The sequence below is a fragment of the Erpetoichthys calabaricus genome, chromosome 11 (assembly GCF_900747795.2).
Source record: "Erpetoichthys calabaricus chromosome 11, fErpCal1.3, whole genome shotgun sequence".
NCBI lineage: Eukaryota > Metazoa > Chordata > Cladistia > Polypteriformes > Polypteridae > Erpetoichthys > Erpetoichthys calabaricus.
In genome coordinates, this window is record NC_041404.2 from 30,708,007 (window position 1) to 30,822,906 (window position 114,900).

At 39.5% G+C, this 114,900-nt stretch overlaps 2 protein-coding genes across 2 annotated transcripts; both read right to left on the reverse strand.

The window, feature by feature from the left end:
- Positions 1-28,429: 28,429 nt before the first annotated feature.
- On the reverse strand, positions 28,430-70,211 carry emx3 (empty spiracles homeobox 3). The gene is made up of 3 exons (XM_028812898.2): positions 69,320-70,211; positions 38,613-38,797; positions 28,430-31,403 (listed from the first exon to the last, which is right to left on the reverse strand). The coding sequence occupies exons 1-3, from the start codon at positions 69,660-69,662 to the stop codon at positions 31,236-31,238; spliced, it is 696 nt and encodes a 231-aa protein (XP_028668731.1). The 5' UTR covers positions 69,663-70,211; the 3' UTR covers positions 28,430-31,235.
- Positions 70,212-97,475: 27,264 nt separating this feature from the next.
- LOC114659993 (homeobox protein notochord-like) lies at positions 97,476-99,480 on the reverse strand. The gene is made up of 2 exons (XM_051933818.1): positions 99,172-99,480; positions 97,476-98,043 (listed from the first exon to the last, which is right to left on the reverse strand). The coding sequence occupies exons 1-2, from the start codon at positions 99,478-99,480 to the stop codon at positions 97,645-97,647; spliced, it is 708 nt and encodes a 235-aa protein (XP_051789778.1). The 3' UTR covers positions 97,476-97,644.
- Positions 99,481-114,900: the final 15,420 nt, after the last annotated feature.

Here is a 114,900-nt window from a genome sequence, read left to right on the forward strand (position 1 = left end):
TGTGTTTCTCTGGGCCCTCCTATACCCATTTAGGCAACTGTGTCCAGCCAAGCATATCTCTAAAGTGCTCCTTTCCACCTCATCTTTCTCCTCTCCAGATGAGCCCCTGTCTGTGCTCCTCTCCTGATTCTAAGCTCATCCAACAAAGTGAAAGCTCTTCTAAGAATGGTCATGGAAGTACCTCAGGTACCACTTCAGCCTGCCAGGAGCCACTTCCGGATCACTCCTATACATATTAAGACTATTGTGATGAATGACCGGCTACATATTCCGGCCCTCTACCCAGGCCGCCAGGACGAGTCCCCCTACAGCGACTCCTGGTGGCCCCAAGGTATCCAGCAGGGTTGCGTATAACAACTACATAGTCCATGAGGCCCTGCTGGAACTTGGGGCACGTCCACGCTGTTGGGAGAGCACCTCCTGGCAGCCTGGGGGTGAGGGCCAGGGTAAGAAGCCGGCAATCCACCACACTATGTAAATACTATAAATCCCAAGAGCCTTTACAGGAGCCTCAATCATTTAAGTAGAATAATGTGGCCTGGGGATTATTGCTGTTTTGGGTCCTTCCACACATAAGCATTTTTCTAGTGATTTAACCTTAGACCAGAAGGCTCTTAAACTGCATGTAACGTCATTTGGCATTATTTTCAATGACACTATTCACATCTAAGGCTACATCCACATTACTACTCTACATATTAATTTAAAGACCGCATTTTTAATCCAAAAATGATCTCCGTCCTTACAGATTTTTGACATTGTTTACGAGAGAATCTTTAAAATGCATATGACGTAGACATGGAAAAATTCCTGAAGGGGTGGTAACACTGCCAACCGGAGAATTTATTACAAAACTGTAGCGAGCAGTAAATTATTTACCTTTTGCACATTTATGCAGGAATCAAATTGTACAAAATGTAACTTAGATGTAAACAGGTTTGCAACAGAAAAGACACCATTGAAAGCCAACCTACTATGTCCACTATGTTGGAATATGTTATTCTTCTGTGAAGGGCAACCAATCAGGGAATGAGACATTGTAATGTGAAGGATCCATCCGGGGAAGAGCCACATATTCAGCGTAAACAAATCAAGTCTGCGTTCTTAGAAGTTCACAGCTCTTTCGAAAGTCCTCTTTTAAAGGGGTTGAAAACACAGGGGTAGTGTGGTAAAAATAAAAAGCAAAAACACTGACTAATGCCTGATTTTTTTAAATGAAAACATACTAGTTTGGACACAGCCTAAGTGTTTTACCAGGAAGTAGTTTGGAAAATTTCTGTCAGCAGATGTTTTCTGGCAGTTTTAGCCCAATGCTTGTTCCATTGAAATTAAGTGCTAGTAAAAAAACCAGCATTTTTGTAGCATTTATACAGCAAGATGTGAATCTTTTTATATGTTTACAAAATCCTGCATTAGAATATATCTTTACGTGATTCTATTCAGACCTAAATATAAACTGTGACATCAGCCTAGTATGAAAAAACATTTAAAAAAATCTCAGCTGAAACGGACAATAATATCATAAGAACAATATCACATGCTTATCGACATCCTCGTGTAATCCTGGATGATACCAGAGTTCTTCATATAGACTCTAGACTCCCTTTGCTTCAAAACAGGGTGAATCCAATATTAGCGCTCACAATGGTGGCAACACCCCATCTTCAGGACTGTGATGCTCAGGATTAGAAGCACTGAAGACATTCTGGAAACAAAGGATCCAATTCACAACACTAGAACACCTAATAACCTACAAAATAGTGACAGGAAATTTCAATCACATATTCCCAAAAAAATGCTTCTACGAAAACACATGGAAAAACATTGAGAAACACCTGAAATGCACCCACATATTGTTTGATAAACTCCAGAAAAAAGCTTAAAAATTGCCAAAGAAACACTGAAAATGTACAACGCTCAAGTGTGCGTGGGCCCTTACAGCGCATCCCCCTGCCAAGAGCCTCTTGGTATGGCATCCTGGCCAGGTTTTGTTATGCTGTTCCAGACTTGCTCTGCATCACAGTTCTCACTACTTTCTGTTACAACACGTTAATGTGAGCAGATGAAACCAAACTGACTGTGCGTTAGTGGGGCTGTCAAGGGATCCGTCAATAAACCTTCCACTATACACAGTGCCTGAAAACATACACCTCAAGTAAGATACGGTATAGAAAGTGTGGTGCCATCAAAGAAAGAACATGCAATATGCAACATCTGAAGACTTTATGGAAAAATACCGTGACAAAAGTAAGGAAATGTCATATCATGATCTGCAATTATACTTAAAATATGCTATCTGATTTGGAATCTGGTCTATAATTAAATCTAAATTTTCTTTTTGAATAATTTATAATTTTTTTTTCACCTTAATTTGGTAATTGGGGCTAGGTTTATTCTGTACACAAAATAATGATAGAAGATGACTTGACAAAATGTTATACTATTATTTTAATTATATTTAATAACAGTCCACTTAAAATATAGCCTTGCTGCTTACTCCTTTATTCTCAAATAATAATATGTTAAATCGTACGTGCAAAGCGATGATAGATAGATAGATATACCTTTTTCTTTCCTGAAAATCCTTTTTCAGTCATACACTATTAGCCTGTCACTTGTTATTTACAATAAGGTGTGTGTGTATTTATGTGTTCAATGTAATTCTTCCCGGTCTAATACATTGGCAGTGCAAATATTTAAATGCATTTTCTATTTCATATTATTAAATGATGTCTTGCTTCCCAGCCTTAATGTTCTCCATATTTCAAGCCTGATCTCTAAAATGACTTAACGTTTTAAAGTCAAAACTGGCTGAGCACAAATGCTTAGGCGGCTGATTGGCATATGGAAATGTAAACATGTAGGTGAGGCCGCTCCTCGGCTCTGTAGAAAGAGAAGTGTGTGAAAGTAATATCTGCCTTTACTCAAAAACCTTTGCATTGGAGCTGAACCATTTCTTAATGGTTGGATGGAGAAAAACAAATTGATATATGGGAGCTGAAGTTTTGTTTATAATTAAAGTGTAGTTTTCGCAACGTTATAAGCCTTAGGCAGAACACAAGCAAAGAAAGTAACATTCTGTCTCTGGAGTCTTACTTCCTTGCCAGCAGCAGGCCTCATGGATCCAACGTCTTGAGGTCTTGCGCCATGTCCGTTTTGATGTGTTTATGAAATCTGCACATTCTCCATGTTTCTGTGCAGGTTTTTCTCTGGGTACTCCAGTTTTCCCAGAAGGTCATGTTGATTGCTAATTCTAAATTGGCCCAGTGAGACTGGAAGACCTACCTAGGCTAGTTCTTGATTGGCACCCAATGCTGCAGGGATAGGCACCTAATTAAACAAATCTGAAAATACTTATGACAGATTGACAAACAATGTACCCAATTTCCAGCGTTTTCACATACATCAGTAATCTTTTGTATTATTTCTATAAATTTCTTGTAACTTAGTAATTTTTATACGATTGAATATCTCAAGACAGATGACACAGTATTTAGAACGTTAGAACAATTTTGATGAGAACAGGCCCCTCAGTCCAGACAGCTCACTAGTCCTAATCAGCAAATTATTTCCAGATACACATGTGGCCCAGTGGTAGTGCTGCTGCTTTGCAGTAAGGAGACTGTGAAAGATTGTGGGTTCACTTCCCGGTTTCTCCCTGTGTGGATAGCGCTTTGAGTACTGAGAAAAGCGCTATATAAATGTAATGAATTATTATATAATAACAAATTGAGATGTGAAATCCTGAAAGTTCTTCTTAGGTAATTTAATCCCTGTGTCTATGGTTCTTTACAAAATGCTTAATAGCTTGACTGCTTCATAACTTCAAGGTCTTAGATTTTGTGTCTGACTTGGTAGCTACCAGAGTACAGTATGCATAATGTTCTCCACTTCCATAAGCTCTAAGAAGTGGCTTTCCACTTCTAAGAGATGCATATTTCTGGTTCATTAGTTAAACTAAATTTTCTTATATGTATGCCTGCCAGAGTGACTTTCAATGGATTTGAGAGGCCTCATACTTGTACTCCATGCCACCATGGTAGGTTTCCCACAACCCCCTCATGGAGAGAACAGGTTAGTTTTTGTTTGTAGCTATTCTTGGAAAAAAATATTGCTTTAATTATGGCGAGTTCATCCGGCTGAGGTAATTGTCTTGTAATATCATTTATCACTTCTGTATAGTGAGCCTCTAAAATAGCTGTATTCCCCTCCATCCATTTTTGCGTATTTGCTTTGATTCTATGTAACAATTGAGGATTAGGAGGCAGGCTTTATAAATGAAGTTAATTTGTCTGCTTGCTTCACTATACCTTTTGGTGGAACAGATGATTGCAATACCTCTAGATGGGGAACTGACTATAACAATTTAAAATGGTCCTGATCCTAAAAAGATAAAAAGACTAAAAGGTTATAAAGCAAATGTCCTCCAGTTCAATCCCCATAGATATGGTCAGTAGCCTGCTGTAAAAGATCATCAGGCCTATATAAAAATTAAAAGATATAAAAACCAAAGAGAATAAAACAGAGAGGTTCAAAAAATGCATAAGCAAGGGAAAAGTACATAAAGCATTTGATATACACCTGCGTCCTCTCCAGGGTTTTGTCCTGCCTTGCACCTGCTGCTGATGTGATCATTTCTGGCTCACCACTACCCTGCACGTTATTCTGATGGGAGACATGAAATTCCAAGTGAATATGGAGGTTTGCATGTGTGTACTCTACATTATGGGCCGGTATAGACTTCCACCAACTCTGTAATCATCAAACTGGCTTCAGGCAATGCATGCATGGCCTCCTACATTTGTAGAGCGTTTTATCCTCCCACATCCAAAAGATGTTCATGTTCGATTCACCGGAGACACTAAATGGGCCAGTTTAGGATGAGTTTAAGCATTTGTGTTAGTGTGACCTACAGTGGAATTGTGTCCCATTTAGAGTTGTTGGATGTCTTGTACCCAAGCCTGTCGGGATACTGTGAAATTTCCATCCATCCATTAGCCTACAAGTCTTAAACTGATAAAGTTGAATACAAAAATGGATGGATGAAACCTCAAAGTGTTTAAACATGGGTTTTCTTTTGTTGGCCTAGGCTGAATTCTGTTTTTTTTTATTTAAGTCTAGTTTGGTGCTTGAGATAAAAACTCTTCTGGTGATGCTATCTCATCTGCAGGAGTAAAGGGCATCCGCTCTTAGTGGTATTGACTTTATGTTGCAAACCATCTCTTCATTGTACTGCCTGACTGATTAGTGAGTCGGCATCACTATCATTCATTTAATTTAAATCATTTTTAACATCAGTGCTTTATTGAAATAGCTCCCCTGAACTAGCACTCTGGTTAATTCAATTTTATATGTGAAAGTTATATCGACTAGTGCACACCCACAGAAATTCAAATGCCCACCATGGTTTGGGTAACAGGACTGGGTGGGGCGGCTTTTGTTTGCTGATTGCAATTTCATGTTTGATGTAATTCGGCTACTTAAGATGTGCATATCCTAAATGATAGCATTCTTCATGCCATGGCTCATTTATTGGATGCTCCATAGTAGCAAATCAAGGTGTTTGTGTTCAAGCAACAGTGGAGCACTAACAGGACTGCTGATTACTATGGGTTAATGATACCCCTGAATACCCATCCATCTATCCATTTTCCAACCCGCTGAATCCGAACACAGCGTCACGGGGGTCTGCTGGAGCCAATCCCAGCCAACACAGGGCACAAGGCAGGAACCAGTCCCTGGCAGGGTGCCAACCCACTGCTTCCCCTGAATACCAATTAACCTAATGATCAGGACTTTAGAATTAGTTCTGATTACTTCCAAAAATCAATAAATGCATAATGGAGTAATTGAAAACTACACTTTGGTAATGATCATGTAATGATCAAGTCTCTGTAACTTTAAGGCAGTATTTCTTTTCAATCTTCCCCAATTCTGGCCATGCTAAACACAATCATCCTTGAACTTATTCAGTGCTTTTCACAATTTACTTCATCACACTATGATGGATGACAAAATGACAAATTGATTAAACAAAATAATGCAATGCATTTGTAATGAAAAAAGTTAAACACGTCAGCTAAGGGAAATTACTATGAAGTGTGACAGAAAGCAGAATGCAAAGCTCTAAATGCCAGCACAGCCTGCAACCTAAACCCCAAGTACGCTGCCTGTAATGTCGGAGCCGATGACATTTCATTGTCATCCGGATGCTGTTTTGCTTTGGACCTGTCTGGCTTTCTGACCCATGAAGACTATTGCTTCCTCTGTAAAAGTTTTGGTTCAACACGGCTAAAAACAGGCATATGGGGTGGGGGTGGTGGTCAAAAAGAGAAAAGAAGAGTGAAATGTACCTATGTGCAGTTCTCACAATGAGCCCTTAGGCACAAATGAAATGATCCAGCTTTCAGACATCATTTGATTTCATTTACTCCCCACTCCACAACACTATCTACCATTACTACAACAAAGTGAATTCCAGTCTCTTGACCTCAATGCGCCGATCTGCAATTAAGAGAGCCCCCATACTTGACTGATTATAAAGCTTGCCATTATATATTGCTAAAAGATGTAAACCTGCCTCAAGTGTTAGGGCTCAGTCACCTTTCTTCTGCTCTTGTCTGTACTGCTGAGTTCATGAAATGTCATCAGTTTGGGCTAACAAAAAAGCAATGACACTGCTCAGTTAGTAGAAGAGGCAGACAGGTGGGGTTATACAGTCGTGGCCAAACGTTTTGAGAATGACACAAGTGTTGGTTTTCACAAAGTTTGCTGCTTCAGTGTGTTTAGATCTTTTTGTCAGATGTTTCTATGGTATACTGAAGTATAATTATAAGCACTTTCTAAGTTTCAAAGGCTTATATTGACAATTACATTAAGTTTATACAAAGAGTCCATATTTGCAGTGTTGGCCCTTCTTTTTCAAGACTTCTGCAATTTGCCCTGGCATGTTGTCAATCAACTTCTGTGCCAGATCCTGACTGATGGCAGCCCATTCTTGCATTATCAAGGCTTGGAGTTTGTCAGAATTTGTGGGTTTTTGTTTGTCCATCCGCCTCTTGAGGGTTGACCACAAGTTCTCAAAGGATTAAGGTCTGGGGATTTTCCTGGCCATGGACCCAAAATTTCAATGTTTTGCTCCCCAAACCACTTAGTTGTCACTTTTGCCTTATGTCACGGTGCTCCATCATGCTGGAAAAGGCATTGTTTGTCATCAAACTGTTTTTGGATGGTTGGGAGAACTTGCTCTGGGAGGATGTTTTGGTCCCCATTACCCTCTGTGAAAATATCACTCTATTCTTGCCAATATTTTCCATCAGGTATATCTCTTTAGTATTTAGCGACCCAGCATCACTCAGTAACTTATCTGTTATATTGACATTGAAATGCTTCATTCTAACTCCTTTAAAAAATAAAAATCAGGAACTGAACTTTGAATTCCTAAAGTATAGTGTCGTCATCCATACTACTGAGCCAATACAGCCAGACTGACCAATCAGGTTGCTGACACACTCATACACAAACTGTAGCATTTTATTATATAGTACATATTTCATATGACTTTCATTTCCAGCTAGCAAACACAGGTTTTAATAGTTAATTCATTTTTTTGAATGAATACACGCTTGTTTCAAGTGACAATCCATTACTGGACAGACACACCACAGGATGTATTTATGAGAAGAACATGAAGCCTCTAAAGACAAACTGGCATGGCTGTGCTTAGTAAAATGGTTTCAGGTGTTCCTCCACTCAACATCCATTGAGAAATGGGGCTGTCGAGGCAGGCCAAAGGAATGGAAGAAGGAAAGGACATATGGGACAATGAAAACACTTTGGGGAGTTTCCTTGTAAATCCTGTTTATGAAAACCACCAGTTAAGTAAGGATTGGAAATTTGGGGTATCTTACAGACAAAATGTACTGCTTGAAATGACAAACTTTTGAAGTAATTTTTCCTTATGAGTTTTCAAAGCATTCATTTTAAATTGTGTCTCTATTGTTACCTCATAAGAATGACTTTAATTAAGAAGGTTTGTTTTGTTAAGTTGCACTAATGGCAGTGATTCTGAATGTATTTTGGACTAAGGACCACTTTATTAATGTCAAAGAAATAGAGGACCACATACGGCCAACAGCTACTAATTATCTTAAATTTCTCAATACAAGTATTACATTCTTTTTTCTCTATATACTCATAAGTAAAAAACTATAATAACCCAAGTAGGTGCAAAGAAGAAGAGCTGGCACACAAACTCAAAAAGTGAGCTAGTAGGCCTGAACAGGGCTGTTTATTGGAAGGCACCTCCTTAATTTAAGTTCCCGTGCTGTTCCCACTGTCATGCCCTTGGTAAGTGCCGTAAGTAGATGCATATCAGGCTGACGTTTAATTCTAAATCTGAGTGTAGATAGTGTTGTGTTCAGGTGTGTCTATTGAGGTAAACTGGCATTCTATCCAGGATTGGGATTTTTTTATGTTATTGTTCTTTATGCCTCTATAACAGATAAAAAAGTAAGAAAATGTATGCATGGCATAACATTCTGGAGTGGCCAGAGACTTGTTTAGCTGGTTTGAAAGGTGGAACATTTTTAAATTTTCAAATCCTGAAAAATATTTCTTGAAAAATTTGTGCCAGGGTTCAACAAAGCCAGTGTACTAATCAGTCCACTGAATCAACTCGAGTTATTTCATGTGGACAACTGAATGGACAGACAGACAAACATAACCATCACAGTAGGTATTCTTCTAATTACATGTGAACGTGCCTAAAAACAGGTTCTTAACTAGAGAGGCATTACATGTGGTCACATGATATGTTAACCGCTAATTTTAACTCTGAGTGGAAGTGCCAAAGTGTGCCTTGTAGGTTAGAATGATACATCATCTAGAGATGGTCAAATGTTTTGGAATTATCTCTAGGTTTTCATTTTCTATAATAGAAAAAGTCCATTCACGATCATGTTCACTTGTTTTATTTGGAATTGTGTTCATGAGCTTTGTCCACTGGGCTGTGTTTGAAAGGAGAGGGTCTGTTTGTGATCGTGTCCCACTTGGGTCCACCTCTTTCCTTACCTCCATAATGCCATCCCAATGCTCCTGATTAGCTCGCATGCAACAATGGATATTAGGTTAACAGCTAATTCAAAATCTGAGTTACATGGTGTGCATAATTGGATAGAAGTGAAATCCCAGCCTGGGCTGGTGTGTAGTTTGTGAAAGATGTTTCAGGATAAGCTTCTGCTACGTATACTTCTCCATTACATGAAGTAGGATAAAATACATGCATGTTGCATAATTTGCTCATTCTAAACCTGTGTATAGGTGGCCTTTCATGCGTGAGTGTGACTTTTGGTGGACTGGAACCCTGTCTAGCAATAGTTCTTAATTCAACCCCAGTACAGCTGGGACAAATTCAATCTCCTTATAACTCAATAATAGATAAGGTGGGAAAATAAACTCCATGCATGTTTGGATTGGTGGAGGGATAAATAGATGGGTGCAGTAAGTGGGTGCGTGTTAGATTAGTGGTTAAGTTTTAGTGTTTGTACCATAAATGAGCTTTGTGGTGATCTGCTATCCAGTTCACTTTTGGTTCCTTATTTGCACTCATTGTAACTGGGACAAGCTGCAGTCCCATACGGGTCTATAATGGGTGAAGTCGGCTCATCTGAGGAATAGATGTAAACTGCAAGTCTACCTTAAACATACATTAGTTAATCTGAACTGTGTTCAGGTGTCTTTAAGCTGAGAACAAAGGGCAGCCCAGAAGCAGAGCAGCCTGTCTGCAAAGTACAGCAATAAAATACATTGAAGTGACAATGCAAATTTCTCTGCAGAGTGAAAAAGGACCAAATGAAAGAAATCTTCTGTAACACGAAGAATAAAAGAGACAGATAGACAGACAGACAGAAAAAAATGAGACAAGAGAGGGAGTCAAGACCAGCCATGCTGAACCAATTTCTTGCTGTCAGTCTCTTAAAAAGTGAAACTGCATGAAATCCAGAATATTATCTATGTTCTAACCTGTTTAGGATCTTAACACTTCAGTTTTCTACACATGGTCCAACACTTACAAGAGAAAAAAAAAAAGCGCAAACCTGCGATTTCCCTCTTGGCTCCCTGTATACTGTATTATTCATGTCCTGCGCCAGTCCTTATCCTGTGCTTTACACTTGCACATCTGCAGAGAATGCAAATATCGAAGACGAAGAGCTTCAGTTTGTCCACAAGTTAACCAGGTATTCATGGCAGGCATCCAACGCCCACACACTCACATTTTGCATTTCAAACTCACACATTTGTTTTATATCATTCTGTTCAAATAAAGTTCAAAACTCAGATTAAAATGTAAAAAAAATATACTATACACATTATTGTGATAATTTATTGGCCCCTTTCTGATTTTTGAATTATTATAGAATGAACTCGGTGAAACTTTGAAGTTGTACATAAAGGAAAATCTGAAAGGACAATGGCAGCCGACGTTTTCATTTGCTTGGTGTACAAGGTAAGAAAATGTGCAATGTTCACTACTCATGTTGGTGTACGTGAACCCAACTCACTGGAAGGAGCAGCTGTAGAAGGCCCTGGGGCACCATAAAAACACAGTCACGGCCCTGTTGTAAAAAAAAGGAGAACATATAGGACAGCTGTCAGTCTTTCAGTGAGTGGCCAACCTGCAAAATCTGAATGAGCAATGTGTGCACAAAACACAATGAACTGTCGAGGAACATTTAGGGACGTGTGGACTTCTCTTGCTGCTGCTAAGTCCTACTGTATAATCATGACTTCATCCTCAGTAAAAAAACAAATTAATGAAAAACAGGCATTAGAATTGAATATAGAGTAGGACAATGCTACAATAGCCAAAGCTGACAAATAATGGAAAGCCATCTGAGATGCTAGGAGCCTTGGAATCAACAGATGTAAAGATTCTGTTGTCAAATGGCACAGGCTCTACTGTAAATTGCCTAAGAGAGGATGGCTGGCCATTTGGTGGGGGTCTCCAGGACTGTGACTGTCACCAACACTTTCTGTGATTTTGTCTGTTATAACTGAATGTGGCCCTCCAGAGGTTTTCTTCTTCTCCGGAGTGCTGCTGACTAGAGATTTTGTTTTCTCCTGCTATGTTGTCAACTGGCCATAGTTCAACAATTAATACATGGACAGATGTTTCTGGGCTCCATTTATTTTAACCACTTTTGAATCACTTCGTTTCTTTTCAGCTTCAACAAAACAGTGTCTTTATATGTACACATTACTTAATTAGTAATTTGTAAGTTCATAATTGCATTTACCTGTGAACTTGTCACAGCTCTTTGTGACTGCACTCAGTGAAGAGCACTAAACAAAAATAAACTGAATTGAATTAACAAGAATGTGAGTGCTCACCTCATATGTGTCAAAACGCATCTGTAGTTTAGGAAAATATTTTGTGGACAGAAAAGCCAAAGGTCAAACCTCATGTCTGAATAATGGCTGGCTTTGCATTCCACTGTAACACCCTCACACCAGTGGTCAAGCATGGCCATGGCAGAAGAGGTATTGTGGTTATGAGATAGCTTGCTCTATCAGAACCTAACTGACTTGTCATTACTGAAGTTCTATTTTGTTTTTAATGATTATTCAGGAGAAGGTCAGGCTATTCATCTGTGAACTAAAGAAGAAGTTCAGCTGGTCAAGAAACAAGGTCGTTGTCCACCAAAATGTGAAAGCAAGAAAAGGGGACATTAACCCCCAAGAGTCATAATGGTACCCAGTCCAGTATCACTTAATTTGTTCGTTATCAGTCTGAAATGTGTCTTATTTTGGAATTCTATATAAATATTTCATTTGTTTTCCAGTAATTTTGTCCTGTTTGTGTTCATTCAGATTTTATTTGTTTTTGTTTTTGTTATGAACTACATGGAAAGACTTAAAGACAAGAAGCTGACTGATTACTGATCTTAAGATGATTAAATTGCCATTGACACCTGTTTATCTTCACCTTTATGAGAAAATGATGACTCATGCCTAAGCAAAAGAACTCTCTGGTGTTTTTTAAAATACATTTTGAAATTTATAATTAAAATGCAAATACATACAATAAATGTTTCAACTGTACCTTACTAAATAATACTTTAGTACTAGGGTGTTGTACCATGTTAGCCATTATGAATGTAGAGAAAAGCCAAGCAAAATGACACCTTTTATTGGCTAAGTTAGCCAATAAAAGGTGTCATTTTGCTTGGCTTTTCTCTAAATAATACTTTGCCATTGACATGCTTTCTATTCAGGGTTGGTTCCCTTGAAAAGACTTTGTCTTCCCACCATCCTGTATAGGAGCAAACTGATACAGAAAAAAAATAAATGCGTGAGAACATAGCTGGCTACACAAAAAATGATCAGAGCCTCCCAGAACCTGTTCTGTCTGGGGACCAATCTGGTCTCCATCTTATAGAAAAGGTGGGTATGGAAATAGCAGATTAATGAATATACTAATACAGTAATCCCTCCTCCATCGCGGGGGTTGCGTTCCAGAGCCACCCGCGAAATAAGAAAATCCGCGAAGTAGAAACCATATGTTTATATGGTTATTTTTATATTGTCATGCTTGGGTCACAGATTTGCGCAGAAACACAGGAGGTTGTAGAGAGACAGGAACGTTATTCAAACACTGCAAACAAACATTTGTCTCTTTTTCAAAAGTTTAAACTGTGCTTCATAACAAGACAGAGATGACAGTTCTGTCTCACAATTAAAAGAATGCAAACATATCTTCCTCTTCAAAGGAAACAGAGAGGAGAGCAAACAAATCAATAGGGCTGTTTGGCTTAAGTATGCGAAGCACCGCCGGTACAAAGTTATTGAAGGCGGCAGCTCACACCCCCTCCGTCAGGAGCAGAGAGAGAGAGAGAGAGAAGAGAGACAGAGAAAAACAAGCAGTCAAAAATCAATATGTGCCCTTCGAGCTTTAAAATATGCGAAGCACCTGCACACAGAAGGTAGCAACATGAAGATAATCTTTCAGCATTTTTAGACGAGCGTCCGTATCGTCTAGGTGTGCGAACAGCCACCCTGCTCACACCCCCTACGTCAGGATCACAGATAGTCAGCGCAAGAGAGAGAGAAAGAAAAGTAAGTTGGGTAGCTTCTCAGCCATCTGCCAATAGCGTCCCTTGTATGAAATCAACTGGGCAAACCAACTGAGGAAGCATGTTCCAGAAATTAAAAGACCCATTGTCCTCAGAAATCCGCAAACCAGCAAAAAATCGCGATATATATTTAAATATGCTTACATATAAAATCTGCGATAGAGTGAAGCCGCGAAAGGCGAAGCGCCATATAGCGAGGGATCACTGTATATACATTCTGATCCCATTTATTCTCATTAAGGGTCAAAGTTGGTTCTAAGCGTAAGGCAGGAAAGAACCCTGAACAAGTCAACAGTCCACTGTGGGACTGCACATGAAAGACGCTAGTATGGAATGGATGTTTAACTAAATCAACATGCCTTTTTGGGGCATGGAAGGGAATCCGGTGTACCCATAGGAAAAAACAGACTAGCAGCTGAGAAAGTGCAGACGCTAGGAGGATAACAAATGTGTGCAGAATCATGGATCCTCTCATGCATGTGCATCACAATGTGAATTTCCCATCGGGATTAATAAAGTATCTATCTATCTATCTATCTATCTATCTATCTATCTATCTATCTATCTATCTATCTATCTATCTATCTATCTATCTATCTATCTATCTATCTATCTATCTATCTATCTATCTATCTATCTATCACAAGAGCACCTTCTAGGCTCATCATAGGTATGTCATATGCTGCTAACTCTGTCACCTCACTCTCTCTCCACAATCTGAGAACACCTCCCAATGAGTGCAACTGAGTCTGTCCCTTCTGTTCAAGATGGCATCGCTTGTTGTGCTGAGATGAGAGTAGGATGGAGCTCCATCCTATTTGAGAGACCAGCTAAGAGAACGGCTCAAGTCTGCGTACTGAGGCAATTTTTTCTAAATCTTGGACAACTGAAGCATGCTGATATTGTGCTGTTTAAAATAGGACACAAACACTGATAAAGAATTGGGGAACCACCTTGGTGACCCTGTATAATTGTAATGTTTAAATCAAAAGAAAAACATGTAGCAATTATGGCAATATCTTCACAGACGAAAGATCATAACAAAACTGACTCATGATGGCTGATTTCCATGATATGAGTTCACAAGGCAGAATGAGGAAGGTCCAGGTCGATGGACACAGAAGTGATGTCAGAGATGGAGTGGCTGTCAATCTTCCATTCTGAAGAGAGGTGAGAAGAGAAGGCCACAGTATACAGCGCCAACCCCTGGTTACTATCATCAAAGCACCTTAAACAGTGGTCCATGCTCACATGCACAACAGCTGTCATGTTATACTTTAGGGAATTAAACAGGCAACCTGGTTGGTGCCTCAAAATTTCTTTTTTTGTTATTTCCTTGTTCCACAACAATCCGTAGGGCAGCAGTGATTACAACAGCACTGCCATGGGGCCTTATAGACTCAAATAAAGTTTAATGTAAAGATTAGGTTGTACTTTGAGAAACCCCTGAAAATTAGTTTATTGACCTCATTAGAAAATAGGTGAAAATACCAACATAAAAGAGCTCTATTTTACTGTTTTTGTTTTTAACTTTCCGCATTTTGACAAGCTGGCAATGCGAGTTTTCCTTTTAAATTGCACATGCTGCAGATTACAACTATTGAGGCAAGAACAGCATCAGCCTAACAAGCCTATCCATTCAATTCATCGAGACTGAACAAAATAAGATCAAGTTGAGATTCAAAGTCCTGCTCTCCACCACACTACTTGGTAATGTATTCCATATACCTACATTTTTAAAATAATGGTTCTTTAATGGCACTTTGACCCATTGCTTGGTGAAGAACCATTTTATAAGGGACATGATCTTAAGACATTGCATGAAATGGGTCATTTGGGCTTTGATAAGGTCCCTAATTTGTGGACAAAACATAAATCTATAATATATTGTAGGCTACCTAGCAATATACTAACAGATCAAGAAGTCAGGGACTTTGCCTGAGTTACTGTATGCACCAAGAGTTCTTTTAAAAACATGAAGACATTGTCACATTTAAAATTGTCCAAAATGTATCTAGGCCAAGACTCAACCTGTGAACATTGCAGTCGAGCTCCAGCCTCATTGGGCCACATGTTTTGGGCATGCTCTAAATTAATATTATTCAAAAATCTTTGAATGTCTCTCAGACAGTCTTGGTGCCACGATCACTCCTGACTCATTAACAGTTGTGTTTGGTGGACTCCCAGATGGGCATAAAGTGGAGAAGAATAAATTGAATGCAATTGCCTTTGCCACACTACTAACATGTAGACTTATTTTGCTCAACTGGAAGAATCCCAGCCCACCTTTTATAAGTCAGTGGGTAACTGATGTTCTGTGCTACTTGAAATTGGAAAAAATCAAGTTCTTGCTTAGAGGATCTGTTCAAAACCTTTTTAAAATATGGCAAGGTCTAATTAAAAAAATTAGAATAACAACAACAACAACATTTATTTATATAGCACATTTTCATACAAAAAATGTAGCTCAAAGAGCTTAACTGCTTTTATTCTATAATTTATTTTAAATCGGGGAAAAAGACATTCTCCCTTCCTTGTTTTTTTTTTTTTAAGAGTGACTTTCCTCTCCTTCACTCAGTTGGGGGTTGAATTCTGGTTTGTTAAATTTGACTTGACTGTATAGGTTAGACTTGATCATATGGAATGTTCTTCAAATAAACTCAATAAAAATGTAAAAATACTCAATCAATAAATAAATAAAAGATTTGCTTAGAAATTCACAGTTCCTTATTTGGACATTCACTATTTAGAGTTTGGTGGTCTTTCTTTCTTTCTTGCTTTCTTGCTTTCTTGCTTGTAAGGTGAGTCACGGAAATAATCAAATGAGTGAGAGAAACATTTTCTGTTTTTTTCGTTCTGTTTGTTAAACAATGTCGTCTGTCATTATATGCAGAGACTAAATGGGAAGTGGGACAAGTACAGAAAAACAAAATCAATAAGGGCCCTTTGCAGGGTTTTCATGGTATCTGCCATGTTTTCTCTTCCCATCACTCTTAAAAATAAAGGGCTCAAAGTGGTTCAGAGAAATGCCACAGAGAAGTTCTTTTTGGTTCCCACGAGAACTATTCACGTGAAGATTCTAGAGAAAACTTCCTTTATTTAGATCCATAACATCCATCCATCCATTTTCCAACCCGCTGAATCCGAACACAGGGTCACGGGGGTCTGCTGGAGCCAATCCCAGCTAACACAGGGCACAAGGCAGGAACCAATCCCGGGCAGGGTGCCAACCCACCGCAGAGATCCATAACAGGCTCCATAAATAACTATATAGATAATTGCTGATTTGTGAAGCTCCAATGGGTACCTGCTTTTAAAAAGGACTCTAGGTTCATACAATAACGCAGACTATGTTCAGGTTTTCTTGATCAGTAAGTATCCTGCTAGGTAGCCTAATATACATTAAAAATGCCTGTTTTGTGCACATATTATGAACCTTTCCCAGACTGAAATGGTTCTTTGTCAGGAAAAGTTCAATTTTATTGTTCCGAGAGGGAAATCTGGTTTGTCAGAACGTTTTACAGAAACACCATGACATAACATTAAACACACCTCACATAGAACACAGCCATCAAATAAATATAATATTGCAGTGAACACTTATGGTTAAACATTTAATGAAGTTAGATTAGAAAAAATAGATAAGAATGCAACCAACATTTATTCTTGTCTAATGATTGATGTAAATGCTAACTGTTTTTCTCATGATTTAAGCCAGTGGGTTTATTAAATTTGAACTTGTTTAGAAAATTAGTAACAGTTGGAGTGACAGAGTTTTTGAACCAGTTGCATTTTATCTTTGGTACCTTAAACCTCTGACTTAATGGCAACAGCTGAAATTGAGAATGTATTGGTGGAGTCCTGTCTAACAGAATATTCTCTTCTTTCCATTCTACTTTCTTATTAAAAAGGCTTCTGAGATTGGACTGTAGAGGCCTTGTTATTTTATTGCTCCTTTTTACAATTTGATTTATTCTGTTTTTGTTGCTGACATTAGGATTTCCAAACCAGGCCAGCAAAACATAAGACAGACTCAATACAAGATTTTTAAAAGAGTGACACAATGGTTGGACTCACACTAAAATGACTCAGCTTCCTTAAACAGTAGAGGTGTCCCTTTCTCCACTTGGCCTCTGTGTTTTCATTAAATGTCTATTTTTGAGCCTATGATGGCCCCGTTTTTCTAAAATCAATTAGTTCCTTAGTTTTTGTATCAACTAAGTTTAGGACAGACTCATCACGCCAGTTAACAAAATCATCTACCCCTGGACTGGTTTCATTCTCATTCAATAGGCTTATAATCACTGAGTCACCTGCAAATTGTAAGGTGAGCCATGTTTCAAAAATTTGCTGCTGCAACAACCACTCGTATAGAGGATGTTTAAAAGAGGTTAAAGAACACAGCCCTGAGGGGACCCTGTGGATGGGGACAGCACATCAGACAGACAACCTTTGACTTTCACTCTTTGAGTTTTATCTGTTAAAAGGTTAATCAGACACCCTACTAAAGTGAAGTCCAGATCATCATGTTTTATAAATATCTCTGCAAGAAGATGGAGCTGATGACAAGTCTACAAACAGGAGACTCGCATTAGTCTGGATGCCCTGCAATTGATTATGTAGCAGAAGAAGCAAAGTGAAAATGGCATCCTATATCTAGGAGGAAACACACAACCCAGTAAAGAGCCATGAAAAATAAGAGTGTTATTTATGCCTGTTCATTGGGCTGAGTTGGCCGGCCTTCCTTTGCAGTCATTTTGATTTTACAATAGCTCTCTGAACCATACATACTGACACAGTACGTTGGTGGCTTACGCTTTCAAGTTGCACAGAAGTACAGACATTGTTCAGCTATTAGGCATCTGTACCCCTTCTCTTTTGATGTGACCCTTGGAACTCATTCCATTTAGGCATGCCGATGCTAGGTTATTTTGCACCCTAGGCCATGCTTATTACTGCACCAACCTACTGTTTGGTAGCTAACCTGTGTGGCTGGGTCCGATTCCCCCCATTATAATCTGCGCCCGAGACGAATGCGGAATTCGCCCTAATGGTGGAGCTGGCCCTGCATTTAGGTATAGGTGAGGTCATACATCAGCGCCAATAGTTAGATGTCCTCAGTTCCATCAAGTTAACGGCAGTTCCTCAAATATCCCGCATCTTTGCTAATCCTTGAGTGGCAGCCCTCTGCCAGTATACCAAATGTAGACTAATCAAACAGATTCAACAACTAAAAAAAGTTACAAAGAACACAAAGCATTCCACTCAGCCCTGCGGTGAGTCTATGGCGCTACCTACCCTTACCTGTCCGTGACCTTTGGCTTATCTGTGTCATCCTTTTTGTTTTGTTTTTGCGCTATTTTCACTGGGACTCAATTCCAGGTACATTGCATTTATTTTGTAGTCCTATTGTGTCTTAGCCAACACACACACAGTTTGCAACTAACAACAAAGCTTTCTGAGAGAGATGTCGCCTTTATCATTCCCTTTGAGAACCACACAATTTACAACTTGAACAACAACACTTATTTCTATATTTGTACATTTTCATACAAAGGATTTGGCTCAAAGTGCTTTACACAATCATAAAAAAAAAAATTACAAGGGAAGAAAAACAAATTAGAAATAGACAAAAATAAGAAGGAGACCCGGGTTCGCTTCCCGGGTCCTCCCTGCGTGGAGTTTGCATGTTCTCCCCGTGTCTGTGTGGGTTTCCTCCGGGTGCGCCGGTTTCCTCCCACAGACATGCAGGTTAGGTGCATTGCCGATTCTAAATTGTCCCTAGTGGGTGCTTGGTGTGTGGGCATGTGTGTACGCCCTGCGGTGGGCTGGTGCCCTGTCTGGGATTTGTTTCCTGCCTTGCACCCTGTGTTGGCTGGGATTGGCTACAGCAGACCCCCGTGACCCTGTAGTTAGGATATAGCAGGTTGGATGATGGATGGATGGATAGAAATAAGAATGAATATATGACAAACCAAAAGTAAAAGATTAGAATAAATTGATCGCACCTACATAACATAGATATATATGTATTAGAAAAAGTGCACTCCTTATATAGAGAGTTGTTTTTAAGTTTAGTGCGGTGGTCAGATGGTCAGAAAAGACAGAAAAAAATATTCAAAAAAAGGTGAGATACTCTTAAAAGTGAAACCTGCAGGCCAAAGGAAAAATAGGCCAGACGGAAAAGAAAGCCTGAGAAAAGCAGAGATGAATAGTGGTGTCAAAATCCATTAGTTCTTCTAATCTGTTAGAAGTAGAACTAAAATAAAGCTAGGACAAAGTCAAATTAAAAAAGTGGGTTTTCAGAATTTTTTAAAAGTGTTTCATGGCATTAGTCTGCTGTATATCTATCAGTAAATTATTTCAGATTTAGGCCAACTCAGCACTTCTTTTATAGACTCGTGACTCGGTTAACATAGTCCTAACTAGCAATGTCACACTTTAAAGATGGTGCTTCCATAGAGATACAATAAATTATATCAAGTAGTATCAAAATGCCATCATATTATGTTATTAGTATTGTCAGTCAGTCAGTCACTCGTTCGAATCCCCGTCACTGCCAAAAAGAGATCCTACTCTGCTGGGCCCTTGAGCAAGACCCTTAACCTGTAATTGCTCCAGGGGTGCTGTACAATGGCTGACCCTGCGCTCTGACCCCAAGGGGTATGCGAAAACTAACAAATTCCTAATACAAGAAATTGTATAAGGCGAAATAAAGAACAAAAAAAAAAAAAAGTACCTGGCAGGGTGCCAGCCCACCGCAGGACACACACACACACCCACACACCAAGCACACATTAGGGCCAATTTAGGATTACCAATCCACCTAACCTGCATGTGTTTGGACTGTGGGAGGAAACCGGAGCACCCGGAGGAAACCCACTCAGACACGGGAAGAACATGCAAACTCCACGTATGGAGGACCCAGGAAGCGAACCCAGGTCCCCTTACTGCGAGGCAGCAGTGCTGTGACTGCGCCACCATGCCACCCATTAGTATTGTTATTACTGTATTTAAAAAGTATTGTTAAAGTATGTGAGGTATGTATTATGCTATGCTATGTATGTATTATCCAGCAAGGCTGAAGTGACGGAAGCTATGAAGAGGATGAAATGTATTAAAGCAATTGGCCCAGATGATATACCAGTGGAGGCATGGAGATGTTTAGGTGAGATGGTAGTAAAGTTTCTATCTAGATTGTTTAACAAAATCTTGAAAATTGAGAAGATGCCTGAGAAGCAGAGAAGAAGTCCATTTTTCAAGAATAAGGGAGATGTGCAGAGCTGCCATATCTATGGGGGTATAAAGTTGCTCAACCAAACCATGAAGATATGGGAAAGAGTGATGGATGCTAAGCCTGGAGGAGAGGTGGTGATCTGTAAGCAGCAATATGGTTTAATGCTTGGAAAGAGTATCACAGATGTGATGCTTGCTTTAAGAATGTTGGTGGAGAAGTACAGTGAAGTTCAGAAGGAATTGCATTGCCTTTGGTGGCCTTAGAGAAGGCGTATGACAGGATGCAAAGAGAGGAGTTATGGGAGGAAGTTGGGAGTAGCAAAAAAGTATGTGAGGATGGTGCAAGATATGTATGAGGACGGTGTGACTGCAGTGAGGTGTGCGGTGGGAATGATAGCCTGGTTCATCAAGCATCAGCTCTGAGTCCTTTCCTGTTTGCAATGGTGATGAATAGGTTGATAAAAGAGGTGAGTCAGGAGTCTCCGTAGACTATAATGTTTGGGGATGACATTATGATCCGTAGAAAGAGTAGACAGATGGTTGAGACAAACCTGGAGAGGTGGAGATACAGAGAGAAGTGGAATGAAAGTGAGTAGGAGTAAGACAGAGTACATGTGTTTGAATGAGAGGGAAGGTGGTGAAAGGGTGTCACTGCAAGGAGCAGAGCTGGTAGACAAATTTAAATACTTGGTTTTAACAGTCCCAAGCAACGGAGAGTGCGGCAGAGAGGTGAAGCAGAGAGTGCAGGCAGAGTGAACTGAGTGGAGAAGAAGTGATCTGTAATAGAAGAATATCTGCAAGAGTGAAAGGGAAAGTCTATAAAATGGTAGTGAGACTAACTATGCTGTATGTTATATTATTCTGTTTGTTGTGTAGGTTACACTTGACCATACGGTATGTTCTTTTTCTTCAAATAAACTCAATAAAAAAAATAAAAAGTGAATCAATCAATAAATAAAAGATTTGCTCAAAACGCCACAATTCCTCATTTGGACATTTGCTATTTAGAGTTTGGTGACGCAGTCATAGCTCCACTGCCTTGCAGTGAGGAGGCCAGAGTCCACATCTGCATGGAGTTTGCATGTTTGGAGAGGCACTTCTTTGAGGACCTGAGGTGCGAGTGTTACTAGTGATATTTTAAAATCAATTCTAAAGGACACAGGTAACCAATGTCATGATGCTAAGACTGGTGAGATGTGCCCAAATATCCTGATGATGCATTCTAAACTAACTGTTTCGGATTGATGTCTTTCTTTCGTTTAGGAGTGCATTACAGTAATCTAGTCAACTAAAAACAAATTGATTTCTCAGCACCTTGCAATTTATTTTAAGAGATCTGACTTTTAAAATGCTCCCTTACATGATACAATCCATTCCTAGTATCACGGTTAATATGTGATTTAGCAGACACCCGTGGCACTTCTTTGTCGCCAGGTTAATCCTAGAGAAGAGCAACGTGAATTGGACGATTGGATTTAAAGACCTTCCTGCAGAGATCCACATGGCGTTTGCTCCATTTCTGTTCTATGTTCGTGGTGTGCCACACCCACACACACACACACACACACCTGGGGGTGTGCACTCCACTCGCTGGCAGCCCACGCACTAAACACGGCTCTGCTGTTACGAAATATTCTCACATCCTCCCCGTACAGACAGGAATACAACAGCTGGTGCGCAAGACGGTGATTAAAGAACTAATCATCTTCGTCCTAATGCGCGGCTTTTATACATCACCCGGTGACAGAAAAGGTGTTGAATGCTTTATGGGACAACAAAATGTAACACGCACACTATGATTGTTTTACAGAATGGTGTAATTATAAAGAAAGCGTGTCATGCTATATGAAATGTTTAGGACACTTTGCAAGGGGCTTTGTTAGCGTTCCACCAAAGAGGTTTTTAAAAGATACATGATAAGTCGTTGTTCCAGTTTGACCTCCTCCCCTGCCCCCAGCACCCCCCAGGCTCAGGATAATGTGTAACATTTAATTCTATTTGCATAGCCCCGACAGGTGCCTGACCTGGATGGGACGCCACTCCACTATACGGGACACAGACGTTCTCAGCTACACTCCTCACTCAACCAACCAGCATCTCTTTGGACTGTTGGGGGGAGCAGGGGTCGGTGACTAATCCCACGGTGTACGAAAAGAGCAAGTCAGTTCCAAATCGAAGGCACCCAAGTCCAAGTTCTTGTTAGGCAGCGGCGTTACCTTTCCCTCTGAATATTTTTACTCCGACTATATAAATTGCACAGCTTGTGCAATTTAACATTGCCTTTTTGAATTTCGGCATTCACACAACAGTAGTTCTAATGATCTTGTAAAAAGGTGTTGGCAATGAAGGTGCTACAGTTTGTACAATAAAACATTAAAAACACGCATGTCTCGTCGTTTCTAAAAAAGAAAAGAAAAAAGATTATTTCGCCCTTTGTGAGTCATGTGCGTACGGCTGTCTTTTTTACTCGCTGCTTTAAAATAGTCATCCATTCATTTTCTGGCCCTGCCGTTTTGAGATGACTAGTTTGCAGATTTAGCAGAAATAATCTGATGGCAGCCGGAGCAAAGTAGGGTCTAACGTCGATGGGACACAACTGCGTACACAGCATACCGGGACAGTTTTTTGTTTTTCCATTTAACCTAACCTGAATGTCGTTAGGACATAGGAGGAAAATCGGAGCACCCACAGAAACATCTTTACTAACACAGACACGGAGACAGAGAGCGTTTAAACGCAAGCCGCCCTTGGATCGAACCCATGCAGGGCCCTGGATCTGTGAGGCAGCAGCGCTAAACATGCTAATGAAGTGAACGGCAAGTCTTTACTGGATACTGCGAGCTCGGAAGATGTTTAGCACAATCATGTACTCGAAAAATATTTGTTGTCATTTCATTTCTGACATTACTTCTTATTGTGCGAAGATGTTTAAAACAGATTATGTTGAAGTTCCAGTTTAAGGAAATTACGGGTGAACATGTCTGCAGGTTTATAATAACGGGGGCTTGATGCTCCCACAGACTCCTTTATTGCACCGTCCCTGCTTTAGTCCTCTTTACCATCTCACTATACGATGTAAGTGAGATGTTTTACTATTCCTACAGTGAAGAAACGTTCGATTTTTATCCGACAAAATGCTTTTTGATTAAAAGTCATATTTCTTTTCAACATTCAATGTTGATTGATTTTGACTGTATTAGAACAAATGTGTTTATAAAAATGTATTGAAACTAAACATATTTTCTGTTCTTATTCATTAGACTAATACATTAAGATAAGTGTATTATTCAGGAGTGTTAAGATTGTGATTATTACTTTTTATTCAAAAGCCATTTGCAATGCCCTAATCTAATTTTACGTCTGCTTAATCCAATTCACGTTCACTGGGGACTGGAGCCAATGCCGGGCCGAAATGGCAAATCAGGCAATTCAGAGACCGAGTGGGGCAGACGGTCCAAAATAAACCCCAAAGATAGTCTGTTAATAAGAATATGAACGTTAATTATAATCGTCTCGTGGTTAACCTCAAAAAAAAAAAAAGTTGACTGAAACATAATTGAAGTCTTTTAAGCCAGTAGTTACCGAAAAGGTCACCCTAAAAAGAAAGATCAGACAAGCTGGAAAGAATTATTTCTGTAATGTGCATAAATATTCAATTCACAGATCTATGAAAAAATATACAATTTTAATGATGTACCACACGGTTACACTTTCAAAAGTACCACTTGAACTATTCACAATGAAATAAATAAAAAATCACTTACAGTTTCAGATAAGGACAATATTGTTATTTATTTTAACTAAGGCGGGTTGCAACATTTGAGATATGATAAGTTGTTTGTTTTTTACAGTTGGAGCACAGACAGGTAAAACGACTTGCTCATAATGACACAGGGTCAGTAATAGGAGTTGAACCCACAACCTCAGAGCATGGAGTTCAAAGCCTTAACTACTACGCCACACTGCCTCTCCTGCTAAGGGTAAAAATAAAAATGAACACACAGGACTTGAGGCAGAACCGAGCAGGGAAGGAGGGGTAAAGGCATCCTGCTGAAGATACGGACATCTCCGTAGGGATGATGAGGGGCATCTGCCACGTCACATGGACATGGAAAGCGTTTCTATTACTACTTTACTGTGATGACTGAATTTGGTTGGGCTAAAGTCAAGACATCCATACGAATGGAAACTCGCAGATAGATTTTTTTTAACAATGAATTTGCAATCTTTTACATAATTGTGTGAAATATTTGCTTTTACTCATCTAAATGCATTTGTCTGGTTTGCTCAAAAATGGAGTGGCTCGGCTCCAATATCAAATGGAGACATCCCGCGCTGTAATGCAATGCATACTAATAATTTCTAAAGTGTTAATTTGGGGGACAATATTTATGTATGTATCTAAAGAAATGTTTATCAGAATGTTAAACCACCAGATGTACAAAAGTTTTACAAAATTTGATATTTTTGACCATGTTCATAGGCTTTACATATATCTATAAAATACTTCTTTCTTTCTTTCTTTCTTTCTTTCTTTCTTTCTTTCTTTCTTTCTTCACTTTTAAACAGAGCAATAATTAACCTTTTTGGTGTTAGCGCTGCATTTAAATGCCTTACGAATTCTACTGTGGCAGTTTAACATGGGCAAATAATCTTAAATGTGTTTCAATGGTATGGAATATACATGAGAAAGAAAGAAAGAAAGAAAGAAAGAAAGAAAGAAAGAAAGAAAGAAAGAAAGAAAGAAAGAAAGAAAGAAAGAAAGAAAGAAAGAAAACCTTGTCGGATAGTTAGCAGATCTGAGTTGGTAACTATGATGAAGCAAAGTTAGCCATTGCGCTACTACATTACACGATTACATAAAACGCAGTTCTCAGTTGTTTAAAGCAACTTAAAGTGAGACTACATTATTATTATTATTATTATTATTATTATTATTATTATTATTATTATTATTATTATTATTATTATCCATCCATCTATCCGTCCATTTCCTAAACACGAGTATCCATAGTATGCAGGGTGCAAGGCAGGAACAATCTACGGACAAGGCTCCCGTCTATCACCGGGTTAACACACACACACACACACCTAACGGCCAATTTAACAATCACAATTCACCTAAACTGTATGTCTCAGGACTGATGTATTATTAATATCACAAGCAGCTGCCCTTATACTTTTTGTACTTTCCCTTTTAACGTAAGCTAAAGCATATGGCACTTCGGTAATTTACCCGACAAGAAAGCGGCTCGTGAAGCGTTTTTATTGGGTTTTGGTTCTCTTGACCTGACCAGAAAGCATGACTGGTTCTTTTTTTTTCTTTTCTTTAACTAATCGTACATATAAGAGCTTTCTGACATTCAACGCCGTCACTTTAAGGATTGCAAGTTATCACTTTTTTTTCAGGATTGCAGTTTACTGTTTTAGATTTGAATTCTTCATGAGTGTTTAATCTCATTTGTTAGATTTGGAATTCAATTAGTGCTCAATATGAAATACATGATCCTATAGTGAAGGAGTACAGAGGATTAACTTCAAATGACATTCAACAATTAAAAAGCACGAAGCGCACTTTCCACGCCTGTCCCACATGAAAGAAAACTGACTATTTCGTCTCATTAATTTCAATCAAGTGAAGATTTATGTTAAAATGTTAAGGAAGAAGAAGATGAGATGAGCTCTGTGCTTGCAGCATGCTGCTGGTGTGAGGTGAGGTGCCGAGGTGAGGTGATTTCAGAAAGGGTTTCCCGGTCATTTCAAACAAGAATTATATTACACCAACAATTTGGAATAAACCTTTTAATATGTCGTTATAAAGTAAATAAATAAACACTGCCCAAAAAAAAAAAAAAAATGTCAAGCTATTGGCTTGGAGCAGATGGGACCTAGGATTAAATTCCCTGTATAGCTTCTTACTTGCACTTCAAACGATTTGCGTGACATTTTTTTATTAATGACCATTTGTACAAAGTGTCTGGATGACCCCCTTCCCGTTAGACCTGCTTTTAAAAAGGCGTTATCAGTGTTCATCAGTTGAAGGGTTTGGTGATGCTGATAACGTCTCGTCTACTCAATAGGAGCGCACCAAACAGGTGGGGGTCACATCCGGCCAAAATCCCAGGCATCCAGACGTTCGTTTTTGAATTACTCAGCAGAAAAAGTCCAAAGCGATACGCGTGTTTATGTATTAATAAACTAAACGTGTATTTACATATTACTGAGGTTAAGAGCGCCTTAATCAATTGATGAACATTGCATAGCCTGTTAATGTATTCAGTATTATTTTTAATAATAATAATAATAATAATTTTTGTTATAAATAATCCAATGCATAAAAATTAGGATGGTTTATCCGATTAGCTCCTTAGTCAATTAAAAGATCATGAAAGTGCTGGGCGAATAAACGTTGTAAGACTGCGAAGGAGAAAGGTCAATGGTACACAAAAATCTGCGGTTCTTGGCTTTAAAACTAACTAGTTAATGTAAACCAAAGATAAAGTGAATTTGTAGACCATAGAAAGTCCACTGTGATGAGCAGTGTAAACACGCGGAGAGACAATAAATGTCGGACACATTTTAAACAAAATCGGCAGTTTAAAATTATTGAACGTTGAATTAACATCATTATAATAATAATAATAATAATAATAATAATAATAATAATAATAATAATAAAAATAATAATAATAATAGTTGTATATAGGGATTCCTGTGATAGGAGGGTTTTCTTCGTTCTTTTGATTACGTTAAAAATAACACCCAAAACACCAATATTACTTTACTTTTTTAACAAATTTTAATTTTGATTATGGAAAAAAAAAATATTTCCTTAGAATAATTTTATTACAGTTCACATGGTTTTAAATTTTTTTAACCTTAGAAGGTAACTTTATACAACCAAGACAGTAAAAATATTTTACAAGCATTGTTTTTCAAAGAAGCCAAAACAAACAAATAAACAAAATCAATAAAACTGGACACCAAACAATTTTTTTCTTCTTTTTTTTTAAATATAGAAAGCGTCACATTTCAGCATTTATTTATACATCATGGAAAGTTCAACAGAAGCATTTCCGCTCATCATTACTGTTTTCTTTCTTTCTTTCTTTCTTTCTTTCTTTCTTTCTTTCTTTCTTTCTTTCTTTCTTTCTTTCTTTCTTTCTTTCTTTCTTAATGTGGAACCATTTAAATATTCTTTGCTGAGTCCATCATTTAAATAAACAGCAATGTCTTCCACGGAACGGCAACTTTAGACTGGAATCATTTATTATTATTATTTTTAATATCCGTTAACTGCTAATAAATTGTGGTGTATTTATATATATGTATATTTTAAAAAATAACACATGCCGCAATCTCTAACAACCCCAGAGCCTTTAAAAAATCGAAACCTCCAAAACCAGTCATTTGAACCTGATGCATTTGCTAGAAAGTCTCAACATCTGGCTGCACACTCAGCCCAAGTGTTGCTGGCTCCATAAAATGTTTCAGCGTCACGTCGTGCTTCGTGTCGCTGGCACTGAGTTGCACCTTCAAAGGCGGCGGTGGCTGTCCGCTTCGTGCCTTTGGATCTGACCTGAAACGGGTTGTCAGTTGAATCAGAGGAGGGCATTCGATTTCCACGGCGGTTTTTGAGCGATTCGCTTTCTGCTTCTTTTATACTGTAAATCATGCTTGTCATAACGGAGCGACCCCTTTACAGGCTCCCTTGTAAAACTCCATATGGTATTTGAAATAATAAATAACGCGTGTCACAACTGGTCTGTATCACTCCTTCCTGACTAAGTAAAATACCCAAAATACAATCTTTAGAAATCTCTTTTTAGTTTCTGACTTTTCTGATAATAAACGCTTATCAAATAATACTTCCCCTTTTCCACATAAGGTTCGATGAAAGTTTGTCAAAGTATTCAAGATGTAAATTGTTAAGTTCTGACTTCCGCCGCTGTGGTTTAGCCTTTAGTTTCCTGATCGGCGAGGGTCTTGTGTAGCTGATCTGTCCACTTGCTAATCCCCCCATAACCCCCCCCCCCCCCCCCCCCAAAAAAAAAAAAAACTACCGGCCGGCTTCGGCGTTCATTCCTCTAACGGCTTCTTTTAAGTTTGTGTGCATTATATATCCATGGATGAAATAATCAGCAGATACAGACGAATGCATAAACCAAACAGAATTCCAAACTTCACATTCAGTGAAACGGTTCATAGAAGATGTTAACTCTTTTTTAATTATTGATTAAATTAAAAATATTAAAAATTACAGTTCTGTCTTTCCTCTTGAAAGATGTTGCAAATGCTGATACCATTTAATTAAATAATACTGTAGGTGGACGCTTCTGGGGACTATGCGTGACACAGGAACTGGAAACATCTTGCAGTTTTTTATGTAAAGCATTAGGTGGCATATGGTGCTTAGTTTAATTATGACAATGGATAAAAGAGTGTGCAATTTGAAAAATATTTTCCAAAAAAAAACTTGAGGGAGACCTTAGTGTCTGCAGTCGCTGTCTGGCAGCCGATTCTTCCTGCGCTGTTAAGTAATTGCATTGCCGGCGAGCTTCAGACTAGCCATGGGGCTTTTGCAGAACAGAGTGCACCAGCTTAATGGCTCACCACTTACTGCGATCAGACGCTATTAGAGGTGAACCACTTACAGAGTCAGACAAATTCTCCGCTTGCTTTGCTCAAGATGGCCTTTAATATATTGTCACAATTCAAAAAAACCAAAACAGACTACACTCTTAAAAAGAAAGGTGCCGCAGTGGCTCTTCAGTGCCTGGACACTGGAGAGCCATTTTTGGTTCCCTAAAGAACCGTCCACATGAAGGTTGCGGGAAGTACGTTTTATTTATTCAGATCCATAACAGGCTCAATAAATAAGCGTGGATAGATGATAACAGGTTTGTGAAATGCCAGTGGGTTCCTGATTTTTGAAAGGTCTCTCGCTGTACTCAATAATGCCTGCTAAGTTTGGCCTTTCTTGTTCTGTTAGAATAGCCTCTGCTAGGCTGCCTATAAAGTGTTTGGCTTTAAACCGTTTTAAAGCCCAAAGAGCCCCCTTTCTGAATGAAACGGTTCTTTGTCGAACTAATGTTCTCCAAGGAACCACACAAACCAGCAAGGTGCCACTACAGAACTATTATTTTTAAGAGTGTATTCACATTTACGTGAAAGTGAGTGTGAATGTCATTAGACAGGATTAAAATTACGTCTTTATATATTAAATATAGATTTGAACAGTGAAACTTAATTATTTTCATTAAAATTCCTGGTCCAGAAATTCAAAATAATAGGAATTAAAAGAACGTATGAAAACTTAAATATTATGGCCTCCTGATCATGAAACGACAGTGATGTGTTGGCGGTAAAATGTACAAAATTCAAGAAGTTCACTTTTGCCTTCACTACAATTAACCAGCCTTGCGACTGCTCCCCATGACTGAGATCAGCATTCCAGATTCGGAATGAGGTGTGGGGTAGGGCTAACAGACGGGTTCTTCGGTCGCACGAGTTTTGTTTTTTTTCCAAATACATGCTCTAGGCTGCCCTTTCTCTTTCGTGGTGTTGGCCTCATGTGTTTGCTGCCATGCGATCACATCATGATTCATTACACTTGTTTTGCTGCTGCTCGATAAATCAGATGCTGTTAATTACCAAAGGGGTCAACTAAAACTTGTTTACCAATAAGGAAGACATATTGAAGTGATAAATCTTTAAAGAAGTGTATGATTAAGATATTACAGCAACATTAACATAAAGTTTAAAAAACCTTGACGTTTTTACAGCTTTCCATCCTGGTATTAGAACTGGGATAGAGAATACGCAGCAACTTGCTTCATACTGTTTGCATTTGCCAGGCGTTATTAATCGAGGCCGTAAATATAGCGTCGGGCCTAATTGTTTTCCCTATGTGTTATTTTACATAATTTTTTCCTTTAGCCATTTGCCACAAAAAGCTATATAAGACAGGACAATTTGAATTGATTTTCATGTTTCGTATTTTTACAAGGGTGCTCCACCCAGAGTTGGTTTCTGTCTTTTGCCGGGTGGTGTCGGGGTTGGCTTTAGCTCCCAGCAACCACACGCTGAAACAGACAGGTTCTGAATTTATTATTTATTTATTTTTAACAGTGTCACATAACAAATTAAAATAATAATCTACAGGAGTTGGTGGAGTAGAATGGAGCCTGGGTATGTGTTTCATGGCGGCTACAAAGCAGATAATTAATTTAATGTGTTTGTAATCTATGGATTATTTCACAAATGCTGCTGCATTTGTCAAAATTAGGAACACAATGTGTGTTCACGTTACCAGAAGATACAAATCCTTCTTGAAATGAATGCTTCATTTTTTACAGTGGTCTTTGATGGAAATCATGAGTCTGGTGCTTTTACAGTTTATTATTCTTAAAGAACCCGATGATGCACTAAATGTGCCTCCCGACAAGTTATGGCCTGATCTGTTCTGCTTGTTAGCTATACAACAGTATCATAGATCATCCCAATTAATGGCAAGGGAAATTAATTCAAACATGAACAGACTGATAACCCTATGTCACCACTTGTGTGATGGCTCCCTAAATTTACTCGAGAAATAATAGGAAAAAAAAAAAAAACAAACATGCCTTAAACTGTTTGGGAATGGCACCACTCTGTTTCTGTAGCACTTTTTAATCCCCCCCCCCAACCACCCCTCCCCAACACCCCTCCTCATCTCCATTTGTATTGGATTTCTCTTACGCGTTCTCTAATTTGTCACTATTGCAGTGTCAACAGTTTATAATTGTCACAAGCAGATCATCTTTCCTACGCGATTACGGTTTGTACAAGTTGGAGCTGTCCTGGTGTTTTCTGCTTCTCGGCCAATCAGTCTTCCGAGATGATATCAATATCTTCAGGGCTTCCCTGGCGAGTGGCCACCCTCCAACGATTCACATGTTGATTGCCTTTCCTTTTCTGTTGGGATTCAGGGGATTCCTCTTCCAGCTTTTGCCTCTTGTGTTTTGTCCGTCTATTCTGGAACCATACCTTTACCTAGAAAATGAAGGACAGGAAGTTTATTTGAGAGGAACCGTTGGAAGAAAGTCATTTCTACATTACTCTGGTTAGAAATTGTAGAAACATAAGTCAGCTTGGAAATGTGAAAATGAACTTCTAGACCACTAGGCTAAACATTATTGAAAACATGTCCACATTTTTACATTGATAAATATTATATTTTACATACTGTAAATGGATACATTGTTGTCCACCCATCCATGTACTGAACCATCTTGTCAATAACAGATTCAACAGTTTCTCTGTGCAGCCTATAGTTCCAGGCAGGAACCAACCCAGGACCAGATGCCATTCTTTCACACATTCATACAAGGAAAATTTAGAGTTACTGTTCACCTGCATGTGCCTGATCTTTGGGATTTCAGAGGAAACCAGAGAATATAGCAAAGAATCCTCAGAAAAAGAACTTGTTAACTACGCACAGAAAGGGACTGGACCAGGAATCACACACTGGACCAAGGTGAAAATCACTGTTCCATACTGCCCACCTAAAATGTTCCATCCATCCATCTGTTAGAACTTTATGGGGATTGTGGGTAGTAGGGCCTATTTTGGCAATGTTAAGGTTAAGGCAGGACCCAACACTGAATGTGATGCCCGCCCACAGTGCACACACACACATAGTGGGCCAGCTCACTGCAACCATTGAACCTAATATGAGCATCATGGAATACGGAGTATCTGGGGAAACTCCACAAGTACCACGTATATAATACATATCTGACACCGATCAGTCATATTTGAATACTAGATCCCTAAAGCTGAGAGATAAAAGCGCAGTTATGTACTATATTGATACACATTTTATTTCAATAGCAGCATTTTTACAAATCTGTTTTTCAAAGTAGTAGCTAATACAAAAGTACATTTTGCTGGGAACAAGATGATTATAGTGGATTTAAAACAAGTCATGTTAAAATCCTACCTCTACCTCACTCCGATTGATAAGTATGATCTTTCTCTTTCTTGCTCTACATTTTCATAAATGAGCCAACTTGCTTTAAAGAAAAGACGCATTCATTGTGGAAACAGAGAAACATGCAAATGACCAGGAGAGAGTGACTGGGCCAAAGCTAAGAATACGGCAGGAAACGGGAAAATTCATAGGAACAGCACACAAACTCCACATAGACATAGACGACCAAGGATTTAAAACTGCAAAGCAACAAACTAATGACTGTGTCACCTTGCTTCCCAAATGAATTACTATTTTAACAGAAAACCAAAAGCCTTTAGATCAAATATAGAGTGTTTCGACAGTAAATGCCATCTCAAGGCACTTTACAAATCCAGTTTCCTAACAGAACAGTAAAGATGGATCACAGACAAGTAAAGTGACTTTCTCAGGGTCCCACAGTGATCGAGTCCTGGTTTCACATAAAATGGTAAGGGTGGAGGCATCTAAAATACTTGTAGAGGTGTCATAAAGTCCCAAAATGCCAAGATGTTACAGCACACTCAATTGCATGGACTCAATGTGATATTTGCTGGGGCTTAGCCTGCCTAAATGACCTCCTGGAGATGAGTCTGCAGTGCTTCAGTGCTGAGAACTGAACCAGCAATCTTCTGGTTTGGAGTTCTGCACCACATCTCTAATACAACCACACTGCCTAATAGAGGCAGCCATCATGGATGATAATCAAACTGCCTAAAAAATCAATCGTCTTCATCTTCTTAAATATTCCCCTTATTAAACAGGCCAGCGAAAATGGATAAGTCTCTAACAAATGGATCATCTTGTTCTCCTTCTTCTTTACTATACATTTTAGATCGATAGATAGATAGATAGATAGATAGATAGATAGATAGATAGATAGATAGATAGATAGATAGATAGATAGATAGATAGATAGATAGATAGATAGATAGATAGATAGATAGATAGATAGATAGATAGATAGATAGATAGATGCATTAGGCCCACACATGGACTCAGCAGAGCTGGAGCTGTAAGACCAAAGCCCTAACTACTGTCCCAAAATGCTGCCTATTACAAATGTGTGCAACATATGTTAAAAAATGCCCCAGAAAGTGTCTTATAATAATATATACCACATAAAGTAAACTTTCCCAAATATTACTTGACTCTCTTGGCACCAGGCAACTTCTCTTTATGCCTAGCCCATGTCTGTAGGCTGAATATGGCCTGTAAACCACAGAAATGTAAGTAAAATTTAAGATGTATGCAGTATAAATTATACACCATTATTGACAGTGGAAAATCATTAGTAATAAGGGGTATTCCATATATAACTCTTAAATCACACAGATCAAGTTGATGCAGTTTTGGGGGATTTTTTTCCATTTTAAGTGACAGGCTTTTATCTTTATTACAGCGTATGTAAGAGCAGTGTCAAAAGTAAATGATTAAATTACCCCTTTGTGATTGCCGTTCTGTATGTTCCGTGTGTCATTTGACTAAAATGAGTACTACTTTTTATGCTGTAATGACAGGCATGTGGCCTGCAAGGTTTTCTCTTTCAGGCGACAGGTTCAGGATCGCTTGCAGGGCTCACGTCAAGCCTGTTTAGCTTTGAAAGCTTTACCGCACTATAATATATAGGTTAAATAATACATAAAAATGTTAAACACCAAACGGGCATTTTTTTTGGAGAAAAAAAAAAAAGTATTTATGGTCACGTAAAAAAGAGTTTCTTTGAAACAATTAAAAACTAAAAATTACAGGTCTTAAATCTGCAGAGAGTGAGCTTTACCTGAGGCATCAGCGTTATCAACGCTCTGTAATCACGGACTTGTGTCTTTGTCTGAAGCCATAAAAATCTGAGGATCATGTTTCTTGTACTTTCAAATCTGTCCTAATAAAAAAGTAAATCACCAGAAATGCTTTTAAAAAAAAAAAACTGATGTTTTACGTCAGCTTGCAGTGGGCTGCCATTCTGCAGTGAATAAAGCCACTTCTGCAATTTATTGGCATTAAATTGTATTTGTTGGCATTGCAGATGACATGGCAGAAGAAGTTATATCTGGGGATTTCCCGGGTTAAATTATGGCTTTTATAACCATTTGCTCCTCAGCTTCGTTCTTACATGCTAGCTCAATGTAAAACTCAACATTCTCAAAACCATTTAATTCAATTCAGGGTGGCGGGGTATACCGGTAGCACTGGGTACAAAGCAGAAACCCACCATAGATGGAGTATCTCATAACCTACAGTGTACACACACACAAACAACTCAACAAAGGACCAATTTAAAATCACCAGCCTAATCTAAATGACAAAGAGAATGAAGGCAATGCCGACCCAGATAGTGACTGGACATTGGTGTTGAACCAAGGACACTGGATCCAGGAAGCAGCTGCACTAACCACCATGTTGCCAATGTAAAATGTCAACTGCTGCAATGGATTCATTTTGGAGCAGCTTAGACAAAAGTATAGATTATGAAAAATGTGAAACAAATAAAATAATTTCAGATACGGCTTTCATCAGGCTTTGATGAAAGAATAACATTCAAAGCTTATTTGTTTTCTAAATAATTTAAAATACTACACTTCCACTACCTTACAAACTTGACAACAAATTTCAAACTGAGTTATCCAACCCATCTCTGCAGCAATGGAAACCATCTCTGGTCAAGGTGCCCATCCATCAGGGCACATTCACCCACACAACACAATAATGTTTGTCCACATTTGGAATCAGTGCCTGATATCTGTTCTTAGATGTGGCTAATATAGTATGAAAAAGTCACTAAGTGCTTCTATTAGCAAAAGGACGTAAGAAATTTGACAAACGAGAGGAGACCATTCAGTCCATTAAGCCCATTGGTTCAGCTAATAGCTAAACTGTCCCAATATCTCATCCAGATTCTTCTTAAAGGTTGTCAAGGTTTCAGCTTTAACTCCATGGCTCAGTAGTTTGTTCCAGACTCCCACAATTCTTTGTGTAAAAAAAGCACTCTCTGTTTTCTGTCCTAAATGCACTTTCCCTTCATTTCCACTGGTGTCCTCTATTACGTGATTCACATACTGTTAAGCTGAAATAATTCTGCTGGACCTACTCTATCAATGCCTCTGAGGATTCTGAACAACTGGATCGGGTCCTCGTGTTTCATCATTTAAGACAATGTTGACAGCGCACAATTTACTGAAGGTGAGTTTTTCCATATATGGTAAATTTGGTATTGCTCTTTCAGTATTTATAATACAATACAAAACACCCACCATTACATACTTTACTTAACAATCCATCTATTTTCATTCCCATTTACTTAGTACATGGTCACAATGGCACTGAATGCAAGGTGGAAACCAGCCCTAGAGTGAATGCCAGTGTCTTCCTGGCACACTTAAAACACCTTCACTTAATTATATTGGACAAATTTAGAGCATACAGTGACCCTACCCTGCACATCTTTAAAGTGTGGGAGGAAAACCAGATAAAAATCAAATGAGAAACATAAAGGGAACATGGAAACCCTCCACAAAGAGTGAACTCAAAATCAGTAATGCAGACAACCCTAACCCCTGCATGACACCCATTTATTGGTACCGCACCTAATTTAAGAGATTTTCCAAAATTCATATTTTGTCAAAATTAACCTTGGTGGACTGAATTAAGGGTTACATTAATACAGCAAAATCAGACTCCGCCATAGTTATTGTCTTGTGTGAACTGAACGAATTGGCCTAGCATCGTCATGTACCTCAAATTACATCAGCATATTCTGCACAATCTTTTCAGTCACTTAAATGTTTTCAAACACAAATGTACATCATTAGCGATACAGAAAACTGAGAATTATAAATAAGTTAACATATGGAATTCAAAACAAATCGAGAATTCATTCATTTTTAAAGGCACATTCAATGATCGAATTGTGTGACCTTTACTTTGGAACATTCTGTTCTTTTTCTCACCCTCGGCTTTTCTGTCCCTACACAAGTCAATGGAACTGCTGGCTAAAGGACAGTCAAGGAATCAGCAAACTGGAAAGAAATCCTCCAAGAAACAAAATGATCCACTTGGGCAACAGGAGAAACTTAAAAAGAAGGTGAGAGACAGCAGATATCCAGCCATTAAAGACATGCAGATGGAGGTTTCGTTAATAACAATTATGATTCTGAGGTTAGCATTCTTGTAATTAGGGAATCACTTGACTCCTTTAAAATTGGAACCACTGGAGCTTTGTAAGACCTTCCTGTGCTTTTATACATTTATTTCACGGACTTTGGCATCCACTCGCAACTCAAGGAGCCATCCATGTACAGCCTGTAAAAGCTGAAGTTGAGGATACTTTCAATGTCTTCCATTAATAGCTCTATCCGCTATGGTCATTCTAAAGTGATAATTTTAGGGCAATAATAACATGCCTTGATACTTCAGTCTTCACATTCACTCATTTCAAAGTATTGTAATACAAGGAAAGGTGGTCACATCCCATTTTGGTCTCTATTTATATCTTTAGAAAAAAAAAACAATAATAATAATAATTCTTTACAGGTCATTACTCAGAGTGTGTTAGTGAGTGGGGAGAACTATAGTTACCATTAATGTGCAGCATCCACCTGCCATTTTTATGCCAGTATGCTCACCACAATTGAGCTGTTAGGTGGTAAAGTGGTGAGAGAGAGAGAGAGCTAATTAAAGACAGGGGATGATTAGGGGTCCAGAATGACTAGGCCATGGAGGACATTTTAGCCGGGACAGTGGGATATACCCTACGCTTTTTAAAAAGGATGTCCAGGGATCTTTTATAACCACAGAGAGTCAGGGGTTCAGTTTTACATCTCATCCAAAGGACAGTGCCATTTTTAGAGCACAGTGTCCCCTTCACTGCACTGAGGCATCGGGATCCACATTCAGACCACAGGGTAAGCGCCCACTGCTGGCCTCACCAACACCTCTTCCAGCAGCAACTCAAGCTTTTTCCTAGGTGGTCTCCATTCCAAGTACTGGCTGGGCCCACACATGCTTAGCTTCAGGTGGATGACCTCTTCTGAAGTGGACTGGTGAGCTTTGTTGGGCTGAATGGCCTGTTCTGGTCAAGATTGTTCTAATGCTCTAATGTATGTGGTTCACCCCAGGTTAGGCTAATTGTTTATTTCATATTGGCCACACATGACTGAGTATACGGGGTGTTTGTAAGTGTGCCCTGCAATAGGCTGGCACTCTCTACATGGTTGGTTTCAGCCTTGCACTTAATGCTGAAATTTAGAGCACTGACCTGAAGTACAATAAGCGAGTTCAATGGATTTATTGTATCTGTTAATTAAAGCTCAACAACAACAATGATGGTCAATATCTCTTTCTTTTGTTTCAGGTGGATGGATAAAGTAAAAGAAGATCTGAAGGAATAGGGCTTGACTGGCAAGGAGGTGTAGGACCAAGCTGTTTGGAGAAGGTTGATCAAACACATCAACCCCACATAGAAGTGGGAGAAGGTGAACAACAAGAAGAAGGAGAAGAAGAGACTCCCTATGTAGACAAATGAGAAAGCCTTTGAAATCATTTGTTTGCAACAGTTCCCATTTTACATGTTAACCTTAGTGCACCTGTTCAACACGTTAAATGAAGTTAATGAACTATAAGTGATCCCATTTATGCAGAGCCCTGCCAAAGACTACCAACTAGTCCAGGGTTGGTTCCTGCTTTGTGCTTAAAAATGTTGTTGCAATGATATATATTGTTAAAATTCAGGAAGCAAAATTGTACATTTCATAATGTCATGCTTTAACGTTATAATGTTAGTACCAGTTGGATGAGTTCTCCAAGACTGTGAATATGTCTGACTGTTACAACTGACGTGGACTCAGCAGAAGTTTATTTTCTCCACGGATGCTGCTGACTGGAGTTTTTGTTTTCCTCTCCACTGTTAATTATTTTAACAGGCAGATATTGTTTGGTTCCTTTTATGTTAATCAGTTTCTAACTGCTTTGTTTTCCTATCTCTGTTAACAAGTCTGAGTCTTTATGTGTATTCTTTATGTACTGTAATTAGTAATTTGTAAAGTTTGTAATTGCACTTTATCTGTGAATTTGTTAAAGAACTCTGTGCCCGCACTCAGTAAAGAGCGCTATACAAACATAAATGAATCGAGCTGAATCCTAAAGTTGAATACTTCTTATGAGGATTGATTGCGTGCCAGGTTTTATTTATTTATGAATTACAGGGAAGTCAAATGCTTGACAAGCATTTGCTCTTCCAACCTCACACGTCTTACCTGAGTTTCTGTGAGACACAAGCCGTTGGCCAGCTGTTTTCTCTCCGCTCCCACTACATAGTGATTTTTCTCGAAGGCGCGCTCCAGCCTCAGAAGTTGAGAAGGCGAGAAAGCAGTGCGAATTCGCTTTGGCTTGCGAGAAAATGGACCATGCAGGAGGAGGCTTTCTGGACTACTATCTTCACCTGAGAGAGACAGAAAAAGAGGGAAGCAAAAACAGCACATTAAACACTGTGTAGAACTCAGGAAACAACACTTGGAAGAAGGAGACTTTTAGAGTTGAGCGTCTGTGGCAAAAATATTCAGTCTTGTGTGAATGAGATTCATGGTGGTAGAAGACGTATTGTACCCAAGAGAAACACATTTGTACTCATGAATTGTATTTGTACACTTGGGTGACATGGTGACACAGTGGTTGTGTCTGCTGTGTTAGATTGAATTTCTATGCAGCGTTAGCTCGCTTTCTTTACATATTCCAGTTTCCTTCCATTACCCCTTGTGATTTGCAGTTAGAATAAGGTCACCATCTTTCTTGCATGTCATAAAAGGTGACTAAAGCAGGTTGGCGTGAAGAGAGGACAAAAAGTTCTGCTCTGCTACCTCCCTTGCAATCAGAGTGAACCCAACAAATGGCCCTTAAACTAGTAGAGAGTTACCCCAGTTTTCTTTTGCAACCCAGAGACTTCCATGTTAGCTTAGATGTTACCAGATTAGCTGGTATGAGTGAGTATGCCCTGTGATGGACTGGCAACCCACCCAGGGCAGGTCTGTGTCTGCTGATATAAAATTAGACTTTTGAGGACCACGTTGAAGGGTTACAAATGTATGAGGGACGTTAAAAAGTTTCCGCAGTTTTACATTTTCATTGGAAACGGTGAAGGCGGGAGGAGTAGTAATTGGGCATTAAAAAGTTGGTACGACGCTGGGAAAATAACATCGCAAACGAAGGTGACTGTGTAGAAAAGTGATGTCATTTGTGTTTGAAATTCTTAATAAATAGAATTAAAAAAAAGTGAGGAAACTTTTTGAACGTTCCTCGTATGTTAGCTAAATGGATTGACATAATCACTTTTTAAACAGCATTAATATTTGTGCGGGTCAGATTTGTACTCTAGATAGACAGGAAGGCTTAAAAACCTTTAAATGTTTCAGAGTCTGCTGTTTTCTTTCTTCAGAAAGCCATTGCAAAACCTTGGACAAAACTCAAACGGACAATAGAAGGCCCGAGAGACTTATCCCCGACCAGCAAGGGCAATGCATAGTCCAAAAGAATTGCCCCTAATTAAGGAGGCCCCTTTTCATGTAAAATAAGTCAAGTTAGGAAACAAAGCAGCATAGCTTCAATGAGCAGGCAGACAACCTGCGCAGGTGATATCACTCTCAGCCATGGTTAAAGCTCTTTAAAGATGGCAATATTGTTATTGTAGTAACAAAGAAGAAATGGATCTTCAGAAGGATTCTATGCATGATCCATGGACTTTGGACAACATGGTGGATGTTGGTTAGACATGCAAGTAAGAATTTTGCTGAACTCTGTATACATGACAAACATATGGAATGTTAACAAGTCAAAGCGTCAGCCATTATCTTATACGTAAAAATGAACACAAGAGTAAGACAGGCGATGTCACTTTTCATTCAGGTGTGAGACAGCTGGCGGATTTAGTGGTTTAGGTACAACACGTTATAATATTGGCAGACATTTTCTGTAGTTGCAATATGCAATTACGTTTGGTAAGACCTTTGTAAATATAATCGGCACGGCTGGACCTTTTTTATGGTCTCCAGTGTCCTGCACACTGCTCGGCTGAGAGTCTGCTGACCCTGACAATATATTTAAATCTACCCATCATCGGACTCACTTCACATACCGTAAAATCACCAGGACCAGAGTATATATGTACTTGATCTCTCAATAAAACTTAATAACATTCATGACTCACAAAAGATTTACGATGCATCCTCTTCATTGCCTGCCTAATTCTGTTTTTCCTGCATGTACTAGTTTGTGATGACGCAGCACCTGTTTTTTTTCCAGATGTCATTATTTTTTATATACTTGCATATAGATAACCAACCCCCAGACTCCACCAGAGCTAAAACACTAAGTAATGTTCACTACAGCTACAGGTATTTATTATAGTTTATGAGATTTCACTCAACATCCTGGCTACTGACACACACATTCCTTCATGATGACCTAAATTTTGCATGAATGAAAGGTTTTGTCAACGGTTAAGTCTGATAAAATAGCATATCTAAATTAAAAATGCATAGTTTAAAGGGAAAAGCCCACTGAGGTGTGCTTGGAAGTGAATGGCAGAGGATGCCATGTGCTGCTCAACTAACCCTAGCAGCCAATACATGTGTCCTTATAAACACTTCCAGTGCACCCTTCTCAGTCAAGGGGGCAATGCCAATATATCTTAGAATAGATGCAGGAAGGCCAATTGTATAGTCAGCCATTCTCTTTGAGTGATGGTGCCATCTTAAATTACAAATAGTCCACAGTAAGTCTATCATTTGACCTTTCTGCAGTTTGGCTACTATGAGCTATTCACATTTTGGTCAATATAGCTTTTCTCACAGCCAGTCCCGAGGGATATTTAGAAAACTAAATTAATAATAAAATGTTGGCATGAAACTTTATTATGTTGGTAACTATCGGTCTAATCAGTTCTAAGTGTATATAAGACACACGTTATATCTGGAAGTAGCCATTCCATTTACATGAAACCTAATATGGGAGATAAATGTGACCAGGTATGCCAATGATTAGGGATCCACCACTAGAGGGCTGCATGTCAGTGATAAGCAGATAAGGCTAGATCATGGTGACCCTGGGATGGCGGCAACTGCTGTTACAACACCTCCAGAATACCTTGGCAATGCGTTCTTCATTTGACAAAATAGCTAAAGAAGTTAGATTGCAGCAAAGTGATTTGTCTTTGTGAGGCCAGATGATCAATTCAAGCATACTGTGCCATATTTTGGTCATATGAATGTGAGAGCAGAATAGTGGTGGCAGCAGTGGTTGCAGGGAGAATTTTACAGAGTAATGAATTGTGTAACTGGTCATCACAGTAACTACATCAGTACTTCACACCTTCTGTAAAGATCTGCTGTCCTTCCCAGAAAATTAAATATTGGACACTGAGGCGATGAAGGCAAAGGTGCACTGAAGACAACATCCTCAAATAAAATGACTGGAAGAGCACATGGCATGATATAGAGCATCATTACAAAACTAAAATCAGACACTCTAGCTGACAGTTGTCATATGACCAAAATGACACACAAGACTCAAACTTCTATGGGATGTTGTCACCTTTTCCTGCAATGTCATTTCTTCAGAACTCTATGATCGAAAATATTGAAACAATTCAGAATTAAAATTGAACCCCACCCTACATACCCACCATGAACCGTCGACTTCCTACAAGAACAGTTTCATATTCTTTACTGGATGTGGAAAGACCACTTGCCTCCTATTCTGTATGCTGTTTTTCAGTCACAGTGTGTAAATTTATATCGTTTCTCCAACATTACAAAGGTAGCAAGGAGCAGGAGCAGGGATGGATCTTTGTCTGGATGGTAAGACAATAATAAAAATATATGCTATATTTATATTGTCAGACATGAAAGCAGGAGGAGCATTTTATGGGCTTTGGGAAACAGGAAGATTCATTGAAGGATAGGAGTGTGACACCATCACTAGCTTGTGTTTTGTTATTCATTTTCATGCGTTTCAGATAAATTTTAAATATCAAAAGAGAAAAGCACATCGGAAACCTTTGGGATTCTCGACACTGTCCTGATATTGAAAATTATACTTGTAGAGTAGGAGCAGGTTAGACAGACAGAGAGATCGAGTCACTCACGCGAGTCCTGGGAATGTCTCACAGATGGTAGTCTAGGGGAATGTGAGGTGTACCAAAACCACTAACCATGCACCCATTCCTTTATTTAGAATGAAGGAGAAGCTGCAGGAAGAGACTTGACGTCACCTCCACCCACATACACCACGTCTTGCACTTTTGGTCCAAAACATATTTAAACACACATCCCACCAGAAGATGATGTTCATTTCCAAGCCACCTTCCAGGACGAATGGAGCTCCTGACCCTCAGAAAATCAAAAGTGATGCATTACTCTGACTGTCTTTATCTTTTTCTTTGTTTTGTCCTTACTACTTACTACTTGGACATTAAACAGGGTTCCCTAGGGACCCCAATTCTTTATTGGTCTGTTTTTATTTATTTTAGATAGATAGATAGATAGATAGATAGATAGATAGATAGATAGATAGATAGATAGATAGATAGATAGATAGATAGATAGATAGATAGAAATATATATTTTTCTTTTTATGTATTTGGTCTTCCTCCTATTGATTACAAATACTTGAAACATATTTACTGATTTATCTGATTTAACTGGCTAGGCAGGGTATTAGAAAACTGTGATGCATCAAAAATAGCCAAGAATAGGCTGCGATATGCCAGTGCAGAAATAGGAAATGTCCAGTAATGGAATATTCTCTATCAGGAGAGAGTGACATAAGGAGAATGACCATGTGAGATACATTTTGTAAGTTGGAAGATGTCCCCCAGGTAGGTACAGTGGGTAGCAATAAGGTGATCTAATAAACCCATTTAGAGCACTAGGCTGGGTGCACAAACATTGCCCCCTATTGTCCATAACAGGTAGTCATTATTATTAGACTTTCATGACCTGGGGGGGATTGGGAGCGAACCCTTTCAGTAACACAAATGGCACCCCTCTGATTGTATATACCACAGACTTTAAGGAGCCTGCATCCCTTGGTGTCTGGGGTGTGCACATTTTTACTTTCATAAATGGCATCCAGCAGGTAACAGCACCCACTCAGTACCATTACAGCTTGGTGACCGAGGGATTCCCATAGGTGTTCAGAGAATATTCCCCTTAACTTTCAAAAATGACACCTATGTCTCCTAATGGATCGATCGGCTCTGCCAACAAAACACTTATGGATTCCTCCTGCATGTTATGAAGGGCAGGCCCACTGGAGGTTGCCAACATTGCTTGATCTCTCTATAGAATTGGGGCACAAAGGGGTACTGGGAGCCATCAGAGGAAGCACTGCAAGGAACTCCACAGAAATTAAGATACAGAGCAGATGCAGATAGTTAAGTAAACTCAAGACAAAGAACAAAAATCAGTTGTTAAATTAGAAGACAAGAGTCTAAAAATTGAATTCTAATTCAGGGTTGTTAGGACTGAAGTAGCTTCACAGATTCAAAGAGTGCAAGACAGGGGGCCAGTCAGCTCGTAGAATGTGCATGGAGAGAACAACGCTGATAACATTTTTGAAGAAATTCAGATTTATAGCTTTGTAAGGGTGTCATGTAAACTTCCATGCATAATAATAATAAATCAAAAAAAAATGTGCCTAAACTTGAACATACACACAGAGACACTGGCACTTGTATGGGGGCACTAGCTTTCAATAAGGAGTACATTCGAACAAGAGGCATACATTCCATGTCTCTTTGCAAAACTGGAAATTTACACTAGCAAAGATAAAAAAAAAAAAAGAATCCTTCAGGGGAAATAAAGGCATTACTTAAATATACAGTTCTCAAGATTTGCAGTGAGGTTGACACCTTCCTCTTATTCTTAATGAAGGCATAAAACATTTCAGGAAAACAGAAATACAGGTGGGTTTGAGAGAATATTTCCGTATGCATATTTACAATTGAACTGTTTTTGTCGTTCGACTCCTACATTACACATTTTACGCTCAAACCTTTAAAAAGTCTTTTCTTTGTCGAGTTCTACCCAGATGTTGTCAGCGTCACTTCCACTCGGTTGCCATTTTGTTCATTTGACTGTTTGTTCAGTCGGTGGCTCGTTCCTTCACTCACTCATTTGCTCTTTTAATTTCTTTTCCCCAATTTAAAGTGATTCCTACTGTAATAATACCAGACAGTGAAAACGCAAACCCTGCTCGTCATGTGGCTACATGCAAGTATTTTTCTGTTTCCTGATGATTTCTTTTTACGAGATTTCAGCAGTTAAATCTTAATTACGCTGCGTGCAGGCGCTAATCTGAGTGTTGGGAGCAGAGAGCAGAGGCATGGAGGAGACCCTCTGACCTCCCATTGTAAGTGATCACTGACTCTCCTCAGATCACTGGCTTAGAGTTAATACAAGAATACATTTTCCCTGTGCAGGCATTTGTTCTGCAGGATACTGACCTCCTATGGTGCCTCTCATCCAGTCTAAGCCAAACTAAAACATTTCAAAGAAATACAAATCTACACACTGTTCATACTTGCCTGAGAAATTCTAAAATTGTGTGCCCAACTCCAGAGAGCAGATGAGATGAGTTATGATAGTTACTACACAAACCCAAAATTAACTGACATCTTTTGTGGTTCGTTGTGTGTTGGGTGCGGCAACTCGCGGTATTCAGCGCATGCTCCCAACCTCGCGTCTACATTGGAGGCTTGGCCTGATGTGAGTATACAAGTTAAATGAACTACATGACACTTTTACTGAAGACAAGAATTCATTTATATGGAGGAGTTTTTAGTTTTGTGCAATTCTTAGCGTTGCACAGCGGTTGCAGGTACAGCCTCACTACTTCAGTATCTAGGCATTGAATCCTACATACCAAGCCATTCTCTGTGTGCAGTCTGAATGTTCTCTCTGTTTCTGTGTGGGATTTCCTCTGGGCACTCTGCTTTACTTCCTAAATCTCCAAAGGCTTCCAGGTTAAAATTGAATCCACACTAGCACACTATGTGGGAGTGTCTGAGGTTGGTATCTGGTGCAAGAACAGACTCAGGCCACCTTAAAGACCTTGAACTGGAAAATGTAATGTTATGTTAAAGTAAGTCATTACCAATTACAAAGTTTGCCCTTTGATGGACTCATGTACCTTCCTGGGCTTTTTATTCACTTGTACGTATTGCTATCACAATCCTCAACTGGATTCAGCAGTGTTGAGAATATTGTATTACGTTATGTTATATAATTACTGACATCTAAAAATTTCCCATATGATGGACTGGTGCCTTATTCAGAGTTGGATTCTGCCTTGCACCAGGTTCTGTTGACTTCAACTATCGACCTGAGTTACATTACATTACATTGATATCGACTTGAGTTACATGGGAGTTCCTCGGGTGGTAGACTGTGTTAGTGCCCTGTCAATGTAAACTAAAGTTCAATTTTTACAGTAGCATTGTGGCCTAGTGCCACCTGTGATGGACTGTAAAGCACAAGGTTACAAGTTCAGTCGCCTCTAATGATTCATTGTGTGAGACCGAGTGAGTCACTTCACCTGGCACTGCTGCATTGTAAAACACATTTGTTACTGGAACATGGCCTTGGATAAAGATGCCAACTAAATTTCTTTACCTAATGCGATTAAGTTTTATCCATTCATTAAGGCAGCAGGGAGAAGAACTGAGTACAAGACAAGAATAAACCCTGAATTGGATGTCAAGATATTGCATGGCACACTATCTAACACAATTTAGAGTCACCAGCTAAACTGGCATGCCCACCTTTGAGAGCAGTACCAGAGAAACACATCCACTCGACGCACAGAGAATATATGAACTCCATAAAACTGGTGACAAGATTGGTATTGGAAGTCCAGCCCCTTATGATTATGAGGTACAAGCATTAATCACAGTGCCACCTTTGAGTAACAACTGATAATAAACAAATTACTACCATAATCTTTGAATTATTAAGGAGGGCAGAGAAGGCTGTATTACGTTATGTTACTGTATATATCACTAACATCTGAAAATTTTCCATACGATGCACTGGTGCCCCATTCAGAGTTGGTTTCTTCGTTGCACCTGGTCCTGCTGATGTCAACTCCATGATATTGACTTGAATAAATTGGTTTTGTAATGAATAGATGGGCAAATTAGAACATTTAGAGAGTTCTTCAGGTGGTAGGCTGAGCTTGTGCCCTGCCAATTTGGCCATTGTTCTGTTTTTAGCATTGTAGCCTTGTGATGTACATGATGAACTGTAAAGCACAAGATTATAAGTTCAGTCGCCTCTAATGATTCATTGTGTGAAACTGCATAACTCACTTCACCTGGCACTGCTGCATTGTCGTGTACATTTGTTATTGGCATGTGGCCTTCGATAAAGGTGCCAACTAAATTTCCTAACCTAATATACAGTAATTAAATTTCAGCCATTCTTTAGGAGGGCAGGGAGAAGAACTGAGTACATGACAGGAGTAAACCCTAAACAGGATGCCAGTAAATTGCATGGCACGCAAATGTACACAATTTAGAGTCACCAGCTAACCTGGCATGCACACCTTTGAGAACAGTACCAGGGATAAACACTCCCTGAACACACAGAGAATATATAAACTCCATAGAAATGGTGACAAGCCTGGTATTGGAGTCCAGTGCCCTTCGGCTATGAGGTACCAGTATTAATCACAGTGCCACCTTTGAGTAACAGTTGATAATAAACAAAAAGCAAGAGTTAAAAAAGATTAGAAGAAGTTAAAAAAGGAAGGCTTCAATTTACAATCAAATAATTGTTATGCATAATTAGCCCTTTCAAATTAAAAAATGTATTACAACATTATGGACTTTAAGATGCAGTAAAAACCACTTCAGTATTAAAATAGGAAGAAGCGTTTAGAAAATAAATAAACGGCTAAAACTGGGAGAGAGCACAAAAAAAGCATGGAAAGACCAACTCGTCAGGTGTAGCCTGCCTGATGCCTGCAAACCCCCGTTGCCCCCTCACTGACAGGCACGTAGGGCTTCAGAGGTTCAGGATGCCTCCCACCTGAACCACCACATCTTGGTGACTGTGGATTTGTGTCCAGAAAGGTGGGAGTCTGCTCTTTAATTTAAGGTACAAGTCGAGTTGTTACAATTAGAGAATGAGACCCTGCTTGTTATCAGAGACATCATATGACTCTAAAATGAAACAATAATTGTCTTACTGCCATCTTCAGACAGATTGTATCCTATCGAGGCAGGTGACACAAAGGATCTTGTTTGGGAGAAGATCACCACTGACTATTGACTCTCTCAGCAACTGACCCTTGCTTCAAACAATCTATCCTTCCATTCCTTAATTTGCTTTCTGACAAACCTTCTTTTTCCATCACATGATGGCAAGGAGGCAGCGCCTTCACCAGCAGCATTGGGTTCGAGGCAGGACACCAGTAACTGGGCATGCTCACACACAACACTGGGCCAGTTCAGGGTCACTAATTAATCTAGCAGGCAATCCTTTAGAATAAGGGAAGAAATATGATAAGCTGTCCTCAGGCAGGATGTGTAGACTCTAAACAGGTAGGTGTTATAATTAGTATGGAACCATCAATGTTAATTTTGCATAACATTATGTTTTCTCTATGGTTTGGATTTCTTCTCATTATTTTGGTGACGTCATAATGGCACTATTTTGTCAATGAGTTTTCTCCACTGCTGCCATTTTAGGTTGCTTTCATCACAGATGACGCCACGTTATTCAAGGTAATGACTCCGATGTTAGCCAACATGATCGAACTGCGGTGCTTGTTTGACATCATTGATGCAATGCTATTTAAGATGGTGGTACTCTGCAGGCACGCAGTGACCGTTTTATACTTCATGTAGTTGCCGTCTAGAAATTTGTGGCTTTGATGTTTTGACGGACATTTTTGTTTTTTGTTATTTGATTTTATTAGCTTTCTGTCTCAGTCCTCTACGTGTTTCTTGATAACACCATCTGAACATCTCTTTGACCTTTTATTATCACAGTCCATTTTTACTTGTACATTCTTGGACTGGTCATCTCTCACTCGTTGGCCACAATAATAGAGAAATTCACTCAGATCACTCCCTCTATGGCAACCTCACGCCACTGAAACTCAGCTACAATTTCTTACTTTAATTTCTAACTTATCCAAGAATATGCAAATAAGATATATGCTTAACTTTTTTTTTCTACAGTACTAAATGTACAACATAAAACTGTAACTTATGAATATTCATGTCAAAGTCTTGTGGGAAAGCAGGTTTTTACTCACAGAGATGAGGTGTGGCACACCTGGCAGCTACAGCATGAGGCCAACCCAATGCCTTGTGATTTTGAGCTACGTCTACTGATGAAAGCTTGAGAATCCTACTGAGGGCTGAGTCCAGCTCATAACATGCCTAAAGTGGAATGGAACCTCCCTCTGTCCAGGGGAGTGGAGTGTAAATGGTTCAGGCATGTGTAGGAGTCAAGGGCTTGACAAGAGAGGGAGCATGGAAGAACGCCATGGCAGCAGAAGTGGAGGACATTCCTCCTTTACATCAGAATCTTTGTAACCTGAAGTTGGGCAATGCAATGCCACAGAGTGAATTCTGGGGCTGAGACAAAGGCCAAAAGTTTGACTTATCAAGACTACAATCAAGTTCCTCTAATGCATTAACCCTTTTGGCCCTGGATTTTCTGTCTTTATGAGAAGAACTATTTTGTGAGATATTCTACCTCTGGGGTCTCTAGGGAGCTCAAAAATGAAAAAAAAAAGCAAAAAAATGATCACTATTATTATACAACAGCTGACAAATACTTCAGTCTTCTTGTGGAAATAAAATTGAAAGTGGAGCTACTTACTATGTGCTGAGCACATGTAGTGCACAGAAGCGTCCATTTTCACTTCCGTGTTTCACAGACTGTATGCCACCAGGCAGCACCCAAAGCAACTGCCACCTCTATCCAGTGTGTGCTAATAGTGGCATGCCTGGTTCCAGCGGCTGCACACGTACCAGTGCTTTACAAAAATGGCTGCATATTTATGTACTACTATTAGAACGTCAGGGCCGAAAGGGTTAAGACTTCAGTCTTTGGGTTTCCTATCATGTTTAAGAGGTAAATCCCAGTGAATTCTGAGCTTCTCTTTAAAAAGCGAGTAAACTTTTCATCTTTTTAAAGTAGTGCTTCATAAAGATGTGGGTAAGGTGGCACCATGGTATACAATGCTACCTCAAGGCTGCAGAGGGCCATGTTTCATTACCAGTCCAGCAACAGTCTATGTGGAGTTCTAACGGTCTCCTTGTACTCACATGGATGTTCTGTTGGTGCTCCGGTTTCCTCCCATATCCCATATTTTAGGCTAACTGGCATCACTAAGTAGGTCCGATGTGGGTGTGTGTTTGAGGATGTCTTTAACTAGGCTGACAACAATAACATTTCTCTCTATAGTTCGTTTTCTTACATGAAAGCAGGTCAAAGTGCTTTACAACAATGATAGCTAAACAGCATTATAAAGTTAAGCAAAATCTAAAGAACAGACACCCCATTTGAAGCTGATTTGTTAAGCCCTGTGATGCCAGGACAAGCAGCAGCTTCCCATATCATGGAATGGGAAGATTAAGGAAATCAATTGATGGCACATGCAAGGCATGATGAGACATCAGTCCATCACGTGGCAATGATCACCAATGATCCAAAAATCATCAATGCTTTTAATAGTTTCAAACCTACTTTATCCAATCAAATTAAGAAAATAATAAGAAGAGTATTGAATTGCATTAAAGATATGGCTCTGAGTAGACTCTGCAAGATCTTTGGGAAAATCGGATGCATAGCTGACATTCGAGGTGACCACACTGCTTAAAGGAATACTCCACCCAAAAATTACATTTATTTTAAATTGTTACTTCAAACCTACTTCATCCAATTAAATTAAGAAAATAATAAGAAGAGTAGTGAATTACATTAAAGATATGGTCCTGAGTAGACTCTGCAAGATCTTTGGGAAAAAAATGACATTTGCAGTATATTAAATTGCTACTAACTCCATGTATTTTGGAGTGATGGTCGAGAAAAACTTTTAATCACACGTTTTCATTCACAATAACGAAAAAAAAATTATGGAATAATAGAAGCTAATGGTGACCAAAAACTGTACAACATCAAATGATGTGAAAAACATTCATGGAAAAAAGAAGAAGAAAAATCTCTTGTTATGTGTCACATTTGTGAGTTATTTTGCTGTATGCACAAAATGTGCAAAATGCAGGCTTTATTGCTAAAATATTCTAAATATATACACCTGGAATGATCAGCACACATCATAAACAGGAAACTAAAGCCTCATGTGAATGACGTCTTGAACTGAAGATCTGCCTTTCCTCCTCAATCGCTAAATAAGAGTCCTGTCCTCCATTCAAAAATGACTCCCATGAGGCTTTAGTTTCATGTAAATGTTTAGCAAAAAAAGTCTGCGTTTGGCATGTTTTGAGCACAGGACTGGATTACTTAGATGTGGATTATGTGACATGAGGGAGGAATATCTGATTTTTTTTACATTATTTGCTGTTGTACAGCTTTGGTCACCATTCAGGTCAGGTCAGGTCAGGTTGGGGAGTATGCACTGGCTGGCAACCCCCTAGGCAGACACGCTGACCAGTCCCACCCCCCAGAAATGACCTACTATCTGCCATAGCCAGGTGTTATGGGGAAGTCCCTTTGGCCTGGTCCTCAACAATGAGGATCCTGTGAGCCGGATCACCCTCGGGGAATCACACTACACGGCCGTAGTGCCGTAACTGACGCTCCCTCACAATGCAGGTAAGGTGCCTCATTCTGAACTCAGTGAACATCCACTCATTCGACACAAAGCCATACCAGAGGTACCCAAGGATTCTCTGAAGAAATTTTTTCCTCTCCATTATGCATGAAAAAATAAGATAAACTGTTTTTCTTAGCCCCCACTACTTAAGTATTCCTTTAATGATTTACAGCCAGAAAGCAAGTACACAAAGCAACTTTCAGGTTTTCATGCAAACATGTAGCATACCATGTGTCTAATAGACAATAACAGAAAAAGTGAGACGCAATAAGGACCCTTTAATTTCTGTCCTTTAGGTTACAGGTGTTCTGAGTTGTTTTTTATACCAGTTAATATTTTTAAAAACTAGTATTTCCTAGGCAAGTCTGCAAGTTTTTGTGTGGGTTTTCTCCAGTTTTCCTTTCATGTCTCACACATAAGCAGGTCAGGTGGATTGACGACTTGTAACACACCCAGTGTAAGTATGTTTGTGCGTGTGTGTGTGTGTTAGTGGGTGAAGTGATGGACTGTCAGCCCTTCAAGGATTGACTCCTGACGCTGCCAGTAAAGCCTCTGACCTTGACCTGGAGTAAGTAGTTTAAATAAAGGATGGATGGAGTGAACAGCTTGTAATAGTTGCCGTGTCCAACATGGTACACTCTTAAATAGAAAAGTGCCAGAGTGGTTCTTCAGAATGATACCATAGGGAAACTGTTTTTGTTCCCAAAAGACACATCCACATGATGGTTCCAGAAAGAACCTTTATTTATTTACATCTTTATACAACCACAGATGTCAACAGATTTGTGAAATACCATTGGTTCATAATTTGAAAAGGCCTCTTGCTGTATACAATAACACATGGTAAGTCCAGGTTTCTTAATCTGTTAGTATACTGCTAAGCTGTTTACCAAATATTAAAAATCTCAGTTTTTTCACGTATTAGGAGCTTTTGCAACTCACAAAGAAGCAACTTGATATGCAAAGAACCCTTCCCAAATGAAATGGTTCTTTGTCAAGCAATAGTTCAATGAGGAACCATGCGAGACCCAGTATAAAAACCATAAAGGCCCATTAAAGTACCATTATTTTTAAGAGTGCAAGGCCTAGCTTTGTTGGTAATGTGTTCATGTTCCTTTGCACTCCCTAGTTCATTATAAAGTAATCACATGCAGTTCAGAACAGGTAATCCACCTGAAGCTAAGCATGTTTGGGCCCGGCCAGTATTTGGATGGGAGTCCAACCTGGAAAAGCTTGGGTTGCTGCTGGAAGTGAATGTGGATCCCAGTTCTTCAGTGCAGTGACACGGACACTGTGCTGTAAAAATGGTGCCGTCATTTAGATGGACCTGACTTTCTGTGGTCATAATAGATCTCTAGATATCCTTAATAAAGTGTACTGTGTATCCTGATATCCAGGCAAAATAGCCCACTTTAGCCTAGTCATTTTGGCCCCCTAATCATCCTCTATAATAATAATAATAATACATTTTATTTATATAGCGCCTTTCCCATGCTCAAGGCACTTACAGAATACAATAAAGAATGGCAGCATATACAGTATATAGCATTGTACAAACCAGATAAATAAATAAAGAAGATTAAGAATGAATTCTGAAAAAAAAACAGACAACATAATTGATGGTCTCGCACACACACACACAGGTTACATTAGCATCTTGACAGAGAAGTAAACTGAGAGAAAGGTAATAAAGTCAAGTAGAGCTAAAAGCCTTCCTGAACAGATGAGTTTTGAGTTGTTTTTTAAAAGAATTCATGGAGTCAGCTGACCTGATTAATTTTGGTAGGTCATTCCAGAGTCTGGGCGCTATACAGCTGTAGGCCCTGTCACCCATGGAGTGTAGATTAGTGAGGGGCACAACAAGATTGCCAGAATCAGAGAACCTTAGTGGGCGGGCAGGCACATAGTGATGGAGAAGGTCACTGATGTAATTTGGCGCAAGGTTATTTAAGGCTTTGTAGGTTATTAGTAGGATTTTATATTCGATTCTGTAAGACACAGGGAGCCAGTGAAGACGGAGCAGGATGGGTGTGATGTGCTCGCTGCTGCTGGTTCGAGTAAGGACTCTTGCAGCTGAGTTTTGAATAAGCTGGAGCTGTGATATAAGATTAGAAGGGGCACCTGCCAGTAGGGAATTACAATAATCGATGCGGGATGTGATAAAAGCATGGACAAGTTTCTCAGCATTAGAGAAGGAGAGGAAGGAGCGAACACGGGATATGTTATGGAGGTGAAAGTAAGAATCTAATTGTCTCTCTTATCACTTCACTACTTAACACCTTGTGTGGTGAATGTACTGAAGTAAAATGGCTGCCGTCGCATCTCTCAGGTGGATGCTGCACATTAGTGGTGACTGAAGTGGCTCCCCTTTCACCATGTAAAGCACTTTGAGTAATGAGAAAAGCGCTCTATAAATGTAAGGAATTATGATTATTATTATCATTGAATTTACAATAACACACAAATCTTTTAACCATCTGTAATGGTGTACACCATTGTACAAAACAAAAGCCAGAATGAATTTCATACAGTATGTCCTCCGGCTTTTTGCATCTTTCTAGTAGTAGTTGGTATTGAACACGTATTATAACATAACATAACATAACATAACATAACATAACATAACATAACATAACATAACATAACATAACATAACATAACATAACATAACATAACATAATGTAGCCTCAACCCTGCTTATTGTAATTCAAGTTTGGGTGGGGGTCTATATCAGCAACATTGGTTGCAAGGCAGGGACCAACCCCAGGCAAGATGCGAGTGCATTGCAAGGACCCCACACACATACACACTCATTTAGACACAAACTGACTCACTTTGGAAACGCAACTTACCCCAGGCTGCACATTGTTTGGGATGTGGGAGAACAACCAGACAAATAGTAGGAAAAACCCTTGCTTATTTGCTAACTGGTCCATAACATTTGTTACTACACATTTCCATTTTGGCCTTCATTACTAAGAACACATAAGTGTTTTCTCAAAGATGGTGTATGAAATGTGTATCTTATATATAAACGTCTACGTGTGGAAGTGTGTGTGTCTGTCCGACCCGGAAGTGAGAGGTGTAGTCGGGGTAAGGGTGCCACCTCTGAGGAAACACAACACAAGCGAGGCGAGCACGTCAGCAAAATGAAACCTCCTAGGACAGAGATGCCCAGAGTAGTTCCTTTCAATTACCTGACATCTCAATCAATTTTTTTTCTGACGATTTCAATAGTTTCTGGGACCCCGCGCTTTTGACAGCACGGGCTCACATGACGAGTATTATTATAATAGGACTTTTGTAAAATGTCAGCTTCTTTTGGGTTTCCATGCATCCATGAGCCAAGGCCAGGACTGATGAGGTGTACAGAGTGGGTGGCTACAGTGGCTCAACCTCCTGCTCCTTTGCCATCATTGGCCCAGGTGCCCCTTTTTGCTTCTGAAAAGGGTCCAGCCATTCAGCCACTTTCATTTTCCTTTTCCTTTTTTTGTCACTTGATGATTCTGCTTCAGTATTTGGTGCGGATCTCTCCTTATGAACCAAGGGATCACTTTCAAGTGCAAGTGTCCACCTCCTGCTTATTGTAAAAACTGGAGAAAAAAGCAACAATAAGCAACATAGGCTGCTGTACTCTTGAACGATGATGATAAGAAGATTCACAGACTTTTAGAAGGACTGTAAAAAAGTAACTCACCAAGGGTATCATAATGTAGACTTTGTGTTTAAGAAAACATATTTTTATTCACATTTTCAAACTTGCCACAGTATTGTTTTGGACCTGGTGTGGTTGGTTTTTCATTTATAAGGTTGGTTTGGGGTACACTTGGTTTGTTTTGTAATAAGTGAAATTTATTTTTATTTGTAGAAATTAAAAACTCATTTTTGCACAATCACTTGTTCTGCCTTTCTCATATTTATTTAACAGAAACATGTTGTGGACCATGAAAAATGTACTTTCCCTCCTGAAATTCTAATGCACAAAAAAGAATAATTTTCTATATAACAATTAGCACTGAATTATAATATTTAACTGTTTCCAAAAATTTAATTCAATGTGCTAAAATGCAAACTCTTCCTTTTAAGTTGGAAAGAAACTGAATTTTGTATTGTGTCCTCACAGGTGGCTCAGTGGTAGTGCTGCTGCTTTGCAGTAAGAAGATTGTAGGTTTGCTTCCCGGTTCCTCCCTGCGTGGATAGCGCTTTGAGTACTGAGAAAAGCGCTATATAAATGTAATGAATTATTATTATTATTATTATATAAATTGCTACATCTTCAGGGCTCATCAGATGATAATTCCACCCAAAGACAAGGGTAGCGCTGTCACCTACTGCCTCTCCTATCTTTTTCCCTGCATGCCAGAAGATGGATAGTATGAGGATGACTGACATCTCTTCCAGTTTCAGGTCATCTGAACCCACATCATCCACCTTATAACCTCCAACGCCACCATCTTGTTTCAGTCTCACAATGGACTTGTGTCTAAAAAGACATCAAACATATTTTGTGTCATCTTCAATTATATGGGGATTACCATCTGGTGTCCCAACCCTTTATGATCTTTTGTTATTTTCTTACAAAATAAATTGTGTTATTGTTGTTGTATGTTAATCAAATGTAATCAGTAACTATAGAACCATGTTTTGAAAGGTTGTAAATATTATAATGTCCAAATGACACATGGGAAAATAAATATTGTACACTAAACAAGTCGATTGCATTAAGAAAAACACGCAGAAGACTCTGTAGAAAGAACCAGGTGTCACAGGACCATTGGAAGGAACCCATTCAATGTTAAACTTGCTCTACTTCAGTGGAACTGACCGAAATGTGGTCTATGTGGGTCTCTAAGTCGTAAAGTTTGTATCTGTACAATTTTTATTAATTAAAGGTTTGTTCCTTCCTTTACTCGACTGCTTTGTTTCATCTCCTTCTAAAGTAAGATATCTGTAACGCTGTCTTATCTATCTATCTATCTATCTATCTATCTATCTATCTATCTATCTATCTATCTATCTATCTATCTATCTATCTATCTATCTATCTATCTATCTATCTATCTATCTATCTATCTATCTATCTATCTATCTATCTATCTATCTATCTATCTATCTATCTATCTATCTATCCTGTCATCTTTTTAAGTCCAAAAGTCAGCAGCAATAGCTGGAGTCTACAACCGCAGTGTCCCATGCATTACACCCTTCTTCTAACATACTGTAGGAAGACAACAGCTAAAATAAATTCCAAAGCACCACCACCACCAGCACAACTCGCCTTTGAAGCTGGATGGGTTTCTGAGTGGTCAGAAAAGGGCTGCCCAAGCTTAGTGTTGCCTTACATGTTTAATGTTTACTTTTTCCAGGTTGATGAGTGACAGCTTTGCTGAAGCTGTGGAGCCTTTTCCTAAGTCGGCTTGTCCCAAATGCTGTTTGGTTTTGGCTGGTGATGGTTTGGGGGCTAATGGGGAAGGGGGGGTGGGTGCTGGGGCAGGTTGTGGTTCTTTCTAATGAATGAAGAGAGAAAGAAAGCCTACCAGGCATTAAAAGAGACTTGACCTCATCAGCTCCTGTCAAAAAGCCGTGCTCAGATAACATACCTGTCTGGTAAAGTCACCCAAAGTAAATTTGTCTATCAATTGGAGAGGAAGGAATATCATTAGGGTCTACTTCTGGCTTAGATTGAAGGCCCTTAAAGAAAGGAGTGAGTGAATTGTCATCTTAGACACTTTCCTTTTGCTTGCACCCCTTAGTCCTGGAATGAGGAGACCCTTTCAAGTCAAAGATCAGTGGTCACAGTTGGACTAGCTTGTCTATGGGTTTGTCCTGATTGCTGTATTGACATTTACGTGCCTTTTATCCATTGATTCGCTATCATGATGAGACACTTCCTTCTTCTTTTGCCCAATGCCAGTCTATTGGTTTCAAGTGACCTGGACTAGTCCTCTAAAAGCATCAGTAAAGGTCAGCATTATCTATTAGTGCTTTCAAGCATGTGTATATTTCTAATTACTTTATTGTCACTCATACAGTACATTTTTTTCTCATCTAGTTTGGTGCAGCTTCATGTAGCATTCCTCAGAGCTGGTTGGTTCTGTCCCCTTCCTTATGTTGTGCTCTGCTTGTTGAATAAAGACACTATAAAAAAATGAAATCTCCTGTGGGCCTTTAGTTAAGTTGGTTACCACACTATGCTTCCAGAATAAGCTCTGTGACCCTGAACCCAATCAAGGAGATCTGAGAATGTGATGTTATGCTGTGTCAAAATGCAAGAAAAAAAAGGCATCTGAATTTCAAAAAGTCTGAATTAGCATAAGCCAACTTTATTCGGGGTTTTCATTAGAAATGTAATGATTTACTTCATGGGGTAGAATAATACATAATTAACAAGAAGAGCTGCATCAGATATCTGAAATATTAAAAGGTGTGCTTCAATTTTAATGTTAAATATCATAAATATTCTTGAATGTAATAGAAAAAAAATAACATCATATTTGTAAGCACTGACATTGAAATAATCTAAAATGATACCCCAGATGGGCGGCACGGTGGCGCAGTGGGTAGCGCTGCTGACTCGCAATTAGGAGACCTGGGTTTGCTTCCTGGGTCCTCCCTGCGTGGAGTTTGCATGTTCTCCCCGTGTCTGCGTGGGTTTCCTCCGGGCGCTCCGGTTTCCTCCCACAGTCCAAAGACATGCAGGTTAGGTGCATTGGCAATTCTAAATTATCCCTAGTGTGTGCTTGGTGTGTGGGTGTGTGTGCCCTGTGGTGGGCTGGCACCCTGACCGGGGTTTGTTTCCTGCCTTGCGCCCTGTGTTGGCTGGGATTGGCTCCAGTAGACCCCCATGACCCTGTAGTTAGGATATAACGGGTTGGATAATGGATGGATGGATGGATGGATATCCCAGATGCTTAAGTTTGAAATTTTTCATTTTTAACGTTCTGGAAGTGTCTCTTAAACATCAGTAAAGAATCAACTATCCATCCATCCATTATCCAACCCGCTATATCCTAACTACAGGGTCACAGGGGTCTGCTGGAGCCAATCCCAACCAACACAGGGCACAAAGCAGGAAAGAAACCCCGGGCAGGGTGCCAGTCCACCACAGAAGAATCAACTATCAAAAATATTTTTCTACTTGTGATCTGCATCCTCAATATTGCATAAAATGACACTCCACATGCCTTTATTACCAATCACCATTTCTAGATTAATTTTTGTGAAAAGGAGTAACTTTGACCACTCATATCCCATTAACCCCTGGGCTTGGTTAATCTGACATGCACAACTTCAAGTCCTTCTGATTATCTTACTGGTTTACTCTTTATCACATGGGTGTAAATTCCTATGCAAAATATGGTCCAAAATTTAGCCTAAAATTAGTGCTTTTATGATCTAGAGGGCCCCAAAAAATAGCGGGGGATGCCAAAAAGCTCAATGTCTTGCATAACCAGACATCAGGATAAGTTTATCATATGTGGAGGTTTTCTCACACTGGTGAGTCAGGAAGCGCTGGACAAACTTAAAAAGTGAAGTACCTTCATAACGATCATGAGAATTATTTATCAACACTTTGAAATCACTTCAGTTTTTTAAATGCTGTTTAAGCTGGACCAGCCCAGACATTTTGTTTTCCTCAAATTTGTGGTTTTTCATTTCTTTCTCCGTGTACAGTACTCAAAGGTATGTGCATTGGTTTTGTTGCTGACTTTAAACTGGCCAGGTGAAGATATGTGTTTGTGTAATGTGATGAAATGCTGGCTGCCTGTGACTCTATAAATTGACTGAGGAGATTCTGTAAAAGGACGTGGATGTTTGTGTTATCAAATTCTGATTTAAATATAAATCTGATTACAAAAAACAAAACTCTTTTAAGAATCCTCAGCTCAAATGAGAACATGCAAAGGAGCACCTTTCAGAAATGAGAACAGATCACTTGGGAATTAATTTGTCAGAAAAAGAATAACAAATGGATGTACTGTGTATGTTTTATAACTCGGTACTAGAAAGGTGAGTCACAAAAATGGATGGATTTTAATAATTCTGATGTGAACAATTGGGCTTGAGTCACATATTGACCCTTCTCCAACAGCACTCTATAGGCAAACTGAGTTTATCTCCATTAAGGTGCTACATTAGTGTTCAAGACAGATGAAACGACTGGGACACATTTTAAAGATAACAGTGAACCTTATGACTGTGTAACCAACAGGTTTAAGAAAAGCACAGACAGGCAGAGAGCAAGAAGCACAGTGTGAAACTAAACCTTTCTACACAGGTGTGCTAAGGACCTGCTTCACTACTAATGGCGGATCACTTCTTGAGCCCAGGCGTGAATCTTTGAGTAATTCAGGAAGTACTTTAGATGAAAGAAAGGAAAAATATCCAAACAATAACAAACTGAGAGAGAATTCCTCCACTCGCTCCAGGTAACCCGCGCCCTACTCAATCCCCTTGGCTGTATTTAGACTTGTCTAAACAGTATTTTCACGGTTATTGGACACCATTAGTAAGTAGAGCTGGCCTGTCAGTAAACAAAGGGGCTTTATCTTACTTCTAGATCAGAGTAATAGTAACAACAATCTCCGACTTCAAGCAATTAGCTCACAAATACCCTGAGGATTCCAACTCGACCCACTCCAGTCAGCACCTGATACAAGGGGATCCTTGTTTGCTGGACAACAGAAACAGATACTGAGGAGGAAACTATTGAGCCATTAGGATTTATTAAACAACCACACAATTACGTATAACGACCACCCATACAGAGATGAAGGAGGCCAGGATAGATGAGTTTGTATACATGTAGTAAGGATGAATCTGCACCTATCTATCTATCTATCTATCTATCTATCTATCTATCTATCTATCTATCTATCTATCTATCTATCTATCTATCTATCTATCTATCTATCTATCTATCTATCTATCTATCTATCACAGTGTCACTTTAGATAAAGCCATTTATCCAACCCAAAAATGAACATTTTCTTGTTAATTAAGCAGACTAGCTTGTGTCTTTGATGTTTTTTACTAATGTTATACAGTACACATGTTTTATATACAGATATACTTACTCACACATATAATAATAATAATTCATTACATTTATATAGCACTTTTGTCAGTAGTCAAAGCGCTATCCACACAGGGAGGAACCGGGAAGCGAACCCACAATCTTCCACAGTCTCCTTACTGCAAAGCAGCAGCACTACCACTGCGCCACCTGTGAGGACTGAATGCTTAAATTGAAAGAAAAATATTACAGTAAAAGACAAATTGCCTTTTTTCCCTCCTCAAAATACTCCCCTTTAGTTGTGCTGTCGTGACTACCTCGATGTCTTAATCAATTCGAAACGTTTACCTTTCATGGTCATTTTGACTCTGGGGAAGAGCCAGAAGTCACACGGAGCCAGATAAGGTGACTAAGGTGGATGAGGACACACCCTAATGTTTTTATTTGAGAGAAATTGCCGTACCATAAGCGATGTGTGACACAGAGCATTGTCAAAATTTCACGTTAATGCTTTGTTCACAATCCATGATTTATGTCACACTTTAAAACACACCTTCTCTCAACCGGAGCTCACAACCGACTGACTGCACCAAACAACTTGAAACTTGTCACTCACTGTTACTAAGGTTCGACGTGCCACTTCCCGTGAAGATTCCTGCCTTTCCACTGGATGACACTCGACAGCAGCATTCAACCTATTTTTTGATCACAGATCATTTATATATTTATATATATATATATATATATATATAAGGTCTGCAGGGGCCATTACAGAGCACCAGACTCCAGACACAACTGTATAGAATCAGTCTCCATTTCAAATAGCCATTCATTTTTCTTCTTTTCTCAAAATCAGTATATCTCAAATCACAATCAAAATCCTAATTCCAATCCAAATCCCAATTCCAATTCCATCTCCATTCCTCCAAGACAAGTTTTGACCACCTTTTTTAAGATGGGTCTAACTACAGCCTGCACTACCTATGACGTAGGTCAGGTAATGCCCACGAGGTCAGTCATGAAATACTTTTTGAGTCGGAAAAACCTCAGACAACCCTAATCTTAATCATCGTGTGACTGGGCATGTGATGGGTGTTTCGTGACTGACGCTGTGGCTGATTTGTGATGTAGGGGTGTAACACGACTGACCTCATAGGTACTGCAGGCTGCAATTACATTCTGTTGCCTTTTTCTGGCTGTAGTTAGTTGTGGTGACAACCTTTATGCCACACCAGGGAGTACCTCCAGTGCCAAAACATTGCACGCAAGAAGCACCTCCATAATTGAATAAGGAAATCTTCCCCTAGTAGCTCCTCCTGTTGGCTACAAGTCTCAAGCAGCCTTGTGGGTGTCCAAACTAGAGCCTGATCAGAGAAACACTGACCCCTATTGAATTGGTGGAACAACTGTTCTTGGCAGGCTGTCATTTCTGTCCATGTATTATGTCTTCTTTACGGCAAGGTAAAGGTCTGCTCTCCATCCCATTCAGGATTCAGTCCATTCCCTTTGTCCACCACAATATCATTAGTTTAGTTAAACTTATCTTATTAAGTCTTAGCAATTGAAACTGAGAATTTGAAAAATTAAACAACTTCTCTTTCTGTCATTCTCTCACTCTTTATACACACACACATACACACAAATACAGCTTTTACAGTATAATCCTGAATTGGATTTTGTGTTACAACAATTTTGTTATTTTCTATTTAGCATCATTTTACTTAATTTATCTGATTTGATAGAGAACTAGATTCCTAAATATATAGAAATCTTATAATATCCTGTGTTCCCTAATGGTAGATAGTGTTGTAAACTATGTCCTGAGATTTTTCTCAATTAAGGAAGATTGATGTTTCACATCGAGGTATTTCTACTGATCAGTTATGGTGCTGAAGGGTGCAAGGAATTTTACTGGACACTCAATATGTGACAATAAAGACCCTACAAACTTTCACACACATACACATAAAAATACATTTTATGTGTACTTTATCTACAATATATATTGCATTCCTACTTTATCTGATTACACTTTTATTTGAAAATGTGTATATTTTGCAGGAAAGGAAATTTAATTAAAAAAACAATAGAAGTACAGAGATTTTATAGATACAAGTACAGTAATAGTAAATTGATTGCATATAAAAGCATACAAACACACACACCAAACAGGTATATATGTTATATATACTTTATATAAAAAATACTTTTACATACTGTATATGCTCTGACCCCTCTGTGTGTGGGCATGAGAATATTACTTTATATACTTTACATATATATGTTTTGTTACTGTATATGCATACAAATACAGTATATGTATGTATGTGTTTTTGTATATATATATATATATATATATATATACAGAGAGAGAGAGAGAGAGAGTGAATCAAAATTATGTTAACACCAATGGTACTGCTCTGTACAGTATATACTGATAAACAATTTTTGTGGACAATTTATGTGCCACATATGGTACATGTGTTGAACATGATGGCAAAAAGGCTGAGCCACTCCTGTAATTTATCTTGCACATATGTTTTGTGAATAAATTGTTTCCGCCATTCAAAAGTTTACATAATTTTGACTCACCCTGTATATAAATATATATATATATATATATAATAAATATATAATATATATATATATTTACATACACAGAGAGAGAGAGTAAATGTAATGCTGCGTCAGCATGCATCTGTAAAGAAAACAAAGTTAAAAGTTATTTCCACACTGAAAGTAAAGAAGGTAAAAGATGAACTGTGGTGTCTTTATGCATATAAAACGTAACAAATTTTCAGTGTATCTACTGTATACATACATGCATCCAACAGCAGAGCAGCTGATCTCAGTCTAAAGCAATAAAGCAGACATTAAGAGGTCCACTTGTGACTGACATGGCAGATGAACTAAATAGTTTCAATCTATGGTTGGCCTTCTTAAGTTGTATCATAACATTCTCAAATATGCTTATAGCCTTTATTTGTCTGTTAAATTTAGCAAGTTTCATAAACACATTTGTTTTCTTTTTTTTTCTTTTTCGATTCTGCAGACAAGGATAGAGGAAGTGTCGCACGTTAACACGGTTCCCTTGCATTTTAAAACTGCCCCAGGGTCCCAGGCAGACATAAAAGGAACAGAAAAGACCTTTGCGCTCTAACATTTTGCTAAAAGCAATGGTTAAAGCAATGGTTTTCCCATAAATCAGAAACCCCTTTAGAATGTGTTACACTTTCTAAATATATTTTTGCACATTTTCACACGGGTTATTCATTTTCTCCTTGCTCAAATGCTGTTATAATTAGAGTTGCTTTTAGCGGTATGATACAAATGATGGATTAATGTAATGGAGATGCAAATCAATATGACACACTCATGTTTATCATACAAATAACACCATGAGGTCATTCTGCTGTTAGAATAGACACCTTCATGAATTAGCGACATTGAGATTTTCCGTCATTGGCCTCGTTACTTGTCTTTTTTTGTGCTTTTCCATGTGAAAATACTGTCTTGCAAAGCAAAAGCATATGCCTCACCCTTAGGAACGTATTGGCAGAATATGAGACAGAGCTGTCTCACTGGCAACATAAAGTCTAATAATGCTCTTTAAAATATCACCTCAACTCCACTTCAAATTATTTATTACATATTTTAACGTGAGGCAAAAATCCACAAATGCAGGAGTCACGCTTAGCAGCAGGTTTCTGAGGTTTCTTTTTTCATAATTTTCTGTTTATATACAAGAAACAACAGGTATTTATGAGTGCATGTGCGGAGTCTTTAAATTACTTCAAAGATGCTCACTTTGTGCACAGAACTACATTTGGAACATTAAAGTTAATTACATGTGTTTCACAGAAATGAATGCCACAGATACATTCTTAATTTTCATTAAAAACAGCTTTTAGAGTTTTGACAAAGGAGAAATGAAAATGGATGGAGGAATGGATGGACGGACAGATGGACAGACACACAGATGGTTGAGCAGCACTACCATATCACAATAGGGCCGTCTCTAAATGTCACTTCATGGAGAGGCTGCATATACCTAGAGCACAGTGTTTTATTTCATTTTATAAAGAACAAAAATCTATTTCACAATCAAAACAACACAGTTTGCGCTGTTCCTAGTTTAAGAATCATTTGTTAGCGTACAAATTTCTGAGTTCTCCCCTCCTTCCCCATTGCATTTTTGAATTCTTAGAAAGGAATAAGAAAATACACAGTGCACATAACCGGGAAAAAACAAACAGGTAAAGAATGACTGTACTGTTCCCTTTTTTGAGGATTATTTTCCTAACTACACTCTAAAAACTAAATGTGCCAGAATGAGAAGGTTTCATAAAGAATCCTGATTATTTAGGCCCATAACAGGCCCATACAGTAAATAACCACAAAGAGTTTGTAGCAGATTTGTGAAATACCAATGGCTCATGATGTTAAGGGACGTTTGGTGCACACAATCACACAGGCCAAGTCCACGTTTATTTAAACTCTTAGTGTCCTGCTAGGTAGCCTACCTGTCAGGTTTTGTTCTACATATTAGGACGTTTTTCAAAGGACAAAGAACCAAGTTCATATGCAAAGACCCCTTCCCAGAATGAAATGGTGCTTAACAGACCTACGAAGAACCACACAACCCAGTAAAGAACCATAAAATGCCATTAAAGGGCCAGGATTTTTAAGAGTGCTAATCATGAGAGTCACAACTTGCATCAAGTAACAACACATGCTTTGTCAAGTTGAAGGAGTAGCTCAGCACTTCAAACTTTTAATAGGCTGATTTATGGAACTGTGAAAGCTGTTTAAAAACACAGAAAAACTAGAATACTGTATGTGGAGCAACGCATTCAAAGTGAATAGATCAGTCATACTTTATGTACAGTATGTGTTTATCCACTTAACAAAGTAAGCCGTATAGAGATATGCATTGCAACTAACAATTAATTCTATATATCTATAAAAATGACAAAATATTTTTGCTAATTAAAGGTCCACCTGAGAACAGAAAGCCTAAAAAAAACAAGTATAATACCTAGGTAATTATTCATTGTTTGTGAGTGTATGTAAATCTGATATTTAGGTCTTTTTACATAAGCTCTTCAGTCAAGACAAGCTAGGTAATTTTTATTATCTTATTTATATTTCCCATATATGCACTCACTGTATTCTATTCTCCTAAAATGTATAGATCTTTGAAAAGTGCCCGATTGTGGTTCTATGTTTAATTTCAATGTATATGGAAAAAGCAACTTCAATTACTCTTTCAGAACCACTTTTTGTAACATGAAACAGTTTATTGCAAACTTTCTCTGGATGTATCTACACAAGTTAAACTAGATAGATAGATAGATAGATAGATAGATAGATAGATAGATAGATAGATAGATAGATAGATAGATAGATAGATAGATAGATAGATAGATAGATAGATAGATAGATAGATAGATAGATAGATAGATAAGGGCTACATGGCCAGAACATTGTGTTTCTAACATTCTTTCATCGTTTTTAGTGCGGGAATAACCTTGACTACAAATATACACAAAGATGAATTTCTCATTTTTTATATTTAAAGGTGATTTCACTCTTTTTCCACTCAATACTAGGCAGTATTTAAAAACATATGCACTTATTATTATTATTATTATTATTATTATCCAGGATCTTCTTTTCCAGGACACCATTGAAACAGTAGGCCGAATATGAAATAAAAAGTTCACCTTTATTTGTGTTGCAAAAGGAGTATTTACACTACTTAGTGTTTTCGATGATCCTATAGTTTTCTAGAATGCCCTGATCATGGTGGCCTTGTTTTGTCGTTTTAAATGTTATAGTTAGTATAATTTCAAATATAACAAACCGTAAAACGTATATGTATACCTGCACACCTAACTGAAGGCTATACAGGCGAAAGTTGTGTCCTTATCCTTACTAATTTCTTTTTCAACGTAGATATAACCTTTAATATTCTGAATTAATATATATATGTATTATATAATTTATACATATATAATTTTACACACATGTGTATGATCGGTATACTTTCCTAATTCGCTTGGAATTGTCCCACTTTTGAGGCTCAAACACAAGTTCCGGGTGGGACGCCATTCGCTGAGAGGGTTCAGTCACTCACGTACCTTGTGCGCCCCCACACTTTGACACATAAGGTCAGGTTATTTTTACCAATTACCTTAATCAGCAGGTCCCTTTGGGATGAAGGGAGAACCGCGTTTCCTGGGGAAATCTCCTACGAACTGAGAAAAAGTGCGCAGGGTGGCTGGCCGGACCTCAAGCCAAAGGCTTAGAGACGTGAAGCTGTGACTTTATAACACGATCTCGTGAGCTGCAGCCCTGTTTATGTGATCGACTGCATGCAAATTCCACGTGATTTTGAGTTATATTGTTTATATATTTCCAGTCGCTTTGTACTAACGGTAAGGTTGTTTATGAGGAGAGAATATTCTGCACTTTTTTGCTGCAGCAATTTAAAAAGACTGAGCCAATGCTTCTTGGTCTGAAAGATATAGTCAATATTAGTTTAAGCCTTATACATTCTAATTTTATTGGGTCTATTTTCCAAATGCAAAACTTAATTAAAGCCTACACTGCCCAATATTTGTGCTGAACTAATATTGTATATTTCATTGAAACGAAACGTCGATCTAATCCATTTATTCCAGCCAATTCCACCCCAGTTTAGGGATCTTTATCATGGCAACAAGACGGGAACTATCCCTGGACGGGGCAGCCTATTAATAATTAAGTTATATTTTGGCATCATTTTGTAAAACCCCGCCAACTCGGCTTCACTTTTTGTACTCGTATACTGGCACGTTTTTTTTAAACCAACCAAGGAGTAACTATTATTAGTATCTACATTTCTATTTTAATTTAATTTCGTGTTTAATTTTGTAAGATCGAAAACTACCCATTACACTTTCTAACTTGCAAAAGCGTGAGTAAGATTCTGCAGCATCAGAGAACTTCTAATTTACACCGCACCGTTTAGAATGCTTAGGTAATTTCGCTAACTATTGCACAACTGCACAGTTCATTAAACACATCGGCAATAATGCCTGATTTAATAGTTGTAATGCGCTGTTGACGTCACAGATTATGTTCTGACAATTGATCTTAAGCAATGTGAAGAGTCAGCTGTAACCTACTTCAGCAAATAAACTCGGAACTCTCTTTTTCGGTGTTGTCCCATAACTACACCAAGTAAGTTAGTTCATTCTGAATCTACAGAATAAAATGAATAAACAATTATCATAAAATATTGAAAGACTGCACTGATAAGGCAGTTTGCTATTTGTTTAGAATCTGAATTACTCTTCACAATGTGTTCTTAAAAACTGACTTATTTCATGCAGAGTGAGGACTACAAATGATATCTTACGACGCATTATTAGTAACTAAAAAAATCAATACGTGGGTTCGTAAAATAAACGAATAAATGATTGAATATAACTTATATAAAGTACATTGGAGGCGGGTATTCAACACAACTAACACAACCTAAGACAATAAACTACTTCGAGCAGTAGCTCTGGAATGATTTTAAGATGCCGGGGTATTGGGGGCTCGTAAGCTTTCTAAAGCTTAAAATGAAATTGGAGATGTCCATTTCAACACAATAGGACAATGCAACAAATCGGCTACAGCTATTACCTCAATCAGCGACTTGCTTCTGTGTTGCGATACAATTACACTCAGGAAATACCTGCTGTAATCTCTTAAGAAGAAATATACTTAACCGTGTGATCCAGTTAATCTTTCTAAAGTAAAATTATCCTTGTTAATCAGGATATTAGGTGTTGAATTTTCTTTTTATATTGTAGATTAATTATATTTCATCTCTCAAAGATGGCAAATAGTTTAATCAATGCAAATAATTATTCAAGTTATTAATTGCAAAGTGAAAACTATGTGGTACAAGATACATTTGATTATCTCCCCGCAGTCCTCTCTACAAATTAAATCTCGTTGGAAAGTGACTTATAACTTCCACTCCATCCAACTTCAACCCGCTTGACTCAGGACTGGTCCCACACAATGTACGCTATACTGTTGGACAATGACTGACTGACTGACTGTTGGCAGTACCGACATATTTTTATACACATCTAAGGACTGGAGTTCCTCTGCCCGTCTTATATATCGTATTTGATACAGTGCATTAATGCTCGAGGGGAAATTGTCTTTCGCATATTGTACGTTTATGATTATTATTATTATTTGTATTATTATTATTATTATTATTTACATTCGCTCGATAGATATATATATTTTAAAATTAGGCTTATCAATTGCTAAACACGCTACAATGTTGATCTCGATTAAAAAATAATAGTTGTGAATGCATTTTAAATGAAAGAAAATGATTATCGCATTTGTACTCTGCAGTGGAAATCTAAAATGGATCAATTAGACAGGTATGTTCTCTCCGATTAAACCCACATACGCATCATTATTAAATTCCGAAAACGTCTTTTATGTCTTGAAATAATTTTAAACAATTGAACAGTGTAATAATTTTAGTACACAGTCATATAAAAATATGTGACAAATTCTGTTTTTTTTTTTGTTTTTTTTGTATTCAGACTACTTCTAAAAATATCCGGTAAGTGCTAACTCGATCCTTTTTAAGCGTTATGTTCGTTATAATCAGACCAGTCGTGTATTTTTAAAATACCTCACAGCCCTTTGCCCATATTACACCCATGAGAAACTTAAATCGCGATAGCTTGTAGAAGATGCGCAGTTCGTTTAATTTGTTAAAAATGATAAGAAGGAAGTGTACGAATACCCCGTATGAAAAGACTGTAGCCATGGAGAAGGATATTAATAAACTGTTGTTAATTCTTAAACCGCGGGGAACTCGCTTTTAACAGAACCTGCTGCCGTTTACTGTTGATAATCCATACAGTGAACTGCTCTAAACTTCGAAGGTATTAGAAGGTTCAACTAGAATTTCATGTAAGGAGCATAAAACAATAAGTGTGATACGTAAAATGGATAGATAACATTAAATTGTCTCTTTTAGTGCAAACTTTTCGAGAAAACAAAAGCACGACAGGAAGCTATACTTGCCTTGAAACCTGTGTCCCAAGTATCTGTTTCGAAGGACCCATGGATAGAAATTCAAAGTCTCTCTTTGGTGCGGGTTAAAATAAGGCTGCCCGGGTAGCTGCAGAGGATGAAGGGAGAGTCCTGGGTTGCCAGCGTGAGCTCCCGGCTCCGGGAACATCAGATCCTGGCTGTTGAATAAGGTCCTGTCGGTACTTTGAAAGCAACTCCCAAAGGGAGGCGGGTGGACGGATTCGGTGAACCTTAAAGCCGTAGGTCTCACAGGTTCGTCCCCAGCCGGAGAGTTACTTTCTTTACCAACCAGGGACTCAATAGTGAAACATTTCTTACTACTCGATTGGTACATGGTCTTTCCCAGCAATGACAATGAAATGGCAAAAGAGTTCTTGGTAATCCAAGAAAAGGCTGGGTGAACTTGTAGCAATAAAAATGAAAGAAGGAAAGAAAAAAAGAAAAAAATAGGAGAAATCCGTAAAATCCACACCAGGTATTAATCCACTGAGCAATCCATACTTTCTACTTCCTGTAGGCTTTAAAGTCGGCAGCAGTAGAAGTTCCGTCTAAGATGTTACTTCGTCGAAAGGGAAGAATGCTGTAGATGCCCTAAAACTTTACAGTTTTGCTCGTGGCGTACGCGCGTCCACGAACATCGGCAGTTCGTGACAGTTGTCTTTATTGCTGTGTTTTAATTATCTCTTACACCGTCTGTTTTTTAAATATTATTATTCTGGAGAAAGCCCCAAATTCCCTGCTTTGGAATTCTACCGTATCCTTACGACAGCCTCAGTGCAGACAGCTCTTTCCGCAAGAACATTTTTGCACCCCGAGAAAAACGACTGGGGATCAGCTCGCCTTTGATAGAAAGCCCTGTCATTCAGAGATCGCAATACCTGCCCTCTGGCTCCTAGTGACTGAGGTGTGGTGGGCATGCGCACAGAAGACCAAGAAAAAAACCCCGCGATTGCCGACCTACGCGCGCCTGCTTATTCAAATTGCGTACATTTCAGGATTATCATTTTTGAGAACAAAAACGTTTCTTCTTTATGTATTGTTAATAAAGAGCAAAAATGGACATTGCAATGAACAACGTCAGCAGAATATATGGTGGCTGTTTTGTTGAAACGCTTTAACGGTGGAACCGAGTAAAAAATATTTTTAAATCGAAATAAAAATTACATAAAATGCAATTCCGCTTTGCAAGAGACATTACTTCAGATTACAAAGTGTATGAAATTAAGGGGACACATCTAAAATGTTATCATTATTATTTCTCTCCAACTTCTCTGTACGCATTTTATTCTTTCATTATGATAAACTGACAGCTGTATGAGGAAGAGCAGAAAAACTGTATTCTAGACATACCGTATGCCATATTGGTAAGTCTTCAAATTTGCTGAACGGATTAACTGTACGTTGGCTCATGAATTTGTTGACTAAAACATTTATTAAACATAGCTTACATTATATGATGTCATTTGTACTGATAATTCACGACGACGTGTTTATATATATGGAGGCAACAACGCATAATCCGACCAACCAGACCGTCACGAATTACACTGTAGGCTAATGTGCAGACATTCCTAACAGCAGTCACCAAATACGAGGGGCGCAGACATTTGGACTCGTTCTGGCAAACTTTAATGATAGAAACTAAAAAATCATTTCTTTATTCAAAATTTTAGAATAAATCAAACAAGTAAACAAAGTTGCTTTTCAAAAAGTATAATTAAAAAATAGTTATATTCCTAAATGGCATCAATTTTAGATAAAGAAATCATAAAAACTGCTTAACTCAGTAAAAAAAAAAAAAACATATACAGTGTTAAATTAACGATAATTTAGTTAGAGTAACCCTTAAAAGTGTATATATGGAAACCAAACGTTACAAATACACACTGTAGGTGTTAATTTACACTGCCATCTATCTATCTATCTATCTATCTATCTATCTATCTATCTATCTATCTATCTATCTATCTATCTATCTATCTATCTATCTATCTATCTATCTATCAAAAGTAAAAAAAATGCAGACTATTAAATAAATAACTTATTTGTTTCCTGCCATTTTACCAGAATTATTCTATTTTGTATGTTGTCCCATTAGAAGATCCAATATCCAATATAAAAACAAATTTAAAAAGTAAATAAAAAATTAAAATAAAAAGCCGCATTCATTAATATTTTCAAAAATATTCTATCACTAAACACGTAAATGATTAAATTACTCGCTGCTTTCGTGCTTGTGAAACACATCATGGGATTGTACCTACTATAGTTTACCGTGTTTACATTTTCAAGCTTTAAAATGATAAACTTTTGTTATTGTACTTTGTGCTTTACATATTATTTTTTAATAGTAAATTATACTGTATGTTAGGCTAGATTGTTAAAAAAAACAGACCCATAAATCAAAAACGAGTCATCCAAAACAGAAATCCTATGTTACCAGAATTCGGGGTGTGATTCATATATAATTTAAAAATCAAGGTATTATTAATCAAAATAGGTATTATTTGCGGATATATAAATGTAAACTTCATCTTCAAAAGCTAACACAAATACAGACATATGTTTAAAGAGAGGTGTTTCAACGAGCCTCTCTTACTGCTGCGGCTGTTTCAGAACTTCCATTAAAGCAGCTTGTTAAACAGAAAACGCGCATTAAGCTATCCTGGTAGCCAGCTCTTGTCCTATCTATCTATCTATCTATCTATCTATCTATCTATCTATCTATCTATCTATCTATCTATCTATCTATCTATCTATCACCAAAACAAAACCGAACCTTCATGCGCCGGAACAAACGTGTCCACGTCCAAGTGTATTTTTTAATAAAAAATTAATTAAATAATTAATAAATGTATTGCTGAGCTCCGGGAATGTTATTATTATTATTATTATTATTATTATTATTATTATTATTGTTATTATTATTATTATTATTTCTCTTAAATTTAAGCATAAGGATAAAATAAAACAAAAAATTAGAATTAAATTTTTACCTATACATTTTCAGCTTCATTTTTCAACCTATTTTTACCACATTTTCTTCTTTCTCTGATAGTTGCTCTGAATACTCATAAATTCGAGCTCTCATCAAACAAATCTTACTTTGAAGGTTCTCCATTAATTCCAGAAAGCGCTTCTACTTTGTTTTGTATTTAGCTCAGGAAATCCAACCGCTATAGTTAAACAGATTAATTCTCTAATCCTCCTAGGCTCATTCATTTTACCAGATCTCTTGTGAGAATCAGCATGTGTAGGTTTTCCAAAGAAATCTCTTGTGATAAACTTTGCGATGGACAAGGGAATGTAGAAAACTGCAGCAGAAAAACATGATTTCACACGGCCAACCAAGCTCTATCTATCTATCTATCTATCTATCTATCTATCTATCTATCTATCTATCTATCTATCTATCTATCTATCTATCTATCTATCTATCTGTCTGTCTGTCTGTCTGTCTGTCTGTCTGTCTGTCTGTCTGTCTCTGTCTTTCTGTATAATTCAGTTAAAAAGTGGAAGCTATCAAATAAATAACTTTTTTTTCCTGCCATTTCAGAAGAATTATTCTATTTTGTGTGTTGTCTCAATACGAAATGGGTATCAAATTAATACACACACACGCACACACACACACACAAATGGTATTTTTTGCTTCAAGAAAACACTTTCAAGTGAGCCTCTCTGGTAATCTCTATGTCATTTACTTAGCGCTTCAGACCCTCACTGAAGTCATCAACCAAATTCTCTTTCTCCAGCAAATATCTATATTGCACTTGAATAAGAAAATATATTTTATCAGTATATTATTACAATTGCAAAGTGTATTATTTGAATTAAATACTGTGGCTGATAATATTTGTCCGTATACGACCTTTACAATCCAAATATCTGTCTCTGTGGTTTTCACATGTTGTATTTATTAATTAATTAATTTATTTGTATGTTTGTTTGTTTGTTTATTCAATTTGCCCAACGATTACAGGTTGAAGCAGCGTCTATATGTGTGAGAGCCCTTGTCTTGCATTAATACTAATTAATAAAATGTAATCTTTCAATTTAGACTAACAATAACAATAAAAATTATGATAATAATGTAGCACATTTCATAAATTATGTGCTTTACACAAAAATCTAGAATGAATTTTACCTGTACACCATTTTCAAAGCACACTTATCCTGTGTAGGATCGCGGCGGCTATAGCCTGTCCCAGCATAGGGTGCAAGGCTTCTCCGAACAGGGTATATATATATATATTTTCGTATATATATATGAAAACCTCTGAAATCTGTAAATGTACCGTAAGCAGTAAAGCTAAAGAAGCTTAAGTAATCTGACGTTTCAGTAGACTATTACATAATTTCTTGATTACGCAATATTCTTTTAAATGTATTGTACAGATTGAGTTTTTTTTTTCATATATATAATAAGTGACTATCCAAAATGTTTCACTGGTGAGTGTTCTACAAACTCAAGTTAAGAACTACCATGTGAATTAATAGTCTAGGTTTATACAGTCATTACAATGTCTGAAAACTTGCATTTTCCCAAACAAATATTGAGTGCGGTTTTGACTTTTAGCCGCTCGGATCTCATTTAATTGCAGCGATGTATGTTTGTTTAGACATTTTGTAACTTACCCAGCTATACCGTAATTTATAACTTGTAATTCTCAAACCCGCTAAATCCAGTTCATTTTGTTGGGGGCGGAGCCGGTGCCGGCAGCACTAGACTCAACGCAGGAAAAGAGCGCCCCCCCAATCAGAGTGTTCAGACGTATGTGCCAAATATAGAGCCATGAATTAACCTGGATTGAAAAACGAGGTGTCCAAAGAATATCAAAATGTGCAAAACGTGCAGGCTTCCTACGGACCACGACCCCAGATTGTCGACTCAGCGTGGTGGCCCCTATAACGACTGTGCCACGTACCGTATCTAGCGAAGCAAACATACAGGTGTAAAGTGCAGACCAAGCTAGTCGCTGTTATCACTTTGTTTCTTGACCCCCAGAGACTACTCGTCGTTTAAAGCAAGTTTGGCCGAGTAGAAGATGGATTTAATGAGTGCAGCAAGAAATAGAGAAGCTCCTTTTGCCAGCTCCGTCCGCCCTTTATCTTTTAATGTAATTGTACCCATTAGCATGTTTTAATTACTATATTATATCAAAATATCATTAATAAAACTACTTAATTAAAATAATATCAGTAAGCACAGACCGAAACAGAACTCATAAATTAATTTTTTCTTTTTGCGCTAACTTCTTTGCAAGCTGTGCAAATGTGAATAACTTCTGTGTTCCAGATGCAAAACCTGCCCGTGTAATGCTACATCATGCCAAGAAATAAAGACGAAGAACGACGATTCCGCTCATTTTGCCATTTTCTGATCCTGTTCTTTCAGTATAGAGCTATTTAAAGCCATTGCTTATTCTGCAAAATAGCAATCGGTACTGGATAGGATGCCAGTGCACTATACTGGGCACTCATACATCATTTTTTCTGCAAATGCCAAGCGCTAATTTAATGACTTTTTTTTTCTTAAGCTAGAAACGTTGCCGGTTCAAATCCAGTTACTGGCAGAAGGGCTTCTACTCCGCTGGGCACTTGATCAAGGCCCTCAACCTGAATATTACTTCAGGGGCGCTGTACAATGGCTGACTGCGCTCCGGCACCCCAAAACGGACACGCGAAAAGACAATTTCCCCTCGAGTATTAATATAGTGTACCAAATACCAAAAAAATATATATATATACAAGATGATTTAAAAAGATTGAATTCGCTTAATAACATATATACAATATGTCTATACATGCGATATATATATAAACACACATTGTATATACGTTATTAAGTGAGTTCAATCTTTTTAAATCATCTTTATGAATATATGAATACACCTCTAACCTCCATGCAGTCCCCTTAAACCTTACAGCATATGACAGTACAGCTAGGGTCTTCATAGATTTTCAAATAAAAATCTGTTACAATTCTGGCAAAAACTATGTCTTTACTTTAGTTTCACTGCCCATATGAATTCCTGCAAAGCTTAACATAATTAGAATTTTCAATGAGCTATTAAGCTTTTTTATAGTCCATAGCAAATGATAAATCCCACATGTATAGGACATTTTTTATTTACTTATTTGCTTTTTGTTGCACTTCGGATGCAGTGCTTAACGCCTCCCAGCTCCATGCTGGGAGCTCCACAGCTTTGAACCCTGGCTGGTCATTTGAACCCCAAGTGGATTTTGTAGGTTCTCTCCGTGCCTCTGGTGGTGTGTCTGCAGGTTCTCTGGCTTTCTTTTCACATTCCAAAAGATCATGTTTTATATTTTATGTAAATTGTCCCTGTTACAGTTGAGGGTGATGGACTGCTGCTCCTGCCATGGTGCCCAGATTTGCCAGCACAGACTCTGGCACCCCATAGCCCTTAAATTAGACTCAGCGGGTTTTTAAAATGTTTGAAATGGTGATTTTAGCAAAACGTGGATTTTTTACAGAAGCAGTTAAGCAGTACACAGAGATGTGTGCTTAACTTGACTGTCTCTTTTATTCTGAACTGGAATATTGCCATGAAGTTCTGCCCTCTGTTTTCTTACTCTTACAATTGGATGTAATACATACATGCGCAAATGCAAATGAGTAACTGCCACAAAACATCTAATGTAATGTTCTGTTGACAAAATGATATAAGACACAGAAAGGTGTACGTGTTCGGGAGGTCATTCAGCCACATTTGTTCTTTTCCTTTGTGGTCCTGCAGTATTTTTGGCTACACAGTAGTAAAATGACTCCTGAGGGAAGATTTGGGAGACTAATCATGCCGGACTGAGCTGCATGGGTTAACTACTTTGCCAGTAACCATCTCAAATCTCAAGGGTACAAAGTAGATCACAGCCCCAAAACCCTAGGACAGATGTCACTCTTTTCATTCTAGACAATCAAGGCTGAGCACTGTAACAAAGGCGTCCAAGCGCTGCCTATTCATGGGGAGCTCAGGGGAGCCCCATGTGAACCAAGGAGGGGAGGGACTCTCCAGAGTCCGATAACAACCTTGTCTCGTCCCTTCATGCCCCTGCCTAGTTAATTCCTCAGTATATAATTAATAGCTTTCAGTTGCAGCTTTTTGCCCCTTTCCCTTTGATTTCAACTGGCAATTAACATCTATTAATATTGCCTCTGGCAATTAATTATATATTGAGGCTCCCTGAATGAAGGTATTAACCAGTTGGATTTTTTGTGGGTACTCGAGGTGTGAAGCTGAGATAAAAGTGATTATTGTTCCCTTGCCTGGAACAAGCTAACTGGTCTTAAGTCCCCACACAATAGAAGCAACTTAATAAGGCCGTGTTGGGTATTTTACTGGATGTGACAACTGAAAGTGAAGGGGATGTGAAGTCTCACTAACATCTTTTTGTTATACATAGAGAATGCCTGGAAGAAAGGCATTTAAAGGGCTGCAATTATTCCATCTTCATAATAAAGCGTAACACCGCTGGATGGGACTGAGAAAGGCAAAAAAGGGCAAATAAAAGGGCCACAAGACAACAGATTCTAGCAAATGGGTCAATGGCAAACCATGGGGTAGGCTGAGCGGTAATCGGAATTTTAAAAACTCATTTATTGAAGGCCAGGATTCTGCAGTACTCCCTTGCAAAGTAAAGTTGCCCTATCCAAAAAATGTAGATGGTAGACTCTAAGAAGTAAATTGGAGGCATGGTGGCTCAGTGGTGAGCGTGGCCGCTTCACAGCTCTCTCGATTTGGGTTTTATTCTTAATCTGCTACTTTATCACTGTGTGGATTTTCTCCTGCCATGTTAAATGACATATGTAAATTGTTTTAGTTCAACTGCTTCTGGGTAATTGTCTGAAATCCCATTTAGGGCTAGCCCCAGCATTAACTCCAATAAAATGTATGTCCATCCATCCATTATCCAACCCGCTATATCCTAACTACAGGGTCACAGAGGTCTGCTGGAGCCAATCCCAGCCAACACAGGGTGCAAGGCAGGAAACAAATCCCGGACAGGGTGCCAGCCCACCACAGTAAAATGTATGTATGTTACTGAAATAATATAATATAATATCTGCAGTGGATTGACACCCTGCCCGTGATTGGTTCCTGCCTTGTGCCCTGTGTTGGCTGGGATTGGCTCCAGCAGACCCCCGTGACCCTGTGTTCGGATTCAGCGGGTTGGAAAATGGATGGAATATAATATAATATAATATAATATAATATAATATAATATAATATAATATAATATAATATAATATAATATAGGTACCATGTCTACTATAATATAAAATATATACAGAGCAGACTGTACTTACTAAGAACTCTCTGATCTTTTGATGTGTGCAGCAAGCTGCTGGAAATGTTCTACCACTCCACAGTGGCCACACATTGCCCTCTCCGAGGGAAGCAACCTGAGCATTAAAGAAGTACAAGGCTTGAATGAATCTATCAGCAAAACCTGCTCCATCACAGGGTGAACTCTGGACACACTAGAAGCTATTGTGGAAAAGAAGATGATAACAAAATTGAATGTTATTATGAAAATCCCGTCCATCCCCACCAGGAGGCACTGTCTTGGAGCACTTTTAGAACTTTTTATGGTGTGCGAAGAAGTACCTCTTGGGGTCTTTTCTGTGCACTGCTATCAGGCAATTCAAGGCTTCCACCTAATGTACTCGTTAAGGATATTTATTTATTTATGTATTGATTAATTGATTGATTGGCTGTATTATCTGTCCTATGAGTCTGTATTCTCATTTTTTATGTTTCTGCTGCTGTGTGCATTTGAATTTCCCCATGGGATTAATAAAATCTAATCTAATCTAATCTAATCTAATCTAATCTAATCTAATCTAATCTAATCTAATTTGATTTTAATGAAAGCAAAAAGAAAATTAATTATAAACTCACAACTGATGACAAAATGAAAAGAATTTAGGGTTGAATAATGAAACAGTATTGGCATGGTTTAAATAACATGCAAAAGTAATTAAAACATAAGATTGTATTAGAACTGCTGAATATAACTAAAGGGCCAGTATGCTAAGGTTGTATTTTCTGATAGTGAGACCACATTTGGAGTCTTGTGTGTCATTCTGGTCATCACGTGACAAAAAAGACCCCACAGCACTAGAAGGTGAGTGCTGGAGAACAACCAAGTGCATCCCAGGACTACAGGACTTGTCCTGCTTTGGCAGGTTGAGGCAATCTATACTGCTCTAGTCTTGAGAGGAGAAGGCTATCTAATTTCTCATCAAGTACTGAGCTGCGTATCCCAGCACCACTAAGTGTGAAGCCAGAACATGTGCTGGACCTCTACAGTGCACACTCATACATACACTTCCATAATCACTCACTCACTCACTCACTCACTCACTCACTCACTCACTCACTCACTCACTCACTCACTCACTCACTCACACCGGGTCTGTTCAGAGCTGCTAGTTAACCTAACATGCATGTCTATAGAATGTGTGAGGGAAATCAGATTTCCTGGACGTGAAACATCATGCAGATATAGGGAGGACTTACAGACTCCACACCAAGGACTGTGAAGCAGAAGCGCTAACTGCTATGCCACTGTGCCACACTGGGTTGTAACTGGTGTTTTCAGTGTTTTCAGGGGATACAATAAAGTTGATCAATTACAGTTCTTTTTATTAAATTGTGACTTGCATATTCAAGGACACCTAGTGGAACAACAATGGGTGAGGGAAACCAGGATACACTTCATTACAATGGTTGTGAGAATCTTTAACACCATTATTAGAAGTCAAAACTTTGTCATCCTGTCAAATGGTACGGAGCAAACATAGCTGCTAACCATCTACACAGGCACTCCTCTGTTAGGTTCTATGACTTTATATAAAATCAGTTGCTGCGTATGATAATTAAGAACAGGCAGTTAGACCCTAAAACTGGAATAAGAGGGTTAAAGAAATGGACAGTTGGCATACTGTCACCATCTTTACAGAGAAATGCACACGGCAACCTAAAAGGAATATTGATTTACACATACACAATGGGAAATTAAGGACAAATTAGTAGAAAAAAGATATCAAGGGAATAAAGAAAAGCAAGACTGAAGGCTTCATCAAGAATGAAAAGGAAAAGAGCACACCCTCACTTTGGATCATCTGAAGACTAATGGACTTCCACAAGAACAGTTTAGAAGAAATATTCAGAACCTGGCATCTCATTCACAAAGAAACAGAGAAAGAGCATGAAAGATGGCTTCTGCAAGGTAAAAACTTACTGTATGAATGTGGAAAGTACTGTCTGTCTAATTAAGTCGTGCTGACCAGGGCCGTCTTAACAGCATTTTAGGCCCCCGGGCAAAGCAGTGCACTGTGGCCCTATCTACACAACCACTCACAGGAATAAAAATGTAAATGGTCAAAATTAAACATATATTTATTGTATTGGTACTTCCAACAAAATCAGTGTTTAAACATTAAAAAACATGCTGTACAGCAAAGATTAATCAACACAAATGTTTGAACAATATAACAATATAACGGGCTCAGGAGTCCCAGCTGCAGCACCCCCTGGTGGCCTCTTGCTGGACCCAATAGGGCTGCACCCAACTCTAATTCCCATGGAGCCCTGCGGGAAACCATCCCAGGGGGGCGGCCATCTAGCGTCCAGGGGGAGGTATTGCACTGTCCAGGGCTGCTCCCCCTGAATATACAGTGAAGGGGTGTCCCGACCTGGCATGGACCCTGGCCCTCTGCCACAATATATATATATATATATATATATATATATATATATATATATATATATATATACTTACCAGAGGGCTCCACCCCTTGCTCGATTCGCTCGCCCACCCCCGGGTTTGGTTTAACAGATATAGAATTTAAAGAGATTGTTATTTTCATGGGAATTGTTACATATGCATTATTTTCACTTTTACTTTAAAACTTTTGTAAAAACAATACTGTACTTGTCCTTTATTTCCGGCATGGTTAAATCTTTTTCTCACAGGATGTATAACTTTGCTCACATTATGAAGGGGGGACAGCTGAACGCACGCTAAGGAAAAGCATTTGTATCATCTGCTGGCCGTGCATTGATCATTTAAAAGCCTGTACAGCAGCTGTCCTTTTGCCACTTCGCATCTCTGCCGCTCGCGTTTTGAAGGGGGGGGGCTTTGGCTGAACGCATGCTAAGCAGAAGTGGTCGGATCATCTACTGGCTTGCTGCTGCTGGCGAGCTGCGTGTTCTGCTTGTCGCTTGTCATTGTTTTAAGAGCTGGGATCACATGATGTCTGTCTGCCAACAGCATTCCAACAACTGTTAGGTTAGGAGTCCGTGAACTTGTTTTAAATGTTGTCTCACTGCCCTGTCTCGCGGGATGTTAAAGTGTCTCTCGCGGGACGTCAAATTGTCTTCCGAGAATATCACGTCTCATCTCCCTAGTCTCCTTCCCAAGATTTTTTTATAATATATATATATATATATATATATATATATATATATATATATATATATATATATATATATATATATATATATATTAGTGTTTGTTTCCTGCCTTACGACCTGTGTTGGCTGGGATAGGTTCCAACGGACCTCCATGACCCTGTAATTAGGATATAGCGGGTTGGATAATGGATGGATAGATGGATATATATATATAGAATGAGAGAAAGATAGATATAAATATAGACATAGATATAGATATAGATGGCCAAACTTTGTAGACATCTGACCATCACACCAATATGAAATTCTTAGCCATCCCATTTGAGAACTATGGACATTAATAATGAGTTATCCTTCCCCAATTCACCCTTTGCAGCTATAATGGCCTCCAACCTTCTGATTTTGGAGCTTGTGACCGTTCAGACAAATAAACATTAGTGAGGTGAGTTACTGATGCTGGCTCACATTTGGTGTCCCAATTCATCTTAAAGGAGTTCATTAGGGTTGGGGTCAGGGCTCTGTGCAGACCACTTGAATTCCTCCATGTCTTTATCAAACTGGCTTTGTATACAGGGACAGAAAAAGGCCTTCCCCATACTGTTGTCACAAATCTGGAGGTGTATGATTGTCTAAAATGTCTTGGCATGCTGTAACATTCAAAGTGTCCTTCACTAGACTAAGGGACCTAGCACAAACCCTGTCATTATTCCTCCTCCACCATACTTTATCCTATGCAGTCCATATGATAGCCTGGTATCCACCAAACCCAGATATGTCGATCAGACTGCCAAATAGTGAAGTGTGATTTATCACTACAGAGAACACATTTCCACAGCTCCAGAGTCCAATGGTGGCATTACTTTACACTATTTGAACTGACCCTTAACATTGCTTATAGTGATCTTAAGGCTTGTGGGCAGCTGCTCAGCCATGGAAGCCCATTTCATGAAGCTCCCAACACACAGTTCTTGCACTGATGTTGCTTCTATGGGCAGTCTGGAACTCTGCTGTGAGCAATGCAACAGACGACAGGTGATTTTTATGTGCCTTGCCACTCTGCAGCTGTGTACTGTAAGGTTGTGTGGTCTACCTCATTATGGCTGAGCTGTTGTTGCTCCTAGACACTTCTACTTCACTAATCACAGCAGACCAACCAGAGCAGACATTTCACATACTGACTTGTGACAAAAGTGGCATGCTATGACAGTGCCACATTTGAACACACTGAGCTCTTCAATATGACCCATTCTACTGCCAGTGGTTGTCAGTGGAGATTAGATGGCTATGTGCTTGATTATATCAATGAAACACCTGAACTGAATCATTTGGACGGGTGTCCACATAGTGTATGTACATCATTTCATACACACAAGAGGTTTAAGGTGCTATCTGTAGTTTAAAGTTGACATATTAACCTCATTCTACACATATTGAATATAAAGAAGAAATAATAAATGTTTTCTTATATGTCAGTAAATCTGGGAATGAGAATTTCCCATCATTTGGATACAGAGAAGAGTGTAACTTCTAGTGAGGTGAGGAGTTTGTGCGTTTTAAGTTGAGCTTAACTAAAAATGGAGTTTGATTGTGCCCTGCATTGAGAGGGGCCTTTTCAGTTTCTTCTGGCAGGCCACCAAGCTAAATGGTGTATCTTAAATGTTTTACAAATACCTACAAGAGGCACTAGGAATACTTTAATTTTCCTTTCCAATTGAATTTTTCACTTTCCTTAAAAATACTGGCACACTAAGTACAGACACATGGCACAATAATTAAAAAAAACAATTGTAATGTAAATGAGGTGGAAAATTATTTTCTACGGTCACAGGTTTTGTCTTACAATTAAAAGTGATGCACTCTCAACAAAATGCTACCATGTTTCAGTCCTTTCAGATATTACTGTCTCTGGAGCCTGTTACTTAATTTATCAGAGTCCTTGCTGTTATTTCTAAACATTTTAACTTGTTTTCATCCAAACCAGCTTTGTAGACACAAGATGGTGGTGGTGCTGCTTCAGCTCTGTGACTTTTTCTTCTTTTATAAGCCAGTTGACAGAGACAGTAGTGAATGTGGAGGAGTGTCATCAGTGTGACTCCTAAACCTAAAAATAGCAAACTCTTTAGATACATTCGTGGTAAAAATGCCTGAAAGGAGCAATATGCTATCAAACTAGCTAAGAAAAAAGAAATATGTGGTAAACTGGATTATTTGAAATCTTAGCCAATTAGATCAGATCTGAAACTGGCAGCACTGGGTGCAAAGTGGGAAACACCATGACAGGTCACCATGGAGGCTCCAGACATGCACATGCCTATATACAGTGCTGGAACTAGAATATTAAGGGCCTTGATGCAAAAAAATATACAAATAAAATTAAGCTCACTTCATGTGGAATTAAATTAAATCCTATTGAAAATGACCACCTTCAAAGAGATACTTCAAGCATACATAAAGGCCAATAGTCATGATAATGTCATACAGGCAAACATGTTCATAATAAATAAAACTTTGTGGAACAACAATCATGGCAGTCACCCCATGGCCCCTGGTACAACTGGCTCTCACCCACACTGCCTACACACTACGGTGGTCCAAAAGTAAAAACCTGACAGATTCTCCACAAGACTGGTTGTACAACATTTAGAGATCACTCCATGTGGCAGTTTGAATGTTATCTGAACTGAGCAGCACACAACACTTCCACACTTTCAGGTCTATAATATTAGCACCGTGTCTGATAAAGCTGGAAAATTTTTGTGATGGTTTGTGCCCAGTTGGATAAATTGTTTCTGTTCCTCGTCCTTCGTCCTTTTTGATGAGACTCACCCATGTCATTCACTACTGTCATGCATGCCAACAGTTCACAAAATTCGTTGAAGGTTGGATCACCTCTCCACTGTTCTGCTGGTTTCTTGAGAAACAACTGAGACCTGTCTCTGCCTTTTTTCCTTAAGGACATCAAAGAAGTTTAATGTTCTTTCTGTTACCAGATTCCATAACTTCAGCTGTTCAGATTCATTTGTCAGCATAAGACATCGAGAAATGTCCAGTAATGGTGGCTGCTGCAGGCATGGCACCATCTTTTCCTTTGTTTCTGCTGAGACTGTTATCACAAAGTGCTAAAATAGAAACTCCTGCTTACTACTTGATTGTTCTGGAAGCTTGTACTTAATACTAGAATTCTCTGGAAATCTCCACTTACTTCTTGAATGTTCTGAGAAGTGCACCCTAATACTGGAATGTTCACTAATTCATTTTTTCTTATTGTTTACTAATCATTTAGCCAGTTGAGAACTCTGCATAAGAGTACATACGTAGGAACAAATAAATTGTTCAGAATGGAGCGACCTCTAAATGTTTCACAATTACACAGGTAATCAAGCTATCCCTAATGGACAAAAATACAGTAAGCCTTGTTGAAAAATGCTTCTACAAACATCAGCTCTTTCCATTGAGGTCATTTTAGTGTCGTCAGTCCACCTAAAATGCACGTTTGGGGACATGAGAGGAAAGGCAAAATACTTAAGGTACAGTATAAACCACACAATGCAGGGAGAACATTCACACTCCATATGGAGAATTGAACCAAGGATATTAAAGTTGGCAGGCCTCAGCACTAATTATTCTGTTACTAAATCCAACTGAAAAGTAAAATAAAACAGCTAATTTAGTGAAATGTGAACCAAAGAGGGCCCCAAACGCAATTGCGCAGACACAAGTCCTCAATGTAAGGTTTATTATTGATAATTACTTTACAAAAGGTTTCTTTATCAATATAAACCACCATAATTATAAATTCTTCTTCTTCTCCTTCTCTTGGTTCTCCTCCACTCCTCCTAGGCGAGTGTTGCCTCTCTCCTCCCCCAGTTATGACTCTCCTGGATGTGACAGAATGGCTCCTTTATCTTGGACACGGGAATATTTCTTGTTCCAGGGCATAGCCCAATGGAAGTACTTCTGGGTCGATTGGAAGTCTTGGGCAATAGGGATTACCAAAACCAACAGCTCCCTCTGGCAACCCACATGGAATGCCCCATGGGACTACAATTCCCATTATGCTTTGTGGGTATCCATGTGGTAGTCCTTGTCTTGATGTGCTACCATCTAAAATTAAATAAATTCTTTGCATTTATATAGCGCTTTTCTCACTACTCAAAGCTCTCAGCAATTGCAGGTTAAGGGCCTTGCTCAAGGGCCTAACAGAGAAGAAGCCCTATTGGAATTTACGGGATTCGAACCGGCAACTTTCTGATTTGCAGTGCAGATCCCTAGCCTCAGAGACACCACTCTGCCTGTATGTATCTAGTGTATCAGGGAATCCACTGCTCCGAATACAATGCATCGAGTGTAGCCTTGGCCGCCGGTCAGTGATTGGGAAGACACGACGGTTCATAGTGATTTTTCTTCTGTGCCTACGGATTCCAGTGTGAGCAGTTTCTCGTGCAAAATGGAAAACTCACTTCTGAATCTGCATCTGAATTTCTAAGCATCTTAGCACCTTGAGCAGACAGTCTTACATCAGCACATCGAATTTTGGCCAGGGATTTCTCGCCACTTCGCGAAATGGCCGACCAAAGTAGCATATACACTGGTCATTTCTGGTAAATTGGACTTTGGCCACACCTCTCGGCCAAAATGCGAAATGACTGGCCAGTTTGGGAACTGGCAGAAATTCGGGTTTTGGCCGTAACATATACATTTAACAACTAACACAATGTACCAGAAAGTAAAAACTGTTAGAGGCTTATAAAATAAAAGTATATGCAAAGAACAGTGGAACAAATATTTTCTTAGTGCACCTAAACATTGAATCCAGCAATGAAATGCCAATGATGATAAATAAAACTTAACATATATACGAGGGTAAATCACAGAGTAATTGGCAATTTGAAAATGTACATGGTAACAGCAATGGATAGAATCTGATTCAATACGACGTGTTCGCGATGGGTCATTCAAACACACACAATGCAGCGCTCTATTAGTCCAGTTGAAGCCAAGGTCAAATGAAAATGGACGCTCCACTGCGGGATTGCACCACTGTTTAACAAAGATGAAATCTGCTAAAATTCACAGGAGGATGTTGGCTCAGTATGGAAGTATAAACACTATGACTCAATGAAAAGTTTATGAATGGGTACAAAGGTTTAAAGCATGAAGAACATGTATAACCATTGAAGCTCAATATGGTCAACCATCAATATCACGCACACAAGCCCACGTAAACATGGCAAATGCCTTCATCAGAAAAAAACGGACCATGCTATCCACTGTTGCTGCACATTTGGATATTGTGGCAGGTGGCCGGGTGCGGCCCTCAATCAGCCGCCTATTTAAGGAGCCGCCGCCCTGCAATCAAGGCTGGAGTCGGGTGAGGAGGTGGACGAGGTCTGAGGAGGCGGCAAGGAGAGGCCCTGAGTGTGTGTGCAGTGAAGAGACGGCTTGGAGGAGAAGCCAGGACTTTGGGAGACTGTTGGGGTTTGTTGGTGGCGGTGCACTTAGTGACTTATGTATAATAATAGTGTAAATAAACGTGTGGTGATGGACTGCAACGTGTCTGCCTGTCTGTGTCCGGGCTGTACCCTTCTACAATATCAACTATGGATCCACACGTGTCATAGCGCATGATGACATGGGGAAGTGTACAGTTTGCACAAAATGGCTACTCAAACAGCTTACTGACCTGCACAAGTCAACATCCTTCAGTGAATGTCAGCTGGTTACACATGGAGTTTTGTCAGTTACACTTGTTCTTCCTGCTTTAAACCTTTCTGCCGTTTCATTGAGATAAGGAGAGAACATCCAAACCTCCACACAACAACTATGTGAAGGAGGTGAACTCGGACATTGTCTCCACGACAAAACAGGATTAACCATTTGTGCTTCTAGTTGATGTTACATTACACAACTTCTAGTTGGAGGACATGTCAAACTTGATGACAGCATTGCTGATCTCATTGCCTTGAAGATGTCAGACTACACAACTGGAAATCACTGGCCATGTCAGGTTAGATGATCGAGTAATGACTTTCCAGCCCAATTTCACATTTCCAGTGTATCATGAGCATTTCCCCTTTTTCTGACGGACAGTACTGTGCTGCCAGATGGAAACAGTGTCTGGGTGATGGCTTTAGGTATGTCAAGTTTAACTGCGATCTCTGCCCATTTTATTTCAGCTTTTTTCTCCATTCTGTTGTGGTATATCAAACAGATGAGTCTTACTGCTGTTTGCCAGGTTCAAAACTCCGGCATTTTCTATTCCTCACCGTTACATTTCTACACATTAAACCTCCATTATACTGAGTGCTCATTGGTTGTCAGCTCTCACATGCACAGAGTCTAAAAACTAAAGACAAAAATCAAACTTGTTTAATTTCACCAGGGTGAGTCATAAAGAATTTGAATTGAGGGGATGACGGATTACATGACTAGCAGCCACAGGAGGGCGTTGCGACTGCCTCCGCCTCACTAAGATTATGTAAATGAAAGCTGCTTGAAAAATCATATAATACAATGGCCTTTACACACGCACACACACACATATATGCTGTGTTCTTCCATTGTTTAAACACTTACCCATGTTGTATTAAAATGAAGACCTTGGCATTTGAAGGCTCTGGGTGTTATAATTGGAAAATTATGCATTGTCTAAACAATGTTCTTCAAGGATTCAAATCATGTCCAGTTCTAAAACTGCAGGTCAGCTTTATTTTGTGTTCTCCAAAATGGTGTTTTACAATTTATCGCTCCCATGAGGTTGAAAAAGTAGCCAACCATCTTCTTGATGTCACATTGAGCTGAGAGAACAATCTTGGGTAAGAACATATATTAAAAACAGAGGACCATTTCAACTTTGGGAGCAGATTTAGTGGCATTTGAACTTATCTCTTCAGCGTTAAGCAAATCCTTGGAAAAAATACTCAAAATATCCACACAAACACCGAGAGTGCAGGTAATGTCTACTTTGACAGAACCAACACAGGACATACTGTAAGAGCTGCTGCCCACAGATCCAGTCTGAAGATTACAATGATGAGGGATTTTGAGACAAAAACATTAACTGGAAACCACACCAATAATGCTTCTGATCATCCTCACTTATCACAGGGTAATTTGTTGTCTCAGCAGTCAGTGGTGTCTTTGTGATCTGATAATTACATAAGACACCTTGTTGAGGCCCTGGGCAAGAAAAGAACAAACTTCAGGCCTCTTCATCCACACATCAATTATAATTCAGGACGGGGAGAAAACACTTCACCTGTAATGTAAACACTGCCTTCAGAGAAGAGAGATGCCTCCGAAAGGCTGATAGTGTTATCAAAAGAGAAATAAAAAGAAAAGATGCTATCTGTGCTATGCTGATAATTTTTGCTTCAGGCTTTATATTGCTGTAATAAATGAGCTGTGCATGTGAAGAGGTCAAGGGGAGGGGCTTGTTCTACAATATGCAAATAATAAACTAGAGGTGTCTAAATGTGACACTTTAATTGTTATAAAATACTGCATTTTTTAGATCAGAAGCCTACATTCAAGATAGGAAAGTTCAGTGTGTTTTGGCCTGTACGCCCATTTTCCAGCATTTCTTGTCCACTTCTTATCTATAATCCCCTACAATGTATTCTTATACTTTTAGCATTTTAGTCTGTAAAAACACAATTATTTTAACTCTTATCCTGATGTCTAAACAGGCTCTTTTGGCCAGTTAATCTATTTCTGTTAGATGCTTTTTAAGCATTACTGTGTGTGAAATAGCTCCCATTTTGAAAATGAACTAACTACAGTTTTATGTATGCAAATATAAAGGGATGCACATAGATAGATAGATAGATAGATAGATAGATAGATAGATAGATAGATAGATAGATAGATAGATAGATAGATAGATAGATAGATAGATAGAGAAAGGCACTAGATATTTTAAGATTAAGCACAGATCCGTTAATCAATAACGGGTTGGGGTACCAGCAGGGCTGGCTAGACCATTAAGGTGCCTAGGGCAGAGACCATAAGTGGGGGGTGAGCCCAGCCACCCGGGTTAGCTACTGAACAGTTGGTTGGCACACTAAGAAGCTTGGCCTGAGGCAAAAAAAAAAACCTAGCCCCGGCACTGGGTACCAGCCAGTTCATTTCATTTTCTTAGTTCATTTAGCCAGTAACACCATTTAATAGGTTGAACTGGAAAACGTTCAAAGGAAAAATTCACACAAAGGTGAAAAATGTAATAGCATGCAACCCAGTAAAAGAAAGGTGGTGCTGCTATCTTCCTCAGACATTGGTCTTCAAATGAACACCCATTTCCAGCAGCTTTGGAATCTATTATAATGCTAACCCAGCAGGTGTAGGGCTTTCTGGTGGAAGCAGAAGGTATGTCACTTACCATCTGGCCAGTGAGTGTCTGAACTGCAGGTGGAAAAGGAGATGGTTTTAATGACAGCACCCCCTCTCTGCATGGAGTGGTATTGCATACTTTTTTGGAGTTTTTTGGATAGATAGATAGATAGATCTGCGGTGGGTTGGCACCCTGCCCGGGATTGGTTCCTGCCTTGTGCCCTGTGTTGGCTGGGATTGGCTCCAGCAGACCCCCGTGACTCTGTGTTCGGATTCAGTGGGTTGGAATATAGATAGATAGATAGATAGATAGATAGATAGATAGATAGATAGATAGATAGATAGATAGATAGATAGATAGATAGATAGATAGATAGATAGATAGATACTTTATTTGTCCCCAAGGAAAAACAAAAATACCATTACAAATATTACAACTAACAACACCCCATCCTCAAACACATGCAAAGACTTTTGGCTTAGCATATTAGAAGACAGCTGTTGCCACTTACTAACAGGCTGGTAGGTGGGAGTAAGATGGATCAGATTGTGGTTGGTTCTGCCCAGTTGTGACACGGGTTTATTTTTAAAGGCATTTTAAAAAGCAGGCCCATCTTGAATGCACACGATGCAGTCATTAAAGTTTGTGGAGTTCAGCCTGTGCAGGGACGTTCTTAGGCATACGCGAACTATGCATCCGTGTAGGGCCCTGACCCGGCCCTGACTTACAATTTGTTTTTTGTTTTGTCGGGCTGTGGGCCTGGGGCCCCCGTCATGCCCCTGGCAATGCAGCTGTCTGTGCCAGTCCCAGGAAATTCAGTTCAGTGCATCTCTTAGTCTTATTAACAATGGTAATTTATTATCCAAATTGCACTCTTCACCTAAATCCCTAATAATATTGTCACGCCATCTTAACTTTGCCAAATGCACTATAGCAAACGTTAATTTTAGAGATTCGTTTCAGATTCATTCAGAGAGATCCCCATAAAATCGTGAAATATCCCTATATTACCGGCCTTTACCAGATCCAGAACAAAATTAATATTTTACCACTCTGCATACACACAAGCGTACATTTAAGCTTACTGGTCATCTAAGGCCTTTTCCGGATGTTTTATTAGAACACCTTCCTGAGCTCCTGGGGGGCTCCGCACCCACGGACTCCTGCCCCCCCATCCAGGGCCTGCACATTTCTAAACCGCGTAGGGCCCCCAAACTGCTAAGAATGGCCCTGGCCTGTGCAATGTCCAAGGAAGTGGTGAAGGGGTCTTCACTAAGCCCCTGATCCATTTCGCCCATTTTTTTATATATTTTTATCATTGCCAGTTTTATACTTGGTGAGGCCCTAAACTAAATTAAGCTTGGAGTACCTTTCTTAAAAAGGTATACTGGAAGGTCTCACAAAGGCAGAGGCGCCATTAGGAAAAGGAGGAGGTCTCTTACTTAGAATAATAAGAGTAAATTGGGGTTTATCCATAGGAGTGTTGAACATGATGGAAGAGCATACTTGTCCCTCTTGGAGTAATCAGCGCAATTGTGTTGGGAGGTCTACTTTAGAGCATTGAGGGTGATTGAAAACTGGGTGGCTGATTCTCATCTTTAGAGTGTTGTACGCGATTGAAGAGCACAGGTTGGATGGCACGCCAGCATGCCCACAGACTTAAGAGCCCTAGTCATCATTTGTCAAGTTAATCTTCACTGTCTCTCCAATCTTCCATTAAGGACTGAGCAGTGGGACTCCCCTTGTGGCCGTGGATTCCTATGCAGCCACTTAGTTCATTTACGTACGACTATTTAGGCGTTCTGTCGAACCATGCAACCTATCAAAATGTGCTTCTGTGCATGCGCAGTATGCATGTATTCTAAAAGAACAGTCAATAAATAAGTTTCTTAAATAAATAAATAAAATTAATCAAAACAGACCCACCTAAAATTATTTGGTGTTTAAGCCATTAGGAGCAAATGTATCTAATGCCTTTCCTATTTTAATTTCTGTTTTTTTCTTTGGTCCAGCATTGTGATTGTAAGCAGAACACGATTGGTATGTGCAACCTTAGAAAAAAAAATCTGTTGATGGTGAGTAATCCCATAAAAATGTTACGTTCATTTTGACATTTCCAATTTTAAATGTGTAACTATTTGCATGTATAGCTTATTTCGACAAGGCAGCACAAATTGACAGCATACTGGCTCCAGTTTTTACACGTAATCTATAGGGCAGCGACTTCACAAAACTTCATATGTATGGAAGCAGTTTAGAAACTATGCTCTTCTTTTTACATGAAATAACTCACTGGCCAATTAAGTAAGAAGTTTTGAAATGTTTAAACTACAATAAAAGTTCCTTTTGTATAACGCTCTTCACAGAATACGGGCTCAGAGCAATGATAAATCACATTGTGAAGAGGAACAAGACGTCAACAAGAAGGTTAAGACCCCCATACCATTACAACAAAAGAAATGGAGCTGGTCCAAAGCCAGATTAAGATCCCTCACAGGCTCCTAGGTGTCGAGTACGAAAGAACTCAACTAGACACACGAAGTCATTCTTCTTGGTGATTTCAACATCCATATTGACGTTACTACATGTAAACTGAGAAATGAATTCCTATCCTTACTGGACTGTTTTGACTTGACACAACATGTTGATTTTCCCACCCACTCTGGTGGTCATATATTGGACCTGATGTGCACATCTGGATTATCTGTCGGCAACACTTACAGCACTGATTTGGGACTCTCTGACCATAAAGCAGTGCTTTTCATTGTCTCATTACCTCTCCCTTCTCTTACCTGTAAACGTCAAATTTCTTTCCAAAACCTTAAAAATATCTGTCCCTCTATCCTTTCTGGATCCATTTCTGATCTTTTTCTGTCTTCACCTATTCCATCAACAGTAGATAGTCTTGTTGACCACTATAACTCAGACCTTCATTCAGCATTAGATAAAACAGCTCCTTTAAAACATAAGGAGGTTTCCTTTAAGTGTTCTGATCCATGGTATAATTCAGAGCTACGATCTATGAAAGCAACTGGCCGAAGCCTTGAGAGAATGTCACGTAAGACTGGCCTCACTGTTCACATCCAGGCTTTCTCTGACCATCAAAGGGCTTACAGGGATGCACTAACTGCGGCCAAGAGCACACATTATGGCAGAATAATAGAAAGTGGCCATGAAAACCCAAGGGTTTTGTTCTCTGTAGTTAATAAATTACTTCAACCTGCATCTGGTCCGATTACCTCCTCTACTGAAGTCTGTGAAAAATTCCTCCACTTTTCATGCAATAAAATTAAAGATCTAAATAATTCAACTAACATAAATCCATCATCCATTTATATCCTTCCATGTCTTCCCACTCCATCCAGCTCCTTTTCTAAGTTCTCACCAGTCACATCTGCTTTTGTTAATGACCTGCTTTGTAAGATGAGGCCAACTACTTGTGTACTGGACCCCATCTGCACCACACTTCTTAAATCCTGCCTTCATGCTATAATCCCGACTGTTACAACAATAATCAATACATCCCTCAACATTGGGTTTGTGCCAGCCACTTTTAAAATCGCTTCTGTAACACCCATGTTAAAAAAGCCTGGTTTTGATGGTGACAATCTTGACAATTATCGGCCTATTTCCCACTTACCTTTTCTGTCAAAAGTTCTTGAGTGTGTTGTAGCCTCCCACCTCACCAATTACTTAACTTCTAATAATTTGATGGAACCCTTTCAGACTGGCTTCAGGGTGCGGCACAGCTGTGAAACTGCTCTTCTTTGGGTAACAGATGATTTGCTTATGGCAGCAGACTCTGGACAAACCAGCATATTAATTCTGTTAGACCTCAGTGCAGCATTTGACACTGTCAGACATGACATTCTACTGTCCAGAATGGAGAACATGCTGGGTATCTCTGGCACTGCCCTCCAGTGGTTCAAGTCCTATCTGGCTGATAGGCAAGAGTTTGTTAGTCTTGGCAACAGCAGATCCAGCTCAGCGCCAGTCTCACAAGGAGTTCCTCAGGGCTCTGTCCTCGGCCCTCTTCTCTTCTGTATTTATATGCTTCCCCTTGGCCATATTATTTGTAGCTATGGACTGGGTTATCGTTTTTATGCAGATGACACTCAACTCTATTTCAATGTCAAAAGTGCTCACAACTTGCCTCAGTGAAATTAAAACCTGGATGGAGCAGAACTTTTAAAAATTAAATTGCAACAAAACTGAACTCCTGCATATTGGCACTAAAGCGCCACTTAAGAAAATGAGCTCCTTTCCAGTCACTCTTGACGGTGATCTCATCAGACCTTCTTCTGATGCAAGGAATCTTGGTGTCATTTTTGATTCCTCCTTTTCTTATTCCGCCCACATAAACCACATTAGGAAACTTTCTTAATTTCGCCTCCGTAACATATCCTGTGTTCGCTCATTCTTCTCCTTTTCTAATGCTGAGAAACTCCATGCTTTTATCATATCCCGCATCGATTATTGTAACTCTGTGCTGGCAGGTGCCCCTTCTAATCTTATATCACAGCTCCAGTTGATTCAAAACTCTGCTGCAAGAGTCCTTACACGAACCAGCAACAGTGAGCACATCACACCCATCCTGCTTCGCCTTCATTGGCTCCCTGTGTCTTACAGGATTGAATATAAAATTCTGTTAATAACCTACAAAGCTTTAAATGGCCTTGCACCGGACTACATCAGTGACCTTCTCCATCACTATGCTCCTGTTCACCTACTAAGGTCCTCTGATTCTGGTAATCTTGTTGTGCCTCACACTAACCTGCACTCTGTGGGTGACAGGGCCTTCAGCTCCACAGCACCCAGACTTTGGAATGACATCCCAAAATTAATTACATCAGCTGACTCCATTCATTCATTTAATAAACAACTTAAAACTCATCTATTTAGGAAGACTTTTAACTTAACTTAACATTCTGCCTTTTCTTTCAGTTTACATCTCTGTCCAGGTGCTCAGAATAATTTGTGTGTCTGTTATATCACAAATTAGGTTATTTGTTAGGTTTTTCTTTTAGTATTGAATTTAGTATTTTACTCTGGTTTATTGTCCTTTATTCTATTTAATGCTTTGTTATCTGTTTCATTGTTCTATTCAGGAAAACATTTGTATGCAATGTTACATATACCCTGCTGTTTTTTTTCTAAGACTCTGTGAAGTGCATTGAGCACGGGAACGGCACTATATAAATAAAATGTATTATTATTATTAATTATTATTATTATTATACTCACACATTATGTCAAAGGCAAATCACGTACAGTGATCGAGAAAGAAAAAATTAGGAGAGGCCAAACAGGCCATAAATGATTTATTCCTGTAAATCCAAAACTTTCTATTAGGGCAACTTTAATTTCCTTTGTGTTCATTAATGTAGCACCAAGAATATAACAAACGTATTGGTGAGTGCAGCATCGCATCTGCGGAAAACCAGTCTCCTAATGTCAGCGAAGTTATTAAACTTTAAATGTTTTTAAAAGGACTACGCCGCTTGGGTCAAAAGGGCGATATGTAAAGGGAGCGTTTCAGATATTTCAGATTTGTAAGTGAGCGTTTCGCACATTTACAACTAATGAAATTAAAGACTGCTTGTTCGGGTTCGGCGTTGTCTTATCATCTGCAGTGGTCTTGTTCTCCTTTACATTGTGGCTCCCGTCAAAGGTGTGCTGGGACGCCACGGGATCGGGCTGCGCATAGGAGCGGTAATATCAGTCCTCTCCTGACCGGATTATCTGGAAGGTCAGTCTCATTAGTTCCAGCTGCAGTATCATGGCTAGTTCAAATTACCACTTATTTATTATAGAATAATTCTCACCACAGTAACGAATTATGTTTCCTTTCTTTGTTTTTTGTTCTTTTCGCTGCGCCACTGGGCTCTCACTTTGGGCTTTTTCTCTTTTGCGGCATGATAAAGTATTAAATAAATAATCTTTCTTTTTTTATTTTTTATGCTTTTTATTTAGTTCTGATTAGGTAGGGTTATAACTGCGATGATCGAAGTGGGGATCCAGCGTATGGCGGACTGCTGCAAGTACCTGTACTTTAGGCAAAAACGTGGACATTTGCTGTCATTAGACAGTATTTTTTTTATCCTCGCATATACTAAGGCCCCTTTGCAAACAGTGCCACGGGGTGTGCATGGCAAAGTTGGTTATAAATTTGAAGATTCTGCATTTTTATGCGTTGGGTTTATTATATTCGAGCCCTCCGAAGTTTCTCTTACATCCCATGGACCTTAGCGTAATACCATCGCAAGAGACTTTGCGGACCGGCATAGACCACGCCCTCCGCGCCACGTCACACCTCCAACTGGTCGAAGGAGTTGAACTCGTTCACACTTGTGGGTTTTTTCCTTCTTTTTTGCTGTTTGCGCAGATCCCAGAAAGATTCCGGAGTTTATTTCGACAGCAAATGTCCGGTTCCAAACAAATAAGTTTTCGTTTTGAAGTTTAGGGTTAGGAAAGCGGAACAAGATGATGGATCGTTAGCTTTAATAGCCTATTCAAACTTGTATATCAAAAGCAAAGTCTTGCCTTTGCTGGGATAGATAGATAGATAGATAGATAGATAGATAGATAGATAGATAGATAGATAGATAGATAGATAGATAGATAGATAGATAGATAGATAGATAGATAGATGTCATCGGTGGAAACTTTGTTTGCAGAAGCTCAAAGTTATCGAAGCAAACCTTTAAAATAGAAATTTAAGTCAGAATTCAAATGTCAAAGTCTTTGGAACAATGAGTATCTGACTATTGGCACATTCTTTTCGTACCATGGCGTCTTTGGATATGGCATCAATAAAGTGGGAACTTGCCGTTAAATTATCCAATCCGCTATATCCTAACACAGGGTCATTGGGGTCTGCTGGAGCCAATCCCAGCCAGCACAGGGCGCAAAGCAGGTACAAATCCCTGGGCAGAGCGCCAGCCCACCCACCCACACACTAGGGACACTTTAGGATCGCCAATGCACCTAACCTGCATGTCTTTGGACTGTGGGAGGAAACTGGAGCACCCGGAGGAAACCTATGCAAACACGGGGAGAACATGCAAACTCCACGCAGGGATGACCCGGGAAGCGAACCCAGGTCTTGTAACTACGAGGCAGCAGCTACCACTGCGCCACCGTGCCGTATTGCCGTTAAGCATAAATGTTTATTTTAACATATCCATCCATCCATCCATCCATCCATCCATCCATCCAACCCGCTGAATCCGAACACAGGGTCACGGGGGTCTGCTGGAGCCAATCCCAGCCAACACAGGGCACAAGGCAGGGAACCAATCCTGGGCAGGGTGCCAACCCACCGCAGGACACACACAAACACACCCACACACCAAGCACACACTAGGGCCAATTTAGAATCACCAATCCACCTAACCTGCATGTCTTTGGACTGAGCGCCCGGAGGAAACCCACGCAGACACGGGGAGAACATGCAAACTCCAACCCGGGTCTCCTGCGAGGCAGCAGCGCTACCACTGCGCCACCGTGCCGCCCAATATATTTATATTAATAATATATTTTAACATAATTGATTGTAAAACCTTCATATCATTATGTTACCAAATAACATCAACGTTCTAAAATATCTAAGATGCACTCTTAAAAATAGCGGTTTTGCAACGGCAGTTTACGGGGGTGGGTGGTTAGGTTGCGTGGCGCAGTGGTTGAGGCTTTTAAGTCGCCATGGATTTAAGCGTCAGCCAAATAAATACATTATAAGCTAATGTACATCATAGAACCGCATTGCTTGACAAAGAACTGTGTAATTCTGGGAAGGGTTCCTTGCATATAACAAATTGGCTCTTGGGCTTTGAAATGACCTCTAATATGTTTGATGTATAGTAAGCTGACTTTATACGAACAGATCAAGAAAACCTGGACTTAGCCAATGCTAATTCATTCTTTCAAAAGAAGCCCGCTAGTATTTCACACTTACTGTGTTCTTGCTATTAACGGAACCTCTTATCAATATAAATAATTGTTCTTTTAGGAATCAAAGAATTGCTCCCCCACAGCATCACTCTGCTAGAGCAGTTTGGCACATGCAGTGAGGGCGGCGCAGTGATTAGCGTGGCTCATATCCCGACTTGTCCCGAGTGTCTGCTTAAACTTCGCATGGCCATTCAAGTGTTTTTGTCCACAATTACAAGTTTTCATCCCACACCCAAAAGACACCTACTTTAATTAATTTTAAATTGTACTTTTTACCCAATGACTAATTATCAAGGTAAGTTTGACCGAAAAAAAATAAACGTGCACTTTACAACAGCTTCATATCAAGACAATGTCTTATTTGGCACATAAAGAGAAATAAACATTAACCTGAAAACGTCACCCACTTAGTGGAAAAAAAATTAAATATTATATATGTATAGTTTAGGTACAACTATTTGAAAGATCCCGCAGACCATGTAACTGAATGTGTTCTTAAGACAATCTGCTGTATTAAATACTTTTCATATAAAGTGACATCTCTCAGTGAACTTCTCAACGCCAGTCCATGATCCTAAAGAAAACGGCGGTCAGCTGTCCGTATCATCTACTGAAATAAACTCATCTTCATCAGTCTCTGAACTGGCGGAAGACAACAAACGCCCCTCAATGTCATCGGTTTTGTTACCGTCCACGTGCAATGTTTTGGCAGGGGGCTCCATAGATTTCTTCCACCGCGTTCTTCTGTTCTGAAACCAGACCTTCACTTGAGTCTCGGAGAGGCGCAGCGCCGAAGCCAGGATGACTTTGTCTGCGCCGGTCAAGTAGCGCTGCGTGCTGAACACCGCCTCCAGTCTCCGCAGCTGCTCCTCGGTGAAGATCGTCCGAAATCGTCGGCAGGCGCTCCGCACGGACGTAGATTTGGATCGCCATTTATGATGCTTACAACCTGTGGAATGAATTAAGGATAAGAATAAAATTAGCGATTTCTAAACATAATATTTGTGATGTTCTTGTATGTTGCGGTAGTGCAACCGAGACACGCAACTGGCCACTAAAGTGAATTCTGATCATAATCAAACGCGGTGAGGTGACGCAGTGGTTAGAGGTGGTGCAACATGACTGTAGAGTTTTTCGTTTGAACCGCAGAAATAGCGGTGTTCTGTTGCTAAACGTTCCTCCAAATGTGCACAGCACGAGAATTGGAAACGCTAAACATGTCCAGTGTGGGTTACCCTGCGATGGACAGGTGCCAGGACTGGCTAACCAGGATAGGCTCGGGTACGAGGGACCCGGAACTGGATAAGCGCTTAGTGCACAGAACAAAGTGTACTAACATTACCTGAAAAATGACATCGGTATAATAGAGCGATCGGGAGTTGGATGGTAAGTAATCATTGACGGGACGCCGTCCCATCAGAAACACAAACCACCACGCCGTGCATGTCTTCTGGATTTGAAACAAGAAGAACATGCAGAGTCCACACAGACCGACTGGAAGGAAAGTCTGCATCTGCGTCATTGGTGATGTGTAAAGCACACTAAAGGGGCACAAGTCTGCTTTCCACAAAATGGGGGTTCAACTTACGTAAAAAATGACGAATAACAAGGATTACCAACTACAGTACTAGGGTGTTGTCAGGGCCGGATTTTCCTATAGGCTAACTAGGCTTCAGCCTAGGGCCTCAAGATCAAGAGGGGCCTACATTCAAATTGTTAGCAAAATTAAAATTACACTATTCTAAAAACAGTGAACACTAAAACACTGAACCGAAAATAAGGAGAAATTCTACGCATATGACTAATAAACAAACATAAAAATGTATTGGTTAAGATCAACGCGTTAATTTTCCACACAGGTTAGTACCAATCACAACATGTTTCATTTAACATATTGATATATATCACAGTAATGATGTATTTTATTATCTCTCATGTAATTTACAAACTTAAAAATGGAAGGTGAAAGGGCCTCATAAGTGGAATAGCCTAGGGCCTCTTTTCATATAAATCCGGCCCTGGGTGTTGTACAGTGTTAGCCGTTATGGACGTAATGAGAAGTCAAGCAAAATGACTTCTTGCCTTCTCGTTACACACCAACCACATAAAGATATTACACGACATTCGTCAAAATCGCTTTTCATTTCTGTCAAATCATCACCTGTTGTTTCAGCCAAGTCTTTATCCTGACGTCCCTCGCCTGGGCTCCCCGTGCAGTAAGGTGGGCTCTGGTGCGGCAATCCCGGATTCCACACGTGAAGAGCAGGAGCGCTTGGCGCCGAGTAGAATGGCATCATGTAGGGTGTTGCACTCGTTTCCAGTGGTTCAGTTTTTTTGGGTGCCATTGATAAAATCGCATCGATGCTGAAAGGATTTCTGTGCAGTCTTCCTGATTCGGGGATCTTCTCGCAGCGCGAAGTCCCCATCGGATTCGTTTGACAATGGTGCAAAAAACGTCCACTGTGAAAACTCGCCTCCATGTCTCTCTAGTAAACGCACTTAGTAGCTTCTTTAGGATAGGGACTGGTTATCCTAGAGGCTCCTCATTGTTTTCTCAAGTCCCAAATGACCGGCGCTTTATAACGCCGTGACTGTTTGGACCTTGATACCCCGGGGAGGTGGGGTGGGGTGGGAAGGAAACTGCTTTGAAGAGATTAGCAATGAATGAGATTGTTTGATTGGAGTCCTGTTAGTGCGAAAAGGTCAGCGAAGGGTGAGGACTTCACACTTTAGGATCAGACAGGTAGACACGATGAGGTGACAACATTCGCAGTTCGAGTTTTATTTTACTCCATTCATGGACTTTTAAGGTTGAGCATTCAGCAATCTAGTAATGAAAGCAATTGGATAGATAGATAGATAGATAGATAGATAGATAGATAGATAGATAGATAGATAGATAGATAGATAGATAGATAGATAGATAGATAATTCAAGTATAATTCAGAATATGGTAAACGTATATTTGTCAATTAAATTAGAAATAAATTGCTTTACTCATTCAAAATTAATGTATTATGATCCAATTGTTCCCCAATTCAAAATAAAAAATATAAAAAAAAAACAATTTATCCTATTCGTCAGCACTTCAAACTATAAAAGCGTATTAAAATCTACTGGCCGGTAAAACGGTATGACTCGCTGTTTCAATTTAAAAATATATATATATATATTTAGATCTACAGTGAATATACATTAGTTTCGCAATTTCTGAAATGCAGGCCCTGTGATGGAAGCACCTTGAGCATGGAAAAGGCGCTATATAAATATACTTTCATCATCATTATTAATGTTAACGACGTCCATTCCAAAAACAACCTGCGCCCCGTGTAAGATTCTGCAGGAAAAGGACCCGCTGCGCTCTGTTATGAGAAATGCGAGATAAGAAAGTTAATGAACGACTTGATTTTTAGTATCAGTTTTTTTTCTATTATTAACATATTTGGGTAAGACCTTTATCCAAGGTGACTTGACATAGAATTGGTGACACCCCCTCCCCCCCCCCCTTTTAGAGCCCAGACAAGCCCCTTGCTCAGGGTCACAAATGGTCAGTAGTGGGATTTGAACCCACAACCGCAGGGTTTCAAGTCCAAAGCTTCAACCGCTAAGCCACAGAAGGGGGGAATTGAAAAATACATTTAAATTAAAACTTCATTCTATGTTGAGTACAAAGTTTAAAATATTCACTCTTTTGGATTAAGCAGGGAATACATTCAGATAAAGGATTTTTTAGACCCATAATATTCTAGCTAGAGTTCGATTTTACCTTTGGTGCTGAATTATTCACTAAATTCTTTTACCTTTTTGTTAATGTATGGCAGCTACTTTTAAGATTTTTTATCAGTTAGTAAATATTTTTATTTGCATACGAACACTGTATATACACACAGACACATATTCAATTACACATGCACACATTCACACACATTTATTTAACTTGTTTTATAAAGTACCGCTAATCACTTTTATTCACAATTTTATATTTCGGACAGAATTTGTCCTGCTCAATTCAGAATTATTAATTATTTAGATAGATATGTAAGGCACTATATAATAGATAAGTAGATAGACAGACTTTTGTTTCAATTTGACACGTATTGGTATCTGCTGCTGCTACCAAACGTGCCAGTCTATTGTTCTTTTCCCACAGCACGCTAATTTGTTAGATGTATTCGAGGACTGTTATGCACCAGTAAGAAGAGAATCATCTTGTAATTAGTATTACTGCTTTGAGAATTTCGGTGTTTAAGAGATCAGAGCTTGTTTTCCGAGTAGCGGGGTCACAAAGCGCACTCCTCCTGAGCCTCTAAGTATTTCTGAATGAGAAGGAAGTGGCTGCGGTTCTTTACAATTTCCACCCTACTTACGCGTGTAGTTTTTTTTTTTCTTGTTCTCACCCTCCGTAAGTTTCTTAACATTCCTTTCTCCTTTTTTTAAAGTGGGCCCTTTGCGGCAGATGTCCAAATTAGGTGACAGATAAACTTAACCAGAGAGAAGTGATAAAAGGAAAGCCGGCCTGGACACAAGTATAATAATGAAACTTCTCAGAACACTTGGAATGCACTATGAAATCCTGCGAATATTCGTTTTGCTTTTATTGTAACTGATCTCGCAGCTTTGCTCGTGCATGAATTAATTTTTTTCCAGGCACAGATGAACACATCTCCTTAATTCGAATCGCACTCCGGTTCGTTACTGGGTTTTCTGAAGAGCCTCATAGCGATGTCAGCGTAGTGAAGTCCTCTAAACGGTCCACACATTATTCAGGTCAAGAGCGGTCTTTACTAACGGACACAAAGTGTTGGCGCCCTAAATCAGATTATAATTAATAATTGTTATTTTCATAGGCTGTCGTCTTAGTCCAAGGCGACTTTCAGCAGTCGAGTTACGATTGGTTCCGTTTCTCTCGTTTTTGAAACAGGCAGGTGAAGTGACTCGCTCAGGGTCACACAGTGTCGGTGGGGGGGATCTCAAACCGCAACCTCCAGAACTTTAACCACTACGCCACGTTACCCATCTTTGTCATTATTATTAGTTAAATAAACTGCTTTAATTCAGAAAGTGCACAGCATGGAAGGGCACACAAATATGTTAAAAATAACAGGAAAAAAAATGCCGAAGATTAATTGTTAAATAATGTTTGATATGCATAATCAATTATTATAACCCCACCAGATTAGTTCCCTTATACAAATTGGGATATTAGAAATCCAGCTTTGCGTTAATGGCTTAGGTTATTGTTAACAGTTTGGCTGAATATATATGTCAGTGTAATGTACTGGTTTTTGAAAATAAAATAAAACAAAATCCAGCTTATGTTGTTTTAACAAATAACTAAAGTTGAAAGCGCGATGCGACTCACATTTGTCTGTTAACTGTAAGCTCTGTTCATTTACCTTAATGCACAGTCGTAAAAAAATGGTTTTATCTACAGTTGAAATAACTGCATTTAATCGTTTTTATGGTCTTAATATTTTGATACAAATGAGTGATTTATTTTCTTCCGAAATAGAAGTCTCAAGCCGCGGGTTGTTCAGGTCAGGCCCGTAATGGCGGCAGTGTATCAACTTACGCTAAATGCTGAATCGACAAAGGCGGGACCTGAAGTCTTGTAATAACACTGACAAATACTGGGGGGCACATTTAGATGGATTGAGTGCCCAGTAAGGTGTATTATCATTTATACATAAGGGTCCACAACCCTAATCACTCCAAACCCCATCCCCCCCATATAATAACTTTGCTCTTTATTAATATCCACTCAGCATCACAGGGGCACACGGGCTGGAGCCCACCTTGGACGGGGCGCCACATTTGTCTTTTTTCCTGTCACCATATTTTTGTGAATTTCTTTATGATAAATTAGAAAACGAAATTTGGTTTCGTTTGCCAGATTGGGTATATTTAACTCACCCTTTCACCAATTATTGATGCGGGTAGAAAGACCCCCAGAAAAGTAGAAAGTTTTGTGTCAAATGACTCCGAACGAGCGAGACGAAAAGGCGCATTACACGATCAGTTAAGAAAAAAAGACAAGAAACAGCATTAAATGTACGACTAGTGACACAGTCAGTCAGTGCAAAGGAAACTAGACAGGAAAACGTGAACTAAACAGAATCAAAGAACACCAGAAAAACGACAGACCGAAGTGAAAGAACATATGAATAAATCAACACATTCAATAATGGAGAGCTACTGGCATCTACAATGCAACAAACACAGAAAAAGAAATAAAAAACTGACAAGCCATACAAAGTAAAACTGGATTTAGTGTGCCCTGGTTTTAAGTGAATGCTACTAAAGCACAAATCAAACAAATACAGAAAAAATGAAAGGCAGCTATAAAAAAAAGAGCACAAATAAGTGATTATTAAATATATAAAATACGAAATGAACAGAAAAAAAATTACAAGGCAAAATAAGCAAACGAGATACTAATTAGCAATAAAAAATAAAAACGACTAATACAAAGTGTAAATAAAAACAGAATGAAAAAGAGTACTGCTAACATAAAACATACGAGTATAATAATGACAATTAAACAACGGTATTAATACAAAATACAAATATACAGAACAAATGACAAGACAACTGAAGGGAACTAAAAAACACCAAATAAAGAAGTGCTACTAATATAAATGATATATATATATATATATATATATATAGAGAGAGAGAGAGAGAGAGAGAGAGAGAGAAACTAAATTATGTAAACTTCAGATAAAAGGGCTTTTCAGCCCCCAGTCCTACTAATAATTTAAATACAAAATTCCATAAACGACATCAAAGTAGAGTTCAATAAGACACAACAAAACGGCATATTAAACGTATACACAAGTGATTACAAGTCAAATGGGTAACCATTAAATAAATTAATAATACAAGTCGTGCCAATAACCCGATAATAAAGAAAGAGAGAAAGTGTAATACGAACCAGTTACAAATGTGAATAAAACCCGAGTGCGATGTGTTGAAGTGCAATTCAAAAATTGCACGAAACGACAAGTAAAAGCCTGAAATGATATATATATATATACACACACACACACACGTGTGTATGTAAGTGTTACAAAAATATTAAATAAATTGTAGCATTAGGTCATAACAAATAAGGTATGGAATGTAAATAACATGCAGTTTTTCTACAAAGTTATGTCTAAATGTTGCCTCCTTTCCAGTCATATATAAGCTCAGTAAACCGTAAATAAACCGCACTGCCAAGCTCAGTTTGAATTATACAAATAAATATAAATACAAGAGCTGATATATAATATAATGTTTACAACTTGTGCAGTTGTATATATATATATATATTATATATATATATATATATATATATATATATATATATATATATATATATATATATACACACACACATATACACACATACATACATACATATACATATATATACATACATATATATATATATACATATACAATCATACATATATATATATATATACACATATATACACACACACATATACATATATATATTATATATATACACATATATACACACACACACACACACTTTTCGGTAGGACAGATCATTTTATTCCAGGTTCACTGACACGTCCCTTGCTATTTCGCTGAACTTTTATAATTTAATGAGAGTCAAAGCCCGGGCTGTTAAAACGCACAGGCACCGAAGGCACATCGTTCTGAACAGAGATTGGAAAATCGCTTTGCTAAACGGTGGAATATCATATTGTTGTTGTTGCGTTAAATCGCTCTAATATTTACTTCTGTTCCGGACAGTCGCATTTTATTGCGAGATACTGTATATTGACCATTACACCAATATGCCAGTTAACTTTTAGCTAAGTTTGCATGGTGTTTTAATTCTAAATAAACTAACTGATTATTTTTTATTTTGTTATTAGTAGGCAAAGATCGATCTTTTAATTCACTAATAATTAAGCGCAACCCACACGGTGACCAAATGACCTCTTTCTCCCGAGTTACAAGTGAGCTCTTGTGAACGCAGCCATCTTCTTCGAGCTCCCACAATAATACAAAAACACACCCAACTAACAGGGTGGGGGTGCGGGTATAACCTCCACAAATGAAAACATGAGGGGAGCCCACCGGGCGAATTCACCAAATTATACGCCGGTGCTCTCGTTTGTTTTCGTGTTTTACTGAACCCTGCGAAGCAGCAGCAGTCCTGAATGCTGCGCGATTTCGATCTCGCAATGAGGCGATTAATCACATAACGAAGGAGTTTTGAGATTAAACATCATCCACGATATAGTGCCAGCAATCCAAACTCTCACTTAAAACTTTCCTGGGACATGCTCTTTATTTCATATAGTGCCCCATCAACGCGCACACAATTAAAAAGCTTTTCACAGAGCAATTAACAAGATGGCAGCCCCAGATTAAACAAACAATGCATCGAACAACGCAAACATTGTAAATTATCGAGCAGATAAATACCCTTCATCAGCGGGTTTTGTGTCGTTTTGTCACCCTATCGAGTCCTTAATTCTTTGCGGCCATTAAGATACTTTCCACCCAGTTTTCACTTTGTTAACAAGGAGCCATTACGCACCGATACTTTGCTGACCTCTGGAGATGAAAGGCCGTATCTACACCCACTTCTTTCTTTTTAATAAGGTCGTTCAAAATCCCTTTTCCTGCTCACAAAAGTCCTGCCAGAGTATCACCTTATTAGCATTAACATTCAATTATACATATTTTGTTGTGCAAACAAACTTTAACCATCCGGCTATTTCAGATTCTCCACATTGGCACTAAACTAAAAGGAGAAAACCTCTGACACGCCACTCGGATAGCGAGAGGCTATTTCACCCGAACACAGAAGCTCCGACATTTACTCGAAGTCGGAAATCCAAAGATCTACAAGCAATCGATTGGAGCTCCAAGCGCAGCCCATGGCGCATCCGATCGAGTTGTGACATTTGCGTCTACATCTTGTGGTGTCGTCCTGCTGTGGATGAAAGTTTAAATGTACTATTATAAAACTTCACTTATCTTTTGAAAACCTCATCTCAGTGTTTATTCTGGGTCGATCAGGACCTGTTTATATAATAATATACATTGCTATACTTTTTAATTGCACTTCATACGTATATTGATAATTTCTGGAAATTTCGTCCATCCACTTTTCTAGCCGCCATTCCAGAGCCGAAGGCTGTGTTGGCCGCGCTGGACACTGAAACCAACCCTGGACGGGACGCCGGTCACCCCACGCACATACTCGTACTGGGCAGATTTAGATTCGCCTAGACTTAACATATTTCTCAAACCAAAAATGAGGACACAGGAGTGAAAAAGTACGGCCTTCCGACGTGTAGATTTTGTCCATATAAAGACGTTTTTAATTCCATAATGTACACACCGTATGACATCGCCGATGCCGGTTCATCTGATGTGTATTAACGGTTGGTATTACTTTAAGCAAGGGAGGCAAAATTAAAAAGAAAAGTAAACCTGCTTGAGAACGAAAGGCCATAGTGTGAAAAACACAGACTAACAGCTTTGTAAAAAATTCATGCGGCCAGGCGCCTAAAAAGAGGACATTTCCGGGAAAACCCGGACGTTTGGTAACCCAAGACTAGCCAAGTAACCGTATATGAGGAGAACATGTAAGTGGCGCACAGCAACGGCGGCATTTGAACCACTGGCTCAAATAAGAAAATCTCAAAAATGTAAGGTCAATTTAAAATTTACAATTTTAAGTCGAAGTAAAACTGTTATACTCTTTCATATTCTCCGCATCTTAGGCGTCTTCTTTAAAACGCACCATTTACCTTTGATAACAGCACCATCTAGTGGCACAATAGTGAACCGCATTACTTTGCAATTTCTTTTCTTTAAGTTAACACTTGAAGCTGCGCAGAGGAGAGCAACCAAGTGCACCTAAAGATCCATCCATCCATTATCCAACCCGCTATATCCTAACACAGGGTCACGGGGGTCTGTTGGAGCCAATCCCAGCCAACACAGGGCAGGAACAAATCCCCGGCATGGTGCCAGCCCACCGCAGGACACACACACACACACCAAGCACACACTAGGGACAATTTAGGATTGCCAATGCACCTAACCTGCATGTCTTTGGACTGTGGGAGGAAACTGAAGCACCTGGAAGAAACCCACGCAGACATGGGGAGAACATCTAAACTCCATGGAGGGAGGACCCGGGAAGCGAACCCAGGTCTCCTTACTGCGAGGCAGCAGCGCTACCACTGCGCCACCGTGCCGCCCCACCTAAAGATCCCAGGTATGAAATTGTGTTTTTTGAGATTTCCATGTATACAAAGGTTAAACCAACCGAGTGTCACAGGGGGTCTAGGGTTTCGATGTAACGCTGTCACAATAAACGAAACCACAATATGGTGGCAGTCCATCAATAGGCACATGCACTCACACAAGTTAGTTAGAAAAAACACAAGAATAATACAATTTGAAAGATACATCCGATTGCCCCTCATTGACAGGCCCAGGCAGTGAAGACACAAAGTTTGCAACTTCTTTTCTTTCTTAAGTTAACACTTGAAGCTGTACAGTGGAGAACAACCAAGTCCACCCCACACTCTTAAAAATAACAGAGCGAGAGTGGTTCTTCAGAGCGATGCCCCTTTTGGTTCCCCTATGATTCATCCACATGAAGGTTCCAGAAAGAACCTTACTGTAATTTATTTAGATCTGTAACAGACTCCATACAGTTAATAAGCATTAACAGATGGTAACAGATTTGTGAAATATGTGACATGATTTTAAAAGGACTCTTGCTGCATTTGTACAGTAACAAAGACTAAGCCCAGGTTTTCTTACTCCATTAGGTAGCCTACCATACGTTAAAGACTTTTTTATTTTTTTACATATTACAAAGTTTTTCAAAACACAACAAACCAACATCAAAGAAAGAGAAAAGAGAGAAAGAAACCCTTCCCAGAATAAAATGGTTCTTTGTCACGCAATAGTTCTACAAGGCACCATACATCCCAGTGAAAAACTGTATAATGCCATTAGAGAACCATCATTTTTAAAGAGTGCAGGACTTAAGGACATGTCCTGCTCCGACACCCTCAGAGAATTCACGCTGTTTAGTCATGAACAGAGGACATTGGGAGGAGACCTAATCCAGGTCTTCAAAATCCACAAAAGGCATTAATAAAGTAGACCCGGTAGAATTCCAAAACTAAAAAAGATGAAATCACACACTGGAGGGCACCTGTAAAAATTAAAGGGAAATGCATTTAGGACTGAAGCCAGGAAGCTCTTCTTTACACAAAGAGTTGTGGGAATCTGGAACCAACTACCACATTGGGTATTTTAAGGAGAAACCTTAACAATCTTTAAATTATTATGTTAATGAGATATTGAACAAGCTTGATGGACTGAAAAGTCTCTTCTAGTTTGTCAAATTTCTTATGTTGTTTTTTTCATTATGCCCCTTCATGACGGGTACACCCCTGCACATAGCAACATTCACTTACATAATACATAGTCTCTAACCTAATTCATGGTCACAGTGGGCCAAAGCCTGGTAGCACTGGGCACAAGGCAGGAAACAGCTGAGGACTGGTCCCATTCCATTGCACGGCCCACTCTCATACACACACTTACTGCTGTTCTTCAGAGGCATGATGATCAGACAGTCAGTCAGTCAGTCATTATCAGACAGTGCCTGTTTTAATTCCAGCATGGGACCAACAGTCTGTTCCAGGGGCAGGAGTGATTATTTGGATGATGCCTGGTTTAAACTGGTGCAGTGACACAAGAGTGATGGTGAACCTAGAACTAGACAGGGAGATGGACACAGCTTTTAGGTGGGCATTTATTAAAAACCATCTAGAGTAGTGGATCTCCGATTCAGTGCTGGGGACTCCATGTGGCTGCAGGTGTCATCCCAATCAAATTCTGTTTTTAAGTGAACTCCTACCTTACTTAAGCAAGCGGTTATTTCCTAGTTTCCATGTTTTTGTATCAACCCAAAAATCACACAAGTAGTTTACTAAATTCTGATTGGTACTTAGCAAGCATGAGTGTACTACATGAATATGTTGTGCTTTTATCTTACGTTTTTAGTATTTGCATTGTTTATCATCCCCTCCTTTAACCGCCACCTTATCGTGGTGGAGGGGTTTGCGTGTCCCAATGATCCTAGGAGCTCTGTTGTCCGGGGCTTTATGCCCCTGGTAGGGTCACCCAAGGCAAACTGGTCCTAGGTGAGGGATGAGACAAAGAGCGGTTAAACAAAACCTCCTATGATGGAAAACAATTTTGGACGGCGTTTTCCCTCACCCGGACGCGGGTCACCGGGGCCCCACTCTGGAGCCAGGCCTGGAGGTGGGGCTCGATGGCGAGCGCCTGGTGGCCGGGCCTGCACCCATGGGGCTCGGCCGGGCACAGCCCGAAGAGGCAACGTGGGTCCCCCTTCCCATGGGCTCACCACCTATGGGAGGGGCCAAGGAGGTCGGGTGCAGTGTGAGTTGGGTGGTGGCCAAAGGCGGGGACCTTGGCAGTCCGATCCTCGGCTACAGAAGCTGGCTCTTGGGACGTGGAATGTCACCTCTCTGAAGGGGAAGGAGCCTGAGCTAGTGCGCGAAGTTGAGAGGTTCCGGCTAGATATAGTCGGACTCACCTCGACGCACAGCTTGGACTCTGGAATCAATCTCCTTGAGAGGGGCTGGACTCTCTACCACTCTGGAGTTGCCCCCGGTGAGAGGCGCCGAGCGGGTGTGGGTATACTTATTGCCCCCCGACTTGGAGCCTGTACATTGGGGTTTACCCCGGTGGACGAGATTGTAGCCTCCCTTCGCCTTCGGGTGGGGGGACGGGTCCTAACTGTTGTTTGTGCGTATGCACCGAACAGCAGTTCAGAGTACCCACCCTTTTTGGAGTCCCTGGATGGGGTGCTAGAGGGCATACCTTCTGGGGACTCCCTCGTTCTGCTGGGAGACTTCAATGCTCACGTGGGCAATGACAGTGAGACCTGGAAGGGCATGATTGGGAGGAATGGCCCCCCCGATCTGAACCCGAGCGGTGTTTTGTTATTGGACTTCTGTGCTCGTCACGGATTGTCCATAACGAACACCATGTTCAAGCATAGGGGTGTTCATATGTGCACTTGGCACCAGGACACCCTAGGCCTCAGTTCGATGATCGACTTTGTGGTCGTGTCGTCAGACTTGCAGCCACATGTCTTGGACACTCGGGTGAAGAGAGGGGCGGAGCTGTCAACTGATCACCACCTGGTGGTGAGTTGGCTTCAATGGTGGGGGAGGATGCCGGTCAGGCGTGGTAGGCCCAAACATGTTGTGAGGGTCTGCTGGGAACGTCTGGCAGAGCCCCCTGTCAGAAGTAGCTTCAACTCCCACCTCCGGCAGAACTTCAACCACATCCCGAGGGAGGTGGGGGACATTGAGTCCGAATGGGCCATGTTCTGTGCCTCTATTGTTGAGGCAGCTGACCGGAGCTGTGGCCGTAAGGTGGTCGGTGCCTGTCGTGGCGGCAATCCCCGAACCCGTTGGTGGACACCGGCGGTGAAGGATGCCGTCAAGCTGAAGAAGGAGTCCTACAGGACCCTGGAGGCAGCTGATAGGTACCGGCAGGCCAAGCGGAATGCGGCTTTGGTGGTTGCTGAGGCAAAAACTCGGACGTGGGAGGAGTTTGGGGAGGCCATGGAGAACGACTTTCAGACGGCTTCGAGGAGATTCTGGTCCACCATCCGGCGTCTCTGGAAGGGGAAGCAGTGCAGTGACAACACTGTATATGGTGGGGATGGTGCGCTGCTGACCTCGACTCGGGACGTTGTGGGTCGGTGGGGGGAGTACTTCGAAGACCTCCTCAATCCCATTAACATGCCTTCCAATGAGGAAGCAGAGCCTGGGGACTCAGAGGTGGGCTCCCCCATCTCTGGGACTGAGGTCACCGAGGTGGTCAAAAAACTCCTTGGTGGCAGGGCCACAGGGGTGGATGAGATACACCCGGAGTTCCTCAAGGCTCTGGATGTTGTAGGACTGTCTTGGTTGACACGCCTCTGCAACATCGCATGGACATCAGGGACAGTGCCTCTGGATTGGCAGACCGGGGTGGTGGTCCCCCTCTTTAAGAAGGGGGACCGGAGGGTGTGTTCCAACTACAGAGGGATCACACTGCTCAGCCTCCCTGGAAAAGTCTATTCAGGGGTCCTGGAGAGGAGGGTCTGTCGGAGAGTCGAGCCTCGGATTCAGGAGGAACAGTGTGGTTTTCGTCCTGGTCGCGGAACAGTGGACCAGCTCTATACCCTTAGCAGGGTCCTGGAGGGTGCATGGGAGTTTGCCCAACCAGTCTACATGTGTTTTGTGGACTTGGAAAAGGCATTCGACCGTGTCCCTCGGGGAATCCTGTGGGGGGTACTCCGAGAGTATGGGGTACCGGCCCCCCTGATAAGGGCTGTTCGGTCCCTGTACGATCGGTGCCAGAGCCTGGTCCGCATTGCCGGCAGTAAGTCAAACCCGTTTCCAGTGAGAGTTGGACTCCGCCAGGGCTGCCCTTTGTCACCGATTCTGTTCATAACTTTTATGGACAGAATTTCTAGGCGCAGCCAGGGCGTTGAGGGGTCCGGTTTGGTGGGCTCAGGATTGGGTCACTGCTTTTTGCAGATGATGTTGTCCTGTTTGCTTCATCAGGCCGTGATCTTCAGCTCTCTCTGGATCGGTTCGCAGCCGAGTGTGAAGCGGCTGGGATGAGAATCAGCACCTCCAAATCCGAGACCATGGTCCTCAGCCGGAAAAGGGTGGAGTGCCCTCTCAGGGTTGGTAGCGAGATCCTGCGCCAAGTGGAGGAGTTCAAGTATCTCGGGGTCTTGTTCACGAGTGAGGGAAGAATGGAGCGTGAGATCGACAGGCGGATCGGTGCGGCATCCGTAGTAATGCGGGCTCTACATCGGTCTGTCGTGGTGAAAAAGGAGCTGAGCTGCAAGGCGAAGCTCTCAATTTACCAGTCGATCTATGTTCCTACCCTCATCTATGGTCATGAACTATGGGTAGTGACCGAAAGAACGAGATCGCGAATACAAGCGGCTGAAATGAGTTTCCTCCGCAGGGTGTCTGGGCTTTCCCTTAAAGATAGTGTGAGAAGCTCAGTCATCCGGGAGGAACTCAGAGTAGAGCCGCTGCTCCTCCGCATCGAGAGGAGTCAGATGAGGTGGCTCGGGCATCTGATCAGGATGCCTCCTGGACGCCTTCCTGGTGAGGTGTTCCGGGCACGTCTAACCGGGAGGAGGCCCCGGGGAAGACCCAGGACACGTTGGAGGGACTATGTCTCTCGACTGGCCTGGGAATGCCTTGGGATTCTCCCGGAAGAGCTAGAAGAAGTGGCCGGGGAGAGGGAAGTCTGGGCATCTCTGCTCAAGCTGCTGCCCCCGCGACCCGACCTCGGATAAGCGGGAGACAATGGATGGATGGATGGATTGTTTATCATTATACAGTAGATATCATTCTGCTTTTCCAGGTGTCCCGGTTATTTATTAGTGAGTACACCAGTGAGTCTGACACTGAAGTGCTGCAACTTTACAGTATTCATTGTGCCACTTGCCTGGGTCTCTGCTCTGCATGTGCGTGTTGAGATTACTAAGATACAGCTGAAGGAGGAAACTCCACAGAAAAAGGCAAATTAAATCAGAAAAAGACCAGATTTTACTATATTAACTTATGAATGTGTCACAATACCTCACGTTTAAAGGGGTTAAATAAGATGAAAAAGACCAGCTAATTAAAGGAGATCAATTTGAGGTAAAATGACTCACTGATTGGGAGACTGGTTGGAAGAAAAATTTGCAGCAACAGGGGACCCCAGGAATGAATTTGAGAAACACAGCCATAAAGACTAAACTTAAAACACCCACAACCACACAGACAACACAACACTAAACAATTTCATAATATGACCTCCACTAAATTAAGACATTTTAATTTTGATGTACTTATAGCAAACCATTATTACCATATAGTTGTTCACATTGGTGAACGTACACACTTTCAAAAACAGCAATTACTAATCACATCATGGATACACCTTGTCTAGAAAATTCAGCGCATTGAAAATAAAAACAATACTTGTATGACACATTTGATACAACAGACCATGCCTGCTCCAAATGTACCATTACTGTTGGATTTTTTAAATTAAAAAAAAAAAGGATAATACCTCTCTAGATATTCTCATTAAATTCCCTGTGGACATGGCTGCAACAGATTCACTCAGGTGGGACTCTTTGCTGCTGGAGTCCATTTTAACTTTGCAGTTTTCAGAGTCAAACCTTCAGTACCTTGCTGATCTCCACCAAGTCCATGGCAGTGCCACTTTGTTTGCTATTCTTCCCTGGAAGCCCATACTAAAGTCTGCTTCCTAAGACCCCTCTTTTGCAGACATTATCAATTCTCTATATAATACAGGGGTAGACAAAGTCGTTCCTGGAGGGCCGCAGTGGCTGCTGGTATTTGATCCAACCCAATGGCCTAATAAGGAGCACTTATTGTTCAAGTGACACTTCTGCTTCATTTTGGTTGTCTCGCTCGTTAAGATTTTGAACCTGTATTGCTTATTTTAGTCTTAAACAGCTGTATTCTCAGTTTTTGATTGCTCTTTATTTGCAATATGATGAAATTGACAAAGAGAAGCAGCATTTAGCTTGTTACAATTTAGATCTGTGTGTATTTATAATGCAGTATTTGGTTTAATTAAATACTTGGAAGGAAAGTGAAGAGAAAAAAATGAAGTCCTGAGAATTACTCCTCCATTTTAGACTTCAAATCACTTTTATGTTATCCTTACAAAGGAAGAAAAGATCTAGGATATGAGAATGACCTGCCATGGTAGAGTTAAAGCACTAATAAGTCATGAAATTTAATTATTGCCAAGGATTGTTTTCTAAATAAGCAACAGGGCTGGATCAAAAACCTACAGCCACTGCGGTCCTCCAGGACTGACTTTGCCCACCCCTGATATAATACAACCACTGTCGACATTGTCCATTTACTGCCTGAGCAGGAAGTTTACACACAAAGCATCTGCTAAGATTTTGGAAAACAAATGTGGAATTTGTCAAAACACCACATAGAGACTAAAAAAAAAAAAAAATAGAAAATTCTACAGACATTCCTAGAAAGTTTAGTCTGAAAACAAAATAAACAGAAAGAAAGATAATTCAACCTACCAGCCAGGATAACAGAAGATGTGCCCTGATTTTCAGAATTGGGAAAGACAGCTGGACGTCATCTGTGGCAGTAGATGGGAAGAACAGCAAATGAGATTGGAAATTTATAGAGAAAAGGAAAGTCTTCTGGAGTGTAAGCAGTATTAAAAAACGCTGGTAACCTTACAGTTAGTTCCCAAGGAAAAGGCCTAATTTTGCTATCAAAAAGTCTAAATGTCAAACACTAATATTCCAGAATGGCACAGTGGGTGGTAATTCTTAATTTTCTGGCTATAATAAAATGTTCTAGTATGACACGAATACGTTTAATCAGTTCATTTTTCTCCAGGTCACTCAAATAAATGACTATTTATACTTCAAATATATTAATTAGGCCAACACAACAGTGCTGCTACCTCACAGATCCAGAATTTTCAGCTTGAATCTCCTGCTCATTTGTTGTTAATGTGGAGTTTGCATATTCTTTCATTATCTAGATGGGTTTCCCTCACATACTCTAAACTTTACAACCTTGCATGATTAGCAATTCCAAAATTGCCATGCGAGTGCCTGTTCCCAGTGAGAAGCTGGCACCTCATCTATAACAGGTCCCTGCTTTGCACCATGTACTGCTGGAATAAGCCTTGGCCTTTGACAACCTTGCATCGGACAAATCAGACTTGAG

Coding starts and splice junctions, on each gene's coding strand:
- emx3 (XM_028812898.2), bottom strand. CDS start 69,662: ATGTACCAATCGAGTAGTAAGAAATGTTTCACTATTGAGTCCCTGGTT. Junction 38,798..69,319: donor CTTGGGACACAGGTTTCAAG/GCAAGTATAGCT, acceptor TGTCTCTCTCAG/GTGAAGATAGTAGTCCAGAA. Junction 31,404..38,612: donor TGTGTCTCACAGAAACTCAG/GTAAGACGTGTG, acceptor TTCATTTTCTAG/GTAAAGGTATGGTTCCAGAA.
- LOC114659993 (XM_051933818.1), bottom strand. CDS start 99,480: ATGGGGACTTCGCGCTGCGAGAAGATCCCCGAATCAGGAAGACTGCAC. Junction 98,044..99,171: donor GCGATTTTGACGAATGTCGT/GTAATATCTTTA, acceptor TATTATGTTTAG/AAATCGCTAATTTTATTCTT.